The sequence below is a fragment of the Hemicordylus capensis genome, chromosome 4 (assembly GCF_027244095.1).
Source record: "Hemicordylus capensis ecotype Gifberg chromosome 4, rHemCap1.1.pri, whole genome shotgun sequence".
Classification (NCBI taxonomy): Eukaryota; Metazoa; Chordata; class Lepidosauria; order Squamata; family Cordylidae; genus Hemicordylus; species Hemicordylus capensis.
Window position 1 is genome coordinate 284,935,561 of NC_069660.1, and position 109,254 is coordinate 285,044,814.

General features: G+C 44.1%; 1 protein-coding gene and 1 long non-coding RNA gene across 3 annotated transcripts; one reads left to right on the plus strand and one right to left on the minus strand.

The window, feature by feature from the left end:
- The first annotated feature begins 2,304 nt into the window (after positions 1-2,304).
- LAPTM4B (lysosomal protein transmembrane 4 beta) lies at positions 2,305-105,597 on the plus strand. 2 transcript variants are annotated; one of them, XM_053247868.1, is made up of 7 exons: positions 2,309-2,632; positions 50,231-50,342; positions 58,732-58,805; positions 59,416-59,538; positions 81,497-81,595; positions 90,968-91,063; positions 100,495-105,597. In XM_053247868.1, exons 1-7 carry the CDS (start codon positions 2,531-2,533, stop codon positions 100,567-100,569), a joined length of 681 nt encoding a protein of 226 aa, XP_053103843.1. In that variant the 5' UTR covers positions 2,309-2,530; the 3' UTR covers positions 100,570-105,597. The 2 variants fall into 2 exon arrangements, with proteins under 2 accessions (XP_053103844.1, XP_053103843.1); XM_053247869.1 differs by lacking the exon at positions 59,416-59,538 and having other exon boundaries at positions 2,305-2,632.
- LOC128323927 (uncharacterized) lies at positions 33,112-47,938 on the minus strand. Its single transcript, XR_008306530.1, has 3 exons — positions 47,876-47,938; positions 44,657-44,721; positions 33,112-33,211 (listed from the first exon to the last, which is right to left on the minus strand). It is a non-coding gene; the product is annotated as an uncharacterized LOC128323927 (long non-coding RNA).
- Positions 105,598-109,254: the final 3,657 nt, after the last annotated feature.

Consider the following 109,254-nt stretch of genomic DNA (forward strand, 5'->3'; position numbering starts at 1 on the left):
AGCAGAAGCTAGACAGCCGTCTACCAGAGTCCAGGATGCTGTAGTTGATCCCGATATGGAGCAGGAGATTGGCCTGGAAGACCTTTAAAATCCCTCCCAACTAGGATTCCTCTTTGATCCTTACAATAACCCTTATGAGGTTGGTTAGGCTGAGAGGCACAAAGTCGCCTAGTTAGCCTCACAGCTGAGAAGAGGATTTGGACTTGGGTTCTTTTCCCACCACTCCTTTCTTTTCCCATCAACACTTTAACCACTATACTACACTTCTCATGCCTGTGCATGGATGTAGGTATGGCTATGAAGACTCTGATATGATCAGGAACTCTGGACATGCTCAAATTCAAACAAATGGATTGGGGCTTCCTCCAGAGCTGAAATGGCACGCAAAAGGGAGAAAAAGTGAATGTCAGACGTGACTGAAGGCTTTGGGGTGGGGCGGGGGAAGGATATGAATAGGTGGCAAGAAGTCTTGCTTTTGTTATGCAAGATAGCTGCCTCAGGCAGGACAAGGCCAATGAAGTTGCTATCAGAAAAGTACAGAAAGCAACATTGCCTCTAAGACCTTCATGAAAATTTAAAAAGAAATTACCCTCCATATCCCCCCTTCTGAGAATTTTTTGGAGAATATGGGGGGGAGGCATTATCTCCAAGTCTATCCTGACAGAAACTCAGAAAGTCAAATTTATTTAGTCAGAGAAGCAACCTCATCATCTGTCTATCCAGCTGTTCTTTAACACATTTTCATCTCCAGACAGCCAGAGACAAAAGAGCCAGGAAACCTGAAATGCCTGTCCCTGCAGCAGGGCCATCCCAGAGGACTGATGGGGCCCTGGGCAGGTGTGATGTTGGGGCCCCTCTCAAAGGACTCCTGCATGTGTGTACAGAGTGGGAGGGGGCATTTGTGAGCATTGTTGCATGGATGGTTCACAAGTAAATTCTCTCACATGTAGCTCCCTCTTGTCCAGTTTATCATGGTTGGTCTCTACATTTTGCAGTTCAATGGTCATCTTATAAACAAAATATCAACACTCCTGTTGAACAATGTGGCAGGACTGGAGATTACTGATATGCATAGGAGTTGAGGCAGGGGGTGCTCTTGCTTTGTGGGAGCCCAGGGCAAACTGCCCCAGTTGCCCCCCCCCCAGCCTTGCCCTCTGGCCTCAATTGATATGTTCCGCTTTTATATGCGACATGAACCCCACCGCCCATTGAGATCATCAGGAGAGGTCTGTCTGCAGTTGCTCCCAGCTCATCTGATGGCTATTCGGGGACGGGCCTTCTCCACTGCTGCCCCAAAGCTTTGGAACACACTCCCTGCTGAAAGAAGAACCTCCCCATCTCTGACAATTTTTTAAAAGTCTTTAAAGCTACATCTGTTCACCCAGGCTTTTAATTAAATACTGTTTTAATAGCATTAACATTATTTTAAATATTGTTTTAAGGTTTTAAATTGTTGCAATGTTTGAACTTTTTGTTGTCATTTATTTTAACCAATATTTTAATTTCTCCATTGTCATTTATTTGTTTTAACTGATGTTTTAACTTTTCTGTTGTCATTTTTTGTTGTAAACTGCTCAGAGACACAAGTTTTGAGCAGTATAAAAATATGTTAAATGGATAGATAGATAGATAGATAGATAGACCCCCCTTACCGTTGTAACTAATTCTAAAGGCAGCATTTTAAAAATGCGATCATATCCGAATTAGTCCCCTCATCCAAACTTCTCATACTCAAACAGCCACACACACACTTCTTAGCCGTTCAACCTGAATTCATTTTGCACCTGCTTTTAAAAAATCAAGAGTCATTGTAAGGGCATCCCTACGGGAAAAAGCTCTTAAAGAGACGCAATTATGCACATTTCGTCACACCAGCAGTTCAATTGCATGAGCCAAGCAACGCACAAGAAAGATCCTGAGGTTCCCACACACAAGTCTATCCTAAGAGTATGTTTACTCCGTTCCAATTAATTCAACAGGATTTACTCCCTAATAAAAACGATTGGGATCCGCAGCCAACAGCCTGAACTCGAAAACATACTCCTTACTTGGAAGCTCCGATGAGTTCAGTGGAGCTTCCTTCCGAGTAAGCATGACTGCGAATGGTGTATAACTTCTTGCACCCATTTCGGTCCTAGTCTAACAACCCGTCTTAATCGTTAAGCACGGATGAGGTTGCATTACTACCAGCTGAGCTCGACGCGAAGCTCCATTCATTCTTCCGCCTGATGTCTCGGTGACACGTGCTTATTAATCTCTCTTTGGACGCTGTGCGGTGCTTTAGGCTCCGCCTCTCGCTTCTTACAGGCTGGAGGCTCAGTGACGTCATGGAACCGAGGTTCCGTACGCTGGGAAGCGCTGCTGCCTGCTGAGTTCCTCCCCTCTAGAGGAATTCGGCAGCCGCGGTAGCAGTGCCGGAGAAAGATTTCTAAGGAACTTGTGCCGAGATCGCGGCGGAATTTGCTTCTGCGGCTCTTGTGGGTCTGGGAAGCTGCTGTAGCAGCAAACGCTCCCCGGAGCTTGGAACGCGATGAAGATGATGAGCTCCCCTTGGGCTCGATTTTATTCCAACAGCTGCTGCATGTGCTGCCATGTCCGCACTGGGACCATCATCCTCGGGGTCTGGTACCTGGTAAGGACAACGCTTTCCCGACGTGGGGCTCTGATGGTTAGAGCCAAGCAGCCGTAGCAGCCGCCGGCAGAAGCGAGTGGGGAGGAGGGTGCATTTGCATAGCCAGGGTGGGATGCTGCAGGGCGTTAAAGCTTGCGTGGGTGGGTGGGCGGGCGGGTGAGGGTCTTCCTCCTGTCTCTCCACTGGAAGGGCCGTTGCCCGATGCTGCAACTCCGCGCTCTTCTCTTAGCGCTGCACTCCCGGCTAGAAGCGGATCTCGCATCAGTAAACGTGATCGCCCGTCTCCATGTAATGGGCGTGGGAGAGGAGGAGTAGCCTTGCTCTAGCTTGCAGGGTAGGGTGACCAGAGAGTTTTCAAGCCGGCCAGGGCTGCTTCTGTGCCCATCGTTACTGAACTTAATAATAGTGTTGTGTGAAGTGCCGTTCCTTGGCGTCGTGGAATAGTACTTTACCGGTCAGAGAAAAAGCTTCACCTGTCGAATCCTGTGTCTCGCAGCCGTTAAAGAGACAGTAGCCCTGTTCTTTGTTGCCCCTGGTTACTCCTTAGTCGTCGTCGCTCGTATTTTGCCCTCTTTAATTTGAGAGCTAGTGAGAGCACCTCCCATTCTGGCTTGGTGCAGTGAGGGCTTAGCCGCCGAAGAAGCTTTTGATTGGTTGTTTTAGTGCCGTCAAGTCCTTGTCGAGTCTTGGCGACCACATAGATAGATTCTCTCCAGGATGATCTGTCTTCAACTTGGCCTTTAAGGTCTCTCAGTGGTGCATTCACTGCTGTCGTAATCGAATCCATCCACCTTGCTGCTGATCGTCCTCTTCTTCCCTTTCCCTCAACTTTTCCCAGTATTATGGACTTCTCAAGGGAGCTGGGTCTTCACATAATGTGTCCGAAGTATGATAGTTTGAGCCTGGTCATTGGTGCCTCGAGTGAAAATTCGGGATTTATTTGTTCTATGATCCGTTTGTTTGTTTTCCTGGCTGTCCATGGTATCCTCAAAAGCCTTCTCCAGTCCAGCACCAAAGTTCAAAAGCATCAATACTCGAAGAAACTTACAAACTCCTTTTAAAAAACACACACCAAAAAACCTAGATTTCATAGTTAACAGAATGAGAGTTGGAGTAGTGGTGATATGTGCCAGTGATGTCACAGGTACTACCCAGGAGATGCCCACTGCAGTTTACCCAGCTCTTGTAATCTTAGAGAATGATAGATAGATAGATAGATGTACCCATTGCTCATCCCATGTGTGGCAGCTCTCTTGAGAGTTTGCGAGTGAGCTGTTGGGAGGGGCAGAGGAAAGTGGAGGGGACAGGCATGCAGGCGGGGGGGGGAGAGAAAACAGCAGTGGCAGGGGGAGAAAGTGGTGGCAGCAGGAGAGAAGGTGGCAGTGGCTGGAGAGGGCTGAGAACAGAGGGAGAGCCAAGAGGGAGTGAGGAGAACTAGACCCGGGCCAGCTAGTTTTAATTATTTAACAGATTTATATACTGCCCAAATCTCACATCTCTGGGTGGCTTGCAATAAAATGCAGGTTAAAACAATTTAAAATGTTAAAACCATGATACATTCTATAAGTCTATGAATACAAATATGATGATTACTTATATACCACTTTTCAACAAAAGCTCCCAAAGCAGTTTGCAGAGAAATAAATAAATAAAATTTAAAAAACAAAAACAAAATGGCTCCCTGTTCCCAAAGGGCTCACAACCTTAAAAAGAAACATAAGATAGACACCAGCAACAGCCACTCCCTGTGCTGGGGAATTCTGCTTCGAAGACTTATAGAATTGCCCTGGGTAAACTAGCTGGAGAGAGATGTTGCGGTTTCATAGCAACAAAACAATGTAGTTTTACTTAGAAATATGTGATATCTCTGCAACAGAAGTACTGCTTGCAACAAATGAGTAACAAGTATGTACTTTTTATCTAGAAAAAGAGCATGGTGTGGGAAGGCTCTTGGTGGATGCACTGGGAATGGGATTTAATGTCTCTTCTTGGCCTCCTAGGAATAGTTTCTATATTTATTATGAACAAATGGATGGAGTTGGATTTGTCTTCTCATATTCAAGCACAAGTCTTATCTCTGCCATGGAGACATTGGGTAGCCTTGGGCAAGTTTCTCTCTGCCTCGGTTCTCTGTCTGTAAAATGGTAACATTAGTGGCCTGCTGCCCATGGCTGTTGTGAGGGGATGGTGATAAAGATTGTAGCAGTGCAATCCTGTGTGCGGCCGTCCAGTGGGGCTTATTTTCTAGTACGTGTGGTGTGCATAGGATTGTAGTCTAAAACACACTCTGTCTGAATGAATATGATGTAGTGGTTGGAGTTTCTGACTAGAATTGGTGTCTAAGTGGCGTGGAGGGGCAAACGTTCAAATTAACATTAGACCAAATCCAATGTGTCTAAACTGCCTCAGAGTTGTTGTGTGTGGTAAGATGGGGCAGGAACCATATGTACCAATGGAAGTACTTTTTCACACATTGCATAACTAGTATATGGAATTCTCTGCCATGGGATGTGGTGATGGCCTTTAACTTGGATAGCTTTAAACGGGGCTTAGACAAATTCATGGAAGACAGGTCTATCGATGGTTGCTAGTCTTGATGGCCATAGGCTACCTCCAGGCTCAGAGGCAGGATGCACACACAGTAATTTTAGCACGTGGATTCTTGAGGGCACAAATAGCAACTGAACTCACAAGTATCTATCTATATATTTCTTTCTCTAAGGCGTGCCTTCAAGAGAGTCCGCAGGGAAGTGGCGGCACCAGTGGACAGGCTTGCAGGCGAGGCAGGAAACAAAACTGTGGCGGGCGGGCGGGAGAAAATGGTAGTGTGTGGGGCGAGGAAGAAAGGAGCAGCGGGCAGGAAAGAAAAAAGCAGTGCGTGAGTGGGGGGAGAACTAGAGGCGCAGATGCTCTACACCTGGCCCAGATATGCCTGTGTCTGAAGCAGGGGTCATGCTCAGTTGCCCAGTGCAGGTCACAGTCACGTTTGGCCAGGTACAGTGACTACACCACTTGGAACAGACTAAAGAGGACTGTGGAGGCCCTGGACTTCTTGCCTGGAAGTCCAGGGGCAAGAGTGCCTCTGTGTAGATGCAGCATGTGCTAAGGCAGTGGTCTTCACGATTTTCCAAGCAGGGCCTGCTCTGGTGCAAAAAGGCAGATGCCTTCAAGGTAGGAGAAAAAACCCTTTGAGGTGAGAGCCATTTCCCACTGCGCTGACCTCTGCACCGTACAGTACTTTTCTCAGTGCTGTGAGGGCCCTTTAAGATAGACGGAGCCCTCTCTTAAGAGATAACACTTCCCAGCACTCTGCATGCTTTTCAAGATGGTACAGGGGTTCTTTTTCCCTCTCCCCCACCACTGGACAAGGCACAGCCCTGTACAGAGGGAACAGTTGCCTCCAATTGATTGATTCATTCATTCATTAGTTCATTCAGTTTTGAATTCTATACCACCCATCCAAAAATGGCCCAGGGCAGTTTACACAGTGAAATAACAAACAAATAAGATGTTTGATGCCAGGCAGGGGACTGCAGAGTATTCAGCTTTGGCTGAAGCTTCATGCAGGTCCAATAAGCAATTAGTCAGGGAGCTGCACTTAGGGTTGATGGGAATGGCCACTGCCCGCCTGCTCCCGCAGGGGTGGGGGGATGAGTCAGCCTTCTAATTCATCACCCCTTCCCTTCCAATAAGTGTTAGACTCTAACAGCAGCATGGCTGGAGGTTTTCAGTCATTTCTGCAGAGCATGCCATGGGTTGGAAGGGAAGAGAGCTAGCAGGGAAGAGAGCTAGTCTTGTGGTAGCAAGCATGACTTGTCCCCTTAAGCTAAGCAGGATCTGCCCTGGTTGCATATGAAAGGGAGACTAGAAGTGTGAGCGCTGTAAGATATTCCCCTTAGGGGGTGGAGCCACTCTGGGAAGAGCATCTAGGCTCCAAGTTCCTTCCTTGGCATCTCCAAGATAGGGCTGAGAGATTCCTGCCTGCAACCTTAAAAAAGCCGCTGCCAGTCTGGGTAGACAATACTGAGCTAGATGGACCAATGGTCTGACTCGGTATATGGCAGCTTCCGATGTTCTGTGTCCTATGAATTCTTCCAGCCCCATTGACAACTATATTTAAATCAAAGGAATTGGATTTTAAGCTAACATAGTCCAGTTTTGAGTCAATAGAATCAAACTATTCTCAATCTTGGCATTTTAACTTAACTGGTTTGCTGATGAGTTGCTACCTTACATGTACTGAGCTGATGTCCTCTTTTCAGCCTGGATGGAACAAAGTACCATAATGTTGATGCAGGTGTTGGTAAGGTTGTAAGAGCAACACCTGCATGTCAAATTTCTTTTAACATGAGAGAAGTCCTAGAGCTGTGGACTTCTACAGGATTAGGGCCATAAAAGAGGCTCTTTCAGGGAGGCCTGGAAAAGTTGTCATTTTTGAATGCAGTGTGAGGTGTGTGCAGTTACTCTTTCCCCACAAAGGCCTTGGCGTGTTCTGGAGTACAGAGGATAAAAATTGGTTGGTTAGCTTAATTTCAGGTTCATAGAAAAGCTGCCTTATGCCAAGTGAGACCATAGGTCCATCTCGCTCAGTATTGTCTACACAGACTGGCAGTGGCTTCTCCAAGGTTGCAGGCAGGAGTCTCTCTCAGCCCTATCTTGGAGATGCCAGAGAGGGAACTTGGAACTTTCTGCATGCAAGCATGCAGGCACTCTTCCCAGAGCGGCTCTACCCCCTAAGGGGAATATCTTACAGCGCTCACACTTCTAGTCTCCCTTTCATATGCAACCAGGGCAGATACTGCTTAGCTTAAGGGGACAAGTCATGCTTGCTACCACAAGACTAGCTCTCTTCCCTGCTAGCTCTCTTCCCTTCCAACCCATGGCTTGCTCTGCAGAAATGACAGAAAACCTCCAGCCATGCTGCTGTTAGAGCCTAACACTTATTGGAAGGGAAGGGGCGATGAATTAGAAGGCTGACTCATCCCCCCACCCCAAGATACACCAACAGCCCTGTGGGAGCAGGCGGGTAGTGGCAGTTCCCATCTTTAAGTTTTAAAGGTTTTAAAGTTGTTAATCACTGGGTATAATCGCCTTCTTCCATTAAGCGGAGCACAGAGCAGTTTTGTGCCCTAAAGCAAGACAAATTAGAATTTTAGCTTCCTTCAGATATTTGGTGTGTGGGGGGGGGATTTCTTCATGACAGATCCATTCTCTTAACATTTCTCTCCTGCTGTTAAGGAAGAATATATTCTTTTATAAGTCTAGTTCTAACCAAAAGTTTGAGAAATACAACCTTAATATATTCTCTCAAAAGTTAGGCTGCTGTGAGGACTCATAAAGCTAAGAACTAGCATAGGTTATCTTATAGAAACACAGATGTTTAGATGTTAAACATACTCATTTTACTCAAGTTGGATTCTGTGCTCTGTCTGCAGCATCCCAAAGGCTTTATGGCCCATCTGTGAAGGAACCCGCTGTGTGCTTACAAAGAGTGGCAGCCTAAGGGAATTACTGTGTCTTATAAAGAATTATGTTGCTAATAATACATCTCTTCAGAGCTCTCTCTGCAGAAATAACCACCCTTCTGAAAAGCAGCATGAGCTGAAGTCAGCACCCCACAGAAGCACAATGAAGAGATGCCAAACTATGGCTCCTGTTAGAAAGGGCAGTGAACATACATGAGAGGCAAAGTCTGAGCCAAGATCCTGGAAGGAAGCATGGATGGAAAGCAAAGAGGGGTGATGGAATTATTGTAGAGCAGCAAAAATAAGACTACGGGAGAAGAGCTGGTCTTGTGGTAAAGTGGCGACATTGGTGTTGATATAGCAAGCATGAATTGTCCCTCTTGCTAAGCAGGGATCCACTCTGGTTTGCATTTGAATGGGAGACTGCATGTGTTAGCACTGTAAGATAGCGATTATACCCAGTGATTAACAACTTTAAAACCGTGTGAGAAAGATCTGCTAGCAGGTTTTTCTAAATATTGATTTTGCAGTAGCACTGCTTTAAAGATTTTAAAAGGGTTTGCTTGAAACTCCAGGAAGGTTTTATTCAGTACAAAGTATTGTGTAACTTCTTAAGGTGCAGCTGAATTTGAAATGAGAGCTTCAGTCTAACCCAATTAAAGAATCTGATTTATTAATATGACTTTTGATTGACTTCAGCATGTCCAGGATTTAACCACATCCCATCCATGCAGTGAGTGTTTAGCATGAACTCTATTAGTTCATGAAGACACATGCACCCCCTCCTTTGTCTGGAAGCTCACCAGAAAGACAAAAAAGTAAATCCAACATTGTGAACTGTAGAACGCACACCACAAAACATTCTGTGTGCTTGCTTGTGTTGTGACGTGCCAGACCTGAGTTCACATTCCCTGTTCAGCCCTGAAACCCCTTGATGTGATTGTGGGCCACTTGCTTCTCTCCTAGGTTAACCTACCTCACAGGGTTGTTGTGAAGGTAAACATATAACCAATTGGGGTTGTAATTAAAAGGGATGCAGATTTAGTTTAGACATTATGATGAAGTTCCACATTCTTAGAGCGGTGGGACAGTCTGCCTTGTATAGTGGTTTATATTTCATTTATCATTAATTTGGGCAAACATATATTGGTTTGAAGCCTGGCTGAAGTCGATGCCTAACTTGCCATTATAATTTCCATGGGACTTTCTCAAGTACATCTAGTCAGGATGTCAGTCACAAGCTGCTGCCAGTCTGTATGGACAATACTGAGCTAGATAGACCAATGGTCTGACTCTGTATACAGCAGCTTCCTATGTTCCTACAAGGCTGGTGCTAAGAGCATGGCACTGTCTCCATCAATGGAACTGGGCTGGGCCTCTTGCTTCAGCTGCCCTCCAACTCAGCCAGCCCTGTAGTGTGCTCTGCTTTGCCAAGCAGAGGGTTCTCTCTGACCTCACCGGCCTCACAGGGTGGTTGTGAGGGTAAAAGTCACCATGTACACCTCTCTGGGCTCCTTTGTGGGAGAGGGAGGGGGAGAGGGAGAGATAAATGGGTTGACGTGACAAAGAAGCAGCTTGAGCCTCGACAATGTGGCGAAGCTCCCAAATCTTAGAGCTGTTTAACCGTGGTGGGACAGTCTGCCTTGTATGGAGGTGGTGAACTGTGCAGTTGACTTTTATTTATTTTATTTATTTAACATACTTTTATACTGCCCGAAACTTGCCTCTTTCAGCATGCTTCTTAGGCCTTGTCACCATTTACGTTCAAAGATCAGCACAGAAAAGGGGCCACTTGCTTATCTCTCAGCTTAACCGACCTTACAGGGTGGTTGTGACGATCACAATAACCGCGCAAGCCTCTCCGGCCTCCTTGGGCTCCAAACCAGTGTTCTTTCTCTCTCTTTTCATCTGGGTGCGGAATGAGTTTTTTGTTCTGAGCGGCAATATCAAGGCAGTGTGTGCATACAAGCATTCAAAATGAGGCCTTCTTGATTCAACCTGAGCAGGATCTAAAATTAGCTGAGCGGACATAAAAACAAACTTGTGACTGTGTGCATGTGTTCCCTTAGTGGGAACATTGCTCCAAATGCCATTGTAGCTGGGGATGATAGGAGTTGTAGTCCAACGACATCTTGGGGGTCCATGGTTTAGAACCGGAAGAGGATTTCTAGCACTATACCTCCCCCAGGTTTGTTTAAAAATCCTGTAAGGTCCTATAGCAAATGTTCCACATTACCTGCCTCATGTGAACTGGGGGTTTTGGCTAGAAAAATAACCTAGATAGGCCTATATCTAGCCCCTGGTGGCGCAGTGGTAAAACTGCCGCCCTGTAACCAGAAGGTTACAAGATCGATCCTGACCAGGGGCTCAAGGTTGACTCAGCCTTCCATCCTTCCGAGGTCGGTAAAATGAGTACCCAGAATGTTGGGGGCAATATGCTAAATCATTGTAAACCGCTTAGAGAGCTCCGGCTATAGAGCGGTATATAAATGTAAGTGCTAGTGCTATTGCTATATGTGCATGTGCACACTGTGTGTGTGTGTGTGTGTGTGTGTACACACACACGTGCGCGCACACTTATTTATTTACTTATTTTATTCCTATCATACTTTGGAGTATGAGCAAGGACAGGGCCTCAACCCAAATAGCTACAGGATCTTGATTGATCCTGTCTGCTCCTGCTGTGCCTGCCTGTCTTGCTGCAGTATCCCAATCCCCATACTGCACTTCTCTGTGTGTCCCTTGGTCTCTCAGGCCATGAGTCAGTCAGCAGCCCAGATCTTCCCCCTCACCCAGCTCTCTGCCCTTGTGCCTGCTGGGCTGCTGGAGAGACGCACACAATACACAATTCACAATACACAAGTGGTGGTGGTGGTGGTGGTTCATGTGTAGCAAGGAACCCTGCTCTGCTCTGGTTGGCTCAGCTCCTGTGGTTGCTTGCCTGTGTATCCTCCTCCTCACAGATCTGAATCCCCCATCCTTGTGCTCAACAGGCAAGCTGCTACATCACCTATAGATCACACAACAGCATGTGTGGAGGAGGTGTGCTGGGCTGGAATGCTCTCTGCTGCAATGCTTACTCTCATAGCCACTAGATAGACTATCAATGGCTACTGGTCTGGTGGCTGTGGGCCACCTCTAGCCTTGGAGGCATGATGCCTCTCAATACCAGTTCCAGGGGAGCAACAGCAAGAGAGAAGGCATGCCCTTGCCTGTGAGCTCCCCAGAGGCATCTGGTGGGCCACTGTGTGAAACAGGATGTCGGACTAGATAGGCCTTGGGCCTGATCCAGCAGGGCTGTTCTTATGTACTCAGTGGTTCCGCCTTTCCTCTTCTTGCTTTATTTTTCAGGCAACACAGCTTCCAAAGGGGCTGGGGACTGTGCCTTGAACCTTGAATTAGTGCAACTTGAAGATGTCTCTCTCTTTTTTTTTTAAGATGTAAGGACTTGGGTCTGTTGGGAATGTACCCATTTTATCTATACCTCTCCCTCTGCTTCCTAGAGTCAACATCTGTAGTGTTGTGCAATCCCCACAGGTATGTTTCCCAGACTATGGGAAACACCTATATTGGGCAGCAGCGATATTATAGGAAGATGCTGAAAGGCATCATCTCATACAGCGCAGGAGATGGCAATGGTAAACCCCTCCTGTATTCTATCAAAGAAAACCACAGGGCTCTGCAGTCCACACTGACTCAAGGGCACAACTTTACTTTAACTTTACTCTAACCCTCATACCAATCTGCATGTTTCAGAACAGAACCTGTAAGTGGATAGATCTATGTCCTTAGTGATCTCTGGCTCAACTTAAGTTTTGAGTTGCCTTCAGTTGTTCTGACAACCTAAATGAAGAAAATTTTAAAGTGGCACCAATTGTGTCTCATTAAGATGGGAGAGAGTGAAAGCTTGGTTGGCTGCATGATATGAGGAACCAATTCCATTTTTCTAGCATCAACCAGATGATTCAGCGAAAGCAAAGGGGTGTGTATGTTGGTTGGTTGGTTCCTCACAAACTTTTGAGAGGAGAGCTGGTCTTGTGGTAGCAAGCATGACTTGTCCCCATAGCTAAGCAGGGTCTGCCCTGGTTGCATCTGAATGGGAGACTTGATGTGTGAGCACTACAAGATGTAGTGTGAGCACTACAAGGGGATGAAGCCGCTCTGGGAAGAGCAGAAGGTTTCAAGTTCTCCAAGATAGGGCTGAGAGATGCCTGCCTGCAACCTTGGAGAAGTCGCTGCCAGTCTGTGAAGACAATACTGAGCTAGATAGACCAATGGTCTGACTCGGTATATGGCAGTTTCCTATGTTCCTAACTTTAGTTCAAAAATAAGCTTTCTAGAGGCAAGGACTTCTTGCATCAAAAACAGAGGTTTGTTGCAGCCCCCTCCCCATCCCTTTCTTTATGAATAACAGAGGGGGGAATTTAAACTTCAGTGTGGGTTTTTTCTTTAAGAAATGTTCTTTGAGAATGGTCTAGGGGGAAAGGGTACATGGGGGCAGGGGATATGAAATAGTAGGAGGCAGACATGGAGGTGCAGTTATGCAATCCAGGATCACATTCATTACATGCCCCCACAATCCAATCCTTTTTTGTTATGCTCTTTCCAGCTAATATGTGTTAACACCTGAAGGAATGAGCTTATTTTTTCCCCTTTACATTGGCAGGTTACTTCTTCAGGAAGTAAAGAAGAGTCAGCCTTGGGTGCTGACTGCATGCATATGAATTTCTAAGGGCCATTGAGCAAATACCTTTCTTAGTCTTGTCCAGAGTCTCCTACAGCTGTGAAATAACTCAGCTGCTTACTACGATTTCTTTGTCCTTCCCTTCAATATTTGCCTGACTGAAAATGTCTAAACATGAGATTGCATGTAGATCATTTAATCAGAGCCAGTGTGTTGTAATGTAGAGTCTTGAACGAGGAGGAGGCCTGCATTCAAACCCCCACTCTGAGCCATGAAGCTCATTGAGTGACTTTGGGCCAGTCACTTCTCTCTCAGCTTAACCTACCTCAAAGGGTTGCTGTGGGAATAGACATACGCATGTACACCTCTCTAGGCTCTTTGGGGGAAGAGAGGCATAAAAATGTAAAAATATACAAAGAGTTGTCAATAAGTAGACAGCACGAAATGATACAAAGAAAGAGAGATCATGCAAACAGTTCCAAGAGTTGCCTTCCACTGCAGTGAGAGAAAGAGAGTATATAAACTTCTTTTAAAAAGGAACATTTGGTCTACCTAAAGTCATAGTAGGGATTAAACTATATCTTTTGCCACACATTTACCATTTCATGTATTGCCATACGTTTACCATTTTACATACAAATACCTAATGGCGCAGGAGAGAAGTAACTTGCCTAGGGACTAAGAGGTTGCTGGTTTGAATCCCCGCTGGTATGTTTCCCAGACAACGGGAAACTCCTATATTGAGCAGCAGCGATATTGGAAGAAGCTGAAAGGCGGCATCATCTTATACTGCACAGGAGATGGCAATGGTAAACCCCTCCTGTATTCTTCCAAAGAAAACCACAGGGCTCTGTGGTCGCCAGGAGTTGACACCAACTCAAGGGCACAACTTCACTTTGCTTTATTTGAATAAAACTCTTAAGCTTTAAAATGTGTGGTCATTGAGTTTTGGGTTTGATCATACAAAAAGCCTACTGAGGCTTTTTGAAGAACTGAGTTTTCAGTGGGGAGCCGCAGATCTGTAGCAACACTGCAGAACTTTGCCCTCTGCTTGCAGTCGTTGCACTACAACTCCCATCATCTACAGCCACAGGGGGAAAGCATCAGGGATGATGGGAGTTGGTCTAGCAGTAGATGGGAGCCTCCCATCATCCCCTGCTGCAATGGCCTTTGGAGCCCAGAGATGGTGGTGGTTTTTATTCTCACAATCACCTTGTGAGGTGAGTGGTCTTCATGGCAATTTTGAACTCAGGCTTCCCTGGTCTGGTCATAAATACAGCTGTCCTGTGGTGGACACAATACAAGCAACACGTAAAATGTGGCATTTTATTACATTTCACAATGCTGGGTTTAATTTTACTATTCAATGTTCAGTGATTAATAAAAACTCAAATTAATAAAGAGAAATTCTCACTGAATCATTTTATTTTTCTGTAAATTCAAGTGGAGAACATGAAGTCACAGTGATAATGGGCAATCATTGCCACACAATCAACTGGATCTGCATAATTTACAAGTGAACAGGTGGCCCTTCATGTGCAAATGAGGCTGCAGGGAGAATCATTTGGGGAATATTTTAAGGTTCAGCAGAATCTGCCGAATGCATGGATAATGTTTGGGAGCACATTCTCTGCAAAGCTAGTTAGAACAGTGGAGCTTCTGTGTCCCACTTTCCTAACACTGAGAATTCACCACAGAATAATGTGCAGAGACTGATTGCAGCCTGCCTGCTGCCCTGTGAGAGGATCTGCGGATTGGGATACTAATCTCATGCGAGCTCTCCCAGCTTTAAGACTTGCAAATGCGGCTTTGTTTCCAGTTCTGTGTGTCCTGGAGGGAGACCAGAGTGGCCTTCATGAGAACTAGGGTATCTTCTAAATGTGGCTTCCATGCTTGGGAATGCCATCTCCTTGGAGGTTTGTTGGGCTTCGCCCTCTCCCTCTCCTGGGCAGATGAAGGCCTTTCTGTTCCAAGGACTTTTTAGCTATTTTTTGAAAGAGTGCTTCGTACATTAACGGAATGAATGAGGGCATGGGATTGTGTCCATTAATCTTTCCTCTGTCACGGTTGCCACCAACTTTATTTGTATAATAATACCTGTGTAGAAACCCCATACCTCAGGGGTAAGCAGTGTGTGGCTCTCCAGATATTGCTGACTACAATTCCCATCACCCCCAGCCACAACCTATTACAACTAGGGATGATGGGAGTTCGCCAACACCTGCCTTACAGCTTTCCACCAAAGGTGTGGCTGTCTGCGGCAGGGCTGGGAGGCCTAGTCTTACTCCCCTGGAGTGCTTATATGAAAAGATCACTTGAGTGGTTAACTTGCTGCTGTTTGATTGGTTATTGTTGATTAGTTTGTTGCCACCATGTTCTACCATATTAGTTTGTTGCCACCATGTTCTACCATCTCCATTGATTGATTGCATTTCTATTCCGCCTCATCCAAAGGCTCTGGGCAGTGCACAACAACAAAACAAAAACCTGCACACAATTTAAAACAGTCAACTTAAAATAATACAAATAAAACATTTTAAAACAGTTTAAAACCATTAAAATAGTTGGAAACACTTAAAGGCAATTGTAAAACCCTGGAAGGCCAGACCAGACAAATAGGTTTTAAGGGTTCTCTTGAAGGCCAACAATGATCAACCCACATATTTCTGCCGGGCCCAGAGCAGCTACACAGAAGGTCCAGTTCTGATGCCACCAGACTCTTTGCTAAGTGGGAGGAGCTGATGCAACAGGTATCCCTTCCTTCTCATTCAGATCAGCTCAGGGGTGAGGAAGATGCAACTTGGCCCACAGAACAACTTGGTACCACCCTTGCGAACAGGCCTCTCAAGAAAGCATTCTGAAGTTCAGGCACTGTGATTTAAGAAAGCCCTATCTATTGTGCTTGTCTGATGTACCATAGCAGGCTCTTGAGTGTTGGGATGAGGATTAAGAAAAAGACAAACAAAAAAAGTGTGGAGGCACCAGACCAAGAGCAAAACATTTCATCAGAGTGCTGGGAGTAAGAGACACTTATTGATTTATTCTTGGGCAACCTTACAAGAATAAAGACTATTGTTCTAGGCACTCTGACAAAGTAGTTTTCTCTAATTCTTTTGTGAAGATAGAGGCCAACAAAGGATAGGCATGATCCAACACAACTTAGGCACTTCTAAGTTCAGTGACTTCAGTAGGAGAATTTAGTAGGTACAGCCTTAAGACTGAAATGTTGTTCACCTTTTCTTAAAGTTCCATTCAACTCAATGAGACTTGTTTCTGTGTATGGAATGGTAAAAGGCCCTTTGAAGGGGTGTGGTTCAGTTGCAGAGCACATACTTTGTACAGAGAAGGTTCTCTGTTCAGTTCTTGGTGTCTTCAGAGCTGTTAACAGTGAGTTGTGGTCAGTACTGAGCTAGATGGATCACTGGCTTTTTGGCAGAAGGCAGCTGCATATGTTCATAGATGCATAGGACTGGGCTGCACACAGACTTGATTGTTCCCATTTTAACAAGTTTGTAACTTTTATCTACTGTTCTAGTTCCTGTTGTGTCCTGAAAATTTCTACCAGGACAATAGCTTTATTAACACAAGCCTTAGATGAACTGGAAGTTCAGTAACATATTGCAGAAAGGAGGTTGCCAGGAAATCTTGGCTTTGGAAACGACCCAGCTTCTGTTGTGATTTGGCATATCTTGCTGACACTAAGAGAAACCTACTCCTCAGAAGTAAATGATGACATTTTTCTGGGATTCAGAATTAAGGCCAGCTCAGATTATGAAAATTTGCTGACAAACATTCAACCACCATTGGTAGAGATCAGATATCATCTTTGAGAGTCAAGGTTGCTCAGAGCTTTGCATTTCCAGAATGACAATGCAGAGAAATGCAGATTCTAGCCAGATTTATTTATTGGAAGAAAACATACCGTACATTCTAAAAAAATCCTCTGGCAAATATTGAATCTGAAACGACTGTAGGGCATTCTGCCTAAATATATGAAATTGTGTACTTAAGATTAAACTGACAATAACTTTTAAATCACATAAAACTGTTGTAATGCCATAAAGCAGGCATTAGGTTGTTAATGGCAGATGGATTTAGCTACGTATTGCATGGGAGCTAAGAAAAATTTTAAGGCACGTTTGGTAGTATTTGGAATATTTACACTGAGGGAAATAAGTATTTGATCCCCTGCTGATTTTGTCCGTTTGCCCTCTGACACAGAAATGACCAGGCTATAATTGGAATGGTAGGTTTATTGTAGCTGTGAGAGACAGAATAACAACAAACAAACCCTCAAAAGCCCAGTGCCCAAAAGTCAGCAATGGATTTGCATTGTAGTGAGGGAAATAAGTATTCGATCCCCTATCAACCAGCAAGATTTCAGGCTCCCAGGTGTCTTTTCACTATATGCAGGTAACGAGCTGAGATGAGGAACACCCTCTGTAAGGGAGTGCTCCTAATCCCAGCTTGTTACAGTACCTGTATAAAAGACACCTGTCCATAGAAGCAAGCAATCACTCAGCTTCCAAACGCACCACCATGCCCAAGACCAAAGAGCTGTCGAAGGATGTCAGGGACAAGGTTGTAGACCTGCACAAGGCTGGACTGGGCTACAAGACTATCGCCAAGCAGCTTGTTGAGAAGGTGACTACAGTTGGCACGATAACTTGCAAATGGAAGAAACACAAAATAACTGTCAATCTCCCTCGGTCTGGGGCTCCATGCAAGATCTCACCTCGAGGAGTTGCAATGATCATGAGAATGGTGACAAAGCAGCCCAGAACTACACAGGGGGAACTTGTCAATGATCTCAGGGCAGCTGGAACCATAGTCACCAAGAAAACAATTGGTAACACACTACGCCGTGAAGGACTGAAATCTTGCAGTGCCCGCAAGGTCCCCCTGCTCAAGGCAGCACATGTACAGGCCCGTCTGCAGTTTGCCAATGCACATCTGAATGATCCAGAGGAGAACTGGGTGTGAGACCAAAATCGAGCTCTTTGGCATCAACTCAACTCGCCGTGTGTGGAGGAGGAGGAATGCTGCCTATGAGCCCAAGAACACCATCCCCACCATCAAACATGGAGGTGGACACATTATGCTTTGGGGGTGTTTTTCTGCTAAGGGGACAGGACACCTTCACCGCATCGAAGGGACGATGGACAGGACCATGTACCGTCAGATCATGGGTGAGCACCTCTTTCCCTCAGCCAGGGCATTGAGAATGGGTTGTGGATGGGTATTCCAGCATGACAATGACCCAAAACACACAGCCAAGGCAACAAAGGAGTGGCTCAAGAAAAAGCACATGAAGGTCCTGGAGTGGCCCAGCCAGTCTCCAGACCTTAATCCCATAGAAAATCTGTGGAGGGAGCTGAAGGTTCAGGTTGCCAAACATCAGCCTCAAAACCTTTCTGACTTGGAGAGGATCTGCAAAGAGGAGTGGGACAACATCCCTCCTGGGTTGTGTGCAAACCTGATGGCCAACTACAAGAAACATCTGACCTCTGTGATTGCCAACAATCAGAAGAATTAGAAGCCTTCCTAAAGTCATTTGCAGCCTGAGCCCGGCAGGGAAGGGGGCGGGAGGATATCTCCCCGCCGCCCACCCGCTCGCCTCTGAAGTTATCAATCTGGGCCCGGGGTGAGATTTAAGGGGGCGGGAGGGGGCTTTAAGGGGGCGGGAGGGGGCTTCAAGGGGGCGGCAGCAGCAGGGGGCCGGGGCTACAAGGGGGCAGCCATTTTTTTAACTGGAGGAGCCATCGGAGGAGCCGCCAACGGAGGAGCGATTATTAGAATAATTACAGCTGCAGCGTGTGGAAAGCGCGGGAGGGGTAAGTAAAGCCCCCCCCCACCCTTGATGGAACCCCCCACCCTACCCTCCCAAACCAAAACCACCCCGTGACCGGACCGGTCTGGAGGCCTTTAGAATGGCCTCCGAACCGGTCCATGCACATTCCTAGCTGACTTTTGGGCACTGGGCTTTTGAGGGTTTGTTTGTTGTTGTTCTGTCTCTCACAGCTACAATAAACCTACCATTCCAATTATAGCCTGCTCATTTCTGTGTCAGAGGGCAAACAGACAAAATCAGCAGGGGATCAAATACTTATTTCCCTCACTGTATAGGGCTAGAAAAGTCTTTTTTTTTCCCCCACCCCTTCTTTTCCTTTCATTTTGTTAATGCATTTCTACTGTAGCTGCAAAGCCTTAATTTTATGTTGTAAAGGTTTTCTGAAGCTTTTTCTAGAATTGTATGAGTTTGACTGTGAGCATAGATGAAATCTCTGGCTCAAGATCAAGTGGCCGCCAGATCCATCATAAAAAGCTTTTATGAATATTTATGAATGGACACTTCAGATATGAATTAAGCAGATTGTGGCTGCATTTATACTGGGGTGTGTGGTCATGAGTGCTGTTGAAAAATACCTTTCAGTCCAAAATTAATCTATTTTGAATACTTTTTCAAGATTGAAAATGGAGACAGGCTATTTTGCTAAATTGGGAGCGAATTTTTGCAAGCTAAATTGGATCTACATGCTGGCCAAGGTTTGTTTGATTTACAGGTGGGTTGTGTCAAAAATAGCCAGCCTTACTAACATCCATCCCTTGTATTCCCAAGCAAATGGCTTTAATTATGAATCTGAAGCAACAAAGCTCTTAGGGCAACATTTCCAAAACCTTTAATACGTGGGGACCATTTGTTTCCTAGACTAAATCTGGAGATATTCTTCATTCATAGATAAGTACAGACTTCCTTGAATTGCTGAAACAATGGCTAAGCATCCTCTTTGTAACTGCAGGATAACCCGGTTAATATTGCTTTCCAGTATCCTGTTGTCCAGGATGGGATAGTGTTGTCAACTTATAGAACTTTCCTCCTCCATTAGCTGCAGTGCAAGCTGCACTGCAAGCTGCACTGGAGAATTCTAGTCCTCCTGTCCCTTCCTTTCAACAGAGGCCATGCATCTGTAGGATGCTGAATTCACTATACATGTCTCTCATGTTGGCATGCAACACCTGCAGCTGGGTAGGATATGGGGATGCTTTCCCTTTGTAGGCCGCTTACTATCTGTTCTGCATCCTGCTGCTGTCTTGTGTTGATGTCACTGTACATGTGTTCAGAGAAGGAGGAAGAATCATTGCTGCACAGGGCCCTTCTAGTGTCTGAGAATACAATATAGTTTCCAAAAGCATTGTTTGTGAGGGATGTTGGAGACCTATGGTGTGTGATCAAGAAGAGGGGTTTGGAAAGTGCATCTTAAGATAGCTTGAGGTGGCTTTCCCAAGGATGGAGCTCTGAGCACCTCTATATAAGCAGGGTTGCCAGTTGTTCTTGGTATACCTGGGGGGAATTCTGGCCTCTTCTTTTGGTCTAAATCAATGTACTTGTGCCTGAGTGGTCCTTCACTTTTATTTAGATTTTGTTTTCCCCCTGTGGAATTGAAAAGGCAATGCCAAAGGCTGTGGAATGCCAAAGGCAGCGAACATGGGCTTTGAGTCTCCCATCCAAACGTTGAGCATGCCCGGATTAATGTAGGTCTAACAAGGATGCTGTGTACTATGCCTTCAGACCATCATTCTAGTCCCAAGGATAACTGGCTACTTGCATCTTCTCATCATTATCCCAAATGCTGCAGTAGAATTCCTGTGGTCATCCTTGTACACAATATTGCTATTCAGAAATATGTTAATTCCCTAATGCTGCCTGGCCAGTAATAGAATCTGCTGTACCAGTTTGTAGAGCTGGCAATTATACACATACACAAATGCTATCCCCTTTCTGGGGGAAACTGGATAGCGTTCTTTGTTGGTGGTTATGCATGCAGATAGTCACCCTGAGCCATTTTCCATTTAGTGGATTTAAAGAGATGGTTATTTCAGCAAAGACCTCATTCAGTCAAGCATTATAATCTGTTTGCTTTGTAAAAAGAACTCAACACAAGTTCAGTGCTTTCCTGAACAAAATATGAATCACCAGCATTTTATTTAAAATGCAGTTGCAGTGATAGCCTGCTGAATATGGGTTGGCAAAAACTATTGAGGCTTTTCAGATGTACTGTGTCTTTAAGTAGTTTCTTCCTTGCAACTTCTAGCCCCGTATGTGGCTTCCTGTTCAGCACAGCAGCATTACTCATGGAAAGCACCTTGGTTGCCCCTTGATTAGTTGGTTCTTGTTACCTAGGGAGGAGGTTGAGGTACAATTAATCACTAACTCTACCGTGACACTCTGTAGATGCAAAAGCTGGACTTTGAAGAAGCAAGATAGACAAAGCATTGATGCTTTTAACTTTGGTGCTGAAGAAGACTTTTGAGGATACCATGGACAGCCAAGAAAACAAACAAATGGATCATAGAACAAGTCAATCCAGAACTTTCACTTGAGGCACAAATGACCAGGCTCAAACTATCATACTTGGGACACATTATGCGAAGACCCAGCTCCCTTGAGAAGTCCATAATGCTGGGGAAAGATGAAGGAAAGAGAAGAAGAGGACAACCAGCAGCAAGGTGGATGGACTCTATTATGACAGCAATGAATGCACCACTGAAAGGCTAAGCTGAAGACAGATCATCCTGGAGAGAATCTATCTATGTGGTCACTTAGCTAAGAGTTGACACTGACTTGAGGGCACTTAATCAATCAATCAATCAATCAATTGACTGTGACCCTGAGTATATGTAGCCCTGTATGGATAGGGAGTACATTCAATTATTTTTGGCCCTGGTGCATTGCCATAGGGAAGAATTATGAGGGAGAGGCTTTGTAAGGAGAAGGAAGGAGTGAGATTAAGAAGGTCAGAGACTGAATTGTTAAAAAGGAGAAGATAATATCAGCTTTCGGCTTCCCAGCCTTATTCACTTAGCCACATAATCAGCACCAAGAGCCATGGAGTCTGGGCCTAAGATCTGCAACGAGTCTTGAAGAGCATCTGTTCAATCTATCCTGTTGGATTTTTTTAAAAAACAACACTCTGCAAGGAGGAGAGACGGTCTTGTGGTAACAAGCATGAATTGTCCACTTTACTAATTAGAGACCACCCTGGTATGGATTTGAATGGGGGATTACATGCATGAGCACTGTAAGATACTCCCCTTAGGTGGTGATGGGGCCACTCTGGAAAGAGCACTTGCATGGAGAAGGTCCCCAGTTTGCTCTCTGGCATCTCCAAGACAGGGCTGAGAGAGACTCCTGCCTGCAACCTTGGAGAGGCCACTACCAGTCTGAGTAGGCAATACTGAGCTAGATGGACCAATGGTCTGACTCAGTAGAAGGCAGCTTCCCATGTTCCTATGAGACTCCTGTGGTCTGTTCTGAACAAGGGATTGGGTTTTTAAATATGTGTTAAAAGGTATCAGTTTATGTTGATTGATTTTTTAAAAAATGATTAAATTTGCCTCTTAATTCACTTCATTATTGGTCTCCAGAGTGTGAGGTCTGGGGGGAAATCAGAGAGTTACACTATGCCATCCTGATGGAGCCAGAGCTCAATGGTACAGCATGTGCTTTGCATTCAGAAGGTCCCAGATTAAATCCCTGGCATTTCCAAGTTGGACTGGGAAAGACCCCTGTCTGGACCTTGGAAAGCTGCCACATGGTGTGTGTTGACACTACTGAGCTACATGGGTCCATGGGATGATTAGGTACAAGGCACTTTCTTATTGCCAAAGGCAGAAGCCACAAAAAGGAAAAAGCTAATTAAAGTTGTGTAGGACCCCTGCCAACTAGGATATACTTTGAGTAAATATTATAGAAGAATCTTGGCCATAGGGATGGGCACTGATGAATTGTAAAGTGCTGTGTGCAACTCCATGCTTAACTTCGCTTCTAGCTAATTGGAGAAATACAATGCCTTGGCAGCACTAATTCTGTGGAAGCAACCTGTGTCGAAAGGAGCTGTCCAGCATTTCAGCTTGACTCTTCTTAAATTTTCATCTAAAATTTAAGGGAAACCGTAATGGAGGTCCACATGGCTGAAAAACAGATCCATTGTTTAGTCAGGAGTAGGGATGTGCACGGAACAGGATTTGTGTTCGGTTCTAAGCTTGGAATGCAAATGCCCAGAACAACTGGTTGAGCCAGTTATTTTGACAGAATGTGCTCACAATGTTTTGAGTGCTCCAATCACAATTTTGGACTCCCAGCAAGGGGCTGTAGTAGGTACCTTTTAAAAAAATAATTACCTGGTTATCTCTTGCACCCGTGAGCAGCGGCGCCCTGCCCAGCATCTCATGCTGAGGCTGCCCCACTTAAGGCACTCTTCTGACCTCTGCACATGTGGGGCAGCCATTTGCATGGTGGTGCTGACAATGTAAATGGTGGCTGTAAATGTGCAGAGACCAGAAAAGTGCTATGAGTGGGGCAGCCTTGGCGCAAGACACCGGGTGGGGCGCCAGGGCTCTCAGGTGCGAGCAGTAACCAGGTATCTCCTACTGCCTCTCACCAGGAGTCCAGAATGGCTAGGGGCATGGCAAGGTTGGACTGGGCCCAAATGGGGGCCCCCGTCACTGAAGCTCAGCTCATGAAGTAAATAAATCTTAAATAAGGCTGAATAGTGGTAACGAAAAGGTGTGTGTGTGTGTGTGTAATCACCTATGTGCCACAATAGAACATCATCCTAAATTATTTTTTTAAATGTTTTGTAAACTGTGAACAATGCAAGTCATTTAATGGTACTAGAGAAAGACATGCTGTTCTGGTAGCTCCAGGTCTTAACACTCACATCAGTTTTGGAGGTTGAATACAACTGAAGGAAGCCCGGGCGGGTGTGTGGCTGGGGGAGTCAGTCATGTGACTTGCCTCAGGGGAGGGGGGCATGCCCTATTATAGTTATGCCCCTGAAAATGGCGCTTGGAACACTCAAAATGTTCTGACTCCGAACGGAGTCATTCCATTCTGAGCTCAAAATCGGCCCTTCACTTGAAGAGCATTCTGCTTTGAGTTCGAAACGGCCCATTTCAAGTCGGAACTTTTGTTCTGCACATCCCAATTCGAGAGTCATTAGGAAAAATATGGCTGTAAGGAAAGGAACAGAACAAGCTTAGGATTCTAGTAGTGCTGTTCTAGGTTGCTCAGAGTGACCAGTGCTTTTGCTGAAATCCTGCATGATCTGGGGGAGGGGTCTTGGCTCAAATCAGAAACACTTGGTATCTGAATGCAAGAGTTGGACTACAATACCTGCAACAGATCATTGTTGTTTCAGAATGAGAGACTTGACTATGACAGTGAGTGTTTTATTTAGAGGTGGTAGAGTTGCTGCTGAAAGGAGAGAGGCTCAGTGAAGGAGACACCGCCATTTCAGAACCTGAGGCAACTACGGTATCCCTCTCTCTCCTTCCTCTCTCCCAACACCCCAACCCATCTGACCTTAAGAGAAACACTTGAAAGCAAATTATGTCAGGGTGCAATTTCGAGCACGCTTACTAGGAAGGTGAAGTCCATGGACCCTAGGTCTGAGAAAACATGCTTAAGACTGTGCTATAAGTTTGTATATCTGCATTAACATATTTGCAACCGTGTCATGTTCTTTACTATATTTAGCTTCAGTCTTACCTGGAAAACTAGGGCAAGATTTTCAATTTTTGCTTTACAGATAATCAAAAAATGAGGTCGACAGAGATTCTCAGTACTTTTCTCATGGCCAAAACAATGGGTCTCCATTCTCTTGCTTGGCCCACAAATATCATCTTAAAAAAAAACCTTTTAATGATAGATTGTTGGATGACCATGATGACGATGACTACTACTACTACTACTACTTATTATTATTATTTCTTGTTTACACAGTCAGACAGGTGTTATTGACTGGTTTGTTTTATCCAGACATCGAGTCCTTCCCAAGGACCTGGGATGCCAGAATTTTATTGTCAATGGTTATAGATATCGTCGCAGAATATAGGCTGTTCCCAGTAAAGCTGCTTTTTGTAGTTGGCGGATGGTGATTTCTGTGGCCCCTATGGTGTTGAGGTGCTCTTCAAGGTCTTTTGGAACTGCACCCAGGGCACCAATTACCACTGGGATTATTTTGGTCTTCTTCTGCCACAGCCTTTCAATTTCAATTTGTAGATCTTTGTATTTGGTGATTTTTTTCTATTTCTTTTTCTTCTATTCTGCTATCCCCTGGTATTGCTATGTCGATTATTTTGACTTGTTTTTCTTTCTTCTCGACTACAGTGATATCTGGTGTATTGTGTGGCAGATGTTTGTCTGTTTGTAGTCGGAAGTCCCATAATATTTTTACATCTTCAATTTCTTCAACTTTTTCAATTTTATGGTCCCACCAATTCTTGCCTACAGGTAGCTTGTATTTTTTGCAGATGTTCCAGTGTATCATCCCTGCTACCTTGTCATGCCTTTGTTTGTAGTCAGTCTGTGCGATCTTCTTACAACAGCTGATCAGGTGGTCCACTGTTTCATCTGCTTCTTTAAAAAGGCGGCACTTGCTGTTTGTTGTGGATTTTTCGACTTTTGCTCTTATTGCATTTGTTCTTAGTGCCTGTTCTTGTGCAGCCAGTATTAAACCCTCTGCTTCTTTCTTCAAGTTGCCATTCTTAAGCCATTGCCAGGTCTTGGTGATGTCTGATTTTCCACTTATATTGTGTAAATATTGACCATGCAGGGGCTTATTTCTCCATTTTTCTGCTCGGTTCTTGACTTGTTCTTTCTTGTAGGCCTGTTTTGTTTCATTGGTGTTGAATAGTTTCGCGTTCTTGACCATTTGAAGTGCATCTTCTTCACTGTCCCTTATATATTCTTCAAGGCCTCTTTTCTCCTCCTCTACTGTTTGATGGACTTGCAGCATTCCTCTTCCACCTGAGCTGCGAGGGAGGTAATAATAATAATAATTATTATTATTATTATTATTATTATTATTATTATTTTAATTTTTAGGTTTGTATGCCGTTTCATTAGTTAAACTTTATATTACATTTACTATTGTGAGCCACCCTGTGCAGTATTGTACTGGAGGGGCAGAATATAAATATTTTTAATAAGGATTCAAACACGGAAGGCTTTCATTTAGCTGTACCTTACCTCTTTTGTGTCTGTACTTGAAGAGCAATGGTGGAGAAATGGGTTGGTGTTTGATTGCCAGCATTAAGTGTGAAATTCTTGACTTCAGTGCAACTGGCCAACGGCTGTAATAAAATTGACTGACTGACTTCAGTACAATATATTTTTGCATGGCTGGGAGCACTGGGTTTCTTGAGATTCATTTGTAGCTAGTAACAGAGCAAAATCTTGACCTGGTTTCTGACAGTGGCTGCTTTGAAAAACTTACTTGTGGTTAAGTTGCTTATCACACTTCTGGGAAGCACTAACTTTAGCAAATCTGCTGCCATAGGATTTTCATTCCTAGTAGCAAGTATTTGGAATCTATCTGGAATTCAGGCTTGAATCCCTATTGAGGTTCTTCTCTTGCCCTCTCTAGCTTGGAAATGGTTCTAATTGAGAAATCCCCCCTTCTACTCTAATGACTTAAAATGTGATGAGGAAAGCAGAAGGCACAAGAAATGCCAGTGCTTCATGCAGCCTCCTTCTCTTTATCTTTGTCATGTCCAAATCAGTTTTTTCCATCTATCCCAGATGGTATCCCTAAAATATGTATTACTTCATCTCCTGGACAAGAAGGAAATTAATATTCTGTTTCAGACATTATGAGAGATGTAGGGAAATAGGCATTACCTGACCTGCCTTCATGTTTTGTGCATTTTCTAAAGCCCCATTCCAGAAGTTTTAGAATTAACCCACACTCTACACTTCAAACCTGAGTGCAGACAGCATCTTAGTTTCAGTGGCAAAATGTGCATGAAGCATCATTGACTGTGAAGAGTGCACATGCCTACAATATGGAGACAGTAGCCTGATGTGTTCCTAATCACCACTTCCATGTATTTTGCAGGGGAAACCACTAAATATGTGCCCTAGTCACAAATGACTACTAGTCACAAATGGAGAGCCAGCGTGGTGTAGTGGTTAGAGTGCTGGACTAGGACCAGGGAGACCCGAGTTCAAATCCCCATTCGGCCATGAAACTAGCTGGGTGACTCTGGGCCAGTCACTTCTCTCTCAGCCTAACCTACTTCACAGGGTTGTTGTGAAAGAAAAACTTAAGTATGTAGTACTCTGGGCTCCTTGGAGGAAGAGCAGGATATAAATGTAAGTAAAAATAAAAATGATGTCACTACATGTGAGTTGCTTAAACTTTTGTTCCTGGATCAACAAAGAAGAGTGCATGCCAATCTTCTTGTCTTTGTGTTTCAGAGGACTTGTGATTGTTAACAACATGAATATGACGAATATTTATATACTACTTTTCAACAAAAGTTCCCAAAGCAATTTACTTAGATAGATAAAAGGGCTCACTACCTTGAAAAATATTTAAATTAAATATTTATCACAATTATTTATTTTGGCAATCTGCTGTTTGAATACTACTTTATCTTACCAAGAGAGCTGCCTAACCCTGAAGGATAGGACATCAATTTCAAAGTAAAAGACTTGAGTAAGTTGCAAAATGATTGAGTCTGCAATCCTACTAGATTTTACTTGGAAGTCAGTTCCATTGAAATTGGTAGGACTTGCATCCATGTAAATGTGCTTGGATGGGAATAGTTTTGACTGGCTGTGCTAATCTGAAGAAGCAGCTATTTTAATTTGATCTTGGGGCAGATTTAAGAGATGCTGATGAAATGGCAACACTTGAATTTGATTTATACCTTGCCTTCTAGGTATACTGCAAATTCAAGTATGGTCTATTACTACCTAATTTAATACGTCCAATGAAAATTACTTTTTAAAAGTTTAGCTATACAGGCCTGTGACGTATCCAGTTATAGTCCAATTCTGCCGCTCTTAGCTCATGTCAAGTGGTACGTAACAGAGATGCTTGCAAACTGAAGTACAACTTAAAAGGAAATGCAATCCATAGAAAGTTAATCCATACAATTTAAGGTGGCACAACAAGGGCTGCATGTTAGGTGGCATCTTAAATTTTTATTAATGGAGGAGAAATCATTGAAATAGCTAAAGGGTGACATTTTACATTGCACCTTTCTGTTTATCTGGAATTTATATGGTAGGAATGGGCCTAGAGATTATCCAATTCACTGACTCAGGAGCTTAGAGGGTTTAAATCTGAGTTTGGGCTCAGCCTAAGAATCTGTTAGGAACACCAGGGCTTATCTCTTGAACATAAGAAGCAACAAAAAATGATGATGGTTTTTGATCACATGCAGCCTTTCACCCATCACTGAACACTACTAGCTGCTACAGTGACTAGAATTAGACAGAAGAACTTCCAAGCCAGAAGGTATCACCTCAATGAAGGCTTGAGATCTAGCACTGGGAATTTCTATATCTAAAATCTTAATGCCTTTCACTCACATTCCTAGAAATTGCAGGTGTGGGTTTTTAATGGTTTTCCTAATTTTGGAAAACAAAAATTTCCAAAATTTTGGATACAATTGCACCCATATACACCCGAAGGGGAACCTTCTTATGTGAAGTAATTCTATTAAATTTCCAATAAAAGCATATAGCCAAACACAAAATCCAACAAATTCAACCTTCATTTGTCTACTTAAGTCTACATAACATTTTTACAGTCCTCCAAGTCAAGCTGATTCATGTAAAAACAGTTTAGTACAGATGTATATTTTTCTAATTTTATTTCTTATCTGTTCTCTTTTTCCCCCAGGTCTAATCCTGTTCAGAAATCTAGCTAACAGCCACTTCTGCAATAGTGAACTAGCTATACAGTCTCAATCTTTTCCTACTTTTAAAATGGGCAAGCTAATCTAATAACTCTACCAGGAGGCAACTCCTTTTTTGCAGGGGTTCCGTTCTCCCACAAATTGTGAATATGGGATGTTTGAGTGCTTAATCTAACCCCCCAAATCAGGTTAGGGTTGGCACTTGGGCAGTGCAAGTGTCCCACTGTCGTTTTGTGCTGCAGTTGCCTCTGTAAATGGAGGGGGGGACTTCTTAAATGCTCGGGGTAACCTGCACTCTTGTGTCACATTAAGTAATTTTTATAAACGTTAACTGTGAGAGTCTCAAGTGGAGAGTGCTGTAGCAGGCAACCGAGATTAATTTTTCCTGCTAAAAAAGCTTAAATCCACCATCTTAGCTTCTAGCTTAATTACATCAGGCAGGACTCCACTAATGAGACTGCACCCAGCACTTATTCAGTCTCTAGGAAAGGTCCTGCCAGCAACACATTGATGAGATGGTTCTCAGTGGCAGTGAAGCTTCCCATAACATCCACCTTCCCCAATTATATAGAAGGAAACAACCAGCACGGCAGACGGCACAGTTGATCCAAGTCCACTAATTCCTAAAGTGATAACTGACATGCTCTCATTTATCCGACAGGAGCTCATCTGGCTTCAGATGATGGTCTCCTTCAAAAAGGATGGTCTGAAATGATGGTCTCCTTTAAAAAGCAGTTGCAGCAGAAAGCCATTATCTTTTGCACTTTTAAAGATACTTAAACTCATTCAATAGGAGTCAGCAACAAAATAAGATACACCTTTTAAATCCTCTGCCCCTTTCCTGACATTGCAAATGACCGATTAAGAGTAGTCTGGCTATTAAGTAAAAGCTGTCCATTATAATGTTGTTGGGTATAGGAAGGTGTAAAGGGGAAGGGAATTTACATATGCATTCAACAGCTTCCCCCCCCCCCTTCCAATTTTAATGGAGATGGGGTTTTCACACTTGAGCCGCCAGGTGTTGTTGGACTACAGGTCGAGTATCCCTTATCCAGACATCCAAAACCTGGAATGGTCCAAAATCCAGACACCACGCCATAAAAAATAACAAAACAAAACAACTCCTCAGCTTACTTTAAAAATGTGGTGAAGCCAACTTCCTCAGAGTCAGGGTCATCCTGCTGCATCCCTCAGGGCCAGGCCAGGCCATCCTGCCACCTCCCACCCACCGCCTCTTCCATTCACCTCTTTAGCCGTCCACAGCCTCACCACCACCATTGTTTTTCGCACACCGCCTTCTCCGCTTGCCTCCTCTCCGCTGCCATTGTTTTTCCTGCTGAAACCCTTGCCCACTCTCGCGAGAGTTCCACCTCACTGTACTGTTAATGAACAATTCCAAAATCTGAAAAAATCCAAAATCCGGAACATTGCTAGTCCTAAGCAGTCCAGATAAACTGCTTGACCTCTACAACATCTGCTACAAAAGGCCAGTGTGGTTGAGCATGATGGAAGTTGTAGTCCTCCAGTATCTGGAGACCCAAGTGTGAGAATCCTTGCAGAGGGCCAATTACGTATTTTTAGATTCATTGATCACCCGTTAACTGAGCACCTCATCTATTTCATTTAGCTATAGATGAACATCTATTTTTTTCAACTATTCAACTGAAATAGATGAATCTCTTTCATTCAACTACTAATATTCCTGATTCAGCTCCCTTGGAAAGAGTTGTGGTATGCCAAGGACAAAGCAGTGGAGTGGAATTGGAAATAGTAATAATGAAATGAAATAGAGATTATGTACATAGAGCCAAGTGCAGGCTGTTTGTTAGCCCCGCCTCTACTCCAGGACTGGAATACAAGTAACTAAAGCCCCATTCAAAAGCTGGCCTGGATCAAGGAATGGAGAGGAGAGCTAGTCTTGTGGTAGCAAACATGACTTGTCCCCATAGCTAAGCAGGGTCTGCCCTGGTTGCATTTGAATGGGAGACTAGAAGTGTGAGCATTGGAAGAGATTCCCCTCAGGGGAATGAAGCCACTCTGGGAAGAGCAGGAGGTTTCAAGTTCCCTCCCTGGCTTCTCCAAGATAGGGCTGAGAGATTACTGCCTGCAATCTTTGGAGAAGCCACTGCCAGTCTGTGAAGACAATACTGAGCTAGATAGACAATGGTCTGACTCCGTATATGGCAGTTTCCCATGTTCCTATGGATTGACCTAAACACAACACAGAGCTAATACCACAAAGCATCAAAAGCTGCTCAATGTTAAAACAATATATTCTTGGCTGCATAGTGCAGTGCTCTTCAGTGTAACGCCTGGAGGCCAGTGGTGGCTCCAATGAACCCAGGGAGCTGACTAATTTTTATTTGGGCCCATGTGAAGCTTACTCTGCACCGTCCCCCTGGCACCATGTAGAGACAACCATTTTCACTGTGCATTGCTGCGTTTTCCCTTAAAGGAGCCCCCTGGCATTGGGCAAATGGGAGTCGTCTTCAGGCCATGCCCCATCTTGAAAGGCATGCACAGAGTGCTAAGAAGTGTAATCCTTCTTCCCAGAGCTCTGAATCGAGCACTCTATCTCAAAGGGCCTTCCCAGCACTGAGAAAAGAACAGTACTGTGCCGAGTTCAGCACAATGGAAAATGTGTTGATCTCACATGTAAGGCTTTTTTGCCAAAGTGGCCCCCACTTGAAACACAGTGACGCTGACTATTATCATGCTGCTTTCTTGAAGTCTGGTGCTTTTCCATGGTGCAGGTACTAGCAGAAAAGAGGCTGACCACTGGAATGTGCTTCAGAAGATACCCAAGCTGGTGAAGCTGAACTGGCTCCAGGTTTGGGAGGGCTTGGAAACTGCGAAGTACATTCTTACCTTTTAAAAATTCTAAGTAATCTCTTTTAGGATAACTGCCTTGCCTTAAACGTGGCACTCCCTCTGTTCTTTTGGACCCAACCAAGTCCTTTTTATCTACTAGCTTAAGGTCCATCAAATCTGGTCATCTTGATGGTCCCTGGGCCACTCACCATCTGGAAGTGGGAAGGTACCGCTTTCATCACTGCCCGCAGTACAACACTTCTGTCTTTCCCACATAGATATGAGCTGTAGCTTTGAATGGATTGAATGAGCCTTGCTCTGGGATCTGTTCCTTGGAGGAAAGTGCCATGGAATGTTGGGAACTATTTTTTATTCAAAGTGAAGAAAACATTCACTTTTTTGTTCTTGGGGTTTCTCATTCTATGGGATTTTATTTAAATTGTGAAATATTGAGTGCAGTGTTACCTGGGAGGAGAGGCATACCAGTGGTGATCTCTGGATATGACGAGTATCATTAGAGTGGTGAACCCACTGTAGAAGTGTGCTCATCAGTGCTCCCTGTAACAGGGATTCCCAGATGTAGTCAATGAAAACACCCCACATCTCCAGCTGCAATGGCCTTTGGCTGGGGGTGCTGGCAGATGTATTCAACAACATCTGGAAACCCATTCCAGGGAACACTGGCACTCCCCACATCTGTCACACCCCCAGTCTGCTCCCCAGGATAAGAGCGATCTTGTTAAGAACATAAAAACAGCCCTACTGGATCAGGCCTAAGGCCCATCTAGTCCAGCATCCTGTTTCACACTGTGGCCCACTGGATGCCGCTGGAAGCCTACAGCAGCAGTTGAGGGCATGCCCTCTCTCCTGCTGTTACTCCCCTGCAACTGGTACTCAGAGGCATCCTGCCTTTGAGGCTGGAGGTGGCCCTCCAACTAGTAGCCGTGGATAGACCTCTCCTCCATGAAGTTATCCAAACCCCTCTTAAAGCCATCCAAGTTGTTGGCTGTCATCACATCTTGTGGCAGAGAATTCCACAATTGGATTATGCGTTGTGTGAAGAAATACTTCCATTTGCTGGTCCTAAATTTCCCGGCAATCAATTTCATGGGATGACCCTTGGTTCTAGTGTTATGTGAGAGGCAGAAGAATTTCTCTCTTACTGCTTGATCTGAAGCTGGTTTTAGACAGCACTTGCTTGGCTGGCCAGTCATGATACAACTCTGGCCTGTGCATGGTGCCAGCAAACAAGAGAAAAATGGCTGGTTTAGATACTCTCCCCAATCTGCATCAAAGGAGAAGGAAACAACCATCAGTTTCCTGATTAAGAATCAGTTTGTTTATTCCAGTCATTTAAATTATGATTAGAGTTCCTGACTAAAGGTCACTGGTGATCTTCACTTGATAGCCAGAGATTAACACATTTAAGCTTTGGTAAGCTTGTTGAGATAAGACAAGCAGTTAACAGTCTGGACATGTGACACTGGTAGAAAGAATGTCCAAAAACCAGGCTTGGTTCTTGCAATGCTAAGCCATGGTTTACCATTAGTGGAATAAGCCGTGGGTGTCTGCTTTCCCCCCTTCCCCTTTGCAGACAAGGGGAGGAAACAGAAGCTCCTGTTCATGAATTGACACAAATACGTGTTGCAGCAAATCCCAGATTGCAATGACAAATTTGCTCTTGTAGAGCTTCCTTTATACAGAAATGAAAGAAGTGTTGGTGAAGAACCATTGCTCGGTGAAAGAGCATTTCCTTTGCATGCAGAAGGTCCCAGGGTCCATCTTTGGCATCTCCAGGTAGAGCTGGGAACGATTCCTGTCTGAAACCCTGGAAAACTGCTGACAGTCTTGCAGACGCAACTGAGTTAGATGGGCCAAGGGTCTGCCTTGTTAGAAGGCAACTTCCTATGTAAAAAAATTTAAGAGTGGGAAGTGCATGTGAACCCAAGGCTCACATTAAACTATGGGACCTGAACCTGGTCCCAGTGTCTCCAAACATCTTAAAAAGGTAGGAAGCCAGTGCAGTTTGGAGGGCAAAGCTGTCTGTGGACAAGACATTTTAAACCTTCCTGCTCTGGCAACTTCTCCCATTCTCACGTCTCTCCTAGCCATATTGGTCTCAAACATGTGGGACACATTTGCTACAGCTGGGAGGGAGGAGCAGCAGCAGTAGTAGTCACTGAACCTAGCACAATTCCATCTCAAAGTTCTGTTGAGGCTTCATATCTTATACAAAAGAACTGTTTAGCAACAATACAATGACACAGCAAGATTTTCAACAGTGAAAATGGAACTGCTACCAACATCAGTTTTTGTCGCAGACATCTATTCAGCAAAAGTTGCTAAATGAGATAGAGAGGACAAAGCTTGTACAACTTTCAAGACTTATTGTGGCATAGTTGTAATCAGTATAAGCACTGTCAACTACAATGCATTATGCTCCATTAAATTTGTAGGTATCTTAAAATCTGATACGCACATCTATTACCAAATTCATATGGAATATGCTCAAGAATGAAGAAGAACATTTTGCAGCAACATTTAGAGGAAGCATTGCTACAAGGAACTTATTTATCATTATGGCTATATGGAACATTCACCAAATGCCCGTTGCTGGTGAAAAACATCAAGGCAGGGCAAAGACCTTCAAGAGGCGTCAGGCTGGGCACTGTGGGAAGGAGGATGCTGGACTAGATAGAACTTCAGATGGATACAGCTAGACTCTTTTGGCGGTGCTAGAACATATCCACATATTGCTGCTATAGCAATGCAATGCTATTTGATCCAGAGAACTATTGTTTCTCCTGCAAATTGGAGCAAGCAGTGACACTCCCTTGAAGGCTTAGATATAATCAGTGAAACAAGACAGACTAAGATGGAACTAAAATCCCAAACATTTGGCATAACTATAGTGTTGGCTATTCTCATTTTGCAGGTATCAATCAGTCTTTATTATGGCCACAAACCAGCATAAAGTATAAGGGTGATTACATGTTAAAAGTGAGAGTAGAGAAAAAGTGATTACATATAAAATGGTACATATCAATACTAAAAAGACTAAAAATAGTAGATAATACACCAAAAGCATGAGGGCCTAGAAATAGTAAAAGTAATTTTAAAAAGCATGAAAGGCATAAAAGGGGAGGGGCATAAAGATGGATGTGTTCAAGTTAAAAGACACGAGAAGACAGAAATATATAAAAGTCTGAGTAATAAAACTGGAAAACAGCCAGATTAAAAGTTATAAGGAGCAGTAAAAAGGGAGGCGTGTGAGCAATTGCAGGGCCTGCCCAGAATCACTGAGGGTCAGATTAAGGCTGATAGGACTCACTGCCTGTCATCCGCTGATGAATGCTGATCGCAGCCGTACAGTACCTTTCGACGCTATATGTGATGGCAGGCTTAGTCAGAGAAGTAGCAAGGAGCTGTAGAATTGGCTCGGAAGGCCTGGCTACTTGCTTAGCAATGGAAGGATGAGGGAGGCACAAATGTGTCTATAGAACAAGCAGTAGAAGAGAACATGCTCAGTCGTTTCGATCTGCCCTAGGCCACAGGGGCATAGTCGCCCTGCAAATGGGGTCCTTCTATAATGGCCTTCTAGCACTGCTGAAGGGAGGCCATGACAGCGAGCCAAAGTGAGCCCCCTTTTGTGTTTTGGAACCTCCAGTTGGGTGAGGTATGCTGCTGGAGAAGCAGAATATCTAAACCCGTCACTGATATGAAATTTTGGGACCCTGCTGAGATCGGTTTGGCGCTCAGTGTCTATAATGCGCTGCTTGATGGTTGCTTTTGCCTGATCGTAGCCCATGCTGAGCAAAGGCAAGGGGGAAAGACCCAGATATTTTGCAGGTATCTTTGATTCCCTGTCATATCGTTGTCATACTGACAATTGACTTTCCTATTAAAATAAAGGTAAAGTGTGCTGTCGTGTCAGTGTCGACTCCTGGCGACCACAGAGCCCTGTGGTTGTCTTTGGTAGAATACAGGAGGGGTTTACCACTGCCACCTCCTACGTACTATGAGATGATGCCTTTCAGCATCTTCCTATATCACTGCTGCCTGATATCAGTGTTAAAGTAGGACACACCAAGTTTCTGAACTTTTAAGAAATAGGATTACTGCATTTAACAAGGAGGGGAAGCCTTTCAAAGAGCCCCAAAGTCTTGGTATTTACAGAAGGAATAATAAAACTTCAGACAGAAAGCTGAGCAAAACTGAATAGGGAACGTAATATGAAGGATTACTGTCAACTGTTAGTCTATCAGTATTATAGTTCAGACTTGCAGCGCCAATGGGTAATATGAAAAATTGCCCCCGAGTCACTCACTATAAATATAGCAAAAAGATATTTTCCACAACATGATCAACAGTACTATACTTCTGCAAGATTTCAGATATTTGAAAATGCCTCAGGACAGTGTTAGAGAAGTAATAAAGATAAGGCAGATTTTAAGTATGTTTGCTGGCACTCTAAAGCTACCAGGAAAATGTGACAGATATGAAAATATACTGTAGGTTATGCATTTCCCGTTGTTCCTTTATGGTTTGGGGTTTTTTTTGACAGTATCAGCAAGTACAGGAGACCCAGATTTTCCTGCAGGTTCTCCCTTTGCGGATTCACAGGCACGCTGCCTGCATAGAAATTCAGTTAGTGTGTGTGTGTGTGTGTGTGTGTGTGTGTAAGTGTGTAATAGTTCCACTTATTTGTGCTGTTCTACCCCACAATAACTGGATTCCCAGCCACTTGTGCCCCTCTTCCTCTAAAGCCCCTCTCTTCCTCACCACTCCTCTACATATATTTATAGCTGTTTTCATTATTTAAACATAAGTCTTGTTTTCTATTTAGAATGTTTTAAAATAGAAATGTTTCTATTTTAGAATGTTTTCTATTTCGGAACATATTTTAACTATTATTGAGATCATTGAGTGTTAAAACTCGGCTGAGAATAAGTTAAAATATGATATTCATGATTTTAAAGTAATGAAAGCAGCTATAAATATATTTCCTAGTTAGTTGAAGGTTTTTGTTTGGTATGTGATCCAGTTATTCCAACACTTAGTCTACCGAGGGACTCTAGCACTATTCCCTGAGAATTATCATACATAAGCCTTTATTACGGTCAAAGACCAGCATAAAATTACAGAGAATTATCAAATTTTGATAAGTGGCAGAGAAGATAATAGAGTATAGCAAGCACGAGCCTAATGCACAGGTCAAAACCAATCACTATATCAAGAAGACGCTACTTTCAGAAAAGCTCTGACAGAATAATTTTTGTCTTCATAGAATTTTAAGAGCTTGGCTTCAAACCCAAAGCTAGAATACTTAGTTTGGCACTATAAAGCTTTAAATCCCAGTTTTATAAATAGAATAAATATTATTTTATATTTTTATAAATAGAATAGAATTGTAAAATACACTTCTTTCCTTCAGTGTTTTTGTGTGTGTGCATGTGTATCTATAGTGGCACATAATGCATATGTGTGCATTATTATCCTTGATACTGCCACCCCAGAACCAACCTCATTCCACTCACTAATGAAAAAAATTAGAGGGAACACTGGATGGAATCAGTGGTCCCCTCTAATTTTTCTCATCTCTGTACAGAATGAGTTTTGTTCTGGGTGGCAGTATCGAGGCAGCATGTACACACCGGCATTCAGAATTTTCCCTTTCTAAAATTTCTGCTTCATTACTTGAAGAAGTTTTTGAGATTAATACGGTGGAGGTGCTGGAATTTTAAAAGCACGAATGGGTCAAATAACATGTTAAATTGGATCACATTCTATTTGGAATCGGGGGGAAATCTGTACAGTAATTTTTAGAAAATGCAAATTTTATGCAAATGAGGGGGAAACTTACATAGGAATTTTCCAATTCAATCTTTTCCAGAAAACCTGCATCTTGAAATATGGGTATGATTAATACCTGCCTTAGTGTTGTATAAGCACTATAGCAAGATAATACATGTGAAATACTATAAGGAAGCCTATTATGAGGCAACATCCAATCATGACCAAGCAAGTCCCATTTAATTTTAATGGGACTTAATCATGACTATTACGCTGGCTGTTGCCAATTAAGCTACCTTTTTAAGAGTCACAGTGTGGTTCATATTGTTGGTTAGATAACTTTCATCTTTCCCACAGTGTGTTAAATGAAATCTCACTCACCTTTGAATGAGGCACATGGTTGCCCCTTTGTATCACATCTTTTGCAAAGACAAGTAATTTAAAAGGACATTTTGGCTTAGCAAACTATCTTGAAATGAGTTGCATTAAAATATCAGATCTTGTAGAGTTCAGAAATCTGCCCCCATACAGGTTTACAGTTAGAGTCATTCTGCATGGATTCAGAATGTAAAATGTAGCTGTAAAACTGCTTTCGTACACTTTCAGTCATTGCCTTCTTAAATTAGTGAAAGTTGCATCATAGTGTGAGTTTTAGAGTTGCTGCAGTCAGAAGGCAGTAATGCCATTTTACAGATGAGGATGGTTGTAAATAAGCCTCACTTCCTCAATTAAATTAAATTTATAGAGACTATATTACTCCCGTATTGAAGGAGTTACACTTGGCTGCCAATATATTTCTGGGCAAAATACAAGGTGTTGGTCATAACCTATAAATCCCTAAACAGCTTGGGCCCTGGGTTTTTAAGAGAACGTCTTCTTCGTTATGAACCCCACTGCCCATTGAGATCATCAGGAGAGGTCCGTCTGCCCTTGCCACCGGCTCGTCTGGTGGCTACTCAGGGATGGGCCTTCTCCATTGCTGCCCCAAGGCGTTGGAATGTGCTCCCTAGTGAAATTAGAGCCTCTCTATCTCTGACATCTTTTTAAAAGTCTCTAAAGATCCATTTCTTCACCCAGACTTTTAACTGATATTATTTTGATTGTTTTAATGTTGTTTTTAGAATATTATTTTAAAATTTTAAATTGTTTTAAATTTCTTGCTTTTAAACTTTTTGGTTTTTTGTGTTTGTTTTTAATTAATGTTTTACTTTAAATCTTCTTGTAAACCTCCCAGAGATGTAAGTTTTGGGCGGCGTAAAAATATGATAAAGAATGAATGAATGAATGAATTAGCCTCCACTTTCAAACACTTAATAATTTGTCCACAAACTAAGAATGGAGACATAGCAAATCTACACTACTTTTTCCTGTCTCTGGCTGGCTACTGTGGAAACACTGGAGTGGTCAACCAGATGGATCTTGATGGTCTGATCCAGGCAGAACAATACTGTATTTATCCAAATAAAAAGTGGCTCTGAATTTTAAGATGACCCCTTCCTTAAAAATGCAGGTTGGTTAAAGGTTATACCTAAAAGGAAGAAGACTCTGAAATTAAGATGATTCCCCAATTTGTAACATCAAAGAACTGGGGCAGCGGGGGGACCCTAGTCTTGGATTCAGGTAGATGCAGCAGACATGTTAATAGTGAAATGTTAATAGCTAAATGTCTGCTTTATGCCCAAATACAGTCATCCCTTGTCAACAGCGAGGGTTCCGTTCTGGCAAAACCTCACCGTTGGCAAATTTGCAGTTGGTGAGCAATTGAAATGAACGGGAATTGGGGTTGGGGGAACTGCAGTCTCAAAAAGACTGAAAAATCAGAGAAAAATATGAATTTGCCAAAAATCACTCAGAGTTCCTTAAAATCACCAAGAATAAGCAAGCGGAGTAAAGAAATTGAACCTCTGGAAAACTTTTTGGGGGGGACTCCAATCTCTCAAAGGCACTTTTGAACCCCCCAAAAAACACTCAAAATAACTTTAAATCACAAGGAGTAGGCAGGTTCAGCAAGAGGAACGAGTGGATTGAACTTCCCAAAATTGTGGAAAACCCCCACCAGCACTAAAAAATCTCGCCAAACCACAGATATTTGGGTTGCAGTTGGCGAGACCAGTCACGATTTCCCAATCGCGGAGATGCAAAACCATGATTGGGAAAACCGCCATTGGCAAGAGATGACTGTATTGAGCCAAACCCAACAACATAAAGTTCAGCAGAGGCAGATGTGAAGTCTGCATTTGAGTAAGAAAAATGAGCCAGCAGTGAGGTGCAGCTGCTAAAAAGAACAAAACTAATGCAGTTTTGAGATGTGTCACCGGGACTCGGGGTCCAGAAAAAGAGAAGTAATAGTTCCATTCTGCCCTATTCAAACCTTGCTTTGACACTGACACTGATAATCTGGAATGGATTTGGAAGAGGGCAACTGAAGTGGTGAGGATCTGGAAGCCATTTCCTCTGAGGGATAGCTGAAGGAGCGGAGTATGTTCAGCCTGGAAAAGAGAAGACTAAGCTGGAGATAGGACAGTCTTCAAATATCTGAATGGTTGTCACATCAGAGGAGTAGACTTGTGCTTTGTTACTCCTGAGGGTAGGATTAGAATGAATAGCTTGAAGTTACAAGGAAGACGATTTTAAGTTATTCATTCTTGCTTAAAACCACTCTTAAGGAATGGCTCTACTGGATCAGGCCCAAGGCCTATCTAGTCCAGCATACTGTTTCACACAGTGGCCCACCAGATGCTTCTGGGAAGCCCTCAGCCAAGAGCTCAGGGCATGCCCCTCTCTCTCCTGCTCTTACTCCCCTGCAACTTGTATTTAGAGGCATCTTTTGTTGTAAACTGCCCAGTGATGTACGCTTTGGGCGGTATATAAATGTTTTAAATAAATAAATCTCGCCTCTTAGGCTGGAGGTGACCTATGGCCCTCAGACTAGTAGCCATTTGATAGATCTCTCCTCTATGAATTTATCTATGCCCTTCTTAAAGCCCTCCAAGCTATTGGCTGCCACCACATCTTGTGGCAAAGAATTCCATTGGTTAATTATGCTTTGTGTGTCTTGGACAATTAGTTTCGTAGGATGACCCCTGGTTCTAGTGTTATGCAAGAGGGAGATAAATTTCTCTCTATCAATGTTCTCCACATCAGGCATGATTTTATAGAACTCTCATATGTCTCACCTCAGTCACTTTTTAAAAATAAACTAAAAAGCCCCAGGTGGTGTAACTTTGCCTGGTAAGAAAAGTGCTCTAAGCCCCTGATCATCTTGGCTGCCCTCTTCTGCACCTTTTCCAGTTCTATAATGTCCTTTCTGAGGTATGGTGAGCAGAACTGTACACCGTATGCCAAATGTGGCCACACCATAGATTTGTATAAGGCTATTATAATATTAGCAGTTTTATTTTCAAAATCCCCTTTCTAATTCCAAGCAGCCACTGAATGGTGCAGAGGGAAAATGACTTGACTAGCATGCCAGAGGTTGCCGGTTCGAATCCCCGCTGGTATATTTCCCAGACCATGGGAAACGCCCATATCGGGCAGCAGAGATATAGGAAGATGCTGAAAGGCATCATCTCATACTGTGCAGGAGGAGGCAATGGTAAACCCCTCCTGGATTCTACCAAAGACAACCACAGGGCTCTGTGGTCACCAGGAGTCGACACCAACTCGACAGCACACGTTACCGTTTACCTTCTAATTCCAAGCATGCTGCAGCACATTGAGTTGACACTTTCAACCAGCTGTCCACCGCAACCCCAAGATCCCCCTCCTGGTCAGTCACCGACAGCTCAGAGCCCATCAGCTGTGAGTTGGGGTTTTGTTTTTTTGCCCCAATATGCATCACTTTATACTTGCTTACATTGAATCACATTTTCCATTTTGTTGCCCACTCCCCCAGTTTGGAGAGATCCTTTTGGAGCTCCTCACAATCTGTTTTGGATTTCACTACCCTAAATAGTTTGGTGTTTGCAAATCTGGCCACCTCGCTGCTTACCTTAACTTCTAGATCATTTATGAATAAATTTAAAAGCACTGGTCCCAGAACAGATCCCTGGGGGGCCGCACTTCTTATTTCCCTCCATTTAGAGAACTCTCCATTTATACCTATCCTCTGTTTCCTGTCTTTCAACCAGTTACCAATCTGCGCATGAACCTGTCCACTTATACAGTGAATGATAAGTTTTCTCAAGAGTGTTTGAGGAACTTTTTCAAAAGCTTTTTAAAAGTCCAGGTATACTATGTCAACTGGATCACCTTGATCCACACACTTGTTGACACTCTCAAAGAACTCCAAAAGGTTGGTGAGGCAAGATTTACCTTTGCAGAAGCCATGCTGGTTCTGCTTCAGCAGGGCCTGTTCTTCTATATGATTGGATTCCTTTTTGAAAATCAGTGTTACAATGGCTACTTTCCAGTCTTCTGGTACAGAGTCCAATTGTAGGGTTAAGCTATATGTTTTTTGCAGGGGGGGCAGTAATTTCACATTTGAATTCTTTGAGGACTCTTGGGTAGATGCCATCAGGCCCTGGTGATTTGTTAATTTTTAATTTTTTCAAGCAGTCTAGAACATCACTTCTTGTCACTCACCTCTGACTCAGTTCTTTAGCCTCTGTCCCTGAGAAGCTTGGTGCAGGCACAGGTATACGCTCAGTATCTTCTGCCGTGAAGACAGATGCAAAGAATTCATTTAGCTTCTCTTCCTTTTACTCCATCTAGACAACTATCTGAGAAGCAGGAAACCTGCCAGATCCAACCACCTCCCTGGCAGGTTTCCTGCTTCTGATGTATTTTGATATTCCCCTTGACACTTTTAGCTAAATGTTCCTCAAACTCTATTTTCTCCCTCGAAGTAGGAGGTCACAGCTCACAAAGGGCAGGCTTTCCCATTTCTGAAGGATATATCCCCAACCCCATTTATAACTTCCTTCATTTTACTTGTTAGCCATGCTGGCATTCCCCTCCCCCCCAGACTTGGTGGTACCTTTCCTTTATTATGATCATTGTCCAGATGAACAATCATAAACCTTTTTGGTATACATTCCAACTGGGCTTCTATTATCGTGGTTTTAAATAAACCCTGTGCATTCTGGAGTGAAGATATGTACAGATCAAGTAAGCGTAGACAGTAGAACAATCTGTCTTGGCAGTGGTGGGTGTTCCATTGTGTGGTGGATGGAAGCTGCAGCTCAGGGGAAGAACATCAATCCCTGGCATCTCTAGGTAGGGCTGGGAAAGAATCCTGCCTGAAACCTTGGAGAAGCTGCTGCAATCAGTGTAGACAACACTGAGATGGATGGACTGATGGTCTGACACTGTATAAGGCAGCATTCTATGTTTCTTTAGAGGTTTTCAAATTGAGGCTGGACAACTATCTGAGAAGCTGGCTGTGTGTGAGAGAGACCCAGACCTTGTGTACACATCCATAGCTGGATACACTCTGAAGGGCATAGTTGTGTAGAAATAAGCTGGAAGAAACTTCTGACCAAGCTAAGCCTTGTCTATTACGTTGTTCTTAAGTGGCTGGAAATGACTTCTGGTGTCATTTCCTGAGCCATATCGTGGTTCTTTTCTGCAAAGCAAACCAACCCTCAAAAAGGAACACAACTTGGAGGATTTGGAAGGGGTGGTGGGGATAACTAGAGAAAGCAATTACTGTGCTTATTTCTGCCCCCACCTCCTTTTTATTGTGATTTGTTTGCTTAGGAACCTAACCCCATCCCCTTAAAGGTAAAGTTGTGCTGTTGAGTCGGTGTCGACTCCTGGCGACCATAGAGCCATGTGATTTTCTTGGGTAGAATACAGGAGGGGTTTATCATTGTCTCCTCCTGTGCAGTATGAGATGATACCTTTCAGCACCTTCCTATATCACTGCTGCCCCATATAGGTGTTTCCTATAGTCTGGGAAACATACCAGCGGGGATTCGAACCGGCAACCTCTTGCTCCCTAGGCAAGTTACTTCCCTGCTGTGCCATTAGGTGGTTCCCATTCCCTCAGGGTTACGTTTTTCTTTATTTGCAGTTTTGTTATCTGTGGAAATTGGCAAGAACGAAGCAGATCTGTAACTTAAGCATTTTTGCAATAAAGCAGTGGAATTGCTGAACTGCATATGAAGCGATTTGCTTGAGTTCTTTATCCTTTACGTAATCGCCACAGAAGTCACCTTATTTCGCCTAGCATGCAGATGGAGTACTCTGCAGTCGTTTGGGTCATTCACCCTCCTTTAATCCATTATGTGCTAATACTGTCTGCCTGCTTATTTGCCTACGTGCTTATCCCTGCTATTTTTATTCTCCTGTGATTTTTCTCCTCCCACCCCTGCCCTCACAGCATCTTCTGGCCCTCTGGAGAATGGGAGGTTACTTTCTCTATTTAGAACTATTGTTTTTATAAAGACCAATTTAGGCTGTGATTGTACCATTATAGAAGCTGGCCAGAGATTGACCGTTTATGTTTAGCAATATCTGGAAACCTATGTTGTTCGCTGGATCGTGCGTGCACACACAAACCAGCCAGTTCTCTTGGCACCAGTGCTTCTGTTCTCTGCATAAGTATTGCAGAAGTGCAAAAAGAAAGTGTGCCCCATAGATGACTTGCAAACTAGTAAGCACCCCAGCCTGCTCTATCCAGTGCTTGCCTGGAGCATTTACTGGCAAGCACATCTGCTCTTGAGTAGGCACTCCAGCTTGCCATTCCAGGAGTGCAGAAAGACTTTCAAATCAGTGCCCCAGCCTGCCTTTTCAAGGATCAGCTTTGGCAGGAACAATTGTAAGGTAAAGGTAAAGTTGCACCGTCGAGACTGTATCGACTCCTGGCAACTGCAGAGCCCTGCGGTTGTCTTTGGTAGAATATAGGAGGGGTTTACCGTTGCCATCTCCCGCACAGTGTAGGTGTTTCCAGTAGTCTGGGAAACATACCAGCGGGGATTCGAACCAGCAACCTCTTGCTCCCTAGGCAGGATACTTCCCTCCTGTGCCAGGGAAGTTTAATATCTCTTCAAAGACACTAGAGCATCTCCTTTGCATGCAGAAGGACTGAGGTTCACTTCCTGGAGAGACTCCTGCCCGAAACTTTGGAGGAGCTGTTGCCAGTCAGTGTGGAGAATACTGCATTAGATGGGGCAATGTTCTGACTTGGTATAAGGCAGCTTCCTATGTTTAACACAGGGCTGCACAGCTGGGGACCTCCCAGATGACATAGTGAGTTCTACTGAGTTCTACTATGACATCTGACTTAGACTGAGTCAGACCAGTGGTCCATCTAGCTCCGTATTTTCTACACAGACTGGCAACGGCTTCTCCAAGGCTGCCTCTGTAGCTGGGGATGATTAATTGATGGCTGGAGGGCTGAAGTTGTGCAGCCTGGCTGTATCGCAGCCTGGTAGTGCATCTCGAATGCAGTGATGCCGCTGGAGTCCTGTGGCAATGAAGTGTGTGCCGCCAATATCCTCTTGGCATTGCAGCCCGCACTTGGCCTGTTGCCATGAGCCGAGCAGCCTGGGCGAATCCGCTCTGATTGGTCTCACTTGGCCTCTTCCTATAGGCTGGCACGTTCATGGTTACCTAGCAGCCGCTCCGAAAAAAGATCTCATTGACTGGGGCTCATCAACATTATCCAGATTAGTAATCTGTGAATGGAGAAAACATAACAATCTCAGTTAGGATTATTTTTTGGTCATTTTAGCTTCCTAGAAGTGAATAGACTATAAATACGGATTTTCTCCCATCTAAATAGACAGGATTATAGAATGAATAGCCCGTTAGAGGTGACTTTTTCTTAATTAGCAGAATGCCTGTCATAATGATTGGCAGGATGTTTGTGGGCAGAGAGCCTGCATGTTGCAAGGGCCTTAGGGGTCCACAGTTGGGAGCAGCAACTTTGCTTATATGAAAGGCTAGCCTCAAATGTTCTTTATTTATTTATGGTTGCCATTCATTTATTTGGGAGGGAGGAGGAAGAGGATGCTCTAGGGCACGGGTAGGCAAGACAAACTTGTTGAAGTACAGCTCTCATCATCCCCAGCTATAATAAAATTGTAGCCGGGGATTGTGGGAGTTGATGTTCAACAACAGCGAAGAGCCAAGGTCACCTATTCCTGCTCTAGGGGCTACCATTGCGGAGTAAATCCTAGCTCTGACTTTGTATCCTCACAACTGTGTCTTGGATTACAGTCCTCTTATTCTGCCCCATAGAACTGGATGGGAATCTTTGAGAACTGAGCTGGCTGCCATCTGCATAACCAAGCCTCAGCTATTGTAGTATTGGTGTGATGCTAATGTGCAAGAGGATCTTGGGGGCTTTTAAGCCTTGTTAAACCCCCAAAGAAACTTGCTCCCTAGGAAAATGTCTTCATCTGCCTTGAGGTTCTGCGGGGTTGTTTGTTTATCAGATTTGTACACCACCGCAAATGTTAGTCTCTGGGCGGTTAACAATAACATAGAAGGCCCGCCCCTGTGTGGCCACCAGCCGAGTTGACAGCAACTGGAGTCAGACCTCTCCAGACAAACTCAATGGGCAGTGGGGCTCATAATGAAGAAGACATTCTCTTAAATACCCAGGGCCCAAGCCGTTTAGGGCTTTATGGGTTTGTAACTAGCACTGTGTATTTTGTGCCCAGAAACCTATTGGTAGCCAGTGGAGCTCTATCAGCAAATGTGGTCTCTCCGAGAAGACCCAGAGGCCAACCTGGCCGCCGCATTCTGTATCCTGGGTTGTGTATCCTTGGCTTATTTGTCTGCCACAGCAGTGGTTTAAAACAGTGAGGGTGCACTAGGAAAGGAAAGATTGTGCTGTCAAGTCAGTGTCAACTCCTGGCGACCACAGAGCTGTGTGGTTTTCTTGGTAGAACACAGAAGGGGAGTTACCATTGCCATTTCCCCGCACAGTATGAGATGATGCCGTTCAGCATCTTCCTATATCACTGCTGCCCAATATAGGTGTTTCCCCCATAGTCTGATAAGCATACCAGCAAGGATTCGAACTGACAGCCTCTTGCTCCCTAGGCAAGTTGCTTCCCCACTGCACCATGCTCCCCAAACATTCTAGGTAACCAGTGGTGACTAGGCAAATGAGTCATACAGAGACAATGCTGGAAACTGGTTATCTTTTTAAGATAGTGGGTGGTTGGTTCCCCATGCTGTGTGAAAATACTGATAGTGTGCACACAGTTACTTATTTACAGAAGTATCGGTGATGTAATCAGAATTTTTTCTGATAAATGGGGTTCTTGGAGGTTGCTTGCCCAGACTACTAATATGTGGTCCATACTTGCCTAGCTACAATAATGCTGCAGAACTTGATGTTTTGAGATAATGCACTGGGTTTTCCAACAGGCCAATTTGTTTTTTCTAGTTTAAGCTTCTGGGATAGGGGATGCTTAAGAGGAAGAGCAAATATGAACGATTAAAAGATGGGTGCCTCTGTACACAAAGTTCATAGTCCAAATTGGTGTGTCTCTTCATGTCCCATTTCAATCAGTATTGCCAGAAAATTATGGCAACCTTATTTTATTCATTACTCCCACTTTTTCTTTGGAGAACTCTTAGTGGCTCACAATAAGACATGAATAGCTGCAATAACACCACAAATTGAAAGATCAATTCTTAAAAATGGCCACAGCAAATTAAAGGTAGGCAGTAGAATAAAAATGGTGACAATCATAATGGCCCCTATCCAGGGATTACTCCAAGGGGTAATAAGGGATAGAGCTGGTCTTGTGGTAGCAAGCATGACTTGTCCCATAAGCTAAGCAGGGTCTGCCCTGGTTGCATATGAATGGGAGACTTGATGAGTGAGCACTGCAAGATATTCCCCTCGGGATGAAGCCGCTCTGGGAAGAGCAGAAGGTTTCAAGTTCCCTCCCTGGCTTCTCCAAGATAGGGCTGAGAGAGATTCCTGCCTGCAACCTTGGAGAAGTCGCTGCCAGTCTGTGAAGACAATACTGAGCTAGATAGACCAATGGTCTGACTCAGTATATGGCAGCTTCCTATGTTCCTATGTTCCTGCTCCCACATCCACCAGACTGGAGCCGTACAGCAAAGTGTCAGACAATAATATATTATGGTCCTATAGCTTGAATTAATTATTCTAAAAGGCCTCTATTGCTTTAAAGAAGCCTCATTCACTCACACTTCTACCCCAGAACAAGCAGCAGCAGAAGCCAGTGTAGCCAGGTAGGTAAGAGACACCTCTAGCCTCTGAGGAGCCAGGCCACCCATTTAGGAACATAAGAACAGCCCTGCTGGATCAGGCCCAAGGCCTATCTAGTCCAGCACCCTGTTTCATACAGTGGCCCACCAGATGCCACTGGAAGCTTACAGGCAGGAGTTGAGAGCTTGCCCTCTCTCCTGCTGTTTCTTTCCTGCAAATGGTACTTTACCTTCCTTCCTGGCCAGGAACTGGTCTGAGTGAGTCTATGTGTGCAAGGAGGTTATGGTCCATCTCCTCAGCAGATTTTGACTGGCCTGATACTGACCTCTCTCCCCACCCCATTCTTTCCTGCCACATGGTCTTGGACAGGAAGAGCAAACTGGCCTGGGAAGTGTTTTGGAAGGTTTGGCCTAATGCAGAAAGACTGCATTTTCTTAGAGGAATTTGGCCCATATCTGAGCCACATAACAAATAGTTAACATATTTAGCTATCAAGGGTATTGTCTGGGGAGGGGGGGCATGGTTTTCAGTCTCTTGACTGGAAGAAAATCATGAGAATATTTGCTCCTTGTCACAACTGCAGGCATATTCAGCTTTATTCATAAGGTTAATGAACAAACAACATTAATTACCTTACTTCCTTTGAGTATTTCATGTGTAGCAAAATCCCCAATAACATTCTTTGCTCTATCTTTGCCCCCCCCCAAAAAACCTAGTTGCTCTAGAGTCACCCCTGCCCCTATCAGAGCAGCAGGAGGAGGAGATGACATTTGGATGTCCTGACCAGGCAATGAAATAAGTAGGGATGTGCAGAATGTTCCAAGCTCGGAACGTTCTCACTTGAAACAAGCCATTGTGAGTGTTCTGTTCTGAAATGGAACACCCCTCAAATGAAGGGCTCATTCTGTCAGAACAACTGGCGTGACCAGTTAAATGGAATGCCCTTCAAATGAAGTGCTCGTCCTGTCGGTACAAGCAGCTCAGCTGGTTGTTCCAATGGAATGTTCTGGGCATTTGTTTTCCAGAGAAATGCCTAGAATATTCTGTTGGAACAGCCGGTTGTTCTGACAGAACAAGCCCTTGATTTGAAGGGTGTTCCATTTAACCGGTTGAGCCAGTTGCTCTAACAGAATGTGCCCTGGATTTGAAGGGCATTCTGTTTGGGAACTGAACACTCTCAATGGCCTGTTTCAAGTGAGAACATTCCAATCGCGGAAAGTTTCAGACATCCCTCGAAATAAACATGCATCTTGGACCAGGTGGATTTCCCTGAGGGTGTGCCATAACTTTGTCATCCACATGGAAAAGGCCCTGCCCCTTGTACTTACTGCCTCCCAGTCAGCAGAGGGAGGCAGGACCTCAGATGTTGATGGGAGGGAGCATGTGGGAGAACAACATCTGGGAATCCCTGTTAGAGGGAACACTGCACATGACACATCTAAAGGGCATAGCTACTGTATGTTGATCTGGTACTGTCAAAACAGTATCTTATAGTCAATATATTGAGGCATAAACCTATTTCTGAGCTGCTTAAGACAGTTCCTGTTACTTATAAAGGGAAGAACTAGTCTTGTGGTAGTGAGCATAAATTGTCCTCTTTGCTAAGTAAGGTCTATCCTGGTTTGCATTTGGATCAGTGACTACATGGGAACACTGTCTGCTGTAAAGTATTCCCCTTAGGCGATTCAGTCATATCTCCATGGTAGAGTATTTGCTTGCATGCAGGAGGTCTCAGGTTCATTTCAAGGTAGTTCATCTCAAGGTAGGGCTGTGAGAGACTCCTGTCTGAAACCTTCGAGAGCCACTGCCAATCAGTGTAGATTATAATGAGCTAGATCAGGGCTGTACAACATTGGCCCTTCAGCTGTTTCTGGAATACAACTCCCATAATCCGCAGCCATGGGGGGTTAGGATCTGTATTCCAACATCTGCAGGAGGGCTGAAATTATCAGCGCTGAGCTAGATGGACCAATGGTCTGACTCATTATAACTCAGCTTCCTGTGTTCTTATGTCCTGTCCTGGTGTCACAAAACTGAAAACCTTGCCCTACTATAGCAAAGAGGGTGATGGAAGAGAGAGAAAACAGAGGGGCACAAAAACATATTAGATCAGATACATTTTCCTGCCTTGTATCCTATTACTGGTATGGGAGCAAAAGGGCACTGTGTTGCCCACTGACTCTGGTTTTGCACCTCTGAGACTATGGATGCCTATGTATAATATTTCGTTTGAGTGTATGTGCAGGTTTGTGTTTGGTTACATTGGTATCCCATCCCAGATAAAATAAATTGCAGTGGTCAGACTTGCAAGTGTTGGGCTTTACACACATACAGGAGACCCTCATTATCCGCAGTTTTGCTGATCACAGTTTCATGTATCCCCAGATGGATCATATTGATTCAGTTTCTTTATCCACGGCATGAAATACAGGTGAATTCTTGCCTATCCGCAGTTCCTGAGTGGCCAGAAATGACTTCTCATCTCATTTCTGCCCGCCATTTTGTAACTCTCTTGCGTGTTTTAAAAGACATTAATAGAAAAATAAGAGGATATGCGGGACATTCCTGGAGACCTGGAGATGCTTTTCTATCCCTTCCTGCTTTCTTACTATGTGTGTTGTTTTTCAGAGCAAGAAACCTAACCCCCCAATCCCCATAGACTCAAGGTCTCATTTGTGGTTTCATTATTCATGGAAATTAGCAGAGTCAGAACCCCCGTGAATAATGAGGGCCACCTGTATACCCTGTTGAAATGTTTCTTAGTTGTGGGTGTCCAGCAGGGAGAGAAAGTGGATTCATGTTCTCCACGCTGTAAGGACGACATCTTGGGAAAGTTTAATCCAGTCTGGGCCATTCTCATGGTATAACAGCAAACAGTGTGGTGTGTCTGCCAGCTTCCATTTACATGCTGGTAGCATTTGACCTCTGAATATCTAATCAGCATCTGTACATTCTGACTTTTTTTACTCTCTGCTTTCCATATCCAGATCATCAACTCGGTGGTTCTGCTGATTGTACTGAGTGCCCTGACAGACCCTGGCCAGTACCACTTAACGTCTGCTGAACTGGGGGGTGACTTTGAATTTATGGATGATGCCAGTAAGTCCATATCATTTAATTATGATAATTCATTGGTAATATACAACCTGATCCCTCTTAAATTGAATTGGTGTCATGCCAGAACAGCACTTTGAGGGCCAGACTTTGAATTCATGAACAAAAAATCTTCTCTAAAAAATCTTTTTCAACAAATAAATGGGTATTAAGGATGAGGTTTACAGAGAGGACTGCAGTGGAAGCTGATTTACTGAAACTAGCTGCCTTGTCTTAATTCCCAGAGATTAACCTTGACAATGAAAGTCCTTTGGTGTAGTTTTTAGACTGCTGCCATCAGAGGTTTGTACTAAAATCCTACCTTCAAAGGAAAAGTCTGTATTAACTTATTTTTAGATCAAATCTTTGCACCTCTAATTTTTGCTTTATTCTAACAGTCATTTTCATGTTGTCCTGGTGATCTTTGTAGTAGTTAAGCATTTAACTAGTCTCCACATCTCCATAGCAACAGACACCGACCTTGCACTCTCTCTTAACTGCTTCTGGATACATCTACATACAGTGGTCCCTCGACTTACAAACTACTCGACATAAGTATTTTTCGAGTTACAAACGGCAGTTTTAGATCCGGTTTTAGATGCGGTTTTTTCGACTTACAAATTTTTAGATGGGGTTTCCTCGACTTACAAATTTTTAGATGGGGTTTCCTCGACTTACAAATTTTACATGCGGTTTCCTTGACTTGCTTGCCTGTTTACTGCCTGTTTATTCTTGAAAAGAAATGTTCCTGTGCAGTTTGCAAGCCTTACTGGGGGTCTGGGTCTTTTTTCTAGGCTCCGGAACGCATTAATCCGTTCCAAATGCATTCCTATGGGAAACCGCTTTTCGACTTACGAATTTTTCAACTTACAAATGTGCATTCAGAACGGATTAATTTCGTAAGTAGAGGGACCACTGTATATAGATGTAGATGTAGAGAGCTTCTATTCTCTACCTGAGATAAACTTGTTTCTGGGGATTTCGGAGTATTTTATTGATCTGAGTGGATAAATAATCCCAACTTTTACAGTTCTCCTTTGTAAAGTGTGTGAATATATACCATTTTTACCCAAATATAAGATGACCCTCCCTTTAAAAATAAGTTAAAAATGCAGGTGTTATATATATTTACCCAAAAGGAAGAGGACTCTGAATTTAAGGTGATCCCCTGATTTCTGATATCATAACTTGGAAAAAACCTAGTCTTGGATTCAGGTAAATATGGTACATGCTACTATTAGATATTCCTTGTAGTAGTAGAATATATCCAAATGTATAAAAGTTTCAAATACGCAGTTCAAAAAAGTGTAGCAGCAGCAACAGGGTTAAAAAAAAAAAAGGTTCAAAAGTCCTCAGGCCACTAGACTTTGAAAGCCTGCTTAAGGAAATGAATGGATCTTCAGTATTTGTTGTAAATGTGGCAAACAAGGGAGGGCAGGGCATGCTATCATTCTGGTGCCCTTGTTGAAAACGACTACTACAACCAATATTTATATACCTCTCTTCAACCAAAGTTCTCAAAGCGGTTTACATAGAAAAAGAAACAATGCATAAATAAGATGGTTTCCTGTCCCCAAAGGGCTCATAATCTAAAAAGAAACATAAGGCAGATACCAGCAACAGCCACTGGAGAGATGCTGTGCTGAGGTTAGATGGGGCCAGTTGCTCTCCTCCTGCTAAATATAAGAGAATCACCACTTTAAAAGGTGTCTCTCTGCTAAGTTAGTAGGGGTCAGAAAGAACCCTGCCTCTTGTACCTACCTCTCTAATGTTAGTGGAATCCTTTCCAAGGCATTTGATACTGATCTTAGTTAATAAAGGAGAAGGCAATTATTAAGGATGCAAAAGGATAGTTCCATGAGGTTTTCCTATCGACACATAAGCACAAGATAGCTGCCCACTTCCACTCTATTTCTCGTTAGGGCTGACTGCACTCCTTTGCACAGAAGCAAGGATAGTGGTCTGGAGCCAGTCAAATTGTCACTTGGCCTGGGGCTCCCATGCAGATAAACATCCCATGCTGCCATCTGTGGCTGCTAGAGATGGAGAGGTAATAAGGAAAAGAGCACCACTTTTAAAAAGGAAAATGGCTGGAAAAGCAAAACGAGCCTCAGTCTGCTGCCTGAAGGATCCTTTGCATTTGAGTGTGCTGTCCAATGTCTTTCAGGCAAATGAGATTTAGTTCAAGAAAACAAAGACTCTCTGAGGAAGCACCTTCTGATAGCATGTTGCTATCAGATCCAGGAAGATGTCTTGCCAAACACATCAAGCTGTGCATTAGGGGTGTGCACAGAATGCTTCATGCATAACCCAGGGGGTGGGGAGATACCTTTAAAAGGAACATAGGAAGCTGACTTATAGTCAGACCATTGGTCCAGCTAGCTAAGTATTGTCTACCCAGATTGGCAGTGGCTTCTCCAAGGTTGCAGGCAGGAATATTTCTCAGTACTACCTTGGAGATGCCAGTGAGGGAACTTGGAACCTACAGTAGATGGCTCCATCCCCTGAGGGGAATATCTTAAAGTGCTCACACATCAAGTCTCCCATTGATATGCAACCAGGGTGGACCCTGCTTAACTAAGGGGACAAGTCATGCTTGCTACCACAAGACCAGCTCTCCTCTCCTGTCTCCTGGAGACAGGCAGGTCCTACCTGGTCTTCTGGTGAGCTGCCCCATCACACTGCTGTCTTTTAAATCTTACTTGAAAGCAGCAACTGCATTGCTGCCCCCTTTAAACTTCCGTGCCACGCTGATGGGATGCTGCTCCCAGTAGCCCTTGCACGGCATCAGCATGCAAATAGCATTGGCACAACACTGCGCAAGGGCTTCTGGGAGCAGCATCCCATCAGTGCGACAGTTGAAAGGGGACAGCAGTGTGGCGGCAGCTTTCAAAGTAGATTTAAAGAATGACAGCACTGCGATGGGGCGGAGGCAGCTCAGGAGAGGAGCAGGTAGGGCCTATCTCCTTTTAAAGGTACCCTTCACCCTGTGCCAGAACATTTCCGCTGCATGAGGCCAAATCGTTTTAGCGCCTCTCCAAAGAGGCACCAAAACGATTCGAGCACATTGTGACTGTGCATTTGAACTCGAGCATTCTCCATGAGACTGCAGTTTGAGGGTTGTGGTTCTTGCTTTGCAAAAGATGGCAAACCAACAGTGTTCTCCATGCTCATACCTACCAGCTTAACTACCAGAACCTCATTCTGTCATAGAGATGATTTCCTTATTTGCTCAGGTTAATGAATGAGGCTTGTGGGCAGTACTCTTGCCCCCTGTTCAGTAGACCTTGGAAACCGTGACTGTAATGCAATGCACAGGGATCCAGACTTCTGCTGCTTGCCTTCTAAATGAGGGCTGCGTGTAAGCTCTTATTTAAGTAAGCCTTCCACACCAACCCTGTTGAGTCTAAATAGGTTTACCTTGTCTCTGTCCATTCATACGTAATAATAGTACACCAGCAATGGTAGCCCAGACTTCCATCTCACTGGTCTACTAACACTAAATGTGAATGGATCTGTAGTGAGTCTGTTTTAGATGTGATAGGGAACATATACACAAGTAAGCACTCTGCTTGTGGCCCACAATGTGTGTTGCTGTTGCCAGGCAGTCTTGTGCTTTGGCTTACTGAGGACCACTTCATGCAAGGCACAATTTCTGGAAGTCTCTTGCACATAAGAAGCTGACTTCCATGTTTAACCTGTCACCAGTGTTCCCTCTAACAGAAAATACCAGATGTTTTTGACTACAACTCCCAGCATCCTCAGCCCAAGCCCGCTGCAGCTAGGGATTCTGAGAGCTGTAGTCAACATCTGGGATTCCCTCTTACAGGGAACACTGCCTGTCACATGTGGTGGCTTCAGATAGATTTGTTCCAGTGTGTGTGGCTTGTGGCTTCCTCTCCTATGAATGCATATGTCTTCCACGATGAGCCACACACCCGACTAAGAGTTTCTTATATGGAAGTGACTGTTAGGCTGACCATTTTGCTTGAACAAGTAAAATGCAGTCTGTTCTTCAGGATGTACCATTGGATTGAGAGGCAATTAAGTAGGATTTGCTATGTTGAAGCTCAAATATTGGAATGTGTGTTTAAAAACATATCCATTAGCCCTTTACTATTGGAAAATAAACTTCTTTTTAATATTAAAGCCATTTTATGCACTTACAGGTGACAATAACATTCATTAAATAAGCTTGTTTTTCTTTCCATTTTCTCCTCCTACGTACTAAGCTGATAGTACCAACTGGAATGCATTTCCTCACCTAATTAATTTAGACCAGTAGACCTTAAAGAAGTTGACAGCCGTTTGGAACTGGCTTGAGCTGCATTAAGCATGAGAAGGGTGGAAGGAAGAGAACTGGCATATGTTTGTTCAAAATGAAAATTCATGTGCTAAAATTAATGCATTTCTGAAATGGATGTGTTTCTGGTGTTCTGATTGCATACGCCACCTGCATCTATTATAAAGAAGTTAAGAACATAAGTTCAGTTTTGTTGGATCAGGCCAAAGCTCCCTCCAACCAAAGGTAAACTACAAACTGAAACCTCAATCAAAAAACCAAGGTACAAACAATCATATAGAAAGGGATCTGTATTGATACTGTCAACAACAAACAATGCTCAATGCATACATATAAAACATACGGTGGGTTTTCTGGACAGCAACTCATTTTGATACTTTATGAAACATAAAGATTTTAATGTGAATGAACAATATCAACAGTATGGCTGAAGCAAATGTGACTCACCTGAGCATACAGTTCCAAAATAGAGAATATATCGAGCTGGATTCCTCAACTTAATGATAAAATTAAATCTAAAAGAGAGAAATAAATATATCCCTATTTTGGAGTTGTAGACCCATGTGGGTCCCTTTATGCTTCAGCAATCCTATATCTTTGAGTTTGTTCATTTACATAAAAATTGTTTTACATTTGATTCAAGAAAAGCAAGTTGCTATCCAGAAAACTTGTGTTATGTTTTATATGTATGCATTGGCCATTGTTTGTATTTACAGTTGTTCACCGTATCAATAAAGATCCCTTTCTACTTGTTTGTTTGTATCTTGATTCTTGATTGAGATTCCATTTTGTGGTTTACCTTTGCAATCGGCGGGGAAAACACAAGGACCCATATCTGAAGCCTGCCAATCATAGAAGCAACCGTAATCACGCTTAGGGCATTTGTCTCTTCAGACAAATGCTGTAACTGTGGAGAACAGGATGGGGATGAGGCTTCTTGCTGCGTTAGCATTGCGAGTGGGACTTCTGGTCACTTTGGAATGGTGTACATGAGTATAATGTCCCTTTTTAAAAAAAGCATCTGAACAGAACTATAGTGTGTTCAGAGTGAAGGTGGTACAGCAGTGCAGTTGTTCATTTTGGTTGTCTACACTAACACTTGTATCTTTTGCCCTCCTGTAATCTCTGGTCAAAAAAAACCCTTGCAACATTTTGAAGCACTGTAAAAACCTGTCTTGACTAGAGTGAGATGAAACTGCATTATATACAACTAATGTTTTAATACCGCTTTCCAACAGAAGTTCCCAAAGCAGTTTACATAGATAGAAACAATCAAACAAATAAAATAGCTCCCCAAAGGGCTTACAATCTTAAAAAAAAGAACCAACAAAAATACATAAGATGGATACCAGCAACAGCCACTGGAGGGATACTGTGCTGGGGATGGATAGGAGGGACCAGTTGCTCTCCCCCTGCTAAATAAAGAGAATCGCCACTTGAAAAAGGTGCCCCTTTGCTCAGTTAGCAGAGGAAACTACCATTCCACCTTCAATCCTCTTAAAAAGCTATTGACTCTCTACAGCCTAAGTTACTTGCTGAAACAATGGTAAGGTGATCGTTACTTAGTCTTCCTCTGTAGGTTCTGTTTTCTTGAGCTAATCAGAGTTGCTATAAATATCCTTCGAGTGATTCATGGTTTCCATGCATCAGTTTCTTTTGCTGCCTTTTTCGTCATTCCCTAAACACTTATGTTTCAGAGAGGTTGAAAGGCCAGCAATATATAATATAACAATCCTGATGGACCAATAAAACATACTTTAAAAAAAATATTTTACAGTAGGATCATGAAAAGTCTAGGGCTGGAATCACATTTTCTCCCAAGTGAATTCAAAAGAGAATTATAGTTCCTCCCAAAGAGAAACTGAAAAGAAATTCAGAACTCCCTTCAAAGACAAATGTGTGGTTTCTCTGCATCCCTCTGTCAAAGGCTACAGGGCAGTGTTTGGTTTTTAAAATTCAATAAATGGTGTGTTCCAATAAAAACTTTTAAAATCTGGTTATCATGGCTGTAATTCTTCTATTTGTGTTAACACTGTTAGTAGCCAAGAATGCTATTATCACTTCTGCTACAGACTGCTTGGCCTGGGTTCACTTTCAAATAATGGTGCAATGTCAATTTTAGTGCAGTTTTATGAACTTGTGTTTTGTTTTGTTTTTTTAAAAACCCAGCTTGTCTGCCTGCACTCAAAACCTGCACATACTACACCAGAGTCCAGAAACCATAGGGCCATTAGGTTGTCTTTGGCTAGGGTGTCCTGTTTTTAAGTCTTTGTGGCCGTAACAGCTTTAAGGCAGTACTCAAAGCTACCCCAGGCCTTAGACCTTCTTAAAATTCATGTTCCTTGCCAGTCAGCAGGCAGTTGCTTCTTGCAAGGGGCTGCTTCACAGATGACAACATTTTGCAATGTTAGAAAGCACTGCTGCTTAAAGTAGAGGTTCTCAAGCTTGGATCCCCAGATATTGTTGAACTACAATCACCCTTGGCTACCATTTATTGTCCCTGGGGAAGATGGGAGTTGTAGTCTAACGCTGTCTTGGAGCCCAAGTTTGAGAAGCCCTGGCTTAAAGATCATTCTACTCTAAAACCCAAATATTGGTTACTGCATGTAGCAGTTGCACACATGACTTCTTAGCTACACACATGTGCTTTGGTGCACATGTGTAGGGAAACCATAGCTGACTGCAACTTCTTGGCCTTGCAGTCACTATACAAAGTGATCTGTGTGTGTGGATTGTACTTATCGCTGCTATGCCGATTGCCTTCTCAGTGGTGATTTTTGCAACATGTGGAGGTAACCTCAAACTCTTAATGTTTAGTCTAGCCAATCCTGTCCAGACCCAAGTCATATAAGACTATATGTATTGTAGCTGCAAGCCTATGCCTTTTCTTACATCTCTGACTACTTAAGATGTTTATCTATAGAGTAGCAATACTAGGAGTGAATTAGAAGAGCTGTAACTATGAAATTGGAACAAAATTTTAGTTTTGAAAATATGTAGATCATGAGTTAACACATGCATTTTAAGAGATTTTAAGGTACAGTGTGTACTTGGTACTGTATTAACCTATCAGGATTGGGAAGCTTGGAATGTTTCCTGTGGCCAAATCCATGTAGACTAAATCCATCTCTGGACCCAAACTAGGGCATTTGATATGGGGTCCAGAATCCAGGTTGACTATAGCTCCCAAAAAGAGCATAAAAACAGATTGAGGAACAGTCAAAACTTGGGGATGCTTAAAAATAACTAAGGGTAAAGGGATTTGAAGTAAAAGCTGGAGAACAGGGTGTAAGACAGGATGGTACTAGAGTATAGATCACTATGAACCCAGAGTAAGAACAGTTGTGTAGACTAGGTAAACATTTAAGAGTTTACCCCCACATGGGTGGTGTTGCTCGGGCCAGAGAGTTGTGTGGTGCTCATATTGGTAGCAGCCTCCAGACTTCCCCAAATAGTACACAACTTCAAAGCTAGAAATGACCTAGACTCACTTGTATTCCAGTAGAGGTCACTCATGCATCAGTACTGCTGCTGTCTTAGCTGAAGGAGAACTGGCTAGGCCTAATGCAGAATGCTTACCAAGAGACAAAAAGCATTCTGTTTGTCCCAGCTCAGTTCTTGCAGACTCTATTTCCCCCCATCCATCTTCTACCCCTTCGCCCCCAAACACATCTGCTTCCCTTGCACAGATACCACCATATTTTTAATCTACAATTTCTTGCTTCCCTGTGAACAAGACAGTCACACTTCACATTTTAATACATAAAACTATAGTCATGTTAGTTCTGGCAAAATGTTTATTGGGACCAATTATGATGACACATCTTAAGCAAGTTTTACGATGGATATTTTGGCTGGTTGGGTCTAATACTCTTTAAACATGCTTAAGTTGTATCATTATGATTGGTCCTAATAAAATTATTTACTAGATGTTGGATCTTGGACTTTGCATCTTGAATGAAGAAGCCAATAACTGTCAGGGCATTTTCTACCCCTCAGATGCCTAGGAAAGCCGTGTAGTAGCAGAATTGGCAAAATGGAGCAGCACTTCTCCATGTACCTGTGATTGATTGATATTTAATTTTGTTTCAGATATGTGCATTGCCACTGCAATTTCTCTTCTCATGATTCTTATTTGTGCAATGGCCACATATGGTGCATATAAGGTAAGACCTGATTTATAACATCTTGTTTGTTGAACCTTAATTATAAAACTGGTGGACAAGGCAACAAGCAGCCGCATAAGAAAACAACTTCATTGGCACCTTTATACAATAGACCATTTCCCACCCTAAAGCTCAGTGGTTTCCACCACAGCTTAGTGATGGAGCAGCTGCCTTGCATGCAGATTGTCCCAGGTTGAATTCTTGGCATCTCCAGGTAGAGCTGGGAAAGACTCTTGCCTAGAAGAGAATACAGAACTACTGCCAGTCAGTGTAGACAATACTGAATTAAAGGGACCAATAGTCTTGACTGTATAAGGCAGCTTTCTAAGTACTATGTCCCTCCCACCCACCCCCACAGCACTTGATGAGACTTCCCCCATATTTAGAACTGTTTACGTTTTCATATGTTACCAGACCACATTATTGTCTTGAGCAATAAGTGTTTAGTAGATCAGGCATCCCAGGTTGGTTTTGAAGGGAAGAAAATATAAAGCAAGTTCAAGTGCTATAAAAAATGTTGCCTCTTTACTCAAGTTGGGCTAAAAATGTAGAACATTTAACCTGTGAAACATTTCAGGTTTCATTATGATTCTTCTCTCTCTAATTATAGCAACATGCTGCCTGGATCATCCCTTTCTTCTGTTACCAAATCTTTGATTTTGCACTCAATACCTTGGTTGCTATCAGCATACTTGTTTATCCAAACTCAATTCAGGACTACCTACGGCAACTGGTAAATAATTCTGATATTCATTGTTATCCTGAAGAAAACAAGGGAAAGGCTTTGCAGCACTGTTCTTGTTTCTTGTTCTGACAGAGGTTTTGTGGCAGATTCTAACAGCCATATTTAATTGCAGTTGTCCTATGATAAATAGTCTGGTCATCTGAAATTCTCCATAATGTGATTTGATTTTCATATCCTAGTGTGGTGTTCCAGTAGCAGGCAAAGAACCTAAAAGTAGGTCATAAAGTATGTGAAGGAATGCACCCATAGGTCTTAGCTGGTAATGATGACTAGAGCAGCGTTACTTAACCTTGAGTCCCCAGATGTTGTTGGACTACAACTCCCATCATCCCCAGCCACTGAGGCCATGCCTCAGGATGATGGAAGTTGTAGTCCAACGCCATCTGGGGACCCAAAATTAAGAAACCCTCAACTAAAGGATATCATTGCTATCAGAGGATGTTACAGCATGGTGTAATAGTTAGGGTGTCAGACTAGGATTTGAGAGATCCAAGTCAAATCTCCATTTAGCCCTGAAACTTGCTAGGTAACCTTGGGCCAGTCACATTATCTTAACCTAGCCTACCATATAGAGTGGCTGTGAGGATAAAATGCAGGGGTGGGATCCTGAGTTTCTTGGAAGAAAAGTGGGATAAGAATGTAAATATTTGGTTTCGGGACCAATGCAGCAGGGCTTTCTGGAATTCTTCTGTGATAAAGAGACAACACATTTCAACAGGGATTCCATGCTAGCTAGACAGGTTTGCACAGGTGGACAGGATTCATTGTCTAACACCCCTGCTAACTAGGCAAAGAGGCACCTTTTTAAAGTGGTGATTCTCTTTATTTAGCAGGGGGAGAGTAACTGGCCCTATCCACCTCCAGCACAGTACCTCCAGTGACTGTTGCTGGTGTCTATCCTATGTTTCTTTTTAGACTGTGAGCCCCTTGGGGACAGGGATCCATCTTATTTATTTATTATTTCTCTGTGTAAACCGCTCTGAGCCGTTTTTTGGAAGGGCAGTATAGAAATCAAACAAACAAACAAATCAGGGTTGCACAACTTCATCCCTTTCAGCTGTTCTTGAACTACAACTCCCATCATCCCCCAGCCCACAGTGGCCAATAGAACAGGATGATGTAGTTCAACATCTGCAGGAGGGTTGAAGTTGTCCAGCCCTGGTCTAAATGGAAAGTCTTGCTATTGCAGTGGATTGGAGGCCTGTCAGAAATGGGATTAAGGATCAAATGATGTGTTGGAAGATGACAGAGGGCAGAACTAGATGTTCCAAGATACATGGTGGTCGTGCTGCTTTGTGGCCCCCTTCTTAGTGTCCGTGATGGTCCTGTGATGCTCCTTGCCCCAGCTGGCTGGTGGAGGAGGGCATTGCACAGAGTGATGCTGTTGTACTTTCTGGTAAGCTATCTGACACAGGAGAAAGGAAAAAAGAGATGGCAGCAACAACTCCACATCTCTCATAACCTCTAGTTTTGTTCTGATCATTAACTGCCAGCCTGGTTACCGTATGTGAATTTGCTTGAAGGAAAAGAACAATAATGCAGAATGAATTAATTCGTGCTCTAGAAAACCATGGAGCAGAAATTTTTTTTACTAAAGCAGGCTCACACAGTGCTGAATTCTTTTCCATCTCTTTACAGCAAGGTTTCCTGATATGATTAGTACAAGTTGGGTGTTGCCAGCTATGGATCCTCAGATTCTGTTGGACTACAATTCACATTGTCCCCAGACACAATGGCCTTTGGCTAGGGACAATGGGAGTTGTAGTTCAACTTCTGGGGACCCAAGGTTGGGAACCTCACCTTGTAGAAAAGTAAACCGTGCTTCCACACTTTTCTGGAGATGTTGATCACTTGGTTGTGTAAAGTGAAAACACAAACACTTATTAAATGTAAATGGACTCTGCTGGAGCTTCTCATGTTAAACATCCCATAGCAGTACTGAATTCAACAGTGTGATACTGTAATACAAGCACTTTTTGGAAACACTTAGTGCAAGAATTTCTTCCTCCTGTAGCAAGCAGTTTTTAAAAAGGGAAATGGCTGACTCCCTAGAGGATTGGATGAGATTAGTGTTTTGCTGAGGTTGGATCCTGATCATAGCCTTCTGACAAAAGACTGGAAAGGCTTCATGTGCTTTAACTTAAAAAAAACAACAACAACAAACCCACACACCAGTAAGTGCATTTAAATGCATTACTCAAAGAGCACTTGAATCCTTCATATGTCAAATAATTCTTCTCTTTTACTTCATGATGCTCATGTTCAGCCACACACTTTACTTTATTAAGTTGTTTTGGATGACCCAAGTTCATCAGGTTGGGAATCCAGTATGTTTTAAGCTAGCTGCAGCTTCTAAACGGGCATCCAGTCCTGTATTAGGATCTTGCCTGAATGTACAAATGCTATAGGCATACTATGAGTATTCCAATGGTTGCTTAAATATGATCTAGCACTACAGTAGTCAATTACTGTCTTGTCGAGAAAGCATTTCTGTAAGGAAAGATGCTCACATGCCAGAGATGGTAAGGAAAGAACACCAGTACTACTGGTGTACCATCCTGGCATTTCTGTAAGGAAGTGTGTCCACTTCCTTGCAGTGATCTACTTACCACCAATGGTCTCCTCACTACCACTGTTCCCTCAAAGAGGTGTGTGCACATGCGTGCGCACCAACTCCCAGGCCCCCCACAGCAGGTTCTTGCAGGCACACAGTCTCTGCTGTGCCTACAACTGCTGCCCAACTGCCTGGCATCCCATTTCCCCCTCTCCCCAGCCAGGTCACCGCACTACCACCGCCGCCGCCACCTCCCTCCCCCACCCCCAGCTAGGCCACCTCCTCCAGTTCCGGCTGAAGATCTCACGAGACTTCTGGCAGATAGAGCCAGAGGAGAACAGAGGGAGGAGAACCTGGGGGTGGTGGCTCCTCCACTCCCTGGGCAGCCAGAGAAACTGGACCTGGGGGCCTGGGGATGGGTGGTGGTGGTTGTTAATTATTGTTAAAAATAATTAACATGGGTGGGTGAGTGAGTGAGTTAGTTATGTGTGCATACTGCCTTGATACTGCTGCCCAGAACAAAACTCTTTCTGCTCACTGATTATAAAAATTAGAGGGAACACTTTCACTACTGTATGTAAAATAGGATTATTTCTAACCACTTAGAATGTCTCTTCTGAAACCATATGTGTTGCAATAAATAACGCAGAAAATGCTGATATAAGGGGTGTGCATGGAACTGCTACGGATGGTTCATTTTGAGTTTGAACAGAACTTGAACCGAGCCGCCAAGTCCACGAGCCAGTTCATTTGAACCGGCAACAGTCTGGTCCGAGCTGTCGAACTGGGTTGACCTGATTTGGATGCCCAAAACTGAATTGGGTAAGGATTCCCCTTTACAAGCATTGAGGGGGTTGAAAAGTGGGGGGTGGGGGTGGGCTGCGGTGGTGAGTTGGCAGTGGCTCCCACCCCCTCCACAAGCACAGAAGCTACACACACACACAGAATGCCCAGTGATCTTGTAAGCTTAGTAAGCAAAAAATGTCTGTGGTGAGTACCTCTTAAGAGGCATCTCTCCTTCTCTCTTACACAGGAAAGAATGGCTCTAGGGCAGGCCTGCTCAACTTCGGCCCTCCTGCAGATGTTGGCCTACAACTCCCATAATCTCTGGCTATTGGCCACTGTGGCTGGGAATTATGGGAGTTTTAGTCCAAAAACTGCTGGGGGGCCTAAGTTGAGCAGGCCTGCTCTAGGGCATGGCTACTGTGATACATGCATGCATCATCTAATTCTAAAAGCAAAGTATGAGGCTTGCTTCAGAACGTTTTGGCTATATGCAGTTAGCTGTTGAATTAATCAAGTGGCTAAAACCCATATGATTTATTTGACTAAGTTGTCATTAAATTGGTGGTAGCCCTAGTGAAAAATCCCCATTTGCTTTTATATTTAAGTGTAAACAGATATGAGACTCTTGGGCCTCCTTCTGTCCTGTGTCTATATAGTGAGTAAGGATTGTGAAAGATTACATTCTGGGTTGCGCTAAGCTCTGGCTCAATGGTAGAGCACATGTGTTGTCTCCAGGACACAAAGAGAGAGGGGCCACAGAGTCCTTTATTAAAGCAGTATCTTAGCATTGTACAGCCATCGGGAGCTGAGCAAGCAGTCAGTCAAGCCCAAGGCAAGACTGCGCTCTCATTGCGCTCTGCTCTCTCTTATCCATTAGACACTGATCCCTTTCAGCTGGTTCTCATAATCAACCCCTTAAAGGAACAGTAATTTAAAATCACATCAACATGCCTTGCATGCAGAAGGTCCCAGGCTCAGTGCCTGGCATCTCTCTGCCTAAGACCGAGGAGAGCGGCTGCCAGTCAACGAAGAAAATACTGAGCGAGATGCACCAATGGTCTTGCTTAGGATTAAGGCATGCTGGTATGTTCCTAGGAGATGCTCCTAAGTGAACTGCCCTCTGTGTCAACATCGCTGTAAATAGAAAAGTTGTGAATGAGCCCTTGATCAGGAGCAAGGTCATTCAGTGAGCTGTTCTGTAGACATCCCCCCCCCCCAAAAAAAGAAGTGTACAAAAGTCACTTTCTGAATGGCACACTGCATGCCTGTGGCTTAATTCATTATGCATTCTTTATCAAATGACAGATTAAAAGTTGAATGCTGTGGTTTAGACAAAACATGTAGCAAAGCTTTAGCAAAAATAAGAGGATTGCTTCTGGGCAACTTACATTAGATCATCAGGATTGCAAGACATAATGTACCACTTGTTCTTGCAGCAGTATCTTAATGCATGACATTTCTAACTAGTGTGAACATATAATTGCTTTTGCTGCAGCTAGCACTGATGGTTTCAACTGTGCTTGCTTCAAATGATGCCTTTTTTAAAAAGTAAAATCAAAGATGCTCTCTGGTATATAAAGGTGACAGCAATACCCTTTTATTAGAGAGAAGGCTAGCGCGTAAATGGAGGAAGACTCAACTTGAGTCCAATAAGACACTGCACAATGCCCATTTGAAGGCTTATTCTGTGGCAATACATGCAGCGAAGAAGCGATTCTATTCTGCATGTATTGCATCCGCAAGTTTGTGTCCAGAGGAGTTGTTCAGAGTTGTGAGGGGATTGACTCAGGTTGCCTCTTCTCTGAACATAGATCTGGATTTTTCATTATCGTGCTTTGATGCTTTTAACAACTTTTTCCCAAATAAAATATCTCACATTCAAGTGGACTTGGGCTCCACAGTTATGGCAGAGTCAACTGCAGAGGTGTCCAGTATCTCCTCTGGTTCAATTAGAATGGATCAGTTTTAATTTGTGACTCTTGATGATATGGACAAACTCCTTGGAGGTATTCCACCTACCACTTGTCCTTGGGATTCCTGCCCAACGTGACTTATAACATCTAGCAAGGAGGTTGTTGAAGGCCTAGTTGACATCATAAATGCCTCACTGAGGGAGGAGGACACCTCCATGTTTGAAGGAGGCAACTGTATGACCTTTGCTTAAAAAGTCTGCCCTAGAGCCCTCAGTAATAGATAATTATAGGCCAGTCTCAAACCTCCCTTGGGTGGGCAAGGTAATTGAGAGGATGGGGGCTGATCAACTCCAGGCAGTTTTGGATGATACTGATTATCTAAATCCATTTCAGACTGGCCTTAGAGCAGGCTATGGGGTGGAGGCAACCTTGGTTGGCCTGATGGATGATCTCTGCCAAGGAATGGACAGAGGGAGCACGACTCTGTTGGTTCTTCTGGACCTTTCTGAGGCTTTCGATACTATCGACCATGGTATCTTTCTGAATTGCTTGGGGGATTTGGGAATAAGTGGCACTGCTTTGCACTGGTTCCATTCTTATCTCTCTGGTAGGTTTCAGATGGTGTTGCTTGGAGATAGCTGCTCTCTGAAACAAGAGCTATTTGTCTGGTGTCGCTCAGAGCTCCATCTTGTCTCCGATGCTTTTTAACATTTACATGAAACCGCTGGGTGAGATCATCAGGAGATTTGGAGCAGGGTGTTATAAATATGCTGATGACACCCAAACCTGTTTCTCCATGACATCATCATTAGGAAATGGCATAGCCCCACTAAATATCTGTCTACAGCAAGCCTGCTCAACTTCGGCCCTCCTGCAGATGTTGGCCTACAATTCCCATAATTCCTGGCTATTGGCTGCTGTGGCTGAGAATTATGGGAGTTGTAGGCCAACATCTGCACGAGGGCCAAAGTTGAGCAGGCCTGGTCTACAGGCTGTAATGGACTGGATGAGGGATAATAAATTGAAGCTGAAAACAAGCAAGACAGAGGTACTCATGGTGACAGGTCATACTTCGAGGGGCAGGATAGATCTTCCTGTTCTGGATGGGGTTGCACTCCCCCTGAAGGAACAGGTACATAGCTTGGAAGTGCTTCTGGACCCAGGCCTCACTCTGGTTTCTCAGGTTGAGGGTACAGCCAGGAGCGCTTTCTCTCAACTTCAGTTGATAAGACAGCTAATTGCCCTGAGCCATTTTGGAAGGGCAGTAGATAAATCAAATAAATAAATAATAACTCGGTTCCTTGAGAATAATGATCTCAGAACTGTGGTGCACTCTCTGGTAACCTCTAGGCTCGACTACTGCAACGTGCTCTATGTGGGGCTGCCTTTGTATGTAGTTTGGTTCAAACTGCAGTGGCTAGTCTGGTCTCTGGAGTGTCTTGGAGAGACCATATTATGCCTGCTTTAAGCAATTGCATTGGCTGCCAATAGGTTTCCAGGCAAAATACGGAGTGCTGGTAATTACCTTTAAAGCCCTAAATGGCTTAGGACTGGGTTACCTGGGAGAGCGCCTCCTTCTGCTTGATCCCCACCACACATTAAGACCATTGAGAGAGGTCCATCTCCATCTTGACTCAGGAGCAGGCCTGCTCTGTAGCTGCTCCTAGGCTGTGGAATGTGCTCCCTAAAGCCATTCATGATTTAACATCTTTACCAGCCTTCAAAAGAGCCCTTAAGACACAATTTTAGCTTTTAGTAATTTCTGAGTTTTAAATTTTTAATTGCTGTTTAGTTTTTTTAATTTTCGTAATTTCTGAATGTGTTATATGTTTTAATTCTTGTATTAGGTGTTCTTGTTTGTCTTTGTTTTTGTGAACCGCCTGGAGCCTCTGGAGTCAGTTGGTATATAATTAAATTAAATTAAATTAAATTAAATTAAATTAAATTAAATTAAATTAATTTATATAAACCCATATCAGGAAATACTCCAGGCATCAGATTTGTGTTTAAATAAGCAGCTCAGGGTTTCATTCATGACATGTTTGTTTAAAATATTTTTACTCCACCCCTCCAGTACACTTCTGCTTGGATCAGCTCACAACATTAATAAATAGATACAATGTAAAATAAAAGACTAAAAATTAAACAAGTTAAAAAACAAGTTAATAGCTAAGACGCTATTTAAAAACATGATTTTTTTTAAAAAAAAATCACATTAAAAGTTATTTACATGTTTTGATGTCACTTCCTCAAACTACCTCTGCTATGTTATGTGGAGCACAATACAGAAAATTTGATACAACCTGAGGCAAGGCAGGCCCCTCTTCTACTGCAACATTCTTGTGCTCTTTCCTGGAAACAATTTTTGCCCAACACAAATCCATTTCTTCAAAACTTCTGATGTCTGTATTGATACAATTGCTATAATTATTGGGAAATATATTTATAAAATGGTAACATTCTTAAAAATGGCTTAGGACCGAGTTGCCTGGGAGAGTGCTGCCTTCTGGATGATCCCCACCACACATTAAGGTCATCAAGAGAGCTTCATCTCCGGATGCTGCTCCTGTAGGTGCTCCTGGGCTCTGGGATGCTCTCCCTTTAGCCGTTTGTGATTCAACATCTTTATCTGCCTTTTAAAAGAGCCCTTAAGATGCATCTTTTTAGCCTGGTTTTTAGTAATCTGAGAATGTTTTTTAAATTGCATTTTTAATGGCTTTATTTTGCCTTTATTGTATTTTGTGAACCGCCTAGAGCAGGCCTGCACAACATAAGGCCCGGGGGCCGGATTCGGCCCGCAGGGACTATTTTGCTGGCCCCCAGGTATCCTACAGCAACACAGGAGCTGGAAACTGCCTTATAGTGCCATCCTGTGCATGTTTTCTCAGTAATATGCTCCATGGTGTACCCAGTGAGGCTGACTCCCATGTAAGCATGCCTAGCATTGCAGCCTGAAAGCAACAACAATTTAGAAAGAGGAGAGGACTTGGCATTTCTTTGGGGCTGGCATGCACTCCAGGGACCCCACTGATTGAGCAAGGACAGGACCTATTCTCTGGCCACTATCCTTGGTTGAAACTATGGGTCCATTGACAGGGGAAATAGAGCTACAAGTAACTAATATTTAATTTTAATGTCATAATGTGCTAAAAATGTGACCTCGGCCCCTGCACACCAAGTTGTGGGTCATTCCGGCCCACCAGGGCATTTGAGTTGTGCAGCCCTGGCCTAGAGCCTTTGGAGTCAGGTGGTATATAAAATAACTAAATAAATAACTCTCGGTTGCTACTTAACCAGAAGAGTGGGTGACTTGTTAAGTTAGTTTGTTTTATTTCAGACCTGCCTCCCAGTTTTAAGACTTCCCCAGGCCTCCTCCTGAACAGAAAACGGATTTTCCTTTTAGAGCACAGAACCTCATCTGCCTTTAGTTAAAATCCTCTCTTCTCCCTTCCTCAGAGAAGTAACTTTCTTGTAGGGGTGTACGTGAACTGTTCGCCTCGAACCAGGGGCAGTTCAGTCCATGATCAAACCTACCCAAGCCTAGTTCGGATGGACTGGATCGGCGTCAAATGGGCGGTTGGGGGCGGTGGTGAGAGAGGTAATTAAAGGATCTTACCTGCCCACCACTCACCCCCTGCTGCAGCCCAGGTGTGCATAATGCCCCTTTTTAGCAAGCTGCCCACACAACAGCAGTGCAGTTCCCAGCCTCCAGGGAGTGGCTTGCTAAGAGAGGCATCACGTGTGTTTGGATTGCACCAGGAGTGTGGCTACGGTAAGCAAGTAAGACGCTTTAATTATCTCCCTCACCATCTCTAACCACTGAATTGGTTCAGTCAAACGGACTGGACCAGCTGGTTGGAACCAGAGGCGTAACTAGGGAAAACGGAGCCCGGGGCAAGCACTGAAATTGCACCCCCACCCCACCCCCCCAACATACATCTGACTGACACACATGTTTCGGAAAACTTTTATTTTAAATTTTTAAAAAATTACAAAAATTACCAAAAATTTCAAAATGCAATAAATAACTAAAATGCAATAAATAACCAAAAATGCAGAAATTTGCAACTCACACTCATTAAGCAAAGAAAACTGGAAAGGAATTTTAAGAGTATGGTTATATGGCTTAAGAGTATGGTTACTGCTGGGCTTTATATATATATATATATATATATATATATATATATATATATATATATATATCTCCGAACAAAGCTGTGTTGAGAGTTCATAATGCTGTTATATCAGCCAAGATGTGGAAAGTTTTCTGAAGCCTAGCTAAACAGTGTACCGCAGTATTGACAAGGGCTGTCATGTGTTTTCCCAGTAGAAAGGCACAGTCCCCGTTTGCAATCCTCTCTAATAAAACGCTTGGTGTCCGTCCGTGGACAGACACCAAGCGTGCGTTCGTGCCTGGCCTGTTCTGGGCATGCGCGAAGCGCATGCCCAGAACAGAGCAAAGCAGCCGCGAACGCCGGCACCCAGCAGCCATGTTGGGCGGCCAGAAGCGCCCGCCCCGAAGAAGCCGGGTAAGCGGCGGCGGGGGACACTGGCCGAAGCGGCGGCGGCGGCGACGCCTCAGCCAGAGGACGCGGCGCGGCGGAGCCATGGCTGAGGCCTGGCCGCGCCGCCACATATCCGGCTTCTTCGGGGCGGCCGCCGGACGAGGTGGCGGGGGAAGGTCGATGCGGCAGTGGGCCCGGGCACCTGTGGGCCCGGCGGGAGCTGCGGGCGGCGGTAGGTGGCGGGCCCGGCCGGAGCCACGGGCGGCAGTGGGTGGTGGGAGGGGGAATGGCGGCGGGGGTCCGGAGCGCACAGCTCCACTAGCGCCCGTTATCCAACAGGCTTACCAACGCTAGTATAGGAATATTATTGCTTACTGCTCTTGTTTTAAAAAGAGAAAAATATGTAATTTCAAAAGCTGAGAGAAGGAAATCCCTTCCCATGATATTCAGCACATAATCTTATTACTCAAACATCAAGCCAATTCATCTTGACTTCTAACTTTAGATTATCATTATGGGCTCTAAAACCTATTAATCTATTATGCAAGAAATTTCTTCTTTAGATACACAGCTGACTGATTGAAAATGACCACATAATTGGTTAGACATATTACTCTAGAGCACTCTTTGGAAAGAACAACAATGTTATCAAGAGAAACAGAAAAAAACAGTGTAGGAACTGCCTGGCTTTCTTGGCTCTCTGAGTCCTGATTTTATTTTGTTTCAGTGACAGTAGTCATTAGAGAACCACAACATCAAAGTTGCAGTAACAGGAGATACTGTAAGAGCTTGTTCTATAGAGTATAACAATATTATATTTGCATCTAAGGATCACCTATTATGTCCTGTGAAGCTATGCAGCTCTGGAACCAAAGCAAACTATTCTACATATGAACACATTTTATAAGAATGCAGGAAGCATACACATATACATACATACAGCAGATAATCCATTGACTAATTCATCATACAGCAATGGGCAACTGGATCAAATTACTTTGCAGGAAAGTCACAGAAGAAAATATGCTCACACATTGGGAAAGTCATGGAAATGCAAAATATAAACAATGATTAAATGCAGCATATTATGTCAACAAATGACTCAAGAAACTGCCAATTTTTCTACAAAACTAGAAGCCACTCAAGTCACAGTGGAGGAGGCTAAAAATGGTTTTTTCACAGTACTGCATCCTGATAGTAGAAACAAGTTTCACACACTAAAAGGTTAAACTTCAGACAAAAGCACTTCACTTGCTCTTCCCCGCCCTTTTTTTAAGGATTCCAATTCTCCATTTCAGGTGCATGGAACTGGTACAATGGACAAACTGTGGCACCCAAGCGACTTAACAGTATACAGTAACACAGCGTCAAAGAGAATGCAAAGTCAGAGAAGAAACAGGACTCATCCACTTACTTATGTATATGCATCATAGACCCTATCTAACGCAAATGGTTGAAAGCCTTGGCTTTGTTTATTGTTAGCTGTAAGTGGTGCACATTTGTTTGCTTAGAATCATTCTCACTCCTCATATGAATGACATCACAACTTTTTAGTGACAGAAAGATAACATAAATAACTCATGCAAGAGAAACTCTCTATTACATTAAGCACGGGACAGAGGCAGCTAAACTTTCCTCACATACAGCAGGTGGAACCCATGTAAATTAGCTGTAGAGACTTTACTTCCCCAGGAACTTCCGATTACTCCACACTGGTCAGTCACCACAACACTTCGGCTACTCAACCAACCAAGAAATAGCATTTTAGGCTTATCACACTGCTGATTTTATTGCAAACAGGGATTTATCGAGCTTGAAAAGGTGACTCTTCTTCTTGATCCCTCTAATATAACAACATTTTAAATTAGGTGTGTAGCTGATCTAAGATACAAATAGTAACAAATGCACTGCTTCCGCAGCAGCCTTGGAAGACAGCCTGCAGTTCCAAGGATGTCCCCAGGGACAAGAGAAACAGACCAATGCTGAAATCCCCTTTCCCCCCTCCCCACTTCCTTGCAAAACCCCACGCTAAGCTTCACGGCCACTTTCTCAATGCAATGCAATGCGATGCAACAGACATGCCCTCGAGTGATAGCATTCGCCCTGGAGGGGCTTCTACAAGCAACCTTACCTTCGTCCTGCATTCTCTGCAGACACAGGGTCAGATTCTTTCTCCAGCCCGGCATCCCGACACAGACAGGACCAACCTGCTGGCGAAGAGCACAAGCGGGGGTGGGTGGGTGCTTTTTTCCTTTATAAGGCTAATCGCGAGTCCATCCCCCCACCACGCCAAAAGTGCTGTGGAGATCGTGCAGCTCGCTTGCTGAGAGGGCGCGGGAGCCTTTGCAAGGCTAGGCATTGCAAGGCTTTGCCTTAGCAGCTATTCTGCCTGCCCTGGAGTAGATAGGGCTACGGGAGCTTCAGTTCCTCCTGTGTGGGGATCTCTGCAGACACAGGGTCAGATTCTTTCTCCAGCCCGACGGGGTGGAGGGAGGCAGCAGCGGCGGGGCCGAGGTGGCTGGCTGGTGGCGGCAGCGGTGGCGGGTGAAGCAGAAGTGTGGCCGAGGCCGCCGATGGGGCAGGGACAGGTTGCTCAGCGCTTGAGGAGCCGTTGCTGGGAGTTGCTGCGGCTGCTGCCCAGACATGCCAGACTCCTCGCCTGCTGCTGAAGTGAACTGAGAGGAGGTTTGTTTACACGGGCAGCCCGCCGCAGCCCTAAACTGGAAGTCCGAGATGTGGAGGGGAGGAGGAGTGGGGGAAGACACTGAGGGATGACACGAGGGACCCGGCTGAGCGCGAACCGACAAGCGGATGTGGGAGGGGGCGCAAGAGCGCGTGTGTGTGCACGTACAGTGGCTTCCGAGCTTGGGAAGCTACGCGCAACGGGGGGGCGGTTGTGAGGCGGCGCTTCCTTTTCCAGTGAGTCAGTGATGAAGTGCGTGCGTGAGGGCGGGGACGGATGGTGCTTCGTGCTTGGCCACGCTGCGCACAAGGGCGGGCAGGGAAAGGGAGGAAGTGGGCTGGCTGTGCTACTGCGCTACCTACTATGAGCGCGCCTGGGCACATGATCCTCTGCCGCGCAATGGGGGGGTTGTGGCACTCCTTGGCGCCCCCCACATGACCAAACGAGGTGGCGCCTGGGGCACGTCCCCCCCCCAGCCCCCCGTATAGTTACGCCCCTGGTTGGAACATAGGAAACTGCCATATACTGAGTCAGACCATTGGTCTATCTAGCTCAGTATTGTCTTCACAGACTGGCAGTGGCTTCTCCAAGGTTGCAGGCAGGAATCTCTCTCAGCCCTATCTTGGAGAAGCCAGGGAGTGAACTTGGAACCTTCTGCTCTTCCCAGAGCGGCTTCATCCCCTGAGGGGAATATCTTACAGTGCTCACACATCAAGTCCATTCAGATGCAACCAGGGCAGACCCTGCTTAGCTATGGGGACAAGTCATGCTTGCTACCACAAGACCAGCTCTCCTCTCCCATTCGATTGAACTGGTTCAGCAATATGCAGTTTGGTCTGAATTCAAACCAAACCACATTTTTGGGTTTTTGCACACTCCTACTTTCTTGTTCTGTCTCACTTACTTTCTCCAAGACTCAAGTCTTACCCTCTCAGAACCCTTCTGACAACTGACTTCTTTTCATCTGCCTAACTGTTCAAAACAGGGTTTTGCAAGCTGGCTGCAGGGGTCACTCAAACTCCTTTACCTCCTGCAGGTAATTGCATTGTATTACAAAAACATTTCACACAGTTCTATAGCATCTATCAGTCTGTCTAGTTCTCCTAAATGTACTCGTCGCTAATCCCATGCGTGGCAGCTCTTGCAAGAGTTTGCGAGTAGCTGCCTGGGGGACAGAAAATAGCAGCAGCGGCCAGCTGGCAGGGAGAGAAAGTGACGGCTCTGGCCAGTGAGGGAAACCGCCGCAGGCGGGCAGGGAGGGAAAGGAAAGCCAACACAGAACGGACTGGGGCTGAAGGGGGGTGGAATGACAGGGAGAACTAGGGGTGCAGATGGTCTGTGCCGGATCAGCTAGTTTATATTTAAAATACATGCAAATAACACATGTAAACAAACAATACTGAAAGTATAACGCCACATAACTGACCTGGAGGAATCCCATATTCAGGATTATAGGACTGCTAGGTAACAATTGCAACAATAAATATTCATATACTTAACATGTGGACCTGCTGCACATCTGGTCCTCCCAGTGTTCCAGCTGTAAATAATTTACTGATTCATCTGCAGTATAGATCAAGGGTGTGCTGTTTTTCTTGTGCCAGCCACATGTTTGTTTAAAATATCTGTTTGAGATTTGGCTATTGCTTAACTGTTTTGAGTTCTTCTTTTGATGAGAGTTCTATTCTGTGTCTTACCATACAGGCAACAAAAACATACGTTGTCCTAAAAAACAATTGTAGGTTCTTGGCAGCTGTTCCCTCATGAACAATATGGATGGCAAATGGATGACTGCCCCATTTGGAATACATAGGGCCGGTTCTCATGAACTGACTATGTTTGTTGTGCCACCAAATGTTGGGCAGTAGGGATTTGCAAACAGGTCCGACATCAAACGTTTTCAATGTCCAACTGATTTGGTTCGACAGTTTGGAGTCAATGCAAACCACCCCCTGTTCGGTCCAAAACCACCACCCCCAGCCATTCGGAGGGTTCACAAGTATTTTTTAATTGAGTACTTACCTCCACTGGGGGGGCTCCTGCAAGCCTGTTGGGGGGCTGTGGAGGTTCCCCCTCCCACCGCTGGCCTTCCTTTTGCCAAATATCACTCGGTTCGGGTGTTCTTCATGACCCAGGCCACGCAGAGGCCCATTGCGCAAGTGTGGTAGCCTCCAAAATGGCCACCATGCTGAGGAAAGGGCCAAAGAATGCCCAAATCAGGCAATTTTTGGCATGAAGAAGGCTGGGAGGGGGAACCTTCATGGATACCCCCTCTTGGAGAAGCCCCTTGGAAGGGGTAAGTACTAAAAAAGACTTTTTAAATTTTTTCACGAACCCCCTTGAACCAAACCCGGGGGGAGGGGGTTGATGGGGCACAAAACTGAACTGGCCCGGTCTTGTTCAGGTCTTGGTCAGACTAGAACCAGACTAGGCCAGCTGGTTTTGTGCACACCCCTATAGGGCAGTGGATAGAGGAGAATGCATGTGCATTCCCAATTTCCCAGTCTGAAAGGTGGAAAGGAACAGGTAATGATCATGCCCCTGCTAACTTGGCAAAGAGGCACCTTTTAATGTGGTGATTCTCTTTATTTAGCAGAGGGAGAGTAACCGGCCCTATCCACCCCCAGCACAGTATCTCCAGTGACTGTTTCCGGTGTCTATCTGATGTTTCTTTTTGATTGTGAGTCCTTTGGGACAGGGATCCATCTTATTTGTTATTTCTCTGTGTAGACCGCTCTGAGCCATTTTTGGAAGGCTGGTATAGAAATCAAATGAATGTGGGAGGGTTCCATTGTGATTGCTCGGCGCAGGCAACCATCATTGGCCACCCTACTTAAAATCCAAAATCACCAACATCCATTGCCCATTCTGAGTAACTATGATGAACCCCTCTCCCACGCATTAACTTCCTGATCCTTTTCACCTTGCATATTATTGGGAATTGGGAACACGGGTGCTGCCTCCTTCTTATTGGCTGAAATTCAGTGGCATAAGTAATATAGCCACTACCAGATTGTGAGAACCAGCCCTCAGAGAACATTTACCGTTGGCACAACTGGATTTTTCTCAACGTCTTGCGGAGGGTTGCCTTTCTGTCATCCTGCTAGGCAATCAAAAGTTAATCCACTGCTTGATCGTGTCTCTCCTCATGTGCTTTACTAATGTTGTGATTAGAATAACACTCTTCAACATATGCGAGGAGAGACTCAGTATCTTATTTTTTCCCCTGCCTGCCTCTAAGCCAACTAAGTGATGGGTGCCAATTGAACAGGAGCCTTGTTACAACTTGTTTTTCTTTCCCCTGCCCTGAAGACTTTGAGCTATGCCTCAAACCCTTCCACCAGCCCCAATTACTTTTCCTGACACCACAGGAAGCAGGCAAGGCCTGCTAAGCAGAGGCTCAGCTTGCATGCCTTGCTAATCTCAAGGCCTGAAGAACAGGATCTGACAGGTGCTGGGAAGCCCCCTAAATCCAAGACTTGAAATACATCAAAGGTATCCTTGGAGAATTCCACATATAGACTCTGCATCTAAAGCATTTAGAAAATGTCTTCTGAGAAGAAAGGTCCCAAAGTCTGCTGCTTGCTTTATTTTGTGGTGAGTCACACCCATGTTTCAATATGTGTGGGACAGTAACATGAGAACAAAGATTTGTGCATATTTCTCCTAGAGGGTTCTCAGGGGTGTAGTGGATGTGTGTGCAGGGACGGACTGCTGGTATGTCCTGGCTTCTCTGGCTGTTAGGGTGGGTATGGCCATGGGGGCTACCATGGAGAGGGCCTGCACTTCTGAATTTGCAACTACATACATCACTGGGAGTTCTTAAGGCCAAACTAGGTTACATTTAAAATCATGTTTAACTTGTCACTTCTGGACATGACTTGGGGCCTTCTCAGTGGCAGCTGACAGAGTGTGGAACTAATGGTGGGGTCTGGTTGGCTCCCTTGCTGGTGGCTTGGGGGCAGGTGGGTCATTCGCTTCCCACCCCCCCGGCTTTTAATTGTTGCGTGTTTTGTTAATTCTTCAATGGCTGTAACTGGTTTGTCTTCTGCTAACTGAGCAAAGAAGCACCTTTTAAAGTGGTGATCCTTTTTATTTAGCAGGAGGAGAGCAACTGGCCCTATCCAGCCCCAGCATAGCATCCCTCCAGTGGCTGCTGCTGGTGTCTTTCTTATTCTTTCTTTTTAAGACAGTGAGCCCTTTGGGGACTGGCAGCCATTTAATTAATTAATTTCTGTGTGTAAACTGCTTTGGTTAAAAAGCGGTATATAAATACTCGTCGTATTTGGGTTCTCTGGTGTGTGTGTGTGTGTGTGTGTGTGTGTGTGTGTGTGTGTGTGTGTATAGTGTTGTGATTCTTAGCTGCCTTGAGAGTCCCTTTTAAGTGGGGACTGAAAAGTAGGAAAAAATGCTCTGAATAGCTGAGTGCCTGTGAGCTACCTAATGCCATATCTACTAACTGTCCATGACAATGCCAAGTGATTTTAAAAAAACAGTAGAAATAGCGGTTCACATACTGCACAGCGTCTTGCAAGCATTTTGGCACTGTGTTCATGGAGTAGTGCAACGCTCTTGCACAAATGGCAGAATTGTGCAAATGGAGTTGCACAGTGTTGTGGCCATTTATTTCCAGTAGTGACGTTGACACAACAGCATTATTGCACAGCTCCATGAACATTGTGTCAGTCACCACAGGATGCTGCCCAGTAGGTGAGTCAGTGATTTAGATGATTGCTTCAGTACGTCTTGCTCAACTTAAAATCCCTCCAAGAATTGGTCAGTCAAGGAAAAAAGCTTGTTTTCAGTACAAGGGCTTAGAAAAGTTGCAGGGCATTAAGCGGCATTCCTTCCTATGTGAGAGGAAATGGGGCATGCATTTTTTGACATGCTAGTGTGATGCAATGGTTGGCCAAGGTGATCTGGGTTCAGATCGTCAACTTGACCATAAAGCTCATTGGATGACCTTTGGGCCAGTCACAGAGTTCAGAAGCAACACAAAACCATGGTTTTGTGTTATGCCTACCAAATGCATGCATAATCTGTAAGCAAGGTATTTGCTGTCTTTAGAACTATTCTTTTATATAAAACCTCTGCAGATCTAATTTAATGACTCAACTAAAATCCATACAGCTAATTTGCTAATATCTTTAGCTGGGTAAAATTAGACATCATAAAGTGGTTTTAAGAGGATTCCTAAATGAAATACTGTTGCTTTTTAGGCCAGGGGGTGGGGGTAGAAATATAGCCAGGGCCGTGCCTAGGAGGGTGTGGGGCCAGGGGCAACTGGTGCGCACACAGACCCCATAACCACAGTCCACCGCTGCTCCTCCTTGCCCCTCCCTCCAATAGTGTACACAGTGCTAAGGAGTTCAGTCGCCTCCCTCCTTGTTCCAGCGAAGAGAGCAGCAACTGGACTTCCTAGCACTGCATTACTGGAGGGTGGGGGTGCGGAGTGGCACCTGAGGGTGGGGGTTGGGTCTGGCCAGTGGTGCAGCTAGGTTATTCCAGAGCATGTACCTAGTGTCTTATGGGGCCCCGGATATAGAGGTTGTTTTGAAGAAGACTAGAGCAACAATGCTATTTGCAGACCTCCTGAATTATCTAGGGCAACTTCCCAAGGTAGGAGAGGGGAGAGGGAAGGAGAAAAAGATAAATGAAAGAAAGGGAGGGTGGGGATTGAAGGCGGGGGGAGAGAAGTAAGGAGGCAGCTTCTCCTTCAACCTCTTCCTACACTTATTTAAAGGTGGGGAGTGAGTGTGCCTCTTTTTCTCATTTTCCTTGCAAAAGTGAGGTGAAAAAAGAGCAATCAATCATTAAAAAAACAAAAACAAACCAGAGTTGTGGCACCTTAAAAACTTTTTCAGTTCCGGCATCAAATGCATGTGTGCTTCAGTCTAGGAAATGTAGGTCTCAAATCAATGTGCTGGCCAGTCAATGTAAGATTCCTCAAGGCTTTGGTTGTCGTTTTTTGCAGCAACCTATTTGAATGCAGCTCCTCTCTGCCCCTCTGAGCACATTTTTATGCTTCCTTCTGCAGAGGGGACACTGCAGAAGCGGCGGTGGTGTTGAGAAAATGCTGTTGGCGCTGCTTTCCCACCCCTTCTCTTTTGATGGGCCAGGGAGAAAAAGCACACATCCCTCTTCTGGCTTCCTAGTGGGATTCCATCAGGGTTAAAATCAGCAAGTGTCTTTTCCTAGAGAGACCTACACTCACGCCCCGCCCCCTTCTGCATCCAATAAATCAGCACCAGCTTTGCAAGAATCTCGTGAGTGGACTGAGGAAAGGGGAGACCCCCAGAGCCGGGATTTCATGGGGTCACCCCAAGGTTTAACTTATCTCTCTCCACTTTCTCCACAACATGCATACATTTTCTAAAAGCACATTCCCTTCTACACCACCTCTTTCCCAAACAATCAAAAAATCCAACTCAACTGGGAAACAAGCAAACTATCTTGCCTGGAGGCTAAGTGCTGCTGATTGGACTCGGGGCAGGGCAAAGGGGCCGCCGGTGGGTGTGGCAGGGAGGTGTGCCCACTGGCTGCTCAGTGTCTTTGCAAGGTGGGGAAGAAGCCTCACTCACTCGCCACTCTCATGCTGCCACTGCTGCTGTTGCTAAGGGCATCTGATGCACACCAGTGGCGAACCAGAAGCAGCTGCAGTGTGAAAAGAGGAAGGGGTGTGGTTGACAGAGGCATGTGCAGGCACACTGGGGCTGGAGTTGGACTGGGCTTGTGAGGTCTGCTGGGAATGGTGCCTCTGGGCCCAGCCATGGGGCTAAAAATGGGCCTGAATATAGCCCTCCTTGGCTGATAAGGAAGGAGTTAATATTAGACAGGAATGCTCAGAAAGTATGAGAACTGGATGTTTTTTCTCATGTTACTTTTGGAAAAGAGATGGCCGCATTCTCAGGAGGCATATCTCATTTTTCTGGTAGAGATATGCCTCCTGAGAATGCGGCCATCTCTTTTCAAAATGTAACAGCAACGCTGTTATCTTGGGGAGCGAACAAAATTAAAGTAAGAATCCAGAAACTATTCCAGATCTCTGCTCTTGTTGAGTCAATAAATACATGGGTAGGTTAAATATCTGTGTAGGAGGAACTACCAGGAATGTAAGGGAAAAGGTCCTCCATAACATATATGGAAGAATTCAACATTACTCTTAAAATTCTGCACAATGTCAAAACATTGGGTAGCTCACTAGGCCTTCTCCCTGTTCTCTGATCCTGGGTTTAGGGTTGCTAGATGAGATCTTATTTGGATGTAGGGCTTACAACTAAGGGAAAGTATCTGCCAGTCTGTGAAGACAATACTGAGCTAGATAGACCAATGGTCTGACTCAGTATATGGCAGTTTCCTATGTTCCTATCTTCTGCTTTGTTTTAAAAGCCAGTTTAATCCTAGGCCTTGCTAGTCAAAATCTGACTTGCATCTCATTTCTCCAAAATGGCTGAAAGATCACAATCCACTCTTTTCACAGTGCTCAGTATTTGTCAGATACATCTCTTTTAACGTTCCTGTTACAGTTGCTATTAGTTTCACTTTACAGCCTATCTATCTTCCATGGAACTCCAACGTGGCATGCACAGGGTTCCCAGATGGTTTCTTATCCATGCATCTCCAAATTTGCCTGGCTTCAGCAAGATTGCATTGTGACGTGCTTTCAGAGCATGGGCTAGAACCAAGTTATGGGCTTACCAAGTTCTGAAAATCCACTGTCTCTTTCAGAAGTAGCGTAGGAGGTAGCACTAAGCTGGCCATGTGTGATCTGCCTCTTTTGATTTGCAGAGTTAAGCCTTTAGCTTAGATTCAGATTCACACATCCTTAACTTGGGTCTGTCTCAATATAATCCCATCCAGGGCACTAGTAGTCAGTGAAGTGAATTAACAGATGCAGGGGATGGGGGAGCAAAGACATGATGCTTCTGTTTTGATGTAGGGTAGAAAAAATTAAAGATAGTTATTGTCATTCTGCACAGGCAGATATGTATTCACAACAACATGAAAACCTGCTCAAAATATCTGTCCTGAAATTCACTATGAGAACAGTGATCTTGATAAAGCAGCAGGAAGCGTAGTTGCATAACATGTATCTACAATCTGTTACACGCCATCTGGTGAGATTAATTGGTCAAAACACTTCAGTGAAATTCCAGATAAAGAAAGTTCTTGCCAGCAGCTGGCAAAAAAGAAATTCATGCAGCAGGGAGTATGTATGTGCCTGCATGAATCTCACAATACTGCCAATTAGTTAATACTGGTGAAAGCATTTTTGGGAGGTGTCTATGGTTGTGTTTCAGCCTCTGTGGTGTGGTGTGCTGCCCCATCACATGCCCTGTTTCCCCTGTCTGTCCTCCCAGCTCTATGCAGCTGACCACATGATCTAAGAAGTTGGCTATTCCTGGCTTCTGCCTAGATTGTTATGTTATCTGGGTAATCTTGCAGTTCACAAGTTAATGAATTTTATCATATGGCTCAGGAGGCTTCTGTTTCTTCTTAGTAAAGTGGCCATTGTCTCTGCTTCTAATCTTATCTACTTACTGAGCCAGTTTATGATGTGGGAAGCTGAAATTTGGCTGCTTCCAATAAGGAATATTTTATCTTCCAAAAATCTTGGTGTGATACAGACTTGAGTTGGGACAGATGAGAACATTTCAAATCTCTGCTCATCTATGAAATTTACTGGGTGGCACTGGGCAAGTTACTGTCTCAGCCTGACTTAGGGCTGGGCCCAAATACTGGCTGACATACAGACTAACACATTGGCAGAAGAGTGTGTTTAGTCTACTTGCCTTAACATAAGAAAGCTTATGAGATCACCCAGCTTTGTGTCTGTGTCCCCATCAACTTTGCAATGCCTGGACCAATTTGAACCAAATATAGTACAGTTGTAGGGACAACTCAATGGCTTAGTTTCTGATTATGTAATCCACCCCAATTCAAGATGGCGGACACATGAATGATTGAGGCACAAGTGGGCTAACTTGTGAACTGCCTAACTAATTTGAGCCAAATTGGATACAGTTATAGTGACACATATGAAGACCTCAGTGGCGTAGTTTGTGATTATGTTGTCCACCCCAGTTCAAGACGGCAATTAAGATAGTGAAAGGAAAGTAGGCAGATTAGTTCTTACAAGAACTTCTTGTTTCCATCAAGCAAGTGGGGGAATGGTTTTTGTTGATGTTCTCCTTAGCTCTGCAGCTGTCTGTGCCTGCTGAAAATATACCAGTTGGAGGACCCTTGGGGATATGTTTCCAGTAGGCACAAGCAGCTGCTCATGAAAAGGGGGGAAATGAGCAAAAAATCTCTCCCCTCACTGGACACATAACGGAAAACATTCTGCCACCAACACATCATTTGTCGGGTTGTCTGCCACTGTTTTCAGCATCTTGGAATACACACACACAGCAAATGATTACTTTGTACCAACATGTATGCTATTTAATAGTGGGGGAATCCCTTGGTAACTATTAATTAATCTTCATTGTGTTCCCTTCTGCAGCCTGCTAACTTTCCCTACAAGGAAGATATCATGTCAGTGAATTCTACCTGCCTACTTGTGATTATTCTCCTTTTTATAAGTATCACTTTGGCTTTCAAGGTAAGTGTGCAGCAGAAAGATCAGCCTTGCACGTTCATGTTCAGAAGCTTGTGGGAATGTGTTAACTCTTCTCCTGCATAGGTGTCTCGGTATTCGTGAAGTCAGGATGCCTGAAAAAGGCAGAAGTCACAACAGTTAAAAAGCTTACAAGGGTTTACCACCCAAACTGCACAGTGACTTCCTTTTTGCCAAGAGCAGCAACCAAGAAGATCTTGTGAGAAAATTTTGAATCTGCATCTGCCAACTCTGAGGCTCTTGAGGGTGTGCTGAACATCAAAATGCTGGAGTAGGCACCAGATAGCAGAAGTACAAAATGCAGCAGATCTTATAAAGAGTTCAAATGAAGTCCCTGCTTAGCCAGGATCCATCTCTTGGGCTAATTCCACCACCTAAGCAATAAACCTGCACAGGATCTTGAAGCCTCATTTGTGTGCATCTCTTCCTTTCTTCTTTGTCCAAAATGCACACCAGTTGACTGGTATAGTGTTAAATCATAACTGTCCATAACATACACCCGTGTTTCATTTGTCCTGCTGCCATCTGTGGTTAAGCAGGTTTTGCAGGTTTCTGGAGCACTATAAAAACTGTAAAACCTACTTAACCAAAGACAATAATAGGATGAAGGGCCAGCTCTAGCTCTGCAAGTGCCCCTGGCATGTAAATACCATGAGCCCCTATGGGAGAATAGCTTGTATGTTGGGGCATGCATGGGTGGCATTGCCACCTCACATCCTCTCCTCCAGTAAATGAAAAGGTTGGGAAACTGGAGCTTCTGCTGCCATAGATTTCCCATTGTACAATGGGAGTGAGGAGGCACGCAGAGGCACTAGCTATTAGCTAGTAGAGCCCCTGGTGGCGCAGTGGTAAAACTGCCACCCTGTAACCAGAAGGTTACAAGTTCGATCCTGACCAGGGGCTCAAGGTTGACTCAGCCTTCCATCCTTCCGAGGTCGGTAAAATGAGTACCCAGAAATGTTGGGGGCAATATGGTAAATCATTGTAAACTGCTTAGAGAGCTTCGGCTATAGAGCGGTATATAAATGTAAGTGCTATTGCTATTGCTATTAGGGATGTGTGAACCAGATCTCTCTCAAGCTGATTCGCACTTGAGCCAGCTGGGCTCGAAGGCTCTCCCCCTTTACAAGTATGGCTGTCGAACCTTCGAGCCATCTCGATGACCAGACCGGGCCTATTCGAGCCCGAACTGAGCCACTCAGGGATTGCTCGAATTTGGTCTGGATTCAGACCGAGCTGGCCGGTACAAGCTATTCTGGCCTCAGCACATGTTAGGCTGTATGTCTATCCAGGTGGTGAAACCTGCATGCAGTCTCAGATTCAGATAAACCAGATTTATTGAAAATCCAGTTTAGCAAGCAACTTGTAAGTGCAGAGGGTTGAATACAGAGCAGTAAGGTCCTTCTGAAATCCACTGGTTTTGATATTAAAATCCCTTATTCTAAGGATAAAATCCCTTATTCTACGGAAATGGTACAAGCTGCCATTTTGTGATTGGCTCCGCCTCCCCGAGCCACTATTTTGTGCTGGTACCTCCCTACCAAGGCTGGCAGGGGGGCGGTGGGTAGCTCCCAGAAGCCTTACATTTGCCTCCCCTGACCTAGAGGAAAAATCAGAACGCTTCCAAATACACAGGTTAAGGGGACACTATATCAACTAACATAATGCCCAGTTAGAACAGAGGAGTAGCTCTTCTTTCTCCCACAGCAAAGGTGCTCCTTCCAGAAGTTCTGGAGTCATTGCAGACCTTTGGGAAGAAGCACACTTGCCAGTGGGGGGAGCAGCAACAGCATGAGCACCAAGATAGCTACTGCAGGCTTCAGGGGTCAGCCAGGTAGTAGTAGGCCTTCTGAACATGGGTCCTTGGATCAGTACCCAAACTGGTCTCGTGATGTGAGCCCTAAACACTGCCATCGATGTCTCTTGGATCAGTTCTGGGGGGGACGGGACCACCCGTTTCTACTACTACTACTATTTATATGCTGTTTTTCAACAAAAGTTCTCAAAGCGGTTTTCATGGAAAAAACTGTTTTGTCTTCAACCTGAATTTGGCCCTCCTGCAGATGTTGGGCTACAACTCCCATCATCCCTGATTATTAGCCACTGTGGCTAGGCGTTGTAGTCCAAAAACAGCCAAAGGGCTCAAGTTATGCAGCCTGGCTTAAACAGAGTGTAGATGAAGCAAACCCTAATCCAAAGTACTTCATTAGGCATGAGAGTTTTTGTCCATGTGTGTGAGGTAGCACTGCTATGGAGGTTGCTTTTGAAGCTTCCCCAAGATTGTGGCTGCCTAGTGACATGAGTGGCGGCTAGTGGTTAGATTTTTTTTTTAATGGTTGCTGCCACCATCACCACTAGCTTCCGCCCACCTCCCTCTTCAGCTGCTCACCTCCCTCCCCATTGCTGCAGACACGTATTGGATGGTGATATCATTAGCCCATGTGTTGGCTCTTTGGAGATGAGCGGGTGTCTGTAGAGGCAGGCAGCCCTTGGCCCTGGTCCAGTTGAGCAGCCATTGTTCACTGCACATGGTTGCCCGATAGCAGATCCGTCTCAGCTTCCTGCAATGGGTTCGAGCTGGAGGCACAACAGGCGGTCTTGAGAGAAAGGAATACCTGCTTTCCCCTGGAGGCATGATTGGTGCTCCTTGTTTCACACCAGAAGTCAGCCTGGAACTTGAGAAGCTGCTCTTGCTGAGCTTGTCCATTCCTTGATGGACATCGCAGCAGTGTTTTTATCGCCCTTTTGATTCTGTAGAATGAGATTATGATTCGCAAGCAGGCTAAGCTTGTGTACTTGGGTTTTCTGTCCCTGTTGTTGTTGTTACATTTATATCCCGCTCTTCCTCCAAGGAGCCTAGAGCGGTATACTACATACTTAGGTTTCTCTTTCACAACAACCCTGTGAAGTAGGTTAGGCTGAGAGAGAAGTGACTGGCCCAGAGTCACCCAGCAAGTCTCATGGCTGAATGGGGATTTGAACTCAGGTCTCCCCGGTCCTAGTCCAGCACTCTAACCACTACACCACGCAAGCCATTTTAAATAAAAGTTCCGTCTTGACTGGTTTTGCTGTTCAGACTGAAAGTAGGTCAAGATTATCTCATTTATTGGACTAACCGTTTGTGTTTTGAGATGGAAAATGCTTTATTGGGCAGAAATGGACTAAACTAAGCCAAGGCTGTGTGTTTTTTGTATTGGGGAGAATGGCCCTTAGCCTGCAGGTCCATTATTCTATATGCTGCATCTGTTGTGCACCTGACTTGGTAAGTGAGGAAAGCATATTCAATACAGAAGTCCAATCGGCACTAGGGTGTTAGTGTGAACTCTGTGTGAAGCGTCTGGTTGTTCAACAACAACAAAACATCTGCTTTGCAGATTTTTGGAATAGACTAAATTCACTATAAACCACAATCAAATGTGCTGTCAGTCATCAGTTGGCAGGTTGCTGGAAGCAGTGCTCAGCCTAGCGGGGTGTGGGGCTAGGGGTGAATCAGCATGTGTGGGGCAAATAAAAAGCACAACATATGCTTCACAGTTCTCAGACCTTCTGGGTTGCAAATCAACTTGAGCATAGTGCATTCATAAACAAACAAACAAATTATATATTGTTCCAGATGTTTTTGTAATTTTCTGCCATGAAACAAGCCACTCATAGGACTTTTTGGATGTTTTTTTTTTTTTTACCAACAATTTGTCCAATTCACTTCAATTTAAATATACACATTCCTCCCACCCTGCCCTACATCTCTGCTCAATACCAAAGCCCTATGGCAAGTAGGGGTGCGTACGGAACCGCCACACTGCGGTCCGGCACTGGGGTGGGGGTAGCTTTAAGAGTGGCGGGAGGGTTTACTTACCCCTCCCACCACTTTCCCGCTCTGGCGCTGTAATCTTAAGAGTAATTGGGGCGGCAGGATACCTCCCTGCCACCCCTTCCCCGCTGCTGCTCTGAAAACCTCCCACGTCTCTGACATGCGTGCGCACAGAGCACTCCTGGGAGGTTTTCAGAGCAGCAGCAGGGAAGGGGTGGCAGGGAGGTATCCTGCCGCTCCAATTACTCTTAAGATTACGGCGCCAGAGCGGGAAAGTGGCGGGAGGGGTAAGTAAACCCTCCTGCCGCTCTTAAAGCTACCCCCCACCCCCGAACCGAACCACCAAGGTCCGGACCGGTCCAGGCCCATCCCTAATGGCAAGCCAATCCCTAAATATTCAAGGGTGGGGGGAGATAACCACAAAAAAGGAAATCACATTATTCCTCCATTACTAAGGCTGGGCTGGGCTGAGCTGGGCAGAGGGTCTGCAGAGAGCTTTGGTGCTGTACACTCTGCCTGCCTGCCTGTCTGCCTGCCTGCTTTCCTGAGCTTCAGGCTGGCCTGCATGGAGGCCTTTCTGGAAGCCCCGCGGAACAGCTGAGAGGCGGAGCTGTAGCAGCTTGCCTGGGAGCCTTTCAAGCTGCACACAGACACAAAAGATCGGCTCCAGTTGGGCTGCGGGGAAAGAGAAGTGGTTGGGACTGGGGCAGAGAGGAGGGCAGGCTGAGCGGGGCCTGTGCCAGCATGGTGCATTTGCCTCGGTCGCCCCGCCTTAAGGATGGCCCTGGCAGCGCTAATAGATTTTCCATTTAAATCTATGCTTTTGATATCCCTGAGCTTATTCCTTACCACTCCCATTCAACTTCAAAACAATATCCATCACCAGACATGCTAGTTCTTCCATACTTTGCAAACTGGTCCTTCCCTGCACTTGACCCTGGGCCAATTTAGTCCCCCTCTTGTGCACTGGAATGGATAATCTGGAATGGGAATCACACTTCAGTCTGTAAGTGTGGGACCAAAGGCATGCAAGATGGGGACCCTAGGATGCATGAAATTCCATAACTAGAATATGCAAGAGTCTCGGCCAGCAAAATAGCGGCAACAGCACTAAATAAACCTATAAATCAAAATATTATTTGCAGGGAGTTCTTCTTATTGTTCAACTTCAAAAAAATTCTGCTTCCTCTGTTAAACTAGCAGTCTTGGGTCTCTCTTTATTTTTTGAGGAATATTATTATTTTTCTATAGTGCCCTTCCAACAATGGCTCAGGGTGATTTACATAGAGAAATAACACAGAGAATATGAAATAATTGTTTCTGTTGTTCTTTCTAAATTGTCTTTTGATGTATTTGAAGGTTTTTCAGATTCTTCCCCGCCTATTACAATGTGGTGGTCTTAAAAATAAACATTTGCCATTCTTCAAACTGTACTTTGACAACTTAAATTCTGCACTTATAATTGCTTATGAAGCTGACTTATACTGAGTTCACCCATTGATCCATCTAGCTTAGTACTGTTTGCATCATTTGATAACAGACACAACTCAAGGGCTGAGCTATGGGCCCCATCACTGATTGGTTACCCTTCTCATCTTTGTGCTCTTCTTAAATTTTTAATAGGCCCTCAAAATTGGCATGTTCAGTACAACTTCACAGTACTGAAAAAAGTCGTGATATTATTTTGCGTCTTGGTTATAATGCTTCTGCTAGTGCAACCTGAAACTAGATTAGATTTCTGTGAAACCGTACTGCATTGCTGACTCATACAGTTTGTGGGGAAGTCTGATCCCTAGCTCATTTTCTTGGCTGGGCTACTTCTAAGCTGTTTGCCCCCTACTTCATACTTCTGGATTTTAATTCCTCCCATTCCCACCCAATTTTCTGCCTGCAGCAGCAATTTCTGCAAAGTCAGCAAACTGAAATTTTCTGTTGAATTGGTAAAAGTTCTCAGTCATTAAGTTTTCCTGTTGCAGTGGGAAAAGGGGAAGGGGTTTGCATGGGTCTGGTGTTTGCAGGGAAGCAGTAAGAAGCAGTGGTCCTCTTTCATGTATGCCTGAGTTGCTTTTATTAAAGATAGACTTTAATTGTATCACTGTTTATGAGCCAACTGATGGAGCATTGCTCTGTGGTAAGAGCCCTTTAAAGCCTTGTAAAACCAAACCACTGGATCCTATTAATCTTTGGCAGCCAGCACGGCTCGATTTTGTGGTTTCCTGTACATGGAAAGCTTTTCGGTTTGGCCATCTTTGCTTTCTTCTGCTGTATTCTTTAAAATACATTCACCAGATCATGTTTGCTTAAACCAGATGAAATGACTTTTTTGCACTTGCACTCAAGACACAGAAGCAATTGAGGCAATATATATGGCTTTTACCTTTTTATGCTTATGCGTGTAACTTTATAATGGAAGACACTAGTAAAATGGAAGACATAGTAAAATGGAAGACACTAGTAAAATGGAAATAAATTTGTAGTTAAATTCTGCAGCCTTTTACTGCAGTCTGGACCTTTCCCTCTCTTTAAAGAGATACCGTGTGAGTTAAGTTCAGAATGGAATGCATAGACAAATGAAGATATTTTGTTTAAATAAAGGCCAAGGACTTGGTTGTGTTGAAGCTTGACATTCTCTTAACATTTAAGGCCCTTTCACACTCTACACGGATCCCAATTCTCTGCCAACTGGGCAAGGAGACACTTATTCAGAAGTGGAGCATCTGCACATCAATGCATGTTTATTTCCTGGTTCCTAAACATACTGCTAAGGAACAAATAGAAATGGTTTGGACTTGCCTGTCAGCCTCTGTTCTTGAACTGAATTTTCTTCTCCTTATAATATCCCTAATTCCTCCAATTTTCGGCCTGTTGACCCACCTAGGAGGCTCCTATTACCTACCTCTAGTCCTGAGCCATTACCTTAAGTCAATCCTTCAATACAGAAGAAGCATATCTGCATCCAGGGATCTCTCTCTCTCTCTCTCTCTCTCTCTCTCTCTCTCTCTCTCTCATGCAATATGAGAGAGGGAACTTGAGAAATTAACTTTCTGTTCAAACGAGTGAAGACTTAGAATCCTGTGTTGAAATTTTATTCCTGTATTTAAGTGGGAAGGAATATAGACTGTTAAATAGGTCAGTGGCTCAACCTAATGGTATTTCAGCAGAAAAACATAAAAGGTTTTTAAGGACAGATTTGCAGGAAAGTTGCTGGGCAAAATGAATTTCCATTACAGAGGCTTGGTGCTGTTTGTGTGTGTGAGTGTCTTTCCAAGGCACTTGGCTACCAAGCAATTTCTAGCTGCTCTTATTCCCAAACAAGCGTGAGTGAGCACTGTGGTTGTCTGTTGTGGGCGGACGAGTGACCTCTTTAATTAGCCTCCAGGAGCCTGGCCCCAAGGGAAACTACTCCCGCTTTCAGTAACGTGATAGCCAGGTTCAGCCACAAGGGCTGGCTCATTCTTGTGTCTCCACGAATGAGGGATTAAATGTGTGGGGTTTTAAAAGAACAATAACAAGCATAAGTTGGCTAAACTTGAAATAACAGTGGAAAACTCACTCTAATACATTTAGATCAAGAACAGCTTTTAAACATAAGCTGTTGTTAATACCTCCCTATTTAATATGAATATTCTGGAGGTAATCATACCCCCTGGAAAGACACCTGTTAAGAGAGCCGCTGCCAGTCAGTGTAGACAATACTGAGCTAGATTGATCAGTGGTCTGACTCTGTATAAGGGAGCTTTGCACATTACATGGGGCGGGGGCGGAATCGGGCGATAGCTCAGTGGAAGTGTGTCTGCTTTGCATGCAGAAGGCCCCAGGTTCAATCCCTGGCATCTCCAGGTAGGGCTGGGAGAGATTCTTGCCCGACACCTTGAGGAGCAGCCACTGCCAGTCAGTGTAGCCAGTACTGAGCTAGATGGACCAATCGTCTGACTCTGATTAAAGCAGCTTACTCCATAAAGGCTCATGTGATATGCCACATCCAGCTACTGGAAGCATGGGGCACATGCACTCCTTCCATCTTTCTCCAAACCCTGAGTACACTGGTGGCAAATGCTCAGAGTCTCTGTGGCTCTTAAGAATTGTGTTATCACTGTAGGACTAGAGATATGAAGGCCTGGAAAATTGGGGGAGATGACCCAATCCCCCCCCCCATATATTTTTCTTTAAAAAGTGGAGGGGGGAGAGATTATGAAATATCTGGAGTGTTGAATACCATGTTTAAGAGAAGGTGCTCAGATATAGTCATATGAGAAGTTATGTTTTGGCCTTTTTATGCTCCCAGAGTTCTTGTTTGCTTCAGATTCCTCCATCTTCTGCAGCATGTGGTTTACATACAAGACAACACCCCCTAATCCAAGAGTGGGGCCTGTCAAAGAATAAGGAATGCTGTATTCCTTGGAGATCAGCAGCTCATAGTCAATATGGGTTGTTTTTTTAAATAAAAAATTAAAATTTAATTAGTACGTTTGTACTTATTGTCTGAGTAAACTATATTTCTAAATGTAATATATACCTATTATTTCCTCTGGGAGAAGCAACCTACAGCACAGAGGTGATCCTCAAGAGCCTTTGAGGCTTTGCACACTTGCAAGGAGCATCCCTGCAGTTTGGAGCAAAATGGAAGGAGTTTGCACGCCCCACTCTTCCATCAAGAGGATGCTGTGCAGTATGGGCCCAACTTTCTACAACCCCAGTTATAACATACCGCTGAACTTCCATGGGGTCCCATGAACGGTCAATTCCCTGTGCATTTTCTGATTTAGCAGAATTTTAAGTGTGTGAAATACCTCTTTGTAAGATCCATCTAGTCCAGCTCTTACTTATGAAAGCTTATGTCACAGAATCTCTTAATTCTTTAAGGTAGTCTTGCAAATGTAACTAACCCACACGTACCTGTCTTAGAATTTGTATGCACACCTTCAAATGGAACTTACTGCAGGTTTTGGTCCTAAATTTAAGCCTGCATTTAATGGACATATGTATTGATGATTTGAAAACTGATTTATTCCACCCTAATCTTCAGGTGTGCTGCATGCTTTAAACAAAGTAAATATTATATTTAAATATTTGCTTTTTAAAAAATGGATTTTTTGAAAAAGCTACAAAACTGCTTGGAGAGGAGTTTGTGATATTGCAAGAAGCAACCTGTCACTGTTGTGCACAGGTGACTTCTGCAATCCCTGAACCTCATAAAGGACAACCATTTGTATGCCTGTAGACAGCATGGTGAATGCATGTTCATAGTTGCTAAAGATGCTGGTCTACACACTCATAAACATCATTGTCCTGAAACCAAACTCTTCCACTTGACACAACCTTCTGGCTGGTTTCCTGGAAGCAGTTTTTACTTGCTACAAGCTACTAGGCAGGTAGCTATTTACAAGCTTGATTTAAAGTGCTACAATGCTTTGTGTTCTGCTACAAGTACTCCTCCTTGTAGCAACAAGTTCTGCTATATTGCTACTCCTTTCCTGAAAGGATAGAAAAATGTATAAGAAAACTTAATATAGCTTAACGAGTCTCTCTCTCTTCCCCCATCCCAGGCTTATCTGATCAGCTGTGTATGGAATTGTTATCGATACATTAATAACAGAAACAACTCTGATGTGCTGGTCTACATTACTACTAATGACACAGCGGTAAGCATGTTGAAATTGCATGGGGTTTCTGGGTCTGGAGTGCAGGCTTGGTTCAGACAGAAGCAGGCCTCCTTTTTGAGTGTCCCCGTAGGTGCTGCAGCATGGAAGAAGCAGAAGTGTCTGGCCTGGCATCTGTCAAATGTGGCTGTGCTACTTCCCAGAGGTGACTCATCTGAGCCTGGCAGATTAAACAGGGACCTGATCCAGCAAACTGTTACTAAGATGACAGCCATCAGCCATACCAGCCTAAGCATTGCTTTCTTCACACTGTCTCAGAGGCTCTCACTACCTTGAATGGCTTTAAGGCCAGAGGGTTCTCAAACAGGTCCCCAGATGTTGTTGGTCTAGAACCACCAACATCTGCTACAATGGCCAAAGTGGCTGGGGATGATGGAAGTAGTAGCTCAGCCTCCTCAGAGAATCCAAGTTTGAGAACCCCTGCTTTGAAGGGATGGAGCCGTAGCTCAGTGGTAGAACATCTGCTTTGCATTCAGATGGACCCAGGTTCAATTTTTGGTATCTCCAAAGAGGGTTGGGAAAGACTACTGCCTGAAACCTTGGGGAGCTGCTGCCAGTCAGTGTAAGAGCATCTACACGCTTGCATACAGAATGTTCCAAGTCCCCACTCCCCACCCTGGCAGCATCTCCAAGGTAGGGTTGAGAGACTCTCCTGCCTGCAACCTTGGAGAAGCCGCTGCCAGTCTGTGTAGATGATACTAAGATGGACCAATGGTCTGACTTTGTATATGGCAGCTTCCTGTTTTCCTAGACAGTACCAGGCTAGATGGACCAATGGTCAAACTCAGGATGAGGCAGCTTCCTAAGGAACTGGACACATGCATAGAAATGGATAGGGTGTCTCAATGGCTGTTAGTCATGACTAGATGGAATATTCAAAGCAGAATGTTACTAAGCACCAGTTGTTTGGGGGAGCCTGCTTGTGGACTTCCCAGAGGCGTCTGGTTGGCCTCTCTGGGAAACTGGATATGGTTTGGTCCAGCAGGGCTGTTCTTCATACAGTGCATCCACAAGGATGGTTGAACTGGGCCTGTGCCAATAACTGTTCTGGCTGTTGTGGAAGAATGGGAGAATCTACAACAAATTTCTGTCTCCCCCTCCTCCCTCAAAACATATTCTTGTGGGCTGGCCTCTAGTAAGTCCTGAAGAAAGAATGGGGCACAGTGCTGATTAGTGACGACAGCAATGATTAGAATATTTTGGAATGTCCTGCAGCAGTCTCATCAAATCCACACTTTGTCATTCACAGAAGCAATGTCTGTTCACCATTACACAGAGGGGATCTGGAATTGTAGACTTTCCCCCACTAATATTTTGCATGCGACCCTATAGGCCAAGTTCTTGGAAGCAGGGATGACCAAGTTGAGCCTCTCCAGTGGTTGTTAGACTACAACTCTGATCATCTCCAGCTGGGAATTAGGGGTGCACGGGACCATTCTGGGCAGTCCAGTTTGAATTCAAACCGAACCACCAGTCTGCGAACCGATTCATTAGAACCGGCCAGTGGTTCAGTTCATGCAGCCGAACCAGTTTGATTTGGTCTGGGATACTTGTAAAAGGGGATCCAGTAAGATCACCAGCAAAAGGGATTTTGAATGCTAAAAAGAGGTTGGAAGGGCAGGCGGGGGGTGGGCAAGAAGGCACCTTACCCCCAGCGATGGCTCCTCTAGGCCCCACCAGCACTCCCTACAGCGCAGGCCAGTGGGGGCCTGGTTCTAGCCTCCACTCATGCAAATGGCTTCCATGCATGCACAGAGGTCACACAAATGGTGCGAAGGCCAGAAGTGGACCTATGGAACAGACCCACACTGCAGGGGTGAGTGCTGGTGGGGGCTGGAAGAGCAGCAGTGGGTAAGGTGCCCCCCTGCCCATACTTCCAACCCCCTTTTAGTGTTAGGGATCCCTTTTGCCTATAAAGGGAAATCCTTGCTTAATTCCCCTTTACAAGCACAGCCACCTGAACCAGGCCAAACTGTTTAGATCCAAGATGGGCCCGGTTCGGTTCAAACCCGGACCATCCCCTTTGCATGGGGGCTGGTTCGGTTTGAGTTTGAATCAGTCATTCCAGTTCGGTTCGAATCGTATTCAATTTGAACAGGTTCTGCACACCCCTACTGAGGATTGCAGCTGAGGATGATAGGAGTTGTAGTCCAATAAGAGCTGGAGAGGCTCAGGTTGGCCACCCTGCTTGGAGATATCTCCCTAATGAGTCCCAGATTATCTTCCTATAGCACAGAATATATTTATATGATTTAATCATCTCACTGCCTTGTGCCTAAGGAGAAAGAACCTCCCCCACTAAAAATAATAGATAGGTTGCAAAACCGAGCAGTCGAATACACGTGCGCAAGCAAAGCCTTTACAAATGTCTTCCTCAGCACGTTTTGGCAGCACAGGGAATTCAAGGCTATAAATTATCCCAAGGCGGTCCAGCTTCCATCTGTAATCACTCCAGGGTGGTTTCTAATGGAAAAGCTCATAGATAAACATTTTAAGTTGCTTCCTGCTCAGCCGAAGAGGGAGGCACCCTGGAAACTACTTGACAGATGATAATACATTAAGGAACGCTTAAACAAATGGCATGTAGCCAGTGTTTCAGGCAAAATCTCCAAACTGTATTCGGTCTTGTAGGAAGGACACAGCACTGTCCATCTTGGAACAGGAAAAAGCTAACTTGTTTCCTGCAGCACTGCCATGTGGGATACAAGGCACAGCAATCCTGCATATACACAGGCTCACTATGGGGACCAGTGCATGCTGATGCCAGTGGCTGCATACAGTCCCCAGAGAGGAGAGCTGGTCTTGTGGTAGCAAGCATGTCTTGTCCCCTTAGCTAAGCAGGGACTGCCCTGGTTGCATATGAATGGGAGACTTGAATGGTGTGTGAGCACTGTAAGATATTCCCTTCAGGGGATGGAGCTAATCTGGGAAGAGAAGAAAGGATCCAAGTTCCCTCCCTGGCATCTCCAAGACAGGGCTGAGAGAGATTCCTGCCTGCAACCTTGGAGAAGCTGCTGCCAGTCTGTGAAGACAATACTGAGCGAGATAGACCAATGGTCTGACTCATTATGTGGCAGCTTCCTATGTTCCTATGAGCAGGACACTTGTGGAGCTCTTAGGAACACAAGAAGCTGCTTTGTACTGAGTCAGACCATTGGTCCATCTCGCTCAGTATTGTCTACATAGACTGGCAGTGGCTTCTCCAAGGTTGCAGGAATCTCTCTCAGCCCTATCTTGGAGATGCGGCTTCCCTCCATGGTGCCACCCCCATGCAGAGTGTGCTGTAGTTCTGCAGCATAGCTGTACAAAAGGCAGGGCTAGTTCCATCATTGCACACTAGACCTCGTGAGGAGTTATCTTTTACTGAGCTGTTGATTGTTTTGGTCTTCTCTGCTCTAGTAGAAATGGCACGCCAAAGTCTTTTCCTATCCCTCCTCTCTGACATGCAGTGCAGACTGAACATGGTATTAGAGGTGTGCATGGAGCAGTTTTTGTGGTTCAGTCCGAATTTGAACTGAACCACGGATATTCAAACCAGTTTGGTCGAACTGATCGGCTGGGCCAGTTGGTTTAATGAACCAGTTCAAACTGGCTCAAAGCAGTTTGCAGTCGAACTGGCCCAGTTTACAGCGGTCCAATTCCAACACAAGCTAGTTAGATTGCATCTTCCATGCAACTTGCTTGTAGGTAATCTCATAAACCATATTTCTCCAGAAATGCCACCTCTGAACAGGATATTCTGTCTCAGGCTGATCTCTGGTCAAGATACCATAGTACAAGGAGTATGTGGCTGCTGCTATTCCAGGCCACCTGCCTCCATCTCCCTGGCAACCTTTGAAAAAGATGTGTGATAGGATGTCATTGCAGTTGATTGTCCCAAGCTACCTGCAAACAGCAACCACTGCAGTGGGGTTGGGTGGGAGGAGGCTGCCTCCGAGTGTACTGATAGCCTGCCATACATCTGGAAAACATGGGGAGGAGATCCAGGTCAGACACTGTTAAGTGGCAGCCATAAGTTCTTTGTAATATGTCGGATGGACCTGAGTGGAACATGTAGATGACCCATTCCAGTGAAGAGTGGTCATGTCAGGATCCCTGGAGTGGCATCTTATGGGTCTACAAAGTTACATTGGGTTTCATCCCAGGTATGTCTGTCTTCTAGATGTACGCCAGGTTAATGAGTTTGCTGTTGCTGGCCATTACTTGGGTATCGCTGTTGTTCCATCAGCTACCATGATTGTAAACTTAGTTTTTAAATAGACAAATGGAAGGTACATTTCCATTTTTTTTCCATGCTTATTTTCATTTCTCATTCCACCCACCCTTGCTCTAATAATTAACTGACTGGACAGGCTGTAGGAGTAAATGCATTGCTAAGCTTTGCCTGGCAGAAGAGCAGAACAAGCAATATTCCGCCTTTTTTCTCTGTGCCTCATAGTTCCCTATGAGATCTTGTGCATGATGTAGCTCTTCCTCACCCTGCACTAATCGGCTAATGCCCCTGGGTGGTCTTTAACATGTTTGTGTAGTCACAGATACAGCATCATGGTAGCGCTTTGGGGGCGGGGGAACCTTGAGCAGGTGGTCAGTTTAATGACCTGGCCTCTTGTGTTTCTCCTAAAACGACTGTTTGCTTTAAAACAATGCTTGGCGGGATGCAATCTAGTTTTGCTGCTAAGAGCAAATAGCTCTTCACAGCTGTGCTGGTGTGGAAGGAATGTTTCCCAAGACGAAAGAAAGAGGATTGAGAAGCAAATGTCTGATCAATTTAAGACCAACCTCAGAATGGTTTGGGTCCGTCTGTCAGAACATACATACAATACTGGGTGTGGCTGTTGATTTAATCCACGCCTGTAGAGGCCAGTCCTTGAAGGTGGGGTTCACCTTAGGATGGAGAAGGCAGCACAATTAGATTCTACTGCAGTTGCCCCATTGAGCTGCCTTGTACTAAGCCGTGGAGGTTGCCTGGTGTGGGGCTGAGGCAGCAGTTGGAAATGTTCAAAACTTACAGCTGATGCTGTGAATCAGTTTAAGATTCTGGAGCACTGAGACTTATGGTACAGCAGCTAAACTTAACTGCACTGAGCAAGTAAGGATGAGACCTCTTCCCTCAGGCATGGTGCAGGAAAGGCAGGGAAAACGATGTATTAAATAACTCAGTGGTATGGCACATGTTTTGCATACAGAAGGTCCCAGTTGAATCCCTTCATTTGCTTTGCAGATTTGTCTCTGCTGTGTGAACAAAACTTGAGCTTGAACTCTCTGCCCCAAAGAGATGTTAGGAAGTCAAAAACATGTCCAGGAAAAAGCACTAACTGGTGTTTGTGTAAATATACTTAATGTGCTTTCTAAAATCATTCCAAAGTGATTGCATGTTAAATATATGTGAAACAAGAAATCAGTGGTGACAATTGTAGCAAAACATAGCAAGCTGCATGAAAAATAGAATTAGTCTTACTTTCCCCAAGTCAATTCACTGTTGTGACACAGGACAGGCCATCTGGCCTGTTTCCCGGGAATTAACTAGTTCACTCACGAGTTCACTAATGCCTGGGATGCTGGTTTCTGACACAGGCCTGGCCTTTTGGGAACCTCAATTCCTGTCCAGTTGGGGTGATCTTGGTCATAACAGGGGTGGAGTATATCTGAGTGAGGAAGAATCTGGATACAAATGCAAGGAATAGGGGAGGGGAACAGAAAGTGAAAACAAAAGTGAATAGATCATATTCATGTGTAGTGCTGAGGCAACTCTTTCTGAGTGTATCCTCCAGTGTAGAAGGGAAACTTGTATCATGGCAGCAGGCTGTAAAAGAGACTCCATTTGGGAATATTGTAATGAAGTTCCTGTACCTGTGGGTAAGACAGAGATGCCTGCGAAAGCAATGCAACAAAGATATACAAAGCCCGGTTGCCCAGCATTGGGAAGTGTGTACCTTCTAAAAATGAAACCTATATCTGTCTCTGAATAATGTAGTAAGTATCTATCTTCTATATATTTAATTCTCTAAGACATACCCATGGCTACTCCCATGCGTGGCAGCTCTCATGAGAGTTTGGAGAGCTGCCAGATGGCCACGGGACAGGCGGAGGACGGGGGATGGTGACAGCAGGTGGATGGCAGCTGGGGAGGAGGAAGCAGATGGGTGCAGGGAGGAGGAGGAAGCCAGTGGGCGGGCAGAGAAAGGAAGGGGGGAAGGAAGAAGCTGGCAGGCAGGAGGAAGAAGCCAGTGGGGAGGAAGAAGCTGGCAGGCGGGGGGGGAGAAAACAAGGCGGGGGGGGCGGGGCGGCAGCAGCAGCAGCAGCAACTGTTGCTGCTCAGAAGATGTGCTTGATTGTGGAGAAGAATGAAATCTACGCACACACACGTTTTTATATTATATTTTAATCTATGTACCTAGGGATGCATGTCAGGTGGTATAGTATAGAAATATGATAAATATTGCAACAGCATTCGTGGTTGATTATTATTATTTACATGTTATTTCCAGTTCTTCCTCCAAGGAGCCCAGAGCAGTGTGCTACATACTTAAGTTTCTCCTCTCAACAACCCTGTGAAGTAGATTAGGCTGAGAGGGAAGTGAGTGGCCCAGAGTCACCCAGTTAGTATCAAGGCTGAATGGGGATTTAAACTTGGGTCTCCCCGGTCCTAGTCCAGCACTCTAATCACTACACCACGCTGGCTCACAAGTCTTTCCCACCCAACCAGAACCACCACCTCATGGCTGAGTGAGAAGCTGTGACTCATTGGTCAAAAGCTAGTGTGGTGTTGGACTAGTGCCAGAGAGACCTGAGGTCAAGTCACCATTCAGCCATGACACTCACTGGGTGACTGAGCATTCACTTTACCTCTCGGCCTAACCTACCTCACAGACTAGTTGTGAAGATAAACATAACCATGAACACCCCTCTGGGCTCCTTAGAGGATGAGCGGGATATAAACATAAAAATAAATGTGCTTTGCGTGCAAAGGTTTCAAGTTCAATATAAATATTAGTAAAAATAATCCTTAACATCTTGAGGTAGGGGTGGGAAAGACCACCATTTGAAATGGTAGAGACCCACTACTAATCTAGAAAATGATGAATATTTTCCAGACTAGCATAGGATATTTTCTAATAGTATAGTGCAGAAAATACTGAAACAATAGCCAACCTCAGTGTAAGGCAGCTTCTGAAGTTCATATGATTGCAGTAGTGACAAAGGCATATATACTGCAACTGTGTGGGGATCACACCATTGGAAGCAGCTCTCCTGCCAATATGTACGAAGCAAGGCTTGTGGACTGGAAGAAACGAGTCTTCTGGTCCAGCTCATTTGTTGCTGGGTTTTTTTGTAACTGAGGAAGATCATAGGCAGATGGGACTTGCTGCAGATCCCAAAATTAGTTTGTAGCTACTCAGTGGAATCTTCAACAGGAGAATCCGGTGCCATAAAATATTCTTCCAGATATAGATAAATCAAAAACATGATATCCCTCTTGCATGCCTCTTACATTCTTCATAGAAGGGGGAAATCATGCTGGAGACATGCTTGTTTTGCAGAATTTCCATGACCCTTTTGTGAGAATAATTTGCAAGCCTGGGGAAATGAGCAATTAACATCTTGATGTTAATTTTTAAAACTGACTCCCTGCTACTGCTCAGGGAGTGGTTTGCAACAAAGCAATAAAACAATACAACAATTGTATTTTATTGTATCATATCATATCGGTTTTTAAGATAACCTTACTTGGGAGACAAAGGCACTAAGAGGTCAGTACTTAACTTGCTGATTCATACACCCCTGCTACAGTGAGGGAAATAAGTATTTGATCCCCTGCTGATTTTGTCCGTTTGCCCTCTGACACAGAAATGACCAGGCTATAATTGGAATGGTAGGTTTATTGTAGCTGTGAGAGACAGAATAACAACAAACAAACCCTCAAAAGCCCAGTGCCCAAAAGTCAGCAATGGATTTGCATTGTAGTGAGGGAAAGAAGTATTCGATCCCCTATCAACCAGCAAGATTTCCGCTCCCAGGTGTCTTTTCACTATATGCAGGTAACGAGCTGAGATGAGGAACACCCTCTGTAAGGGAGTGCTCCTAATCCCAGCTTGTTACAGTACCTGTATAAAAGACACCTGTCCATAGAAGCAAGCAATCACTCAGCTTCCAAATGCACCACCATGCCCAAGACCAAAGAGCTGTCAAAGGATGTCAGGGACAAGGTTGTAGACCTGCACAAGGCTGGACTGGGCTACAAGACTATCGCCAAGCAGCTTGGTGAGAAGGTGACTACAGTTGGCACGATAACTCGCAAATGGAAGAAACACAAAATAACTGTCAACCTCCCTCGGTCTGGGGCTCCATGCAAGATCTCACCTCGTGGAGTTGCAATGATCATGAGAACGGTGACAAAGCAGCCCAGAACTACACGGGGGGAACTTGTCAATGATCTCAGGGCAGCTGGAACCATAGTCACCAAGAAAACAATTGGTAACACACTACGCTGTGAAGGACTGAAATCTTGCAGTGCCCGCAAGGTTCCCCTGCTCAAGGCAGCACATGTACAGGCCCGTCTGCAGTTTGCCAGTGCACATCTGAATGATCCAGAGGAGAACACCAGGCTGCAGCTGGTGCATATCCAATTAAGTATTTTAATTGGTTTTTAAATGGCTCTGAATTGTTTTAGAATTGTTTTTATATTGTTTTAAGCAGTGTGTTTTTAAATGGTGTTTGTTCTAATGTTTTGTTTTTAAATGTTGTACACTGCCCAGAGCCTTTGGATGGGGCAGTCTAGAAATGCAATCAGTCAATCAAATGCAATCAATCAATCACTGGAATCATTTTGTTCCAGTATATTGAAACTGCCTTTCAAATAATGTGTTAAAGAGTCCCCTTCCACATAACAATAAAATGCAGGGCATTCAAAATTGCATGCATCAGCTTACTTTCTGTACACATGCTTCTGTGCTGTTACTAGTGTGATCTTACCCTCTGTATGCTTATTGAGCAGGGACCTTGTGTGATTTTTGCAGTGCCACCTCCTAGTCAGTCAGCTCTTGCATTCGGAGAGGAACCCACATTGTTTAATTACAACTTTTGTGGCAATTGGGAAAAGGGGCAGATTCTTCTCGTAATGCAAGAGCTGACCGATAGGTGACTCTGCCAGCGTTGTGCAAGGTCCATGTCTGGCCTGCGTACAGAAAGGAAGATTGCACTAGGAAGTAGCAGGGAAGTCTACTTATGGAGAGTTAAACTTGTGCTCAGAATTTGCATGAAAGCTTTGAATGTCTTGAACTTTGCTGCCGTATGAAAGAGGCAAATGTTGGGATGCAAACATACTGAATTAAAGCCAATGAGAGATACAGTGATTGCCGTATAACTTGTGATGGATTGGCATACACCTTACTTTCTTTTTTGCTTCCCCTCAGGTGTTGTTGCCCCCGTATGATGATCCTGCAAATGGTGCCGCCAAGGATCCACCACCACCTTATGTCTCTGCATAAGCAACATGTGAAATGTTCCTGAAGAACAAATAGCTTTACTTTTCAAACACCTGAGCAATAGATTTTTCTCTTTCAAGATAGATGTATAATCTCCAACATTTATTTATTGCTATTTTGCTGTAGTTAACTTTTCATCTTTTTCTCTTTTTGGGGGGTCTAAAGCAGCATTGAACTGGCTTGAGAACCATCTTGACTAGCTACAGTGACAATTGCCACACTTGTAGGTTTATTTCTCCATGTACAAAATCTGTCCTTGACTTTAGTACTCCTCCCCCTAAAATAAAAACAAAAAGCTCTAGAGCATGGAATTGGTTGCTATCAACAAAGTTTCCAGATCAACAGGAACAGGTTTTTTAAATCTTTCTTGCCTCAAGTTCTATTACTGTCAGTTTAAAAAGAGAGTGAGAAAGCCAAAGGCAAAACAAAACATTATCGGAGACAACAAAAGTTTAGTGTTTGTAAAATAAAAGTCCCAAGTCCTGAATGTTCTGAGCTAGGCTGTTCTTAATCATAAGAGATTGAGAACAATTGTTCACAGTTCTCTTACAGGGTAGCAAACATTGGTGTGCTCAAAACTTGGGCTTTTCATCATAGGTAGCTTAACACTGAAATCTGAAGAACACACTTTCCTCTGACTACCATTGGACTTTGTTAAAAACGTAGCCTTTTTCCTTGAAAAGGTCAAGCTTGGCTAGAAGAAACATTCTCTCTGCTCTGACTAAAAAGATGTATTCTGTCTTTGGTGAGTCAAAGCACCTAGTTCAGGAATGCAGACTGGAACTGCTGGGGGTGAGAGGTGGCAGGTCCAGGCATCGGAATTGGGTGGCATTGGCATAAAATGGAGTCTTTCAGCTATTTGGGTCTAACTGTCCTTGAATGGGCCAATTAAGAGAGATATTAGCCTTGTTCTCACAACCATCAACTGGGTAGGACACGCATTTGACCCAGCTTCAGGAGCTGTGTGCACTCCCAATTTTCTGATTGTGTGAATAAAAACCGAGGTAGGAGGAGGAGAAGGTGATCATATGGAAGCCTTGTGCTGGGTAGGACAGTTGTTGAATGAGGTTGGAGGGAAAGCCATCCTACCCAGTGTGAGGCCCCCACACTATCACTTCCCCTTTCTACTTGGGTTTGTATTCTCACACTAACATAAATAGAGAGCACACAAGCCTCCTGGAGCTGGGTAGAACACTTGTCCTAACCAGTTTATGGCCATGAGAACAAGCCTATTGCATTCACCACTAGCCTATTTGCCCTTCCTCCTTGGATGTGATCTTGATGGGGTTCTCCGTAATGTAGCTTCGAATCTAGATCTTGATGTGGACTGTTCTGGGGACCCTGCACATGAATGAATTTCTTAAGGTCTTGCCAATCCTGCGATCCAGTATTCCTACTGATACAGCAGCTCTTCTTTACAGCAGGGAGGAGTCTGATATTAGCCTCCATTCGCCTCCCACTCTATTCTGCCTCATTCATTGTTTTTAAGGAGTACTCCTAAAATGTTGTTTTTTAAAATGGGGTTGTGAAACAGCCACACACACACTTTCTGCTACGTGTATCACAGGTGCAGCTCATGCAGTGGCACATGTGTCTGATGCATAATATTAGCATGCCAGATGTGAGGTCTTTGATTCTTAAAATATCATGGGGAGATGACACCCTTGTATTATGCAGGATGCTTCAAGTGTATCTAGATGGTTAATCCACTTATCTTTATGGCAAATCGATTTGCAAATGGAAAGGGAGCACAGTCCCTAATCTGATAATGGTTCAAGTTCCATATACAAGTTCTGTGCTTCAGTCTGAGGGCGATTTATTTTACTGCTGTCATAGTTCTGGTGATATCCTTTGTCTGCTTGTTTAGTTCCATCTAGCAATTACAAATGTGGGCACAACACTTCTAAGTACTTCTGGATTCCTTTGGTTTCAATGAAAGTTAAATTGTATTCTCCTATTGAAACTGATGGTCGTTTAACAATACTGAATGTTTTCTGGATTGTGCCCCATGTATGTTGAGACCACACCATTCATTCTTTGAGTCACATGGTGATATAAATAATAAATATCTCCTTGAGTGTCCAAAATGTGATTTGATTTTATTTTTTCCCCATATGAGCATGCCTGTAAATATATGCACTTCAGGAACCATACGTTAAGGCAGGGGTAGGCCAACTTGGCTCTCCAGCTAATGCTGGACTACAATGCCCATCATCCCCAGCTACAGTTTATTGTAGCTGGGGAGGATGGGAGCTGTAGTTAAACAGCATCAGGTGAGCCAAGGTGACCTATCCCTGCCTTAAGATGTACAAGTTCTTAACAGCTGGATCCTTGTGCATGTAACTCTCTTGGGTCATGTCTGACAAGTCTGTATATATATTTATATATCCTGCTGTCTGTTTTGGTGTGAAAATAGTGTGTCCTGGTTTGCATCAGAAATCATTCCACAGTGCTGGGGGCAGTTGTTACTAACAACGTGGCTCTTGTGTAGCGGTTTACAACATTTATATGGTATCTTCTTTATCCAGTTATCCATGCCCTTCCAGAGAGGCCACAATTATTTCCATGTTGCAAGTATGAGGCGGAGGCAGAGAGAATGACTAGCTTAAGGTTACCTAGTGAGCTCATGGCAGAGTCAAAATCAAACTGGAGACTTCCTGGTATGCAGCCACTGCACTATACCAGTGCAATATGCTTTTCATAGTACTCCCTTAAAACAAAACAGAATGGTGCCTCCTGCACAGATAGGTGTAGCTTTTATGTTTTAAAGTTCTGATGTCAGAAGTTTGTAAATACGGAAAGATCTCTTGCCACCCCTTCTTTCTTTCAAGACAGTCCCTCTTTGCACTATTTGGATACAAGTAGTAAGTAAGAATTTCTCTTTGCTGTTTTTAGGCTTGGGCACTTTGATACCTGCTATGGAAAACTCCTGCCACTATTGTGTGGAGATTAGAGGCAGGCTGAGATAATGGTACCCCTCAATCAGTTACTTAAAGCAACCAGTAACACTCTTGTACTGCTTTGTAAGAGGGAAAACAAAAACTGTGTGGACAGGTGGGATATGATTGTTGGGGGAAGGATCACCTTGCAAGAAGGATAGAACAAAAACTGTGCACTGCAGGATTCTGAAGGATGATGCACTAATCCTGCTTTATAGACAAGGCTGTGTGTGTGTGCACAGATCCCACAGAGGAACAGCAAAATGCAGTACTGGCTGTAGGATCCAGCTTCTTAAGAATCTAGTTTCTAGTCCTTATGGTCATGAGGATATGCTTGAGTGTGTGAGGTGCTTGGTGAAGTCTGGCGGGAGAAAAGCTGTTTAATGAGACTTCTTGTGGTCAGAGGAAGGCAGGGCTTCAGGACTCTCTGTTGCTCCCTCCCTGATTTCCCATGACTAGCAGGAGCAGTTTACATGATGCAACATGAGAAATCATCCAGATTGATATAATTCATACAGGCTGCAGTCCAGCTGCTGTTGTCAAAGTTTGGTTTAGCTGGTGCAGAATATTTGTACTTTGTAATATATATTGTATATAATCTGCAACATACTACATCAAGACTACACAAAGTCCTGTTTTATATAGACCAGTCACCCAGTCTTGCCTGACCTGAGTAGGACATAAGGAAACCAAAGGCAAGCCACCTCTTATTAGATGGGTCTGCTATTGTAATCTACCCTTTTGCAGGCCACAGAAGAGAAAGAAGTGCAGGAGAGCTGGTCTTGTGGTAGCAAGCATGACTTGTCCCCTTAGCTAAGCAGGGTCCACCCTGGTTGCATATGAAATGGAGACTAGAAGTGTGAGCACTGCAAGATATTCCCCTCAGGAGATGGAGTCGCTCTGGGAAGAGCAGAAGGTTCCATGTTCCCTCCCTGGCTTCTCCAAGATAGGGCTGAGAGAGATTCCTGCCTGCAACCTTGGAGAAGCCACTGCCAGTCTGTGAAGACAATACTGAGCTAGATAGACTAATGGTCTGACTCCGTATATGGCAGCTTTCTATGTAAGTGTTCTCTACATGCATAGGTAGCATGGAGGGACAAGTACCTCAGTTAAGTAGCATACCACTTTATATCCCACCCCCGGCCCCACATTGCTGAATGGACCTCTGTCACTGCTTGCAGGAAAGATACTTTTAAGAGCAATTCTCCACTAACTTCCATGAATTAGTGACAAAACAAGGGTGAAGAAGAGAACTCCAGAGAACATAAGATTTAATATGAAACATGGTTATATCTCCAGAAATTTTTACATGTGGGACAAAGCTTGCTCCCCCCAGCTGAAATATTCTGTCCCTTCTGTGATCCCTGTATGTCTTTTCTGGTGATACCACTGTCTATATGCCTCCCCATCTATTTGGGGTTGACTTGTGCACAAATCCAATGGCACACTTGCATCAGCTGCCAGCTATTTTGGGTGCTCGGAGATTTTGCTTCCTGGCACCTTCACTTCAACTACTTGGTGGTCTTGCCAATTCCTTAGGTTCTTGAAAAGTGTTGTTATGATTTGGGATGGGCTGAATTGAGAATGAAGCAACAGTGGTGGTCATTTTGACTTCTCTCTTCAGGCGTAGGTGGTTGAAAAGTACTCTGGGCAGAGTATGGGTGTGGGTGCTCAAATATGTCCAATGTCTTTCATAACCCAATTGCCAACAGGCAATAATGTGTCACAATTTAGCTGCTATAGTTGGTGCATTTACCTTTAATTTACTCTGTGTTACAGTCATACATGCACTGGAATAGGCCTGATAGCCATGTTAAATTCTAGAATGTTCTTTAGGCTTGTCTGGAATGGAATGGATATCATACTATGTGTTTTGTTTGTCTTTCATTTTGTGGAATTTTTAAACATCTGTATGAAAATAAGTGCTTATACAGATCTCATCCAAATCTTCTGTGTAAACAAATCTGTCTAATAAAAAGGGATATTTCCACATGTCTGTGTACACTTTTTATAAATCCTGATGAAACTACTATTTGTATATGACAAGATTTGCATGTGAATTGCAAATAAAATCCTCAGCTACTGCTCCATATTCTGGATGGAGTGTGTTTTTCTGTCTACTATAACATTTGAGGAACAGCAGAACTGTGAATAGTTGTACAAAGGAATCTGGATCAAAATATTGTGATCAATAAACTACGCAATATAATTATTTTGATTGTGTTTGAGCTCCACAGTGGCAAAGAAGTGGGAAGAACATAGAGAGTAGAAGTGGCCAGTAGCGCATCTGCAGTTGTGACCAGTGCTGGTTATTGTTGGCATCTTCATAATAAAAACTTAGGAAAACCTGGTGCTCCAAAAACCAGGATGAAGTAAGGGTCCTGAAGATTTAGTTCCTGGCTGAAAAACAGCCCTGCTGGGTCAGGCCCAAGGCCCATCTAGTCCAGCATCCTGTTTCGCACAGTGGCCCACCAGATGCTGCTGGAAGCCACAGGCAGGAGTTGAGGGCATGCCATCTCTCCTGCTGTTACTTCCCTGCAACTGGTACTCAGAGGCATCCTGCCTTGAGGCTAGAGGTGGCCTATGTCCCTCTGACTAGTATCCGGTGATAGACCTCTCCTCCATGAAGTTATCCAAACCCCTCTTAAAGCCATCCAGGTTGTTGGCTGTCACCACATCTCATGGCAGAGAATTCCACAAGTGGATTATAGGTTGTATGAAAAAGTACTTCTGTCTGTTAGTCCTAGATTGCCCAGCAATCAGTTTCATGGAATGACCCCTGGTTCTAGTGTTATGGGAGAGGGAGAGAATTTCTCTCCACTTTCTCCACACCATGCATGATTTTATAGACCTCTATCATGTCTCCCTGCAGTGGTCCCTACAGCCCCAGGTGTTGTAGCCTTTCCTCATAACAAAGGTGCTCTAGGCCCCTGATCATCTTGGTTGCCCTCTTCTGCACCTTTTCCAGTTCTACAATGTCCTTTTTTAGATGTGGAGACCAGAATTGTACGCCTCTAGTTCTCCCTTGCACACTTGCTTCTAAGTTGTTGCCCATACGGGCACACTGTTGCCCATACAGTGATACGGATTTTTTAAAAAACTTTTTTTAAATGAGGAGAAGATCAGTCCTGAAAGGTTAGTGCTCAGAATGTCAACATCTGCTCCAGATACTCGATTCTTCACTCCTGCAATGAATTGACAGAGCTGTGAGTTGGGGACAGTTCTTTATATCAATGCCGTCGTTCTTATCAAATCAACTTTGTAGCGTTGCGTCCCAGTCTCCTTCATCTAAGTCCATCACATGGCATGCCACTGTCTGGCAGAATTTAGTAGAGAACACAAGAGCAGCTTTACATCCAGACCAAATACCTAGTTAGTCCAGCATCCCGTTTACAACAGTGGTTCACCAGATGCCTCTGGGGAGCCCACTAGCAGGAAATGAAGGTGCCCCCTCTCCTAGTGTTGCCCCCCTGCAAATGGTATTCAGCCATAGTGCCTCTGAACCTGGAGGCAACATGTGGCCACTATGACTAGTAGCCATGGATAGACTTGTCCTCCATGCACTTAGCTAATCCCTTTTCCAAGCCAACTAAACTGGTGGCCATCACCACATCCTTAATTATGTCTAGTACGAAGAAGAACTTCTGTCTGAAACTTATTGCCAGTAAGTTTCATTGGATGACCCCTGGTGCTAGTATTCGGAAGGAGGAAAAAATATTTTTCTCTGTCATCCTTCTCCACACCATTGGGGGGGCGGGGGAGAGATTAACAATCTGTAGACCTTAATCATGTCTCTCCACCACTCAACATTTTTCTAAGCTAAAAGGTCCCAAGCCCTGTCATATTTCCTCATAGGAGGGTGATCTAATCCCTTGGTCATTTTGGTTGTCCTCTTCTCTGTCTCTTCCAGTTTAAACATTAATTTGGAAATGCTGTAACCAGAACTGTACACAGTGGCAAATATCCAGATGGCTGCTATACAGCTGGAGTGATTTGCCAGTCTTCACTTCCCCCTGAAACTCACTGTGCCTCCTGGAAATGTATCCCTGGAAGTTTGTCATTCATTATTTATTCCCTGATGTTGCTGTTTCATATGTTATCCTAGCAGGACCGCTATCTAGACTGGTGGGTGCCTTCTGGATGGTTCTAGTCAAGTGATCAGCTTAGTATCAGTCTAGGTTAAGGTGTTAGGAGAGAGTTGGGGGTCATGTGTAACAGTAATATGCAATAATGTTTCCATTACTTTATTCCATGTATTGTTAAACATTGTTCATTACTTAACATCACATTTATTTCCTTCATGCTAGGAAGCAAAAACAAAGCCTCAAAGGGTGCAGTAGAAAGTTATAATCGGGTAAAATGTTTCCCAATGTACTTTAGGCATGAAACCCTTCAGTAGGGAACTACAAAAAAATTCATATTGTAATAGTTTATATTTATATAAAAACATTTAAAAATATTTCTACACCACCCAATCCAGATGGCTCTAGGTAATTTATGTTAATATAAACCAAACACAAAAAACCAACCAGTTAGAAATTAAAAACAGTTTAAAAACCATTTAGAAGCCACCAAAAGTCAACCTTAAAATATTTTAGGGCTCTTTTAAAGTTTGTTAGGCACATCAGGCCTTGGATTTCTATAGGGATGGTGTCATTGCATTACTGCTTCAGGTATTATCCCATTTTTCATTATTCCGATTGCTTTTTATTTTCCATTGCTTTCAGTGAGATCAAGCTGTTTCACTGTAGCCTCTTAACTTCTGTTTCCTATACAATTGCTGTGAAATGTTAAAGTATGCAGGTCTTTCTATACAGTGCTCAAATTCAGTGCTTCCATCTTTCCATCCAGTGCCCAAATTATGGGGCAAGAGGTTGCATGCCCTTTAATGAAATCCACAAGCCGCACCCCCTGAACCCCCCAAATTTTGACCACTTATATCCCACTAGTAGCCTTCTAAAAACAATAGCTAAGGGAGCCAGGCCTCCTCTGGCTCCCATGTAATTCAAGTACGGTTTGTCTCAAGACTTCTCAACCTTGGGTTGATGGGAGTTCTAGTCCAACAATATCTTGGGGCCCAAAGTTGGGAACCCTTCCTCTATCTCATAGACATAAATAGAACAATCTCACTCTACTGAAATCCATGGGAGAAAGAAATGCCCAGAAATGCCTAGTGGCAGGCAAACAGTGACCCAAACATTCTAAATGACTATATGATATGTGGAGATTTCTAGCATTAATTATGTTAATAACAACAAAAGAGCAATTTTTCCGTGTTTCCATTTGTAATGAATGAAAGTATTGTACTGCAGTACATTGTTCTGAGGTGTTCCGGGACTAAGAGCTAATACGTATGATGCAAATATCTGTGCATAAAACTTGTGCATGTGGATTATGTGCATGTTTCTAGAGAATTTGTCTGCCTAGATATTCATATTTAAAGCTTTTGCACCACAATCTAGCTCAAAAATTTGAAAGCTCTAAAATAGCATCTGACACTATTCAAAGGACATCTTGGCTCTGATAAATCAAGATTAGTTTTTTCTTCTTCAGGGAAAGAAGGCTCTTTAAAGCTGTCTGGACACCCTTGGATGTGAACCAAAATGCTTCTGCAAAAACTGGCCAGCTTTTCATTTTCTTAATTCCATTGGGAGGCCAGATTTGTGAACTTTTGCCTCCTTGTCTGTGTTCTGTGGATAGGATCCCAGATCACCAGCACTAAGGACATCATTGTCATTCAGCCAATAAA

Coding starts and splice junctions, on each gene's coding strand:
- LAPTM4B (XM_053247868.1), top strand. CDS start 2,531: ATGAAGATGATGAGCTCCCCTTGGGCTCGATTTTATTCCAACAGCTGC. Junction 81,596..90,967: donor GTATCACTTTGGCTTTCAAG/GTAAGTGTGCAG, acceptor CCCCCATCCCAG/GCTTATCTGATCAGCTGTGT. Junction 91,064..100,494: donor TTACTACTAATGACACAGCG/GTAAGCATGTTG, acceptor GCTTCCCCTCAG/GTGTTGTTGCCCCCGTATGA.